General features: G+C 30.3%; 3 long non-coding RNA genes across 3 annotated transcripts in view; all 3 read right to left on the bottom strand.

The window, feature by feature from the left end:
• Window positions 1–42,806: 42,806 nt before the first annotated feature.
• Window positions 42,807–87,451, bottom strand: LOC142333078 (uncharacterized). The gene is made up of 3 exons (XR_012758514.1): window positions 87,213–87,451; window positions 55,722–55,853; window positions 42,807–44,282 (listed from the first exon to the last, which is right to left on the bottom strand). It is a non-coding gene; the product is annotated as an uncharacterized LOC142333078 (long non-coding RNA).
• A 9,529-nt stretch (window positions 87,452–96,980) lies between these two features.
• On the bottom strand, window positions 96,981–116,214 carry LOC142333079 (uncharacterized). The gene is made up of 3 exons (XR_012758515.1): window positions 115,991–116,214; window positions 98,874–98,984; window positions 96,981–97,531 (listed from the first exon to the last, which is right to left on the bottom strand). It is a non-coding gene; the product is annotated as an uncharacterized LOC142333079 (long non-coding RNA).
• A 9,558-nt stretch (window positions 116,215–125,772) lies between these two features.
• Window positions 125,773–144,179, bottom strand: part of LOC142333091 (uncharacterized) — a 19,213-nt gene continuing 806 nt past the window's right edge. The window contains exons 2-3 of the long non-coding RNA XR_012758522.1: window positions 127,654–127,764; window positions 125,773–126,323 (exon numbers count right to left, since the gene is read on the bottom strand). This is a non-coding gene — a long non-coding RNA (uncharacterized LOC142333091). The remainder of the gene's footprint in view (window positions 126,324–127,653; window positions 127,765–144,179) is intronic.

Here is a 144,179-nt window from a genome sequence, read left to right as displayed (position 1 = left end):
GACATTCAATATAACTTTTTTACCTATCAATAAACTGTTAACAGCATAGCATGACACTCTACCTGCCATTTTTTAACTTTGGTGAAATATGGGAACCAATTTTTAAATGTAGCTTTGAATCTTCGTATTTCATCCTTACCTTTCAAATTTCAACCTTCAACTTCAAGGATCATTGAAATATCCCCATGTTGTGGAAACACCAGATAAGTTTACTGCCTTCCCCAGGACCTACCACGTTATATTATTTCTTTCTTATTTTGTGTTCTATAAATAAGTACAATGTACACTTTCTATAATATTTATGTAACACTAATAATTGATGTTGGCTGGTTAAAAACTAATTACAAATATTTTAGAAGACAACTTCTAGAACAGTGTAAATGTCATACTAACATCAGGTAATATATGGTAGAAAAAATAATAACTTAATTTGTCTCCAGTTTGCAATGATCAGAACTGGCCAGTATTATTTCAGTCAACATTAATAAACTGTGTTGTATGAAAAATTTAGTTTCCAAAACAACTGATAATTTATATATTTTAGATTTTAATTATTCTGAATTTGATTTATAGCCATTTATTTTTTGGAAAATCATTTACGCTAAATGTAAAATACAGTAGAATGCAATCACATAAAATGAATTAAGAGTATTTTCTTTAGATTGTACCTGTATAAGTATTTTTTAATACTTCAAACAAAAATGATAATTATATTTGACAATCAGTCAATAGTTATCTTCTCAAAGTACGTTAAAGAATAGAAAATTTACAGTTCAAAGTAGTTTTTAATTCACATTTCAATAGTTCAATGTTAAAACTAAAATAATATATCTTTTATGTTATTTATCTTTATGTTAATTCTATATTATTGTTCACTTTGAACAATGTTAATATAAAATATCAAAATATTCTTTATCTTGAAGTTAATCTACTGCTGAAACTTGTACTGTATGTCAAGTTGCTGTAATGAAATTCAGTTTGACAACTACAAAAGTTTTATCATCTATTCTTCAGAAGTATAACTTTCCTTGAATTTTGGTGAAATGTAAAATAATTGTATGGTTGTGTGTAGGTTAAGTTAAATTAAAATTTCCAGTTCTTCTAATTCTTCGAAGTCTGTAGATTTCTATAAAAGAAACTATAAAATTGGTGTAATGACATTTTGATATAAACTGAATTATTTAATGTACTACATTCAGTTAGTTATATTTCCTTCTTTTTATCACACTCTTCAGCTACAATTATGTTTAAAAAAACATAGCGGTTAATCAAAACAAATGGTTTTGATTAAAAACGGTTTTTACTTTATCAAATGACAGAAAGTATATTTCTTGTAAACAATACACATATAAAGATAACTGAAGAAGCCAATTTTAAAGTAATTAACATAATACAAATCAATAAAATTTTGTTTAAAATTTTTAACAAATGATATTCATTCAAATAAACAAAAATGTAAATAAATGAAAATCAGCTGGAGAATATTTTTCTAAAAACTCATAATTTTTATGTACATTATTTTTATTCACATCATTTATTAATTTTATTTTGCTTAATTGTTATTGTTTGTTATATTACGTAGTGTAAAGTGATGTTTAAATAATAGTTTTACATTTAGGCATTAATAAAATCTAGGTACGTAACATATAAAGTGATTAATCCTTTTTTTTTGTTCTATTAAATTTAAATATAAATTAAGATGGTTATTACAATTTTTTTTTTTGTTGGAAAATCATGTTATCTTTATTACATTTGATAGTCATTAGCAAAATATTTTGTGTTCCAAAATTACATTCAATAGTTCAAAAAATGAAAAAAATATAATCCACATATACACACATATGTTAGGTATATATATATATATATATAGGTATTTTTGCAAGTTTATTTTACAAGGTGAACTTAAAGGAACTTAGTAGACTTTGTTAAATATAATAAATTTGCAATTTATAATTTTTTGCAATTATTTAAAGCATTATTAAACATTTAACTTTGTTGAACAGCTAGATACATCAGGATTTAAAATATTTAAAAGTTATTAAATATTTACAACTCGCTTTTAAAATGAATCGTTTAATATTTAACATTTCACAAGATAACAGTTTAACATTTTAATACAGCAGTCATATATATTACATAGTAACACGAACATTACTAAAGAGTTTATTAATATTTTGAATTTAAAAAAAAAAATTAAATAGCATACTTTAGATTTTAAAGTCAGTGCCTTATTATTTTTAATATTGAACTTAAAATTTAAATATTAAACTTTACCAAATTTTAAATCCATTAAAGTTTTTATTCATTAGCAAAATAATTTCAGATACTTTGATGAAGTATTTGTAGTAGATAAAGTCAGAAAAACTTTAAATATAAAATTAAGTGTGTCTGTTTTGCATCCATACAGTTTGAATTATGTAGATCTGTCTTCAGTCATTTGACTGGTTTGATGCAGCTCTCCAAGATTCCTTATCTAGTGCTAGTCGTTTCATTTCAGTATTCCCTCTATATCCTACATCTCTAACAATTTGTTTTACATATTCCAAACGTGGCCTGCCTACACAATTTTTTCCTTCCACCTGTCCTTCCAATATTAAAGCGACTATTCCATGATGCCTTAGTATGTGGCCTATAAGTCTGTCTTCTTTTAACTATATTTTTCAAAATGTTCTATCTTCATCTATTTACCGCAATACCTCTTCATTTGTCACTTTATCCACCCATCTGATTTTTAACAATCTCCTATAGCACCACATTTCAAAAGCTTCTAATCTTTTCTTCTCAGATACTCCGATTGTCCAAGCTTCACTTCCATACAAAGCGACACTCCAAACTTTCAAAAATTTTTTCCCGGTGTTTAAATTAATTTTTGATGTAAACAAATTATTGTATAATTATTAAAAATAATAAATTACTGAACTGATTTCATGTAACTCAACAAAATACTTAGTAGGCATTTAAAAAAGAGTCTTATTTTATGCTTAGATTGCCATTTTTAATATATTACAAATTCATTTAAAAGATCTTCCATTAGAATTATTTAAACATTAAATTGAAATATTTTCTTTTACAATGCCATTATTTCTACCCTAACAATGAGATTTTAAATAATAATAATAATAATACTCATAAAATAACGTTAAAAAATCTGAGTTTTCTGCATCTTTGTTTAATAAATAAGCTTGTGTATATGCCCAAATAATTTACTTTAAAACCCTCTGAACTAATTTTTTTATGCTCATCTTATTAATTTAATATCTTCACATAGTTGCTTTCTTACGATTTTAATAAATTTAATATTTGAGTGTTTTCCACACTCAAATTATATTGTTTTGATAGATTTATTTATTATTTATCGGATTAGTGTGGACCTCTTCTTCTTTTTTTATATTTATTGTGTATTTTGTGTACTGATGAAAGTTTTACTACAATTTTTCTTTGATCTGATCAGACAAATACTACAACAGTTCCTTTTTCTACCTATTCCGATGTAAACTATATAATGAATGATTATGCAGCATCTGGTAATGCTAAGATAGTATTCATCAGTGGTTGATATTGTTGTTATAGTCTGATTCCAGTAAAATAATTTATCTAGATTTCTTAAAATATTGACTGACAGTTTAAATAATGTTGAACTGTAACTAAGGTAAATAGCAAGATTTTATTGCTATTCTCGTACAATAAATAGCAGCATCTGTACATGAAGCTATCAGTATCACCACTGTTGTCAAGGGTACCAGTCTTTGAAAGGTTAGGAAACCCTTTAAATAGGCTTACCATATGTTCAGGATTAGCCCGGGCAGTCCTGTTTTTTTAGTCTGCCCAGGGATTGAGAATTTTATGACTGGCGAGGTTAATTTTAGATCTATATGTTCGACATCGTGTTTTTAAACGTTCTCTTACATCCGTGCATCTCTCAGCCGACCTTGGAGCAAGTACTGATATTGATTTTGACAGAGGCATACCTACTGGCTCGCCACAACTTTTTACTTAGTCATTTGGCAGCACAACAGGGACAGTCGACTACACATTTTTGATCATTTCATCTCCATTCGTTTTTTGTCTCATCATTTAGCAATTGGCAAAAGAAAATGTGTGTTTAATATTAACCTGTAACAGGAATACAGAGTTTTGAAATTGTGTAATGACAGTAGCAATGAACATGTTTATTGCACACTATGTACTGGAGAATTTTCTGTTGCACATAAAGGAAAGGGTGTTTTCACGAAAACAGCTATACATAGGAGTGCTATTAATGCTACTGCTTCAGCAAACATAAGAGATTTTTTAAAACCAAAAATGGGAATAACAATAACAGTGATCTGAAGTGTGCTGCTAAAGAAGTTACATTTACATACCACACTGCTAGATACGAACTCAGTTTCAAAACATCAGACTGCACATCTAAACTGGTTAAAAAGTTATATGACCCAAAATTTTCATCTGCTAGAACCAAAACCGAGGTAATTATTGTTAATATTATTTCACCATTTATGTTTGATAATGTGTTGCGTTCTTTGGAAAACATTAATAAAGTAACAGTAACGATGGATAGCTCAAACAGAAGTTAAGTAAAACTTGTTCTGAATGTTGTAAGATATTTCAGTTTGGAGGAGGGAATTCAAGTTAATTTAATTTGAAGAAGTTGCTGGTGAAACTGCTCAAATTTTGACCCAGTATATTTTGCAGTGTGTGAAAAAGATAGTTGTGGAGAACCAGTTTTGATAAAGTTAGTAAGTTTCAGTGGATAAAAATACAAACTGAAATTGCCTGGTCTGATTTAGAAGAGAATGCACAAGTTGTTATTGAAATTATAAACGATTTTGTAAATATTGATGACCTATTTGATGAATGTACATTATTGAACCAAGTAATTCAAAACCAATGTGAAGGTCATGGTTCAAGTTCTTTAAAAGAACCAGATACTATTGAAGAGAAGTGGAAAGCAATTATTAAGGTGTTTCAAAAGACTGATATTTCTTGTTGCAATATCTTTGCCTGGAACGTCGACTCCAGTTGAGAGAGTTTTTTCAATTACAGTGTACATTCGATCTGCAGAAAGGGGTAGGCTTTCAGTATCTGCTGTTAAACATCTGTTAAATTTTAAAATTAATTCAGAACTTCTTGTGAATTTTATGATCCAATTAAAACAAACAAACCATTTCTGACAAAAGTTATGTCTAGTGAAAAATACAACTGAACAAATAAAGTTTAATGTTTCAATAAACTGTTAAGATTTTAAAATAATTTCAAAAATATGTTCTGGGTTGTACCCAAATAAAGTATGGTAAGCCTTCCTTTAAGTAGTCAAATAATTTATTCTATCCATGTTTATAGATACTCTATTATGTTTTATAGATTAAATACATTATTCAGTCTATAAACACAACATATTAATCATAGCATAGTATTTGATTAAAAATTAAATAATCTTCCTAATTATTAATACAATTAACACACATCCATCTTCAATACCATCAAGAAAGAGATTGAATTACAGTCAAAAGATCTTAAGAAAGCACAATTTCAGTTGATCATGTACCCAAAAGAAAAATATAATACCATAAAGAGGGAAAGGGTTTATCCCAGAATTTACTTAAATAAAGAATGACCTTTTTTGTACTTTTAATTTTGTGGTGGAAACTGGAGTACTTAATTTCAAACAGTGTGTACTTATCATATTGTTTTTATCATTGTTAAGATGATAAAAATAGAAGATGAGAGGAAAATAGAAAACCAAAACATAAAAGCATAGTTATTTCCTTATGGCATTGTTATGTTTTTAGAAAGAAGAATCTTAACCAAAAACATATCACTGCTTAGAAGAATGGAATGGGAAACTAAGGTAATGCAAAACAGAAAATATAAAAAAGGAAAAACAAAATATTGACAAGAAATGATCAAAATGTTACATGCAATCTACAAATATAAAGAGAAGCATAAAAACCCTAAGGTGTTAAGGGTGAAATTATCTAAGAATGGGAAAATCAAGTCTCCATAGTTTATTGGAAGTGTTATATAGTTTGGAAGGCTTATAGAATTTCTCAGGTAAAACTCTGGTAAAAGTTGATAAAACAATTTTAAGAAAAATCCACAGCCCAAAACTGCAAAATAATATTTATAAATTTACCAAAATATTAAATAAATATACCGTACAATGAGAAAAAAGACCCAAATTTTATGTCACTTATATAGAATGAATGGAACTAGATTAATAAAACAAATATTAAAATTTTTCAGAAATTAAACTCAAAAAAGCCGGTTAGAAGAAATCAAAAAAGATCTAAAATTATTACATATTTCAAAAAAAATAATTTTCAACAGATAATCTTTCAGAGAACTAGTTGATGAATCTAAATTTCTAAAAAAATAGGAAAGGGAACACAGTAGATGGACCAAAGAAAGAGAGAAAGTTTAAGGAATAGAAAGAAAGAATTTTGGAAAAGGAAAAAATGCAAAATTATTCTCATTACAAAATCAATAACTAAAGCACATTACTGGACTGAATATCTTTCATTATATATATATATATATAAAATGCAGTTAGTAGTAGTAATAATAATTATAATTGTCGATCTCCGTGGCAGACTGGTTGTGTCTCTGTCTTTCACCCTGGGATCGAATCCTGGTAAGGCATGGCATTTTTCGTATGCTACAAATTTCCATTAAGAGCTAAATAACTACAGCAGTTAATGTCTGTTTTCTACTCTCTCTTTCTTGTTATCAAAAAAAATAAATAAATAAAATAAACATTTGTATTTATTTTATAAGCAATTAAATAAAATTTAATATAAATATTTAATACAATTAATTTAATAAAATCTCTAATTTTAATTTAATTAAAATTCCAAATTATTCTATAGTAAGAACATAATTATGTCATCATAAAAAAATTGCATAATGTCAAAAAAGATTCAGAACATAAAAAATATCATAATTTAAATCTCTAGTAAAAAACATCTTTATTAATGATCTAATTTATCACTAGCAGTGCAAATGGCTTTCATAAAACCCTAAAAAAAATAAAAGTACATTACTTTTGTTAAATTTCTTCAAATAATGCTTTGCAAAGGTTTCAGATAAAGCCAATTTTTAAGAAAACGAGAAATCTTTTTTAAATATATTAAGCCATTCATTTGTGAAGTATAAAAGGAGGCAAAGAGAGAGATTAACTGACAGATGATTAGATAGACTGAGAAAAATTCATTTTTACATGAAACTTACAGATTTTCAATTGGGCTACATCAATATTCTTGGCTAGAACTTATGTAAACAAATAAATCTTTCATTCTGATTGAAAGGTAATATATAACATCATTATAAGATAAATTATAAATATAGAAAATCTGACAACAAAGTTGTAATACTTTCCTGGCATTCGATATTTATTCTTATATAGTGTAAAAATGGATATAGTAGGAATTAGTGAGGTTCGGTGGGAAGAGGAAGGCGACTTTTGGTCAGGTGATTTTAGAGTAATTAACTCAGCGTCAAATAATGGGCAGGCAGGAGTAGGTTTCGTGATGAACAAGAAGATAGGGAGGAGAGTGGAGTATTTCAAAACGCATAGCGATAGAATCATTGTAATAAGGATAAAATCAAAACCTAAACCGACAACGATTGTTAACGTTTATATGCCTACAAGCGCCCATGATGATGATGAGGTAGAGTGTGTATACGAAGAGATTGATGAAGCAATTAAACACGTAAAAGGAGATGAAAATTTAATAATAGTTGGAGATTGGAATGCAAGCATTGGAAAATGCAAGGAAGGAAATATAGTGGGTGAATACGGGCTGGGCAAAAGGAATGAAAGAGGGGACCGACTTATAGAGTTTTGCACGAAGTATAATTTAGTAATTGCCAACACCCAATTTAAAAATCATAATAGAAGAATATACACTTGGAAAAAGCCAGGCGATACTGCAAGGTATCAGATGGATTATATCATGGTTAAGCAAAGATTTAGAATAAATAGATGAAGAAAGAAGCATTTGGAAAAATATAGTTAAAAGAAGAGACAGACTTATAGGCCACATACTAAGGCATCCTGGAATAGTCGCTTTAATATTGGAAGGACAGGTAGAAGGGAAAAAATGTGTAGGCAGGCCACGTTTGGAGTATGTAAAACAAATTGTTGGGGATGTAGGATGTAGAGGGTATACTGAAATGAAACGACTAGCACTAGGTAGGGAATCTTGGAGAGCTGCATCAAACCAGTCAAATGACTGAAGACAAAAAAAAAGTGTAAAAATAATTACACATGAAAAAAGTTTTCTAAGATTTCTTTTTTGGGGTGGGATAACTATGATGAACTTTTATTGTAATTTTATTATTTAATCTTTTAACAATATTAAAAGTTTAAATAAACCAAAAAAAGTTTTGAAAAATAAAAAAGATTGATATTTTTAATCATGATTTTCCAACCAAAAACAAAAGGATTAATCACTTTATATGTTACGTACCTAGATTTTATTAATGACTAAATGTAAAACTATTATTTAAACACCACTTTACACTACGTAATATAACAAACAATAACAATTAAACAAAATAAAATTAATAAATGATGTGAATAAAAATATAAAAACAATGTACATAAAATGATGAGCTTTTAGAAAAATATTCCCCAGCTGATTTTCATTTATTATCATTTTTGTTTATTTGAATGAATATCATTTGTTAAAAATTTAAAACATATTTTTATTGATTTGATATTATGTTAATTACTTTAAAATTGGCTTCTTCAGTTATCTTTATATGTGTATTGTTTACAAGAAATGTACTTTCTGTCATTTGATAAAGTAAAAACAATACTGGGAATTTTGTTTTGTTTTGATTAAACCGCTATGTTTTTTTTTAACATAATTGTAGCTGAAGAGTGTGATAAAAAGAAGGAAATATAAGTAACTGAATGTAGTACATTAAATAATTCAGTTTATATCAAAATGTCATTACACCAATTTTATAGTTTCTTTTATAGAAATCTACAGACTTGAAAAAAATAGAAGAACTGGAAATTTTTATTTAACTTAACCTACACACAACCATACAATTATTTTACATTTCACCAAAATTCAAGGAAAGTTATACTTCTAAAGAATAGATGTAAAAACTTTTGTAGTTGTCAAACTGAATTTCATTACAGCAACTTGACTTACGGTACAAGTTTCAGCAGTAGGTTAACTTCAAGATAAAGAATATTTTGATATTAACATTTTGATATTAACATTGATATTAACAACAAACAGTGTGTACTTATCATTGTTAAGATGATAAAAATAGAAGATGAGAGGAAAATAGAAAACCAAAACATAAAAGCATAGTTATTTCCTTATGGCATTCTTATGTTTTTAGAAAGAAGAATATTAACCAAAAACATATCACAAACCAACTACATATCACTTAACCAAAAACATATCATCTAAGAATGGAATGGGAAACTAAGGTAATGCAAAACAGAAAATATAAGAAAGGAAAAACAAAATATTGACAAGAAATGATCAAAATGTTATAGGCAATCTACAAATATAAAGAGAAGCATAAAAAGCCCTAAGATGTTAAGGGTGAAATTATCTAAGAATGGGAAAATCAAGTAGTAAATTAGCAATACAAGTGTAGATAATAAGTGGAAGAATTTTATCAAAGTATTACAAGTTTAATACGGAATAAGGACGTATCAATGAAATGTAAACAGATAACATTCATTTGCACATGACATAGTCTAGATCACCAAAAGAAGACAGTAAATTGTAAGCACATGATGAAGGTTTTAAGAAGCATGGTAGGAGAAATGAGATGAAGAAAGAATTGTTGCAAGAAGAGAAGGCCTAAAATACTGAGCATTTACGGAGAGAATTGAATAAGGCAGGCTGAAATAGTTTGGACACTTACAGAACATATTAATTGGAAGAATATCAAAGTAAATTTTGTTAGAATAAGAGGAAGAACAAGAAAGAGATAATTAGCGTAAGGAAGATCTCAGAAAGAGAACAGAGAGATGAAAAGACAGCGTAACATGCAGGTTCATGATCTGCAGCTCAACTTAGATGAAGAGAAAGGATGATGATTAATTTAAAGATTAATTGTGATTTTTATAAAAAATTTACATTCTGCCATGTTAACCAATGAGAACAATTTAGTAACCTTATTAAAAGGAGATTTTCTGAGGTGACACACCACCTCAGAAAATTAGCATAATCATATCTACACATTTACCATGTTAAGAGCTGACCAACAATTGAAATCCATGAATTTCATCTGAATAGTTTTGTTTGTTTTCAAAACTGAAGAAAATTGCAATCCTTGAGTGTCATTTTTTAAAAAAATGCTTATTTCGGTTTTCAAATGAAGAATATGTAGAAATATGTAAGGTGAGAACCAATTAATTTACTTCCTAGGACATCTGATCTAATGTTAATGGACTATTGTTTGTGGGATCGTATGAAATCATTAATATACAAACAAAAAGTATTCAGAAAAGAAATATTACATAAAACAAATATGATTAAGAAGGAATACCCAAGGAATTTTAAATTGTGTTGAATATAACAGTGAAGCGGGAAGTTTTGAACAATTTTTGTAACAGAAAGTTTGTAATAAACTTTTATTTATTTATTTTAAATAATTGATTTTGTTTCTAGATAGTCTCCAATATTGGAATGAATCTAGTTTCGACTTAAAGCTATAATGAAATACTTTTCTCCACATTTTGCTGTGCGTTGTTTACAATAAAAGTAAAATTTCATAAAATCTTAAGTTAATGTTACTTAAACACATTTTTTTAAAAATGTGATTCTCTATAAATGTTTGTTACATTTTATTTGTTTACTCACAATTTAACAAATTTGTTGAACATCAAAAATAAAATATTATTTTTTATGACATATATTTTTTGTGTTTTACTTAGTTTTAATTGAATTTGTTTTATTTAATTTTTCTGATCAAAAACTGAATGAAACCATCAAATTCACAACTTTACATAAATTTCAAGAATTCCAGTGTAACTTAATTTTAGTCTTGGAGCAGAGATCAGGGCAAAATTTTTCACAAGCTGTATCCTAAAACAGTGCATTTCTAACCCATGTTTATATATGAACCTTTTTCTTTATTTTCACTTGTTGAACATGCTCTGAGATTCTTAACATTTCTGTATGAGACATTACTTATATGTATATAACAGCAGATATTAATAACAAGGAAACAGTTTAAATGTAAAAATATTTGATCATTTTTATCACTCAATTTTTAAATCTTTGTGTCCACATTACTACAGTTCAAAGTAGCATGGTACTACTACTACTACTTTTGCTGCTATAAAATTTGTTAGCACGGTAAGTAAAAATGAGATTTTGTTTACCAAATATTCTGAACATTGTTTTGATCCTTTATAACTTCTAAGTTAATATATTTAGTATGCTTCTGTAGAATTTCATATTTTATATCAAAGTATGAACAAACATAATTTATATTAATACATGAATGCTGCTTGTCAAAACACACAACAGACTTGGTTATTATGAAGGGTGATAATTTCTCTAAACGTACACAAACTGTCAACTCTTCATTTCATCTAAAAAGAAAAAACTCTGTTCAGACTTCTTAGAAATATAAATTTATGATGAAATTATTTTAGTTCTGTTTTATGTTGATAAAGGTAAATAAAATTATATTAAATTATATCATTATATTAAATTACATTAAATACAACAGAAAAGTGAAAACAAATACACATTTATTTAATAAAATAAACATTTATTAATTAAAAAATTCAGTTATGTTATAATTCTGATTTAAAAAGAATCAAGAAAATCAATGATTTCCAAAAATAATCCATCTAGAATTGATTTATTCCACCTAGTTATATGTAATTTAATGTATATAGTTTTTAAGCACTGACATGAGGACAGCTCATTCTCAAAAATAGTACAGCCATTCTCAAGAATATCAAGCATCCCATTTCAGATGCTAAGAATTCCCATTGCTTCGGAAACTGAGGAGCTAAGTTGTGTGCCATTCCTTTCTTCACTAAGCTGAATATACTATAATTTATCAACATAATAATTCCATTATGATACAGTTGATATTCAGCTTTAGCATTGTCATGTCGACATATTTACCATGTTATTGTTTTAAAATTAAAGTTAATTACTCATAGAAAAAAAACATTTTTTTTAAATGACAAATTAGCTCATGGTTCTTCTTTTAATATTACTTGTGTTTGCTGAAATAATGAACAGGAAGTAATTTATATTTTTTAACTAAAAATAAGTCATCTAATTCTTAATTTCTTTTTTCAAAATAAAAGAATCTAGCAAAGATTTTTTAGTACATATTAAATGTGTAATATGTATGTAGTCATAACATTTTTAAATTAAAATTACAAAACTGGTTTATTTTACATATAACTTATTTATTAATAACAAAATTTAATTATTTAAAATTCAGACATTTTAATTTCTAAATTAAAACTTGTAAGAAAATAGCATCTATTATAAAAAGATCTTATAATCCTGATTCACATATATGGAGTTACTGGGGCAATTTTTTTTTGTAATGGAGTTTCATACCTTATATTTCATTCATTAGTTTAATATAATGATATTGTATGGTAAATGAATGCTCCTTTATCAAGTTTTGTTATTAATGAATAAAATTTATTTTTGAGGTTACAAATGACTCCTTCAACTTATTCATCATAGAGACAGGAAACATTTTTACTCTTAAGAGAAAGTAACTCTAATTGGTGTAAGGTAAATTTGTCATGGACAGAAAAGGTCTGGAACAAATAATTTGAAGTAACAGATTAATTTGCTTTTTATACAATCTTTCTATTTGGTAAAGGAAACAACCAAGTTGTGTTTTAATAAAATAGACTGAAAAATAAAGAAATTAGTTACCGTAAATATAATATTATGTCAAATTACTGTTAATAAGAATGTGTGAAGTATATTTTTTGACCACACAACTGATACAGTAAACTAATTAATTAATTTTTTTTTAGATTTGATGGATTAAAATTTTTTATATTAATATATATATAAACTATGGCCGTTATGATATGTAACAATACATAATAATATTAAGAAATTAAATAGTAACATTTTTAAAACAAAGAATGAAGATAAATGGGATGATAACACTTTGAATAAAACAATCATTCATAATGATTAAATATTACTACCTAGTCTAGAAATTTTTTCTAATGATGATCACAATGTAGAAGAGAAAAATGTTAGTGAAAAGAATTATCCACAAATTGTAGATCTTTGTTATGATGATAGATTACGAATAAGTAAACTGATTAAAGAAATAGCACAGTAAGAAGTAATAAGTATTATAAATTAATAGAGTAATCATTATGTTGATTACTGATTTGGAAAACAAAAATCATCTTTAAGGATACTTCATTATCATTCTAGTAATAATTAAAGTATTGTAATAATTAAAATAATAAAAGTAGATGTACATTTATAAATTTATGATTTCAGTAAGAAGGAAATAAACAAAAAAAAATAAGTAGTTTGATCTTTTATCACACCAAGTGTAATAAGAATAAATGACATGCGTTTTATATTTCTGAAAAATATTGCTTAACCTTGATACAGTAAGGTTAATTGACGTTAGTGTTTGCCTGATTCCCTGTGGTGAGCTTCTCACCCTGCAAGTTGTAGATTGAGTGCTCTAAATTATTGTTTAATCTGTGAGTAGCAGTTAGTAGTCTATTATTGCAAGAGTAGTAAACAACACTATTGAGTTTCAAGTTTCCCATTAGACAGAGATTGTTTATGTATAAATTAACAGTACAATAAAATTTATTGCTAACGTAATAGAATCCTACTAGTTCAAGAATAAGAAAGCTAAATTTTGATACAATTAATGTAATATATAATATAACTTAGACTGCAGTTTTAACAAGTGGTATTTTTAAGATTGAATAAAAAGTCTGCTCACGCCTAAATAAAAGTGCTTCCCACTCTTCTAGATCTGTAAATTCATCTTTATAAACACTTTTAAGCTAAAATCTTTTTTCAATGCAATGGGCACATTTCTGCTACTGATTGATTTCCCCCACCTGGTTGAAGTTATTTGGTGACAATGATTACAACTTTGTATTTTCTTTTAATAATAATTAAACAAAACTGTAGAATTTGTACCTCCTTGGTAAATTTATGCATATCAGAATATGTAGTCAGATATAGAAAATTGTAAATTTAATTTCATTATCCTAATTAAATTAATCATGTAAATAATATATTACAATATTAATTGTACATTGATTAAAATAAATATATCGATAAAAAATTACATTTTGTTATTTGGGAAGTAGAATTATTAAAGATGGATAAAGCAGGAGCGATATAAAATGCGAATAGCTCAGGCAAAACGAGCTTTCAATCAGAAATATAATTTACTTACATCAAAAATTAATTTAAACGTCAGGAAAAGATTTTTGAAGATATATGTTTGGAGCGTAGCTTTATATGGAAGTGAAACTTGGACGATCATATTCTGATGGATCCCATTTCCAGTTCATAGACTTTATCTTGTTTTGTAATTTGATGAAACATTCCGTACAAAAAGATAACTCAGAATATATATGAAGGCTTAAATAATACATCCTTGCTGTTAGAAATCTCTCATTAACTTCCAATAGCTTCTGACTGAATGGTTTATACTTCAATTGATACATCAGCATTCCATATAATTCTGGAGCTAGTTGAAGATTTTTCATAGGAAAGCTTAAGTCTATTCTCAAAATGTATTTGGTTCATTATAAAAACATTGTTCAGTAATGTATTCTTTCTAACCTAGGTAAAAATACATTGCATCCTAAAGAATGCAATATATTTGGGAATACACCCAAATAAAAATTTGTAATTTGGGTATTTACAATGGGAATTTACAACCTGTTTAAGGGGGGGGGGGAAGAGTCTTGTAGTAATCCTTTTAGTTAGGTTGTTTGTCTTATTTTGCAGTTCTTTTTTATTGGAAAATCCATTTCTGAGTCTTTTTTATTTTAATTTTGATCCTTAATGCATAATAATGATCGCTGGGAGATTCTGTGAGTTTTGGACAGTAACTTATGGAACCCATGCTATAGAATCTTAGTATGGAATCCATACTAAGGATTAGAGGATATGTACACTTTCTGCATCCTTATATTTGTGCAGTTCTGAACTGTTATTTAGCATGGAACTATGTTTTTTAATTGGTGGTTAACAAGAAATCCAGTTTGAGGGTAAGGTAATTGTTATTAGACAAAACTTTGCATCCTAATTTTCATAGCATACATGTCACACAGTCTCACATTTCAAACTAATCTATTCACACTTTAAAAGATATTTCAGCCATTGGTACTTCTTTCCCAATTTATTTGTCTTTCATCTAGTTATATCACATGTAATGGAAACCATATATTTTCTTAATTAACTTTTATCTTCCTTTTTTTCTGGAACTCACTCTTGTGATCATAGTAACAATCTTCTTATCTTCATACTGCATTCTTCAATCCTCTCATTCTGCTTTACCTAATGTCTCTTCTCTCCTTTTCTTTCTTTCCTAATCATGTTAGAGGTAAAGGGTAAACCAGAATTCAGCTGTTTGTGAATAAAAATCATTCACAATTACAATTTTACATTACAGTTAATTACTCTGTATATATTTATTATATTTTTAATTAGTCTTCCTTAAAATGCTATTATTAACGTTTGCCTTTTTTTCTTATTTATTCTATTCTCAAGCATATATTAAAATCAGCTATTTATATTTAAATTTAATAGATTTTAAAGGTTAGCTTAGAACTTTATTAAATAATCTAAGTATAAATAATATTGGTATTTCATTATTTTTAGATGTAGAGAAAGAAATGTTAAAGATACTAATTTAATAACAGCCTTACAAGAAGAAAAATTTTAAATGACAATGGAATTAAATAATCTAGAAAAGGAGAAAACAAAATTAATTAAAGAAAGTGAAGAAAAAGCAACTGATATCATTCAGATGAGTAGGAGACATTCAATTGAAAATGAACAACATAAAACACAGGTAAATTTTTATAGAAATTCTATTTATTTCTATTTCTTATTACATTATTTATTCTATGTATTCATTCACGTTTGATGCAAGTTTACAAAAAACAAACAGATTTCATAATTTTTCATAATAATTGTAATTATTATTTGACTATACATTCAGAAGAGATATTGCTGTACGAGTATATCTCTTTGCATACTACTGTTTTTGTTAAAATTTTTCCCATGGAGAAATAAAATACACAAAGATTTTTGCTAGAAATATTTGCACAATATTAAAAACTAAAATATTTCATCAGAAAATGGTTAAGTAGATTACTAATAGGTAGCAGGACAAATACAATTTTACATAATAATTCTTTACAAACAAACAAAGTCATTAAATGAAGCAGTGGCGGCTCGCATATAGGCAGTGTGGAACTCCAGCACCCCTATTTCCACTTGATATAAATGATAACATTTAATATAATGAGTCCTTGTTTCTTTAATTCTTTCTTTATACTTGTACAATATATAATCCTTAAGCTTAATGTCAGTAGCCATCCCCCAGTTTATGAAAAAGACACAAAAATCTTTGTGTGGAACTGTGCGCTTCACAGTTTCAACAGTGTGGTGTTTGGCTGTTATGCACATGCTCAGCGGTGTGGTGTTTGGCTGTTATACGTATGCGCACATAGTAAGCTGCACACAACGCTGTGAAGGAGAGAGAGCCCTGTCGCCCCGCAGTGCCGATCTTGGCATATTGATGGAAGGTAGTTTTCTTTTACTCCGCGTGTTGTGCTTAAAAACCATGTACCATATTCTTGAATCATTCAAGAGTAATGAACATTTAATTTTTGTTCTTTTAGGATTTTATCAAGTTTTTGTTAAATTTTCTGTTTATACATGTTGTTTCTTTTTTCACAATTTTAAAACAAAGGCTAAAAATTTTCTGGCGCAGCAGCTCCCACTAATTTTAGCTATGAGCCGCTACTGAAAAGTAGTAAAAATGGGAAATGTTTGTTTTCATTTGAGGAATTAGAAATTTACTCTTATACTTAAACAAGATCACTAATGAAGGAAAACTGTTTTCTATCAATTAAAAACAGCTGTTTCGTTTATATTAAGTGGACTGAAAGTAAAACAAAATACTGATTTGAAATAACAAATGCAAATTAACAAGTTCATGATGTAATTTAATTTGTATTGCATTGTTGAAAAATATATTTTAACTTAATGTATGTACATGTCTACTGTATGATGTGTAAATTTTGACTGAACAATCAGTCTTTAAATGATATATTGAGACTAGACTAGACTGAGCTGTGTCTCAACATCCTGTAATTTAACACAGCTTATGATAATATAATAAGATTGATTCCAACAAGCTTGGCGACTAGGCTGTATTGTATGGTTACATGTTACGCACTAACAATTAATAAATAAAAACACATGTTTAATAAAATGCAAACAAATTATATTGAAACAAAGGAAAAACTAATATTTAACATCACCTGCCAGACAATAGTGCTGCCTGAACAACAGCTATCATGAGAATTCATGAAATTTATTTAACTTTTGTTCATTTAATAGACAGCTTCTAAACTGCTTTTTTAATTAATCGAGTCATGTCATTTTATATTAATGAATTAGATTATAGATTATTTATATTTACCTTTGTAAATTGAAATGTAAAATGTTTATTTTTTAAGACATAGGAGATATTCATATAATATAAAATATTTCTTTAGAAAATTAAGTAAGAAGTTGAATTGACATAAATTCTGCAAGTGGTAATTTTACAGGCTTGCCTGTAAAACTACATCAACTTTGAAAATTTTTCATGATTTCTCTTTGAATATTCCTCATTTTTTCAGTCGTTTAGTTAGTTTTATCTGTTTATTTGTTTTGAAACTGACTTCAAAAACATCCAAATAACTTTTAAATAAATGTTTCCGGTTATTATTTTGTCTCAATTGGAAAGAAACTCAAGGTTCCACATTATCACAAAATTTAATTTGAGAGGCTTTGCCAAGTAGCAGAAATAAATTTGAAATAATCCAGCTTAAAGTTTAGAGTAAGAAGACTCTTTGGTTTTGTACAATGAATTACTTTACAGAGATGTCAATCTGTAGGTTGATTGTCCTTTTCCTCTTCCCACCTTCTTTCCTTATCATATATTCCTTCTTTCTTGATTGATTCCAATGGGTGGCAGTACGTCACCCTGGTTCCTTCTGTTGTGCAATGCAACAATAGGTCTGATAGAAAAACTGGCTATCAGAAGATCTGATAACGAGCGGGAAAGCTTCTTATTTATCAGTGATTGGTGAGAAAGCAACCTGAACTCCAGTGGAAGTGTCCAATGACTCTGTTTCCTACCCAGCAGTTACACAAAAAGCCAAATTAGTGGTTGACATGAAATATACATGATCTTTGGTACAAAGCTAGACCTCCTAATCCTGTTTCTAACCAATCAGTCAAAAAAGCTCATAGTCTATTTATAAGGAAATCTAATAAAAAAGCCATTGAACGGATAAATTGATAACAATTAAATAATTGTAGATAAATAGCAGTATATCTTATATCTATTGCTAGAGTAGTTTTTAAAATAAGTATATTTTATCTTCAAGGGATCTATAATATTATCCTTTCTAGAAGATTGAATTTCAGTATTTACAACATAACAAAAAAATATAGAACACTCTTTTAATCAACTACACTACACTTTATTTTTAAGCAAAAGTCAAGAAAAAAGTTTAATTTCAGCCAGAGTTAGCTTTTATTCTAAATCAATCTTCTTCAGAGGTTACTGTTAGTAGAGCTAAGTGTTGTGCCATTGACTGCCATTCTGGTGTTGGTATGGTATGGTATGTTTGTTGTGCATGGTATGTTAAAAACTCTCTCTCTCTCTCTCTCTCTCTGTGTGTGTGTGTGTGTGTGTGTGTGTATGATTTAAAATATGTTTGTTCATTTAGATCACTGTTTATGTGTTTTTGTATGTTCATGTATTTTTAATTAATCAAAGAGTTTCCAGTTTTCTTCCTTTGTTGTTTATGTGTAAGATTTTCATTTTTACAAACCATTCCATTGAAACAAGTCACTCATATGAACACATATCAAAATGAGATCTTATAATAACTAACACAAAAGGGTGAAAATTGAACGCAATTATTGTACTATTCAAAATACACAAAAAAAAACAAAATTCTTAATGGACAGACGCAATTTTAATCCTACAAAAACAAACAAAAAAGGTCATCGTTACCTAAACAAAAGAAATCCTTCCGAATCTAACCCAGCGCCATATTCAATCAATGTTCCCAGCAAAAAATATATAAATGTGTTTGAAGTAGGGTGGTAGCTAGCTTTGGATTAGGTAAAATTGTTATAAGTTTCAGCTAAAAGTAAAATGTAATGTATTTGATTTAAAGAAATTGTTCTGCATACTTTTAGTTTAAAATTACTGCATTATATTCAGCGTATTGAATCAGAAATCTTATACCTGTACTTAATGTAAGCTATCTTTTCAGACCCAATATTTTTATCTTCATTATATTTCTCCAATACATTTTTAGAATATAACTCTGTCTTTAGGTTATGTTCATTTTTAATAATCACTCTTAAAAAAAAATCATAAATATTAATATTAAATTGCATTTTTGCAAGAGAATACAAATTATTTATAAATTAATTTTTCTACTTATTGCTTAGTTTTTCTTCCACAATTAATACTTTTGCAGAGGTTAGTGATTTATCAAAGCATTTAATGTGGAATTAAATTAAAAACATTATTTCAAATATTAAAATACAGAAAGATACACTTACCATCTCAGTCAGTGATGTGGAACTATTCTGTTGCTTTTACAGGAATAGTTCATACTTTTACAAATTTGCTATATGTAAAGAAGACAATGAAATTATTCTTTTTAGCACCACAATTTGAATATATATCTTAAATATACAAATAATTTAAATTAAATCCTTAATCGAGTCATCATTTTCAAATTTTGCTGTTTGAATAATTATATTTTCATGCTGCTTTTCATTTATTACATTATCTTCTTGAGAGTAAGTAATTTTAATTTACTGCTATTTATGTATAATATTTGGAAGTTTTCTGTGCTTGAAAATATGTGTTGATTTCCATAATGTGAATCTGATAATTAGAGTTCTTCCAATTACATTAATACGGGTGTAAATGCTCCTGAAAGAATTTTTTTCTTTAATTTCTATTTGGCATTCTATGTAGAACTTTCAGTATTAATGTAGTTGGTGTTCTACCACTGTAGTTAGTTAGTTCTTAGATGGTGCCACTAAAACGCTATATTGAAATAAGAAAATAAATACAAAAAAAATGAATAAATGGACTAATTTAAGAATAAATTAACCTTGCTTATGTTATAATTATATGCTTATAATTATAAATTTTATCTAACCACTCCTTTTTTTACTACTTGATCCATCATTAAGCATTCTTCAGAGGATGAGATGAATGATTTGTAGCGTGTGTGAAAATGCCATGCCTGACCGGGATTTGAACCCAGGACCTCCGTATGAAAAGGCTAACCAAACTTAACCTACGCTAACGTAACCTTCGTTTACTAGTCAAACATAAAAGGTTAGCGAGCGAAGCGAGCGTAGGTTAAGTTTGGTTAGATTATATTTAGAATTTCGGTATTAATTAAATAAAAATAATAATATTTATTCTTAAATTACTCCATTAATATATTCTTTTTTGTGTTCTTTGCATATTTAAATATAGCGTTTCAGTGGCGCCATCTAACAAACTACAGAAATAGTCTAAATTAATCTTGAAGCTTGGACTACACTTCACTTACACTCATACATATCACCCTCATTCATCCTGTGAAGTAATACCTGACGGTGATTCCTGGAGGCTAAACAGAAAAAAAGTTACCATTATTTCATCTTTTATAATTTAGTTTTTTTTTTCACGTATTTATAAAGCTTCAATACTATAATTATTTTTTCAGTATTATTCTCATAACTATGAGGATAATGTATAGTGTGGGGGTCCGAGGCTGGAGCCCTCTGGGTAGATGGAAATGGCAACCAAAGCAAGCTCTGCAGGTGTCCAGGGCACCAGTCCCCCTGGCAAATTGAGAATGGAAAGTGAAGTGAGCTGCGCAGCCATGCAGTAGGCTTCTTGGCCATGAGGATCTCTTGAGTTGGCTCTGGGATTCACCTGGGGCTAACCTGAGCCCTGAAGGTCCAGGTTCTGGCTAGTCAGACTGTCTAATATATAATTAAATCAAATTAAATTCAAAAATGTTCAAAAAATTAGCTATACATTGGGGTGTCTGGCACCAAGCATTAAGATTCATTGTGCCACCTGTACTTTATAAACTCCTGCTTTATTAAAATTAAAAGTTTTATTAATTATTTTACCTAATTTTAATGTTACATAATAATTTTTCTTTTAGGCAATTGAACTAAAACTAAAAATTGATGAAATGACTGATAATTGAAAGAATAGCAAATAAGAATAAATGAACTTGATCTCTGTGTGAAAAAAATTTAATGACAATAATATAAAAATATCAAATAAATACAAAGATGTTAAAATCAAGTTAAAAAAAGCAGTTTGTGTAATTAAGAAACTGGTAATTAATAATTCAAATGTTAATGATGTATGAATAAGTTTGACAATTTAAATATATGCAGGCCAGTAAAATTAAAAAATACACCATACTGATATACTTACAAACAGAAATTCATTGAATTTCAAATTCATGGCAAAAATGACATCACTAAAACCGTTAAAAGAACTAGCTTTCAAGATACTAGGACCTTTCTTCCAACAACCTTTTGAAGCTAACTAGTAGCACCTTTTCTAGTCTGAAGAATTTTGTATTCTTAATTATGCAGAAAAAAGTCATCTGCAAGAAAAAGTTCTAGTAGTTTGAAAGTAAGCTGTCGAATATTTAATAACTTTAAAACAATTTTTTTTTTTTAAATTGCTCACAAAGTAGAAATGATAGAAATTAGTTTATCAAATAAAAACCATGTTTACCAGCTTCTCATATATTTAAAAACAAGTCACAAATTCATTATAATAACATAAATGTTTGTATTATATTAATTTTTATTAAAATATCTCATGTAACCAACCTTTCATTTGGATAAGTGGTTACTATCATTAATGTTAAGTTATTAAAAATTACTGTATGATGTAGGATTTTGGTAAACAAAATCCAGTTCTGATAAATGTAAATTCTTTTTGAATGAAATTGAAAGTCATGTATCACCAAAGTATTTTGGTTATTAGTGTTTAATGTGCAATTAATTTTAGCTAATAATCATGGTATTCAGTATTTTAAAAAGAAAATCAAATTGTATTTTTTTATCATTACAGAATGCTATTGAATATTTAATTTATTAAGCTTAAATATATCTTTGGTTAAAATAGAATTTTATATCATGAGATCCTTCTAAGTTTTAGACCATCAGACTTTGTGTTTAGTGCTTGTGAAAATACATGTCATGTAAATTAAAATTCAATCTGTTAAAAGAGTGAATTACCAGCAGTAAAATTTATTTTTATATAATATCATAGTATTTCGATCATTTATTTACTTACGCTTAATATATTATAAAATACAAGCATCTTGTTACTTCCATGTTTATAAATTAGTATGACTAAATGTGTGTAACTAAAAAAAAAAATTCCTTTTTTCAATACATGAAAATATTCTCCAGAAGAATTCATAGTCCTTTTATCAGAGGTGTTGAAAGTAGCATACTGGTAGTAATAGCATATATTTTTCAAGTGGTTAAGAAACTCATTTAATATAATTAAGTTATATCAGTATTGATTTAATTAAATTGTTTTTACTTCCCCTCCTGGCTATTACAGTTACAGTTATGTATATATAGTATATTGTATAACAGAAAGCACACTAATTGGTCAAATTTCAAATATCAAGTTTTTTGCAGATCTTAATATTTCATAATTCCTTCTAACCAAAAGATACAATTTAAGTACTGAAAAATTCTGGAAGGATATATGTTGGCTTATTTTTTGCATGCTACTTCTAGATTGAATGAACTGATTTTGATGAAATTCTTTATGATGATTTCCGTGTTTTGGTTATTGGTGCCATTCAGTTTCTGTTGTAGTTGATTGAGGAATGCAGTTGCAGTCATCATGGGTGATTTATCTCAAAATTTCATTCAGAGTAGAATAATTTTTTACATAATTCTTTACTTGCACACTTACATATTTTAATGTTCCCTTTCTTTCCTCCTAAGTAATAGTCTGTAGAAGGTGAAGTCTAGAGGTTGCTAGCTTTCTCTGTAACAAATTTAGTGCAAAAATTATTTTCATATTGTTAAGTATACTGAGTTTGTGGTTTCTGTATAAAATTCCCGTAGTGTGGTTAATATTTTTTGCATGTCTGGCTGGTTTTTATGTGGTACATATAAAAGTTGATGCATTTTTTAAAGTAATCATTGATCACTAAATACATACAACATTCTTAACTTTGATGATAAACAGGAATCAGTTCATTAAATGCGCTTTTTGCCTTTGGTGTTTTATTTTTTCATACTCTTTTCCATAATGCTACTCCAAATGATATTTCTGATGTTATAGAATCATCAAGTTGTAAGGAATGCAGTTTACTTTGGTTGTTGTTCTGTTCAAGACAGATTTGTTCCACCTATCTGCAGGTGACTGTGCAACCAATCTATCCACTGTACTCAGTGCCATTGCCAGAGAGAGTACAATGGTATTCTTTTAAAACTTATGATTCTGTTAAAATCCTTTTAAGATACTTGCATTGTATTTTTTTTAAATACTTGCTGGTAATTAAATTTTACTAATTTAACAGAATTAATGTACTCAATTTTACATTGGACAGACCAGATCCCATAGGTGTAGGGAACATGTAAGCACACTACACAATAGAATCAAGCTTTACGATTTAACTCGTAAAACTGAATACACAAAAAACAACAAATTTTGTAAATATTGTTTACATAAAATTCAGATATGCAAACCCAAACAATAAAAATTTTACAAACATAATTTAGTAAACACAATATACTAAATCAACAACACCATCTGTAACATCACTAATAAAAGTACAGAACAGTTGTTCATTAAAAAGACCTTCTGGAAGCATATTTCTATTTACCTAGAAAGCAAAATGTACACATTATGTACAGTATATATTTACAAATTTATATATCTGTATTAACAGGAATTTTTACAATGTTTGTTTCAATCTATATTATTTTTGATTACATTTTCATTATAAACTATTATTTTATTTATGACAACAACTTATTTTTGTATTCCATGATAATTGTTTATTTTACACCATTTTCCTTCATGCCTCCGCTACCAGTTTCTAATTTTATGTCATAGAATAATACACACTGATTTTAATAAAATAGTTATTTTAATTAATGCATAGTAAAAGAACTAAACCATTCATTTCATGATGATGTTATACAAGTAGTCTATTTTTATTTGATCTATTTTTTAACATTCCCAAAAAGAAAATTCTTTTGAACCCTTACTGTAACTTCTCATTTCTTGGGCTAGTTTTCATTTTTTCCTTCTAGTCTTTTCTTATTTTCATATATTATATTATTTCTCTGTTTTGGTGTGCTTATTTATTAAGACTTTGTACAGTAGTTTCATTAATATGTTTGTATGTAAAATTTTATCATAATTATATAATATTAAACTGCCTTTTGTTTGTATTTTAGATAAAAGAGTCAGGGAATTCTAATAAAAAAAACAGAAGAAAGATTTTGCCAAATTCCTTCACCAAAGAAATGTACCAGGTATAGAAAACTAATATATAATTTCACTGACTACTTGCAAGAACCCCCTTTACATTAATAAAGCTATTACAATGAATGCACAATCATACTACATCATCATGTTGACTTATTTATTCTCAAGTTTTTCCACTCTTGTGCATTAAATTTAATATATATTAATATATAGTTTACAATATATATAATATATAATTGTATATTATAATTGTAATACATAATTTATAAATGCATTCAATTTATTATTTATTTATTTATATTCTTTTATAACTAAACTGACATGTAACTTTTAATTTTTATATTTCCCCTTAGTGTTCTTCTAGATTCTGGGTAAGTCTAAATCTTCCCTGATGGATAGAATTTTTTCACCACTCACCCATTATTATTATTATTATTATCCATATTCCTTCTTCGCCATTATCAGTTCTCTGGGTACAGGTTTGACATGCTAAGTTCTTCATTTTGAGGATGTCAGGACCTAAAGAGCCAGAGCATCTGGTAGACTTGGTATTTGGTAGGGGAGGTAATTTGGAGGGTATCAGTGGATTATACAGGAACTGTGTTCCTTGCTTCTGTCTAATAAGTTTTATGGCTGAAGTACCAATCAGTTAAAGCTAGGTCAATAAGAACAAATAACAATATTGTTCTTATAATTAAAAAAAAAAAAAAAATGATGCATTCCTAGCAGAATTAATTTTATGAACATTTATCTTTTCAGCAAACTTTTCCAATTTATTTTTATTTATTAATATCGTGGTTTTTTTTTTAGCCTTTTAGGATGATGATGGTGATCTTACTGATTGTTTTTCCATTAGAATAAAAATTGTTGAGTAATGTTATTCAATGATTATGTGGAAATGATTAAAACAATGGTTTACATTTTACAGTTGTATGATGATTTACTTTGTTTTCAATTTAAGTATGTATATAGAAGTGGCAGTTGTCTTTGTTATGATTAAGGGGTAAGATTTCAGTTATCCTATGAATTTATATATCCACAAAAATCTATAAATGTAGCTTCACATATCTTCTAGGCATACTGGTCAATCCACATTAACGAGATTTTGAAATACTCTAAAATACTTTTTGTTAATTTTAGTGTACAAACATAAATATCTTGAAAAATTTATTATTAAAAGCCTTTATCTCAATCAGGATTGATAGAATTTTCAATATTTTTTTTTATGGGTTGTAATGGTTTTTTTTAGAGATGATATGACCTTGCAGTGTGCAGGATAAAAGTCATTAATACTTCAATTTTTATCATTTACTTTTTTAAAGTTATTATTTTTCTCTTATTATTATTTTATTGCTGAGAAAATAATCATTGCAAGATGAAGTAGGTCATTCCTTGTTATTTGCACTTGGGACAAACTAGATTAATAAACTGATTTTGCATGTCATCCAGTAAAGCCTCAATATCCTCTCTAGATTCAATTATCAAACAGTTGTTTCTTAAAATTCTCCTAGAGTGTGTATATTTGCAACACCAATTTAAACTAGTATGCAGAATTGGTGGTATTTTACAGATTGCAGAATCTATAGGATATTTTAAATTTCTGTATTTATTACTTTTGTCTAGTTTGTGAATGTTTTTCTTTTTCCTAAATCTGCTCATAATGTACTTTTTCGTAATCGGATTTTTGGTTCAGTGAATTTTTAACACCTGCATTGATTTTACTTTGGTAAAAGATCCCCTCACATTCCTTTACTTTCATTTTGCCTTTGTATGTTATCACTTGAGAAATTTTTTTGGAAGCACTTCTTTTTTAGCCCACTTGTGCAAAATTAGGTAAATAATTAGCACAGCATCCTTTATTTATAGTATCTGGAAGATAACTTACCTGATTCCTTGCTAATTAAAACAAAAATATTTATTTAGGTAATGTGATCAAATTCTATTTTAGACAAAGGAAATTGGTCTTACACCAGAAGACACCACAGATAAGATAAAATTAATCAAGGGAATCAAGAACAAAAACATTTGCTTCACACCACAAGAAAAAACTCACAACATGAACATTTTCAACATTAGAAAGGGCTCAAAGATTGGAACATATGAAAAAGTACTGGGAGGACTGCAAGGCCCAAACAGTCCCATTGAAGAGACTTGGTTAATGGACTGACTAAAGTGATTTTATGTGGTCATAAAAGATAATAATAATTTTCAATAGATAATTTTTTAGGAGGAAAAAAGAACAGAAATGTATTTGCCAAATTATTGACCGGTAATAAAAAAAAGAAAATGGTTTTCATATGCACAATTTTTGATGAAAAAGATCACAAAATGGTTTAAAATAAATTGACTACTTGCTGAATGGTTCCATAGTTTTCTATGATAATATCTGGAAGTCTTGCTTCAGCATTTTTGGTCAGAGGCACTGGTTATACCTGGTAAAGATAAATCTTGCCTCGCAAGTTATCGTCCTATCTCCTTGACCAGTACCCTATGCAAGGTGATGGAATGAATGGTAAACTGTCATGTAATGTGGTACCCAGAGAAAACTGCCCTAATTGCCCTAGAACAATGTGGTTTCCACCAGGGCATATTGTTTATTGATGATGTAGTTGCCCTGGAAGCTGCTATTCAAAACAGCTTTTTATTTCAACACCTGGTTGCTGTATTTTTTTATTTACAAAAAGCGGCATAAAAGAGAGGAATCCTAAATACACTTCATGAATGGGGTGTACAAGATAATCTCCTCACATTTATCAGGGAGTTTTCTCAGTAGATGGTCCTTCTGAGTTCGACTTTGAATGATGGTATCTGAAAGTTTCACACTGGAGAACAGAGTATCTCAGAATACCTAAGTGTTACTTTGTTTGCCATAGCCATAAATAGTATAATAAATTGCATGCGAAAACCGGTTATGTGTTTCTTTATTTGAGATGATTTTTCTATTTACATAGTATGTAGAATGTTAGTTACAGGTGAGAGGCTGGTTCAAAACACAGTAACCCGCTTAGAATCATGGTGTAAATCTACTGGGTTCACATTTTCTCTGGAAAAAATGAACTGCATTTAGTTTTCCCGGTTGAGGGAACATGTTAACCATCAACTGTATTTACATGTGAACCACTTGAGTCATGCACGCAAGTTAGATCTCTAGGAATGTGGTTAGATCAACGAAAAATGTGGGTAACATATTTGAAGGAGCTGAAGGTAAAATGTCTAAAAAATGTTAGACGTGCTGAGGGTTCTATCTAATACCCAAAGGGGAGCCGATCATATATGCATGTTGGGCTTCTACTGAGCTTTAGTAAATTCCCAATTAGACTATGGCTGCTTGGTTATTTGTTGGCGCAGGCAATGGCCTGCGGCATTGGTGTAGAGCTTGGTGTAGTTCATCATATCATTCATTCATCTGTATTGCCACAGCTGCTTTTCGCTCAAGCCCCATGGTAAGTCTGCTGGTGAACAGTGGTGAACCATCTCTTTTGTAATAGACAGAAGCAAATGATATGCTCCTATGTGGCTCACATTAAAGCACAACAAACTCATCCAACCTTTTATGTGGTATTCTCAAAGCAGCATGTTAATCGATACTAGGAACATCCTAAATCTACTCCTCTGCTAGGCATCAGAGCTCAGTGCCTTTTCTCAGCTCTAAATATAAAATTACCTCCAGCCCTTACTGTTTCTCCATGTTATTACCCCTCTTGGCAGCCTTCTCTCGTTAATTACTGCCTTGATCTTTGTCAGCATAAAAAAAAGGAGATAAATCCAGTCATCTTACAAAAAAATTTTATAATATTATAAATAGCATGAATTCTGAAGTTACAATTTATATTGATGGGTCTAGAAACATTAATTCTGTTGGTTGTGGCTTTATCGTTAGCAAAAGAACAAACATGCACAGCCTTCCCAGCATCATCAGTATTTTCATTGCAGAACTATATGCCATTAATAAGGCCTTACATTTAATTAGCTCAAAATATTGACATGCTCTTGTTTGTTCAGATTTTATGAGTGCCTTACAGGCACTCATAGAATCAATTAATGACATTTACTCCAGACATCCTATTGTCTGTGAGATTCATTGTGTCATTTTGCAAATGAATTACTATAATACAACAGTGAGCTTCTGCTGGATCCCCAGCCTTATAGGAATTTCAGGCAATGTGTGTGCAGGTAGTTCAGCAAAAGAGACTTGATTTCAGCCTACTTTTACCAATCACATTGCTTCTAACAATGTGATTTTTGTCTCTCCCCTGAAGAGAGTAGTTCACGATGAATGGCAATGTGAATGGGAGAATACCATGTACAATAAATTTTGTCCAATTAAGAACACTGTTTCACCATGGATCTCCTCATGCAGAAATAACTGTTGAGAGGATCTGCCATTTAAGAATAGGGCTCACTAAGCTCACTCATGTATATTTGATGACACAAACACATGCACTTTTTGTGCTCACTGGCTTGCCAACTATCAGTGCACCACATCTTTGTGGATTGTATCTGTTATAAGGCATTGCATCACCAGTTCATCCAGGGGCTAACATGTGAACTATTCTAGGAGATAATGAAATGTTACTATCTTTATGTTTTATGATTTCTTAGGGCCGTCCATTTATATTCAAGTATTTAAATTACTGTAGTGTGTTTCAACTATTCATGCCAATTGCTGTAAAGTGGATGGTTTTTTTACAGTAATTGAGATGTATAATGTGATATATCTTTGTTTATTACAAGTATATTGTGCCCAGACAATGATAACATGAAAGTGTTTTTCGTCCAGAAAGCATCCCCTAAAACAATAAAAAATAAATAAAATAAATACAGCTTTATTGTTGACTTTATCCACTGTGTTACTTTCCTGAAATTATTGTCTGTGAAAAGGATTTGTGAGCTGTTGAAACTCACAAGTGTGTTTATAAAAGAATGAAAAGTAATTTTGTAGTCATGGATTCACCCATCACTACAAATATAAATGCATTTTTGCATAATGGCACTTCCTTATGATTCCAGTAAGATTACGTAAAGTAAAGATATTTCTTATATTTTTCATAGTGTATGTCTTAAGGTTTTTCATAAAATGAAGTTTGTATTAATTTTGAAAACAGTACTCATTGAACAGAAGTAAAACAGTTAATGGTTCAGTTAAGAAAAAAATTTCATTACTAATTTAATTTCATTCTTTTGCACTTGGGAGGCACAACCAGATCTTCAGAGTCAAAATCACTTGACTCTCTAATAATACATTTACAAAAGGTCAGAAAAAATACATATGGGTGTACATATCACCCCTAATACAGTAAAACTAGATTCTGTAATAACAAAAATGCTCCCCTTTATACATGCAAAACCAAAAAAACTTTGGATTTTAATATTGTCATTATAAATTAGAAAATAATGCGTATTTCATTACATTATTTAAACATTTATTTATTTGTTTTATTGCAGTTTAAATTTGGAGCTGAAAATTGTACCTTCTGATAATAATTTGCCCGCCACTTGCGGATCAGTTGTGACACATTCAAATAGTGAACTATCACTTTTACCTGATCTTTTCTTTAAACCTTCTTCAAACTTGCAAGATGAAAATAATGAAACAGTTTTATTACTTCAAGAACAAAATAATGTACTAGATGAAAGCAAATATTTTTTACAAACATTTTAACTGTTATTTTTAATCATTTCATTTCATTAAATACAAAAATGTGTTCAAAGTATTTTACTTTTTTTACTCAGTCTTTAACTCAAGCTTGTTCTATAACCATTGAAATTTAGTTTTAATGAAAATATGTTTAATTGTTCAAAAAAAAAGTGTTCCATGGGTAATAAATACATAAATTTTGTTGTACCCAATATCTCTTCATTAATAAATAAACTGAAAGGTTTGCTTCTGAAATAAGAAAACATTTTTGTTAATTGCCTAACAAAATCAAACTTCTTTGAAGATTGTAAATGATAAAATGATGCATCACTGCTAGTGGCTGTCTGTACATGAATAGTTTAACTTGTATGTAATACTAGTATTTATGAATATTTTAATTCAGGTCACTAGTTTTTTTTCTTAATTTTTAAATATCTAATTATTTATCTTTACCTTTATATATATATATATATATATATATATATATATATATATATATATATACACACATCCATTGTTTATTTATTTAATTAAAATATTAATTAAAAATCTTCCTTAGCTTAGATACCACTTATTTTCATAAAATGTCAGTCTTTTTCATAAGATAAAATGGCCTATCACTAAAAAATATTTCTAACTTTGTCATAATTTTAATGAAAATCAATTAAATATAAAAAAATAAAAAATAAAATGAATAAATATCACAATAATGTTGATAATTAGCAATCGTTATTTGGGACCAGTTATATAATAAACAAAACACCAGAAGATTAAAATTATCCCAAGGAAGTAATAGTAACATTCTTGAGGCTTGCAAAGGCTTTCCAAAATTAAATTAAATACCATCTAACAAAAAGTGATTGGAATGTATTAAAAAATAAAACTGCAATTTTGATATAAAATAATACAGTTAATTAGGGTCAGTAATAGAAAATAATTGTATTAAAGTTATATGCAGGAAAGCTTGCAAAATTAAATTGGAACTTTGAAATAAAAACTTGATTATTCAATTTTAACTTTTTAAAGTTAAATTTAAAATTACCTATCAACTTCAACTAAAAAATTATGTAAAGTTAAATTTAGGCTGAATGTAAACATATTATATAAACCTAAGATATCAATCTAGTCGTTTGTATTATTTGTTCATATGCCTAATTGCAATCTTTTTGTGCTCCTACCCAAAAGAGAATCCACATTTGCTGAATAATTTGTAGTTGACAAAACTTCTGGGAAGTACAAATTACATAAGTATAAGAAAAGAAAAAATAATAGCTTAAAAAAGAATTTGGCTTTAATAAGTGTTAAATTAACTTCTGTTGTATATACAGGAGATTAATACCTACAAAAGACCATATAACTCCAATTATGTACTACATTCATGGTATTCAGTACCAATTCCAATAAAAATTAAATTTAGCTAAAATTACATAGGTAGCTGCCCTTTGACCTTAGTGAATATATTTATAGCTTATTACATCAATAGAGATGTGTTGATAATTAAAAACAAATTACAGAATGGTGTCTGGGAGATATTACATAAGGGAACAAAAGCTAGAATGTAAATATGATTGAGCCTCACATCAGTTGCATTTTAATCAGTTCACATCCTCCTATTCCAACGTCAAACATTATTAATTTTTATTTTTAGATAGTAACAGCAGGAATATTATTTTAACAAAGTAAATAAATACATAAAAATTACAATACAGTTTACTTCAAAATAAATTCTAGACACATAATATATATATGAATAGTAAAGCTGGCATGTAGTATATATATAAAAATACACTTATAAAAAGAAAAAAAAACCGTTTTAAACCATATAATATAGGAATGATTAAATAAACAAAATTTATTTTAAAATAAAAGTGAATAATATGAAAGCCCAAGGTTTAATATTACGATTACATACATTACTTTAGTCCATCATGCAATTACGAAAATAAGAAAATCAGATTTATACATTAAGATACTATGATAACATTTTTTTACTATAAAGTTTTTCCTCCAAAAATGAGCTCAGTTGGTAGATATACTGGTAATAAAAACAAAATGCCTTATTTATACTTGATCAAGAAATCAAGATTTGTTCATAATTATGCATTTATTCCAAATAAGATTTAAATTTAATTTATGTTAACAAAGATATTAAATCTAAATTACAATGATGTTTTAACTGTTTAAGAATATAGATAAAAAATTCTGCCCTGATCTCTGCTCCAAGATTAAAAGTAACACTATTAAGTTACACTGGAATTCTTAAAATTTAGGTAAAGTTGATGAAATTGATGGTTTCATTCAGTTTTTGATCAGAAAAACTAAATAAAACAAGTTCCAGTAAAACTAAGTAAAACACAAAAAGTTGATGTCATAAAACACAATATGTTATTTTAGATGTTCAATAACTTTGTTAAATTGTCAGTAAACAAATAAAATGTAACAAACATTTATATAGAATCTAATTTTGAAAAAATGTGTGACAGTAACATTAACTTAAGATTTTATGAAATTTTACTTTTATTGTAAACAACGTACAGCAAAATGTGGAGAAAAGCATTTCATTATAGCTTTAAGCCGAAACTAGACTCATTCTAATATTGGAGACTGTCTAGAAACAAAATCAATTATTTAAAATAAATAAGTAAAAGTATATTACAAACTTTCTGTTATAAAAATTGTTCAAAATTTCCTGCTTCACTGTTATATTCAACGCAATTTAAAATTCCTTGGGTGGTCTTCTTAATCACATTTGTTTTATGTAATTTCAGCTAAGATTGTTATCACTAATACTTCTTTTCTGAATACTTTTTGTTTGTATTAATGATTTCATATGATCCCACAAGTAATAGTCCATTGACATTAGATCAGATGTCCTAGGAGGTAAATTAATTGGTTCAGCTTGCCTATATCTACATATTCTTCATTTGAAAACGGAAACAGGCATTTTTAAAAAAAATGACTCTCAAGGATTGTAATTTTCTTCAATTTTGAAAGCAAACAAAAAAACTATTCAGATGAAATAGATGGATTTCAATTGTTGGTCAGCTCTTAACATGGTAAATATGTAGATATGACAATGCTAATTTAGTAAAGTGTGGAGTGCTGCCTCAGAAAATCTTCTCTTAATAAGGATACAAAATTATTTTCGTTGGTTAACATGGTAAAATGTAAAATTTTTATAAAAATCAAAATTAATCTTTAAGTTAATCATCTTTCCCTTCATTAAGTTGGGCTGCAGATCATGGTGCTGCAAGTTTCTCTGTCTTTTCATTTTTCTTCTTTGAAGATTTTTTTCACTTCTCTTTCTCAGATCTTCCTTTATACTATCTAATTATCTCTTTCTTGGTCTTCCTCTTATTCTAATAAAATTTTCTTTGGTATTCTTCCAACTAATATGCTCTGAAAGTACCTAAACTATTTCAGCATGCCTTATTCAATTCTCTCCTTTGCTCAGTATTTTAGACCTTCTCTTTTTGCAACATTTCTTTCTTGATCTCATTTCTCCTAGCATCGTTCTTAAAACCTTCATCATGTTGCCTACAATTTACTTCTTTTAGTGATCTAAGACTATGTCATGTGCAAATGAACACTGTCTGTTTACATTTCATTATATAAACCCCAAAAAAAACCCATTTCATTCATCTAAGCAGTGAGTGATATGATTTTGGTTAAGATTCTTCTTTCTAAAAACATAACAATGCCATAAGGAAATAACTATGCTTTTATCTTTTGGTTTTCTATTTTTCTCTCACCTTCTATTTATATATTCTTTTTTTTTTTGTCTTCAGTCATTTGACTGGTTTGATGCAGCTCTCCAAGATTCCCTATCTAGTGCTAGTCGTTTCATTTCAGTATACCCCCTACATCCTACATCCCTAACAATTTGTTTTACATATTCCAAACGTGGCCTGCCTACACAATTCCTCCCTTCTACCTGTCCTTCCAATATTAAAGCGACTATTCCAGGATGCCTTAGTATGTGGCCTAAGTCTGTCTCTTCTTTTAACTATATTTTTCAAAATGCGTCTTTCTTCATCTATTTACCGCAATACCTCTTCATTTGTCACTTTATCCACCCATCTGATTTTTAACATTCTCCTATAGCACCGCATTTCAAAAGCTTCTAATCTTTTCTTCTCAGATACTCCGATCGTCCAAGTTTCACTTCCATATAAAGCGACACTCCAAACATACACTTTCAAAAATCTTTTCCTGACATTTAAATTAATTTTTGATGTAAACAAATTATATTTCTTACTGAAGGCTCGTTTAGCTTGTGCTATTCGGCATTTTATATCGCTCCTGCTTCGTCCATCTTTAGTAATTCTACTTCCCAAATAACAAAATTCTTCTACCTCCATAATCTTTTCTCCTCCTATTTTCACATTCAGCGGTCCATGTTTGTTATTTCTACTACATTTCATTACTTTTGTTTTGTTCTTGTTTATTTTCACGCGATAGTTCTTGCGTAGGACTTCATCTATGCCGTTCATCGTTTCTTCTAAATCCTTTTTACTCTCGGCTAGAATTACTATATCATCAGCAAATCGTAGCATCTTTATCTTTCCACCTTGTACTGTTACTCCGAATCTAAATTGTTCTTTAACATCATTAACTGCTAGTTCCATATAAAGATTAAGAAGTAACGGAGATAGGGAACATCCTTGTCGGACTCCCTTTCTTATTACGGCTTCTTTCTTATATTCTTCAATAGTTACTGTTGCTGTTTGGTTCCTGTACATGTTAGCAATTGTTCTTCTATCTCTGTATTTGAACCCTAATTTTTTTAAAATTCTGAACATTTTATTCCAGTCTACGTTATCGAAAGCCTTTTCTAGGTCTATAAACGCCAAGTATGTTGGTTTGTTTTTCTTTAATCTTCCTTCTACTATTAATCTGAGGCCTAAAATTGCTTCCCTTGTCCCTATACTTTTCCTGAAACCAAATTGGTCTTCTCCTAACACTTCCTCCACTCTCCTCTCAATTTTTCTGTATAGAATTCTAGTTAAGATTTTTGATGCATGACCAGTTAAACTAATTGTTCTGTATTCTTCACATTTATCTGCCCCTGCTTTCTTTGGTATCATTACTATAACACTTTTTTTGAAGTCTGACGAAAATTCCCGTTTTTCATAATATTACATACCAGTTTGTATAATCTATCAATCGCTTCCTCACCTGCACTGCGCAGTAATTCTACAGGTATTCCGTCTATTACAGGAACCTTTCTGCCATTTAAATCTTTTAATGCTCTCTTAAATTCAGATCTCAGTATTGTTTCTCCCATTTCATCCTCCTCAACTTCCTCTTCTTCCTCTATAACACCATTTTCTAATTCATTTCCTCCGTATAACTCTTCAATATATTCCACCCATCTATCGACTTTACCTATCATATTATATATTGGTGTACCATCTTTGTTTAACACATTATTAGATTTTAATTTATGTACCCCAAAATTTTCCTTAACTTTCCTGTATGGTCCGTTTATTTTACCAATGTTCATTTCCCTTTCCACTGCTGAACACTTTTCTTTAATCCACTCTTCTTTCACCAGTTTGCACTTCCTGTTTTAGCATTTCTTAATTGCCGATAGTTCCTTTTACTTTCTTCATCACTAGCATTCTTATATTTTCTATGTTCATCCATCAGCTGCAATATATCGTCTGAAACCCAAGGTTTTCTACCAGTTCTCTTTATTCCGCCTAAGTTTGCTTCTGCTGATTTAAGAATTTCCTTTTTAACATTCTCCCATTCTTCTTCTACATTATCTACCTTATCTTTTTTACTCAGACCTCTTGCAATGTCCTCCTCAAAAATCTTCTTTACCTGCTCTTCCTCAAGCTTCTCTAAATTCCACCGACTCATCTGACACCTTTTCTTCAGGTTTTTAAACCCCAATCTACATTTCATTATCACCAAATTATGGTCGCTATCAATGTCTGCTCGAGGGTAAGTTTTGCAGTCAACGAGTTGATTTCTAAATCTTTGCTTAACCATGATATAATCTATCCGATACCTTGCAGTATCGCCTGGCTTTTTCCAAGTTTATATTCTTCTATTATGATTTTTAAATTGGGTGTTGGCAATTACTAAATTATACTTCGTGCAAAACTCTATAAGTCGGTCCCCTCTTTCATTCCATTTGCCCAGCCCGTATTCACCCACTATATTTCCTATTTTATCTTAACTAGTCTCCTACTATTTATATTATATATTTTATATTTTCTCTTATCTCTCCTACTATTATCTTAACAATGATAAAAATAAAATGATAAATGTACACTGTTTGAAATGAAGTACTTCAGTTTCCACCACAAAATTATAAGTACAGAAAGGTCATCCTTTATTTATTTAAGTAAATTCTGGAATAAAACCTTTTCCTCTTTGTGATATTACATTTTTCTTTTCAGGGCATGATCAACTGAAAATGTCCTTCCTTAAGGTCTTTTGACTGTAATTCAATCTCTTTCTCGATGGTATTGTGGATGGTGGTGTGTTAATGCTGTTTGTCTTAAAATAATTAGGAAACCTGTTTAATATGTAGTCAAATAGTATGATTAATATGTTGTGTTTATAAACTGATTAATGTATTTAATCTAGAAACACACAATAGAGTATCTATAAACTCGGATAGAATAAATTGTCTGACTAACCTAGGGGGTTTCCTAACCTTTCTAAGGCTGGTACCCTTGACAATAGTGGTAGTACTGATAGCTCCAACTATCGGTGCTGCTATTTATTGTAAGAGAATAACAATACTTGCTATCTATATTAGTTAAAATTCAACATTATTTTAAGTGTCAGTTAATACTTTATAATTTTAAATTATAAAATTTAATATTAAATTAATATTTAATATTATTATATTTAATTTTTTGTAATTATGGTGCTTAATTGTGCATTATGTAGATCACATCAGGAATAGGTAAGTGTGTTCTGTAGTGAAGAAAAAGAAACTGTTGCAGTATTTGCCTGAACAGATCCAAAGAAAATTGTAGTAAAACTTTGATCAGAACAATACAAAACATATACAGTAATTATAAAAAAAGAAGAAGAGATCCACACTAATTTGTTAAACAATTAGTATAATTGGAATGTGGAAAACACTCAAATATTAAATTCATTAAAATTGTAATAAAGCAGCTACGTTTTATATTAAATTAATAAGATGAGCTAAAAAAAAAGAAAAAAATAGTTTCAAGTGGTTTAATGTAAATTAGTTGAGCATGTACTATACGCAAGTTTATTTATGAAACAAAGATGCAGAAAATTTTTTTAGTTTTATTTCTTTTATGAGTATTATTATTTAAAATCTCACTGTTAATGTAAAAATACTGGCATTGTAAAAGAAAATATTTAAATTTTTCAATTGGTAATTTATTATAAATGACAATGTAAGCATAGAATATGGCTACTTTTTATACGCCAAAGTATTTTGTTAACTTACATGAGATAATAGAGTTGTTTGTTTTGATAGAGGAATTTATTATTTTTAATAATAGTAAAAATAATTATATAATTATAATTTAATTTAATTTGTTTAATTAAAAATGCCTCATTTACTAAATATTATAAATCTACATGATTGTCAAACAATGACATTTATTTCAGTACAGATTATATAACTCTTTAATAAAAGTTCATGTTACTATGTAATATAAGTGACTGTTATATTAATCTGTTAAATTTTTATTTTGTAACTACCAAATGTAATAAAGATATAATTTTCCAACAAAAACAAACAAACAAAAGCAATCTTTAATAACAATTTTAATTTATATTTAAATTTCAAAGAACAAAAAAAAGATTAATCAATTTTATATATTGTATACCTAGATTATATTAATATATAAATGTTCAGCTATTATTTAACATCAGTTTACACTATGTAATATAACGAAAAATAACAATTAAACAAAACAAAATTAATAAATGATGTGAATAAAAATACAAAAATAATTTCCCTAAAAAATACAAGTTTATATAACAAGTGATAAACCTAAAAATTTAAAACACCCACAAAGCCATTTTGAAGAACTTATCAACTGCAGCACCCCCTGGTGGCTTATAACTGTAAAACTAATCTAAGAATCTGCTCTAATGTGATAACTATGTAATGCAATGCAAAAAACCACATCAAGATTGGTTCAGTAATGTTTGAGGAAAACGGTAACAGAAATACACACAAACACACACAACCTCTTTTACCCCAAATGCATATTCCATCCCTGTTCTGTCACAGGTAAAAGTATTCCCAAGCTGATTTTATTTATTTACATTTTATTTATTTACATTTATTTTTACATTTAAATTTTAGTTTTACATTTAGTATTTATTTTACATTTATTTACATTTATATTTACATTTATTTTAATAAATATAATTTGTTAAAAGTCTAAAACAAAATTTTATTGATTTGATGTTAATTATTTTAAAATTGGTTTGTTCAATTATCTTAATGTGTGTATTATTTATAAAAAATGTACATTCTGCCACTTGATAAAGTAAAAAAAAATACTGGAAATTTTGTTTTGATTAAACTGCTATTTTCTTTTTAACATAATTGTAGCTAAGAGTGATAAAAAAAAGGAAATATAAGTAACTGAATGTACATTAAGTAATTCAATTTATATCAAAATGCTAATATTATAGTAAATTTATAGTTTTCTATATAAAAATCTACAAACTTCAAAAAATTACAAGAAGTGAAAATTTTAATTTAACTCAACCTACACAAAATCATGCAAATATTTTACATTCTGCCAAAGTTCAAGGAAAATTATACTTCTAAAGAATAGATGTAAAAACTTTCCTAGTCGTCAAACTGAATTTCACTAAAAAATCTACTAAAAAATTTGTGATTTATTTTTAACCAGCCAATATCAATTTTTAGAGTTACATAAATATTATAGAAAGTGTAGATTGTAATGTTGCATTTAAAATGCCAAGAGAAATTATAAAATTTCTTTATAGAAAACAAAATAAGAAAGAAATTATATAATGCAGAAGGTCGTGGGGAAGGCAGTAAACTTATTTGGTAGCTCCACAACAAAGCGATATTTCAATGATCCTTGAAGTTGAAAGTTGAAATTTGAAAAGTAAGGATTGAAATATGAAGATTCAAAGCTACATTTAAAAATTGGTTCCCATATTTCAGCAAAGTTAAAAAATGGTGGGTAGAGTGTCATGCTATGCTGTTAACATTTTATTGATAGGTAAACATTTATACTGAATGTCACTTAACAGTTATACATGTAGAAAATACCTGTAAATTTGTATATAATATTCCTTTAATATTAGATTTAAAATAGAACATCATTTATTACCAGAGGAGATACATACATAAAACATCATAGTAATTCAAAAAAACATGTGCTTAATTGAAACCCAACCAACAAAGGAGACCAGTATCTTCTGCATAGTTCTCTTCTTGGAGATTTTTACAAGGACTCCAAGAAGAGAACTCTTGACTTTGAAAATCAGATGATTTTGCAATGATAAGTTCGACCACTAGACTAACCCGGTGGGTTATGATTGATGCCATTGTATTTTGGCCACAATTGGTCAACATGGTAGGAAGATATATTCACAATGGGTCCTATATCTTAAAATCATATTAAAAGAATTGAATATATACATTTTTTTAATGTAATGGATATTACATACTTTAAGGGTCTATTTAATTTTCCCCCTAAGTAGTTATCTATCTGTTAAGGGGAAACCCCTTGGTTCCCAGACCATATAACTTTTAAGTATTTCTTAAGCTCTTATTAATCGATTTCATCAGGAAAGTTATGCAACTCTAGCAGTTTTTTTAATTTTTATTAATAAAAAGCTGTAAAAATCAAATGTAAACAAAATAATAGAAAACAACATAAGCGTTTGTGTTGTCATTTTATACAGAAGAAAAACTATTTTTTCATGTAGATGCTTGTTTTCTTGTGACTGCATCACTGCAAAGTATCATTCAGATTCAAAATATTTTAACAAGCACTGTGAAGTAAAGGTTTATTTCTTCTTCATCTTATCATAACTTATAACTACTTGAGTATTTCAAAAGAATGTAATTTACACACATAAATATGTTAATATACACATGAATGACTAAAATAATAAATACAAGAATTTACAATGTCTTTCTACAATGTATTTATAACAATTCATAGGAGAAAAAGATAAAGGTTATGTTTTATAAGACCTTTTGTGTAAAATGATTGGACATAACTAATTTTTATATTATTTTTTAACACTTAATAGTTTTTCAATATATAATATTTTATATGTTAATTAATAACAGTCTACATATTTTCTGAACAGCCCCCGCTACTAAGTGATGAATACATGTTGACCCATTCTGCAAGAATTTATAGTACACTTGCAAAGTTAATTATTTAATTTCTTGGAAAAGAAAGAAACAAAAACTTTGGTGTGTAGCCTGCTGGATTAGGGGAAGGAAGGAAAATATTTTTATCTACATTAGTATTATAACAGTGTGACATTGTTTATTCTGGCTCTTAAATAGTGCACCTGAATACTTGTTCATACTTTAAGTGGTATATGTTGAGCTTGTCACCGGTTTCAATTATTTATTATGCTTGAGCATATTCTTCTCATCTGAAATATATCATTTCTTCTCCTTTTAAAAAGTCATAATAAGTTTTTGAAGTAAGAAAGTAGTTGTCTTACCACTGTTTGGCATCCATAAATCATAATATTTATGTACATAATTTATTAACAAATAAAAATAATAATTTATTCGAGTGTTTATATTTGATTAAAAAAATATATATATCCGTCTCTATTAAACAAGACAACAGAACGATTTTTGTGTAATTCAGCACAATTTTTGGCATAATAGAATGTGTTTTATTATGCTTTTGTAATCAGTTTTAGTAAGCTACTGATCCATTAAACAAATATTCTCATCAATTTATTAAGAATACAGTTAAATTTTTTTTTTTATGGAACTAGTATTAATTATTATGTCAATGTGCTTTTAAATTTCACCATTTTAAGAAAAAAGAACCTGAATTTTCTGCATCTTTGTTTAATCTGTATGACATCTTCTAAATTACTCATTATCTTTTTTACATTTTTTGTTTATTTATTTATTATCTTAACATATTTACTTTGCGATTATTTCATTCATTTAGTATTTTTAAACATTACTATGAAATTTAACAACTTCTATCTTTTTTTAACAGTTTTATGCTTTGAGATGCTGCTTATCAAGGGTTTATCATGGTTTTCCTTGATTCATTGAAGTGAATGTTTGGTCTTTTCCTTTTATTTATCCATAATAGCATTTCTACTCACTCCTGATACAATTGATGAATCAGAATAAATGTACTGATCTGAATGAAATATTTATTTATTATATAAGTATTGAACACATTAAGAACTATTTACTTGTTATATCAAGTAATGGAAGGGAATGGACCATCAAAAATATAACAAGAAAAAATGAAATATAGCACGTAACTGAAAAAATAATAAAGAATATAATTGGTTAATGAGGATTTTTAATAATGGCTAAGGCTTTGTCTCTTAGCGACTAATTTTAATAATGTAATTTTTGAATATCAGTTAAATCTTTTTGAGTGTGGATTAAACCATTAAATATATTAAAAAAGTGAGGCCATTCAAGAATGTCACCTTTAAACAATGGTAAACTGATAGTTTGCAATTGTAATTGTTTAATATCTATGTCTACAGAATGTTCTTGATTATTTACTTTATGTTGACTATTTAATAAATGTTGCAACTTACATTCTATGTTGCATAAATTTTCCTAGACTTGTTATCGATCTAAAGAAACTATCATCATCAACATCCATTTCTAATTGTATCTGAATGGAATCATACTTGTGGTGCAAATCAAGCAGATTTTGTAATTTGACTTGTAAAGCGCATCTTGTGATGCGTCAAATTTATCCGCGAATGTTCCAATTCTTGTAATTGAAGCCTTAATTGATTTTTTTGTCTTAATAAGTGTTCTTTATCCATAATGATTACAATAATTAATATGGCCAAAAAACAAAGTAGAATTAAATTATACAAATATTACATAAAAAAATGGTGTTAACATAAATTACGAACCCAGATTCAATGTAGTGAAGAAAATTCCAAAATAATATTTTCGTTCATTCATAAGTTAATTAGTTTTTTTATTGAAGATCACCACTGACAATTGAATTTGCCAACCTGCAGTGTATTTATATATATATTAAAATATTAGAACTTCACGTGTAGCTGATTTCACATAATTATTTAATTATCCAGGCCGGAGCAACAAAAATAATGTACAATCTCAGCCACAGATTAATTAGTTGGTTGTGTAAACTGTATATATTAATTAATGTCAGATAACCAATTATTAATAATCACATCCTTTATTTACCTTCAAAATTTACACTTCATTAATTAAACATTATAATAATTTATGTTTTTAGTTAAGTTCACATTTATTCACATTTTAAATATATATAAAATATGTCTAACTAGAACAATAAAAATTTAGCGATGTCGCTAATACATCTTAAAGGAAGGTAAATTCATATAATTAATTCTAACAATAATTGAGATCAGCTGGTTCATTAACAAAGAAGAAGATGACAGGAGATATTTACATTAAGCAAGAGGACAAAGAACACAAATGAATCTTAACAGCCAGTATAACAACTTCAATATTATTGTATGGTGCCCCAGTTTGGGCAGGGGTGCTGGACACTGCGATAAATAACAAGAGGTTATCAGTGGTGCACAGGCGTTCCTGCCTCAGGATTTGTTCTGCTTACAGGATATCCCAACCCCGTTGGGGGAAGACACCCACTTTGTGATATTACCGATTGCCACACCACCCCCTCCGTTCCGAGCCCTGAGAGGCTTTACCGAAGGTCGTCTTTAGACCCTCTAACTGATTACATCCACAGTCATCAGCCAGGTCAGAACAATATCCAAGGATGCGGCTGAAGTTCTGGCAGGCCAGATGCCAATCGACTTGCTTGCTGATGTGATGAAAAGATCCTAGGAAGTAGGTGGGTCACCCAAAGACCAGTGCCATGAAGCTTCGCGAGTCAGGGCAGCATACACTAAAGTATGGCAGAGGCGCTGGAATGACGCGGGTAAAGGTCGCTGGGCTCACCAACTAATCAATGATATTGCCAAATGGATATCTAGGAGGCATGGCGACATGAACTACATTCTGAGCCAGGTTTAGAAGCATAGAAGGTTCAGGGATTACTTATTCAAATTTGGACTGAATCATTCAAATTTCGTCCCATTTGCAACAGCATCAAGGAAACAGCATACCATGTGTTTTTCGAATGCCCAAGATTCATCTGAGAGAGGAACACACTGGTGACCAAGCTGAAAATAGACAGACTGTTCTCGCCTGAGAATCACGAATAGTGGGATCAGAGGATCTCGTTTCCTTCGGTCGAGAGCTGGCAAGCAGTGTCGGACAGGGCCAGTATACTGTAATGTCGAAATTATGAGCCCAAGAAGACGCTAGGAAAGGAAGAAAGACGGTAATGCCTTGGCGCTAAGGTCTGGGGCCAGGCTGCCTGCGGAGTTCCTGGAGGGTCCTGGGTAAGTGGGATCGTCCCGGAATTATAAAGTAGGCAGCACTCCTGGTGATGACATCTCCAATGATGGCAGCGTAAGTAATCACACTTCACAATGAGAAAGCCGCTTCTTTCCTGAAGTAATGCCTTGTGGCGGTTACGGAAGGACGATGATGGAGTGGTGGTTTAACCCGTATGTACAGACACACGCGCACGCTAAGTAACATCAAGTGGAACCTGTTGTGAGTCCCGACATTCTTGATCGCAGTGTCCGTAATAAGATTCCCCACCTAAAAAAAAAAAACATTTTACTTGTCACAAAAGGTGCTCATGTAGAACTTGTTTGAAGTTAATAGTTATTGTAAACAAATAGTTTGTGATGAGTTGAAAAATATCAAACAATTTGATTAAATTGTTGTTTCTCAGAAAAAAAATGATCTTTTGTTTCTGTTTGGTATAAAGTTTTCTTAATAAATTGAATTTCCAAACAGAGGTAATTCATGCTAACGGATGTTAAGTTAATAAAGATGAGGATAAAGTTAACAGATAAAGTGAATAAACTGTTTTGCGTTAGCTGAAAACATGTAATTTTCCCAGCAAACTGTTGTTTTATCAATAATAATACACTGTTAAGCTAACTGGCAAGATAAATAATTTCAAAAACCAAATAAATCTTGTTCTTGAAAATACTGTAATATTAAAGTGCAGAATAAAAAGATCAAAATTGTCAAATCTTGTGATAAAATGAAACATGGTATTTGCTGGCATCAACCAAACCAGCCTGCTCCCAGAGCATTGAGAAAAATATTATAATGAAATTGTGTTTGAAACTGAAAAGCAAGCAGTTTAGCAATGTATGGAAAAATAAGTCATGAACTATAGGTTTATGGAAGGTTTGCAACAGTTTATACCAACAGTTGGTTTTTTCAACAAACACTTCGTTTTAGTTTGGCAGAAACATCCACCTCTACTTTGGACAATGCCAATTATCTTTGCTGTCACTTTTTTTTTTTTTTAACCTCCGAGTCCACAGTTAAGCATTACTTCAGAGGATGAGATGAATGATTTGTAGCGTGTGTGAAAAATGCCATGGCTGACCGGGATTCGAACCCGGGACCCCTGTCACTTAATGAGACATTTCATGACCCTGTACCCAAAACCTAGGACTATGTAAACTCCCTTTGGATTGTAAAAAGAAACAGCATATTGTTTATTTGGCTCCTCATGGATTAAGTCATCAAACCTGTGATGAAGGAAAATAAATAGTGAAAAGTTTTGCTGTGACAGTCACGTACTACATGATTGAAATAATTAACTGCAACGACTTGTACGCAGCCAGCAATATAAATATGATAAATAAGAGAGGTTGAAATACAATTAATTACTATATACGAAGCTTTTAAAATTTAATGCTGTATATTATTACTCAATCCATAAATAATGTATATAACGATACGTATTAGTAATTCAGAAAATGAAAATTTAGCAATGTGTCTGCTTTTGAAAGAATATCCAAAATCAAATTACATTAAGACCAAATTACATTACGATAATCTCAAGGTATCTAATATAAATTAGATTGTCTTTACACATGCTGTCAACAATTTTTTAATAGGCTATTGTATGAATAAATAATGTTGTGAAAAATATAGTCATCAATAATTTAACTTAATAATAATTCTAAATAGTTAATAATAATTATAATATTAATTAATAATACAACAGATAAGGTTCTTTCTCTAAAGCCGAATTATTGTGTTGAGTTATACGGAAATATTCTGTTCTCTAGTTTAGTGAAAGTTTATATAATTTTTTTTTTTTTTTTTAAGGAAAATGTCACTTCAAAGATTCCCCATTCGTAAATATTAACACATGGATAAGTTAAAGATAGAAGACATGAATCACATTTTGTATGTTGAAAACTCATTCTGATTTTTTGAGGGAGTCCCAATAGAAGATATTTAATAAAATTATTAAATATAATTATATTTAAATTATTAAATATTATTTTTATTATTATTTTAATAAAATTATGATAAACTCTATATAATCATCTGTATATATAATGCTTGAAATGTAATCTAATATTTCAGCAAAATACTACGTTACAACATATTTTTGTAATTAAATTTTCACAATTTTGATAATACACACACTAATTTTTTAGTAAATATATATTTGGTACTCCTGTGGCTTTTTGCTCATGGAGTAATGAAAAAAGTTCTATTTTTTCATAGATTAAAGAGTAAAATATTATTTTGAAAAAAGTTATGTTTTATTCTTTGTACTCTTCAAAGTCTTTTGCACATTTGAAAGATTACAATTTAATTGCTGTTTTTATTATTTGAGTTTAGTTTTGTTTAAAATTTTGAATAAAGCACTTTTTTGATGTTCAATTTTAATTTCTGTTAAAATAGAACACATTTTGAGAAAAAAATACTGTAACATTGTAATAATTAATTTTTTTCTTAATTTAGATATTTATAGGTTAGAGATTCTTGGTGGCTAAGTTGCTAAAACTCTTAGTCGTATTATGTATGCAAATTTTTTACTGATAAACAAATATTGAAAAAGAAAAACACTTTGAATAATTTTTTATTTCAAGTTTATTAATCGTCTATTGCTATTAAAGATGAATCCTTTTTGTGATTCAATAACATTAATAAAATCGTAATAAGTGGCAATAGATGTAAAATAGTTAACCTGAGAATGTAGAGCCCTTACTTTCTTGTACTTAATTTATTTTTTCCCCAAATTATAAAATGGAATTTTTGTTGGATTTATTATTATAAATGAAATTTTCCAATTTCTATGTGGTCGTAGAGGAATAAAAAAAGGAAAAACTAATATACCGGGTGGCTAAACACATAGAGTCGAATAAAAATCTTGATTGGTTTCAGGCACTGCTAAATATAAATAGCTGTAGTCTTGTGTTTTTGTTTTCCGAGTTCTTGGCTAAGGACTCAGATTCCTTAACCAAATTCTGAATCACATCAGATGATTCAATCCGACAGTACCTTAAAAAAGAAATCTTAGATGTATGCCTGATGAGATCAGTATTGCTTGTACCCATATCAAAAAACACTTTTACTTTTCCTTCCAGAATTTTTTAGCCAAAAGATTATCTCAGTTTTACACTACTTACAAGATAATGAAAATGTTCTTTTATAAAGAAATTGCTGAAAATTTAATACTTCTAGTTTTTGTATTTTTAATTATTTTGTGCAAATTTGTTCTGAACGATTATGTTAAGATATTAATTTTTTTAAACATATATGTATATATATTTGTAACCCCTCCCCAACGGCCCGATGAGATGAGGATGATATGTATGACATATAAATGAAGTGCAGTCTTATAAAAATTTAATGAAACTAGTAATTTGAAACGAATTTACCACCATACCAGCCTTGTGGGCTTAAAATTGAAAAATGCTTCTCTTAAATAATTAATATTAAACACGTATATGTTTTAATAACATAAATTACAATGCATTTTTAACGTAATAATATATAATGTATTTGATGTATAATAATGTAAATAATACATGCAAATTTGATGCACATTTAATTAAAATGCTAATTCGTTAACTAGCTGCTATTAAATGATTAATTATGGGAAATAAAATACTTTTTTGTAATGCACTTTTGTAAAATATGAATCATAAAATTTTTCCCATTATTTTCTAGAAAAAAAAACAATGACTTTTCATTGTTCAGTTTTATATGATAACATATACACATTATTGAATTTAAAAATGCATATTGTTTATTAACCTTTAATTTATAAACATTTTATTTGTAAGAAGCAGCTAAAAAAGCATCATGAACACCAATTTACCAGAAACTGCAATACAATTTTATGAAAAAGAAACAATACTGATTACGAAGTTATACTTAATAGTGCAACCAAAAAAAGATAAAGATCAAAGAGAACGGCTTAAAGAGCAATTTGATCATTTTGTAAGACTTTTTTTTTAATCTTATTTTTTATTAACATTTTCCTGAAAAAGTATTAACTTATTTTTTGTTATTTTAGGTCTAGACATGAATTTAAATTTGAGTTATTAAACAGGAATTTATTATTATTATAAGTGGAATCACATATGTAGATCTGCTAACGGTTTACGTAAAAAATAATAATATTTACAATTTAAAACTATAAAAAAAATGATCACTTTCAAACTGAGTGAAAATTATTTTAATAAAAAAACGATTTCATGTAGTTATTTTTTAATTATTTATTTTTATTATTTGTATTTTAAGTAGGAAAAGAGATATTAATTTATTTTTATTTATTTATAATATTTGCAAGTAATTTATATTTTGAAAATATTTACCTTTGATGTGATCAGTAAAATTAGATATCTGTTTATTAAATTTAGATGTTTCTACATATTTCTGTAAAGGTTTTTTTAATTTCTTTTAGTCATTCTTAAAGAGAATTTTTAGTTTTTAGTTATTTTTGTTATAAGCTCTGCTTATAACAAATATAATATGCTTTTTTATAAATATTATAATTAAATTTGTTATTAAATATCTTATTTATTTTTTATTATTTGTTTGTTTTTATTGTTTGTGTTTTTTATATATATGTATATATATTAATTAGCAAATCAATTCTTTTTTGTTATTGTATTTGTCCATATTCCCCTCTGCACCAATTATATCAAAGACAAAAAAAATATAATGCAGTTTTCCACCATACAGAACTATACTTTTGTCTGATATATATATATATTGTCTTTTAAATTACAACCATTTTCTATTGATATGTATTCTATCAAATTAAATTCTTCATTTAATTAAATATATCTAGCTAGTAACTATACACAGTTTACGGATTTAATAATCGTATTATAATATGTTGCTAATTTTTAGTAGCATAAATAAATTGAAATATTGTTATTTTTGTCTTGAGCTTATCGAAGTGGTCAAAGACAGCGACAACCAGCATTTTTTACACTTGATGCTTAGTTTAATACTGACTATATTCATTGATAAAAATATATTATCGATTTTAATGATGATTTCTGAAATCCGACCAGAGATTCTTTTATTATTTCTGGTTACAAATCCAACTTTTGAGCCCATCTAGCAACAGACTTGTAAACACCTTACCAATTTCATTAATGAACGAGATTACTATTTAATTAACTATCTCCTTTTTTAAATAAGTGGAAAATTATTAGTTTCTTGCAACTTTCAGGAATTTTATCATCTTCTAAATCTTATTATAAAGTTCTTATCCTGGAAATTAAGCGGTACATTTTTAAAAAACTCATCATAAGTAATCCGACCCTTGCAGTAGCTTCATTATCTTTAATACTTTAAAAAATTCATGTCTGATAAATTCTGCATCCCTCAATTTATCCTCAAACAAATTTCTGCAGTTATTCTAATATTAAGGTATTTTAACACACCTGAAGAAGAGATTAAGAAAATTTGTAAAATCCAGTCACCAGGATTCCACTGACGTACTATCCATTAAAAATTGTATTTTTCTTAAAAGTTCTTGCCTGTTTCTAAAATAATCCTTAATATCGCATAATGCCTTAATAATTTTTTTTTAAATGTATATTTTTATGCTTAAAATTGTTTATGCAATTTTTTTTTCTGTTAATATTGATTTTTAATAGTAAGTGAGTTTGTATTCTTGTTCAATTTTGATACTTTATACACCCAGAAATGAGCCTTGTGACTGTATGCGTCAAACCAGTTTTTCCTTTACCTTCTTCATGCAGAAATAATATCTGTAAGAACTATCATAAACTGTTCCAAATTCTATATTCAATGAAAATTGAATATGTTTTATCAAATGAACAAACTTTTTGTTCATTCGATTACTTAAAATCCAATAATCATTATTTTAGCTTTGGCAACAAAGTTAACACTATTTCAAATTGATTTTAAGTATATTAACTCTCACAGGAATGGGAAAATGACCAGAAAATATTTCATAACAAATATTAAAACCTGATATAAATATAAAAAAAAAGCTTGAAACATCGGGGTGTCCCCGCCAGGACTCGGTCTTTTTCGCAGAGCTTATAAGTTTTTACCTTGCTGATTTATAAAAAATAATGAATATAATCTGCATTTCTATCACTCAGTATGACTAAATTAAAATCGTCCAAAATTTCTGATACCGTTGACCATTGACAATCAATTTAGTGTCTTTTAAATTGCAACACAATGTTTCAAAAGATTTTGAACAGGCATGACATACTTTAGCAACTTTACTCCTTAGCAATAAGGATGTAAGTTCTCCAATCAATAAATAGTTTAATCTATTTTCATTAACATGATTTTGATTAAATGGCATCAAAATCAACAATTGTGAAAAAAATAATTCAGGTGCTAATTTTTTTTTCTTTAATTACAATTATATTCTCTCCACTAGCTCTGCCAAACTGTGATATTTTAATTAATGGTAACCATTTCAAAAGAGGCTTTTTAAATCTACAATTTAAATGTTATAAATGAACATTTTAGAAAATCATTTTCAAAGACAAAATGTTTCAAAGACTAAAAACATTTCAAAATTATGAAAACACCAGATTTAAAAAATGCAATTTAAATACATAGGCTATTATAATATTCATTTTATGAATATTATAGATAATATTTTCATATATAAGGTAAGAAAAATTATTAGTGTAATGAAATGTCATCGACTTAACAAAAGATCCGGTTTTATTTCTGGAATGAAAAAAATCAGAAATATTTTTAGAAGATGAAACATTGCTTCAGTCCATCTTTTTCCTTCTTTTTTTATTTGATTCCTCAACACTATCTTTGAGAATCCATTCGGTAAATGTTCCTGCACCCCTATCACTTCCAACATTACCTCGTTTCTGCTGTTTGCTATGATTTTACATATTTATTGTTTCTGTGTATCAAAATGCATTACTTATCTAATTCCCTCATTTAGATTTTTTCCATTGTTTCGGCAGTACATGTTAATTTATCTTAAATTTAGCTAATGTATGTTTAATACAACATTTAATACGTACGTAATCAAGTGTATGTATATGTACATTAAATAGTAATTTGAAATAAATATTGAGTTACTTTTCAAAAGATTTACTGTATCAATTACTTGGATTTTTTTATTGTAGGATAGAAGAAACACAATAATCCATTAAATTCTACCGAGATTTGTACCAATTCAATTTATGTAATGAATTTTAGGTGCTTAGTTACCGCGATAAAAATATTTTCTCAATAAAATACAATTTTCCTCTTTTAATTTCTTTATTCCATAAAAACTAAATTATTTTACTCTGCACTATCTCTTAGGCTCTCATTTTCTGCTAACCTTTCCCTACAGTTGAACAATATGAAGAACATAATCACGCAAAAGCTCTACATCTATATTCTAAATGTACCATTATTTTCTATATAAGTGTCTGCCTAACTCTAAAAAAAACCTTTCACTAATAAAATCACTCAGTGCCACTATGAGATATAACAGCATATCACTATAACAGCATGTCACTGAAGAACATCGAAAGTGATAATACAATTGCTAAGATATAAGTTTTAAAAACTCTACATTCAATTTATTTGGTTTATAAAATTAATGTGATTGTACGCATTAGTGATGTATTGGAAGGAAAATATCAAATAATTTGACTAAACCATTGATTCTCAGAAAAAATGAAATGTTGTTTCACTTTGGTAAAAATGTTTTTTACCAAATGTTTGCCTACTGCATAGTAAACAAGACGCTACCACTCTACCATGGATATTGGCTAACTGTTTGCCCAGCAAACCATTATTTTACTAATATAAATACGGTATAAGCGAACTCTTAAGATCAAACAGTTTCAAAAACCAAATACATCTTATTCATGAAAATATTGTAACATTAAAAAGCAGAATAGAATAATCGTAAAACTTCACATCTTGTGATAAAATGATATACTGTATTCACTGCTGTCAACCCAAACATCCTGCAGCCAGCAGCCAATGTGTTGGGAAAAATATTAAAATAAATCTCTTGTTTTCAAACCCAAAAATAAGCAGTTTAGTGTAACAGAAAAGTGAGTTATTTTTTCAAACATTAACTGATTAATAAGACCTGTTTTTTTCCCAGTAGTTTGTTCAAATAGTTATTTTTTCACCGAGAAGTCTTTTTTGATTGACAGAACAATAGAAGAAAGTATTGTGATTGCGAAAAATTTTGGTTTTCAGATTTCAACGAATTTGGTTTTTGAAAATATCTATTTTGACTAGTTTCGGCTTGACGTCTGTACGTATGTACATATCTCGCATAACTCAAAAAGGTTTAGCCGTAGGATTTGATTTTTTGGATTTAGGACTGTTGTAACACCTAATTGTACAGCTCCCCTGTTGATTGCAATCGACTGGACCAAAAATGTGTTTACATGTTGTTTCAATTTTGAAACATTTAGATTTTGGACTTCTTCTTAACTGCAGTAATCCCTCATTGAGAGCTTTTCAACAATATATCATAAGTGGTACTTATTTTCATCGGTTCCAGAGTTATAGCCAAATGAAATTTTAATTAATGAAATATTTGGATCTTATAAGGGGAAGAAGGCACATCAATTCAAATCAGACTTCATCTCCCGTTTTTTAACTTTTTTTAATTTAAATATATTGATTTATTAATAATTATTAACCTCTGATTGTAAAAAGTCTTTACAATAAATAAACAACAATAAAAAAAAAGAAAATGGAAAAATATCAAAAGTTATTAATGAAATAAAATTTTATGTACTTTTCATTTTAAAAGAATGTGTATGTGTAATGTAATAGGTGTACAAGAAAGTCATGTAGTGTCCACATCAGATTTTTTTTCTTTTAATACAGTGATGATTTTGATATTATTGTATTTGAAAAGTTTGATCCATTTACTTCAAAATAATTGTTTTATAATCATGTCTTTTATCTTTTACAGATCTATTCAAAAGTGAATCCACTTGCTAAGGAAAAAGTTTCACTTATTATTGGTGACTGTAGTAAACCTATGTTAGGCTTTTCAAATACAGATCAACAAGAACTTCAAGAAAATGTAACTATAATTATTCATTCTGCTGCAACAGTTAGATTCGATGAAAAACTCAAGAGAGCAGTAGCTATCAATGTTATTGCTACAAGAGATTTGCTTATATTATCAAATCAAATGAAAAAGTTAAAGGATTTTGTACTGTAATATAAATTAAATTAAATTTTTTTTATACATATGATTATTACAAACAAATAATAAAACATAAGTATGACAGGTAAGTTTTCAAAATGTAATACATTTTGGGAAATTTTAATATTAGCCATTTTGTGACATAGTCTAAAAGGAAAGTATGATTTACCAAATTATTGCGTGCTATAAAGCATATTAATGCTCATTGGACTTATTTATGGAAATCAGTAGATTGGTTCTCAAATAATAACATATTTGCGATTATTTGGATTTTGAAGTCAATTAAAAATGAAATATTAATGATATAAAAATGATGTATTTTTTAGCTATTCCAGGAACTACAATGTCAAACTACATTTACATCAACAATAATGGCTAATCCATGAAATAAAGTGTAACCAGTTTGACTTCAAAGTACACAAAAAAATAGCAAAATAAAATTATTTATTTATTACAGCAGAAGCCATGATATTCTTGCTTAACAGAGCATATAATACTGGCCACATAAAAATAAAACACAATTTAACAATAATCACAGATTATATACAGCAATAATAACAAGTTTATTTAAATGATTTCTAGATCAAAAATATAGAATAATCTGAATAAACTAAAATAAAAACTGATCAGTAATTATTTGTTATGAAAAGTAATTACTTATTCAGACTTATTCTGTTAGAAGTTAGTGAATAAACATTTTCTTTTCCTTATAAGTAATTACTTTTAATCTTAAGAGTTTGCAGGTGTGTAGTTTACTTTCTATTTCTTTCTCTTAAGAAATTGCTGCTGGTGCCAAGATATAAAACATAAGCCTGCATGTTTAAAGTTGTTTGTACAAAAATGGGGAAAGAGCCTGATTATTCATATCCATCCATGATGATATCATTTCTGTTAAAATTAATCATTTCGGTATACCACGTGTTCCTTGCTAGTCAACTGGATTGTTAAACGTGTTGTCAAGTGAAGAAGAAAAACAATTTTCTCTGGTTTTGGACAATACCAATAATGTGGCTGATGGTAGGGCAAATTAAGTAAATGAATTAAGAAATCATAAAGTTATTTTAAATAAACCTTTGGCCCTTAAATTTATATACACTAAAGAAAAAGAACGGGCAAACATTTTGAAAGAGTTTGAACAGAGCATGGGAAAGAAAATGTCACTGGCAAAAATAAAGAAAATGCTTAACAATATGAAGTATGAAATTAAAAAGAAAACAGACAAGCTTAAAACAGACAACAAGATGATAAAATTATTAAACTGGGAGGATTTGTTAAACCTCTTAGAAGAATATGAAAATCCTAATTTCAAACAATTTCGGGGGGGGGGCAGCAAGTGCTGGTATCGAAGATGAGAAAGATAAACATACTCCAGAAGAATGTGAAACACCGGTACTTTTGTAACTGATATGAATAATTGTAATGCAAAGGCGACTTTGAAACGAAAAACTAGTGACACTAATTAAACGTCTCCCTTGTCAAATAGCAAATTACACAGAATTGTTCTCTGAATTTGAACTGATGTACTGTCTCTTTTTGTAATTTTTTCAATTACGAAACATTCATAAATGCAGCCGTAACTGATAATATTGGTCTGGAGGTACCTTAAAAATCAATAAGTAATTTCTTATAAGAATAAGTAAGAAATTTGCCCATTTTATTCACAACCTGTTAGGAAATGACATGCAGGATCAGTATTTGCTTGTAGTTATCAGCAATTACTTATAAGGAAAAGAAATACCCGATAAGATAAAAATATACCAATATTTTATTCTCACATTCATAAGCAATTTCTTAAAAAAAGTAAAGAAAAGTAATTACTGATTTTTATTCACGTCACCCATATCTTCCATAAATGCATGTATATCTTAAAAAAACTGGAAGAAGTCTACCTCATTTTTGGATTTATCTGCAGTGATCATGCTCCTGATGGTAGGAGATCCAGTTAGCAGCGGCAAACTAAATGGAGTGAAATTCCTAACATTAGTTCAAATTCTAATTGAAATACTGCCTAGAATAGTATTAAGATTTTTTCCTTTCTACCAAGGACTTTGTGCCTGCAATGTAATTCATTTTTGTTATTGTAATATAAATGTCAAATATCATTGATAGTTTCATTTTTAAAACATTTATAATTATTAACTTTTTATGTTCTTGTAGGGGCAGACAGACAAAGCCCCAATTTCAGTTTAATATCTCAACCAATATAATTGCAAATGTTCTTTGTTTCTTCAGTTTTTCTTTTTTAATGTAACCTGATTGATTATATTAAACTAAAGTAATTAATAAATGGGAGAATGTCCCCATTATAGTGCATTATGCAGTGTGTTTAATGATAGCCATTAATGCACGAGTGAAAAGTAAGTTAAAGTAAACTTTACAAGAGTACATTAATGGCCATTATAAAGAATTGCATATCATATTTTTTCTACAGCTGAGAAAATATTGGGATTACTGATTTAAATCAATAATAGAATATGTTGTAATGGAATATATTTTTAATTTCTCAAAAAATACATTAAACAATTCATTTCTGTGGCAGTAGGTTATTAGTCATAAGTTACCTTTTCTTTAAGATCGATTGGTATTAAAGACTTTTCTTCCTTAGAATCTTAGAAAACAGTTGATATATTAAACAATATCCGCTTCTGATCGGTAAATGGTTGAAAAGAGTAGGCTTTTGATCATTTGAATACCTGTAACATAATGAAAATCTGTTTCATAATGTCTCCTCATTATGATACAGTCATGTAATTCAATTATAATACCACCACAGTAAAAATATTTAATCTTAAGCTAGAAAATATAATTAAATAATCACTTTGCATGCAAGATTCATTAAAATTTATTCAAAAGTTTGAAAGTTGCAAATCATGATTGTCTTTGAAGTTAAAATTTTTTCTTACACTAAAAGAAAATGTTTTGATTTTTTTTTTTTTGAGAATGATTGGGCTTTCAAAATAAAGAATGAATGGAATAAATATGTAATAAATAAAGAATAGTTAAAATTTGTTATGCCATTTAAATAGTGATAAGATGATAAATATTGATAATCAATAAATATTAATTAGTACTTTTAACTTGAGTAGAAGATCTACGTTTACCATGAATCTTGAAATATTAATTTAATTATAACTTTATATAATAAAATAAGCCTATACTATTTTATAATTTATTAAATTCCATAAAAAATTTATCTTAACAAAAATTAATTATTGTGTAATTGAAAGATCGACTACCTTAGTTCTGTATTTAAAAACTTCTTTAAGACTACTTAACTTTTTTTTCTTTGATGTGATATTTTTTATTTTACCATGAAAATGAAAAACAATCATTCATAATTGAGCCATTTGAAACTTAACATAAACAGATGTTATGCATTGAAATACCCTATTTCTATATTTTCATTAATATCTGCAGATGTGGATTTTTTTTTAATCTGATCTTTATCAAAATACAAAAACTGAAAGTTTACCTGCATGAAAAGTTTGAATTATCCAGAAAATAGTATAGTATAAAATTTATTTAAAATAATGATAGGCTTATTGAAAAGTTTGTAATGGGGAAGAATAACATTTAATAATCAATTTAGAATACAAAAAATAATCCTCTTTATGATTATTAATGTTTACTTATAATTCATTGTGTGTGTATATTTGCTGTAATATTTATATTTTAATTGTTATTAATGTCCTACAGATATACCACAAGTGACTCCCTCTGAGGGGTTAGTGATTGCATTCTCCAAAAACTATGGTCCAATCACCTGCATTCCTACTAGACTGAAAGGCACTAGCATCAAAAGGCCTTCAGTGGCCTTTCGGGAAATCGCATTGATAGAATAATACAAATATCTTCCTATCTTCCAATCTCCCACGGAATAATCCAAGTAAAAATACTTCCATGCCCGATCCACAAAAGAACAGAATGAAATCCCCAACTCTATCTATTTTAAAATAAAAACAAATATGTAACCGCCACTAAAAATTAAATATCTGCCCAATAATTAGAAAGACTCAACAGCAAGAGATTGACGACCAGGCTCTGCGATTAATAGGGGAATAAAATATCCTCAGATATCCTTGCATTCTGTAAACAAAATGCAAGTTGACATATTTCGCTATAATTAACACTCTGTAGTTATCCTTGTACATGTTTATCTACTTCTATATTAAATATTTCTTTCTTTGTAACTATTAAATAATTGTTTGTAAATATTAAATATCTGTTACTGTCTTGGATAATGCTATGTACTTAGTGAACGTTGATAATTTAGTTACAGAACTCTGTGAGATTTCCAATATGTTGACATTATTGAACAATCTTATTTCATACCTTGATATTGATTTTCTATGAATAGTATCACATGCCTGATCAGCATCAATCCTTAATCTTATTTTTAACACTTTTGTTGAAAGTTAGTTTTAAATTTTTTGTTAAGTATAGCTATAAGTGCATATGGTATTATTTGTAGTGTTTTAATTTCAAATAAATACTACTTAGATAACAGTATTAATTTTAAATAAAATACTACTTTAAGTTTCATCATAATTTCAAATCTGCTTAAATAGTTTACACTAAAAGCAATGTCAGGTCTTGTTCTGGTACTTTTATACAAAAGTTCACATATTAGATTTCTATATTTTATTCTACTATCTATTTTATTTGTAAGTTCAATTTTCAAATTGACTTCCATTGGTGTAGAATATAACTTAGTTTATTTTAAATTATACTTTGTTTTCTAATTATCCAATACAGTTTTCTTGACTTGTCATAATTTTTTTCTCACCTCATAATTATTACTTATTATTACACATTTCCTTACTTTTCCCATTTTTTAAAATTTTAAAGCATTCTGATAACGTCGTTAATTTTAGTCTGATCTTTACTGCATATTAATAAGTCATTTACAAATATTAAAATATAAATAGGTTCACTTTCAATATCATTGGCATATAAACAATAATCAATAACTGCTTATTTTGAAACCTAACCCATTCTATGCATTTATTGAAATATTCATACCAAGTTCTGGGACTTTCTCATAAATCATACAAAGATTTTAACAAACTAAATACCCTATCTATTTGTACCATCTTCATAACTTACAAGTTGATTAATATAAACTGTGGAGATCATTTTCTCATTAAAAAGGCTGTTTCTACAACCACGTCTGATCGACATTGAAACTATTTTAACAACAATACCATAATAAAATTTTTAAAGTTAACACTTTTACTTTTGGTGAATAAACATTATTTACCTGTTCTTCCTGTTGGCTACTATGCCTGTCTTTGAATTTACATTCACTTTTTTTTCGCCTTACATCAATAACTTTTCTATCTTTTCACTTTTCAACTATTTTCCAAGTTCTATTCTTAGTTAAGCTTTCTATTTCTCTATGTATAGTTTTTTCCAATTTTCAGCTTCACTGCTTAGCGTAGCCTTCTCATATATATTTGTTACACTTATATCACAGAAATTAACATAATTAATTAATTAGATAATAAGTTACAAAATAATTATTTGCATATAAACTATTTGGCTTTCTTACTCTCAATGACGGTCTAGGTTCTACCTCATTATTTTCATCATTATCTTCATTTTCTTCAGACTCGCTACTTGAATCTGATTTTTTACTTTTGATTTGATTCATTTTTATCATCATCAATTATATTGTCTGATGACAATATATTTATATATGTTATATATTTTTTTATTATATTCACTGATTTTTGTGATGAAGTGTGGAAACCAATCTGGTAGCTGCCCTCATTCAGCTTCTCATCCTTATAACCAATACGGCTTGTCTTTTCAAGCCCTGGAGCAAACAGCTTTAAAATCATACAGCGAAAATTTGGAACTCTTGTGGTCTTTGTTCACATGCTACAGATTGAAATCATCTTCTTTGAGCACAATCAGAAAGTTACAGTTGTCACAGATGAGGTGTTACAGTGTCTTAGTGTATGAGTGTGTCAGGTAGATGCAATCTACCTTGTTGTGTTGACCACAAGTAAAATACTTTCTTACATTTTCATCTCTCTCTTCAATTTTGTTATCCTTCTATCAGATGATGTGACCTGTTTATTTTCAGAGTACAGAAAATAGCCAGTGTCTGGTATCAACCTCATCGCAGTCTGTAAGAATTGATACTTGGACTGATACAAATATTTGGAAATAATACGTAAATATTTCTGTAATGTAAACAGTTCTGATGGAACAGTATACTGATGAGGTGTTTGTCTTACCCCAATCTAAGCTACTGCATACTGTTACATCTTATATGCTCAGCATCATCCGAGTTTTCACTTTAAGTTACCACCATCACAACTACTAATTACAGTAATGTTGTCAGAATTAGACACCATCAACCTTTGCTTCTATTTAACCTCATCATCTCTGTATAACGGTTTTTCATCTAATGTTTCAGTATATCTGTATAATTAATCCAGGAGTTGTATCCTAATCCCAGCCACTTGACTAGTAACTTGTTACCTTTGTGATGGATAACCTTTTCAGTCATGTATAATCATGTATGTCTTTGCGTTTGATCTTGTTCATGGAATTTTCTTTTCAACACCTCACAATGAGAACTGATCAATTCATGCATCACAGGTTGACTTTTTAATTCATCAAAACATAAATTTTGAATATCTCATTTGACCAATTTTATAGATAGCCTTTTTCAAATGTTTTTTGTTCTTGCTTATGCAAATTTGTTGTCGACTTTGAATTTAGGTGGTCTGGTCTTGCAATATGCAAGTTAATCCTTTGCATGACCATCTTTCATTACTTTTGTTTATATCTTTCGGCTTCTTTTAATTTAGCAGAAGACCTTTTTGTTTGCTTTCAAATACTGTGGAATACTTTTTTATAAATGCTGTCTCATCATTACATATGAATATCATTCTCCTTTCCAGCTTTTTCAGTTCTAGCTCCAGCTTCTTCCACACTGCTCACCACATTGGCTAGACTCCAAAGGAAATGCTGAGCAGCATTGTGATCTCTTACTAGAGGTAGTGCACAATAATTTCAGCCGCAGAGCAATTCGTTGTTTGTGTAAACTGTTTACATTAAGTATAATCCCAGATAACCAATTGTTAATAATCACTTCCTTTATTTACTTTTTAATTTTACATTAAATCAGTTAAACATTATATTAAATTATGACATTTAGGTTAATTACACATTTTATAGAATATTAAACATTCTGACTAGTACAGATATACATTTTCATGTTAATTGGTTCACATTGTAAAGGAAAGTAATAATTCATACATTAATAATTCGAACAATTATTAAGATCAGTTGGTTCAACAATAAATAAGAAGATAGAAGAGAATGACAGATGTTTACATTAAGCAAGAGGACAAAGAAAACAAATGAATCTGAACAGGTAAGTCCTGCTTTATCTTATCCACGGTCAACTCAGGCCATACAAAGCCCTACACAAGTAGGAGTTCAATGGCTGGTATTGATATATGACATGAAGACAACAGTGTATGTGCAAAAGATAGGAACGGTAAAAAGTTTTGATAGTTCTTAAATGGCAGTAGAGGTGGTGAACCGTCTTTACTGAGATGTGGGATTTAACATGTGCTGGCCAGTTTTTGTGAGCAGCACAAAAGTATGCTTCAATTTTCATTGTATATTCCATCCTTATTGAAGAATATGAAGCAGCAGCATTGCCATATTTTAATTTCTTGATTATCTTTGTCAATTGTAATCTATATGGAGCAAGAAATCACTCATATAATAGTAATAGACGGATTTATCATTCTTTATGTACAGTAAATCTTAGCGATCAGTTTTTTCTTCATAGCAGACTTCTAATAGTATGATTTCATTTTTTCCTTTTGTGTGAAAACATTCACTGATAAACCATTGATTCATTCAAATACTGGAATGTCTGCGACTTTTTCTAGTAATTGCAACTTGATGAAGTCATTCTTGTTAAGCAGCAAATTTACCATTTTTTTTAATGTTGAGGATCTTGATCAGTTACATTTTTTGCGAATCTAAAGTAGTACCCATCTTTGTTTTCTACCTTGATCACTCCTTTTGATCTCAAGTTAATTAGAAAACCGAAATGGAATGGAATGTATTTGCTGGCCTCCTTAGATTCTTAGCCCTGCGGAGGATGGCTGAGGGGATTTGATGCTTAGATGTGTAGATAGAATAGCAACCTGGGTAGCTAGAGACCCGCATGGGTGCTTACTTCACAAAGACAGGCATTTTGGCATTGAGCCCCGGTTAGCTGAGATATTTTCTGTTATGATGAAATGGATGAGAAGTCAAAATGATGACTGTGTTGTGTTCTCAAGTTTAGAGGGTCTAAAAGACGACCTCCAGTAAAACCCGTTAGCGCTACAAATAGAGCTGGTGTGACGACTGGGATCGTAATAAGGTGGATGTCTTTTCTTACAGGGACCTTTGTTTTGTTCTGTGAGATCAGGTAGATCGCTGCAAATTTTAGACGCTCAACAGAAAGTTATTGTTTATGCATTACCAACCATTTAATTTTGCTAGCAATTAAGTTTCTTCATTGTTTAATCTACCTAATGCCTCTTTCAGCATTTGCTCAAATCATTTGTACTGTAAATGGTTATATTTTCAGTTTTAAAATTAATATCTCGTGCCACATATTCTTCTTTGCTATCTACATTTTCATACTTCTTTCATGTGTACATTCTAAAAATAGATGAACTTCAATAATTTTTTGTTTTATTAAGCTTCTTGATCAGTAAGATTATGATATTTTATTTTAAGCTGGTATAGGAATAAGTAAAATACCCTTTACCCCTCTTTTTTATTACAAAAGTAATATAAACTATATTATACTTAGATGGATTTTCCACAATACTAAACAGAGAATGTTCACATGTACCTATCTAATTTGTTTCATTTCGCTTTCCAAATCAGAACTCTTATCGCATCCTATTTTGAAGGGATCCCAGAAAGCAAATTTGAAGTAATCTTTGGAGGCTGTTGTTGGGGATGAAAGTAGTAATACCTGATTTTGATAGTGTTGTGTTGTCAGTGTGTCAGGTTTGGCAAGTCGTAGGCAACATCCTGTTAACCTTCCGGGAAAACTGAAGCAGTTGGGCAACAAAGGAAGCAAAAAAAAATAGTAAGCGTGCCGCAAAGGCTGTAGAGATGGATAGTGAAATTGCGGAGGAAGAATGTGATACTGGTTCTGATGTTCGCCTTGTTGAAGAAATATTTGGCCCTTCTTTAGGCCAAGGGAAATCCACCTTGCCGTTCTTGAAGGCCAAAAAGACAGAGGTAGCAGCACTGAAGGAATTAGAAATGCAATTGTCCACAGCAGATATAATTTCAAACAGAGTTATTATGGTATTAGTGGGCATGTTTAATGGACTATGTGTGGAAATTGAAGAATCTATTGGTAATTAGAAAAATTTGAAAGAGAGAAGTACAACTTTCAAACAGCCTTGTATGTGAAAGTTGTGATATTTACACTTATTAAATGTTAAGTGAGATGATAGACTCCAGGAGTACGTAGAGGGCTTTAGGGCCGGAATGGGTGAGAAAGCAAAATCTGATTTGCCGATTATGACCAAGAAGTTTATTTAGACGTTCATACCACTGTGTGTCAAAACAAAAGGTCTTGATAGAAAAGCCTGTCGGTATTACTCCGTAGGCCTTCAAGGATGAAGTTATAAAAAAGTTGGATGCCAGGAAGCAGGAATTAAAGATAAGTTTTACAGATAAGCCTAAAGGTGTATGAATAGTCACAAATCATTTATTCATTTTACCGAATGTATTCGGTAAAATGAGGGGATACTGTTAACAAGTTTTTGCGACCACACATGATACTTTATGATGTACCGTGGAATTTAGGAGAGGAGGGTTTTGTTGATGCCATTTGAGTTCAAAACATTAAATATTTATTAGAGAAATTTAATAAGCTTTGTAAAATAGTATTTCGGACTGGAAGGAAAGATAGCAGTGAAGTGCACTATGTTATTGAGTGCAAAAAGGAGTAGCAGAAAGCTTTTGTAAAAGGGATGTTTGTTCATAGATTTTTCATCTTGTAGGGTAAAAGATTATATAAAGGTGACCCAGTGGTTAAATTACAAAATAATGGTTATGTAACCATTATATAATGGTAATGGTTAAGTGATTAACCATTGGGTAACCAATGGTTAATTACATAAAGGTTTCAATGTTTAAGGTTGGGGCATGTAGCAAAATCATGCAAAGAAAAGGAGCTCTGCTCATACTACATCTCGATTCCCCCCCGAGGGGAGAAGATCCCACCCCGTAGCGTGTCCAGTCGCTACACCACCCCCTCCGTTCCTTGCCAGTAGTGGCTTTAACGGAGGACATCTTCTCGCCCTCAAACTGATTGCGCACCACAGCTTTCAGTCCAGGCTCCGCAGAGATGCCACCAATGCAGATGCCCTGAGGGACATCTGCATCGGTAAAATTCACCCCGAGATAGTTTTACGTGTTTATGCCTTCAGAATGAAGACAACGGACACCTGCAGCTACCACGTCGCCCTCAGGAACTAAGCTAGAAGCCTAACCGCGGAACGAAGACCCCGCGCCTAGATCCAACTATTAAAGAGCCACTTTCTGAATGTCTCAGATCCGTACTAATAACCTCAACAATAAACTGTCCCACTACAGTTTTATACATCGAAATTTAGACCTAGTTCCCTTAAGAACCCCGCTTAATACTCAAAATGAGTTTCTATCTGACTCCGTTCCGGTCTGCCCGGGAGAGGAGAATTAACGCCTACTCCTGCACTGCGCCATCACGGAGTCCCGCGTGACATTCACCATCTTTCGCAGACCGCCGCCAAGACTCCCTTGCATACCACCAAAGCAGTACCCAGAGAAGCCCCGCCGACAGTGTCATTAGCTCATTAGTGCCCCCGTCGGAGCGCGACTGCACCCACCGGGCAAGAATAATCCCGCCCGCCGACAACGGCCACAACTCCGCCGACAGCATGATTAAATACATACCACCAATACATCTAACCGAGGCACGCTGCCTTAAGCGCCTACCTTCGGCCAGTCAACTGCCCAGGCGGTCTCTAGCCACCCAGGTTCCTATCACCTACTAGATCCCTTCGGCAGTCCTGCTCAGGGCGAGGAAGCGAAGGAAGCCAGCAACTATTGTCCACTCTCTACGAGTCCTCCAGTTGACTCGTAGATCCAAAATAGAGTTTATTCTCTCGAGTTCCCTAGCAACTCTGGTACGTTCAGCTTCGTACCGGGGACATATGTGAAGGACATGGTCCACGGTGTCATCGACCCTACAGTCCGGACAGATGCCGGAATCAACCATCCTAAACTTTGCCAATTTATCCCTAAAGGCACCATGTCCTGAGAGGTATGCCGATTGGGGGATACCCAGCTAATCGCTCGCAACTCTCTAACATTGGGAAATATACCATGCGTATAACGACCTGTCAAAGAAGTATTCCACCTATCTTGCCAAGAGTCGAAACCTTGGTCTTCGATCTCACACATACGCCCAGCAGTAAGAAGGCCTCCCTTCTTTGCAACATATCTCTGGCTACGTTCCGTAGCCGAAATATCCACAGGTTTGATGCCCGCGATCACAGTTACTGCCTCTCGCGAGACAATTCTGTAACCACCGACAACCGCTAACAAAAGAAGACGCTGGGCTCGTAATAGAATGTCCCTATAACATTGATACCGCAAACGATGAGCCCAGACGGGCGCAGCGTACAACATAATGGCCTCACAAACGCCTTTATAAAGAATCCACATGGTACGGAAATTCAACCCCCAATCGGGATGGACCACTCTACGGACGCCGAAGAAAGCATCAACTGCCTTCTTCGCCACATACTGAAGGTGCTCCTTGAAGAGAAGCCTCTCATCAAGGATAACACCCAGATATTTCTGAAGGGTGATATACCTAATTGAACGACCGTCCATCACAACCCGCGGATGGCGAGTTGCAGCTAAACGGCCCTTCAAAAACATCATAGTGGTTTTCTCCGCACTGAAAACCATCTTATTCTGAAGATTCCACAACCGCAAAACCCTACATGCCTGTGCCGCTCTGAGCTCGATCTCAGCACGCGAACTACCCTCAACCAGCAGCAGCCCATCGTCGGCATAAGCCACGACGCGACAGCCACCAGGCAACCGCAGCCGCATGAGAGAGTCAAACTCGATGGTCCAGACGAGTGGACCTAATACACTGCCCTGTGGACATCCTTTTGACAGGGTCTTTCCTACTTGCGAACTGCCGTCACGAAGGACAACAGTTCTTTCGCTGAAATAACTCGAGAGAGTCCTAATTTCTTCCTGCGTGCAACCACGCTTCTGCAATTGAAACAAGGCAGAGGGCCACCATAAGTTATTAAATGCCCCGGATATGTCCAAAAAGACACCGAGTACATACTTGCACTCACTGCCTGAAGCCAGATCCAGGACCCTAATAATCGCATCCTCTGTACTCTTACCGGATCGTCCATCAGCATGTGATTCAAAGTAAGCCTACTATTAATGCGGAGGTAAAGTACCTTCTCAAATAGTTTTCCAACAACTGGTAAGAGCGTCAGAGGACGGTAAGAAGAACTAACGATGGGGTCCTTGTCGCCACCCTTGAACAACAGCTTCAAGATTCCACGCTTCCAGCAAGCCGGGAAATACCCGGCAAACAAACACCTATTGAATACCCTAGTCAACGGGCCAAGAATTACGGGCAGGGTGCGAACAAGGAGCTCCACCGTGATACCATCATATCCGGGGGCTTTGTTCCTAGCAAGGCTACAGATTACCTGGCGGACTTCCGCCTCAGTAATCTCCAAAGATACAGAGTCCGTATTGAAATTTACAACCGCCGCTCGAACTCTCCGGTGATACGAGGTCTCACCAACCTCGGTATCATCGGGGAGCAGATCGTCCATCAGAAGAGATAGAACACGATCTTTCTCAACAACAACGCTGTCCTGGGTCGAGAGAGCCGACAGAAGACTGTCCTTTTTACGTTTGTGACCAAGCACACGATAAACAACACCCCAAGGGTCTTTATTCCCTTGCTCTTGGACAAAAGAGCGCCAGGAATCTCGTTTAGAAGTCCTAATTCTATGAAAATACTCGTTCCTTTTCTGACGATACTCCGCAAACAAGGCCTCGCGCCGGTCAGGATCACGAGCACGCTGTGCGGCTCTCCTGAGTCGGCCCATGGCCTGCTTTATCCCAGTCAAGTCCCGAAACCACCATCCAGCTACTCTCTCTCGACCCGTACTACGAGGGATTGAGAGTTCTGCGGCTTCAACCACTGCAGAGGAGAAATTCTCTGCCAGGTTATCTAGAGGGACCTCGTCCAGGGTACGAGTGAACACCCGCATCCTGGCCGCAAGAATGTTTGAAAACTTGGGCCAATCCGCCCGCTTGTGCAAGAAGCGCCCCTGCTGAACAGGGTCGTCCGCCCTAAAGACATCGCGCAGCCCACCTAACCACTCAAAAACTATGAGCCGATGGTCGCTTTTGCAATCATCCACTACAGACCAGTTCTGAATCCTACCAGGGATATCCTTGCCTATGGTAACATCAATGTTGGTACCAAGGAAGGTCCTCCGCAATTCCACCGCGCCGGCGAAGGTTGCCGACTCGCCGGCGACATTGAATACTTCAAAACGATGCTGCGCGATGAAGCCTTCTAGCAATTCTCCGCCGTCGTCTGTGATCCCACTGTGCTAAAGAAGCGATTTGGCATTCGCATCAACTCCTATAAGAATAGGACGACCCGCTACCAGCCTGATAATTCTATCCCATCTTTCCAAATGTAATTCAGTGGGATCTCTGTACTGAAAGTAAGAACTAACCACAACTAGGTCGAAACCATCCACAGCAAGCTTAACAACGACATGATGCATGTCAGAGGCCTGCCGTATAAAGATACTATCAATAGACTTCCTGCACAGAACGGCGGATTTACTATCACCTACATGGAACTTATTCCACCCTGAAGGGGGTCCACCTATGTGTATAAATTGTTCTCGAGTAGGGAAGCCAGCTAGACATAACTGTAGGTCACCTACAGACCTACAGTTATAACTATATGTGACCTACAGTTATAACTATAGGTGACCTTCAGTTCACAAGAATGTCTGCATACAAATGTGCGTGGGACTTTCTTAGCAGTCAAATAGATAGATAGTTCATATTTAGATAGTTGATTTTTTAATGTTCTGGTGTCTGTTAGTTTCCCTTATTAATTTAGTATTGTTATTATTTTGTGTTCCTGTTTTATATATAATGGTTATGATTGGGTTTATGTTTTCGTTAGTTTTAGTGTTTAGATAGTTGTTGATTTCATTTCATGTTTTTGTGTTTAGGTTTATTTACATATTTATGTTTTTATTTATTTATGTTTATGATAATGTTTTGGTGTTAATTTAATAAGTATTGTTATTTTATTGCATGTTTTTATGGATTTCAAGTGTATGTTTTTAGGGTTTGATTTGTTAGTTTATAGTTGGTTGTTTTAATGTCTTACTTGGTGTTGCGTGTGGTAATTGCTTTTTCCTGTTTTTGGGTAGGTGTACGGTTAGTTACCAACTCAATCTGGACAGTCTTACTTAATACTATGAAAGTATTTGTGTGGCTAACTAGGCTAGTCTAGTATACTGATGGGAATGTCATTTGTGGCATTCTGACTGAGGCAGTCGAGACTGGTGGAAGATGTCTGTTTCTGAGGTACTGAAGATGACCTCCAGTAAAACCCTCAGAGCTAGGTATGGAACTAGGTATGGGTGAAGTGGTAACCGTAACACCATGAAGGGTGTCTTCTCCAATGGGATGAGGATGCTACAGAGTACTTTGTCTTCCTTCTCTGACATAACATTGTAACACTGTACTGTACAAAACCTGTTTTACATTTAGTACAAGTCTAAATGTAATGTGGATGTTTTTTTAATCGAATCAACAAATAAAATTTTGATGTCTTCACCTATAACGATCAGAAATGAGACCCTTTTTTTCTGGGTTTTATTCAAGAGATTTTATTTTAGAATTTATTTTTATGTTTGATTATAGCTTTTTTTTTTGTAGGTGTTACTTTTATTTATAGTTTGCGTTTGATTTATTGTTTGTTTTTTTCTGATTCTTTTTTCCCTTATATTAGTTTTTTTATAGTTATAAATATAATATATAATACTTGAATAATACTATTAATATAATACTATAGAAATATTAAATATTTCTCTTTTTTGTATTTTTTTTTTTTTTTTTTTTTTTGTTTGTTTATTGGTTCTTTTATATTTTAATTATTTGAGGATGATTTTTTCTATTTTGTCTTTTGATTTTAAGATTATTCCTTTGTTTTGTTCATCAGTAGTAGTTTTTCATCTGTTTTATCATGAGTAAGGTTTTTGTATTGTTATACTTCAACATTACATTTGGTGTAGATTCTGTCAAGAGATTGAACTGTATTGAAATAGTAGGCTTATAGCTTTTTTCAGTACTGTTATTTCTACACCGCTCAGTAAGTTTATCCTCTTAAAGATTGTTGTCGATGAAGTTATAAGCTAATGTGTACACAGTATTCCCCACCACTTCATTCAGAAGCTGTACCCATAAACAGTTTAAAGGAAGGTAGGTATCCTCTGACAAGCCTAGGCTTATCGAGACAATCATGCAACATGTTGAATCCAATATTGCTCCTACAGCACCAGTTTATTCATTCCTGATGCAGCTCACAATACTCATCAAAAGCACACTACATATTGTTGCTTGTGATGTCATATGACCTCAAACATGTTAGATCTTGTCAATGATACATTTACTATTTAGTAGTAGTTATAAATTAACCACTCAGTACTTTTGAACTAGAAATTTTGATGATAAAAGTATTGTGTAACATCACCAATTGCTATTGAATTTACAATCACATCAAAAACCCTATAATGCCAGGCATGTAGTCAAACACGACTTCTAGTCATTGTTATAACACTAGACATAATTGCTAAATAGCCTAAAATCTGCACTTGACACTGGTGTGCATAAGGTTGTTAATTGTTCAAGGATAGTTATTTTTATTTTAATCTAATTTTATTTCAAATTTAACACAATAAGTGCAAATAAATAGAGATTTATAAACATAATTAATTTTTCTGTTCCAGGCATTTGTACATATATCTACAACTTTCTCAAACTGCCATTTAAGTAAAATTGAAGAAAAAGTTTATGAATCAATCACTGATGACAAATTAATCAGTTTAACTGAATGCCTTGATGATCAGCAACTGGATCAACTTACACCCAAGTAAATCTTATAACAATGAAATAATTTTTTAAAACATATTTTTACTTTTAGTAAGAAATTTTTACACAATAATATTAATGTCGGTGTGTGTCATATCTATATAATTAAACTAATCCATAATACTTGGTATTGATTAATTTTATTTAACATTTCTGTCAATCATACAAACATTTTATTCTATAACTAAGTGAAGGTGACTCACTCACAGACAAGCGTATTAAATATGTTCAATTACATTGTTAAAGGTATAGATGTATCCTTAAATTCTTTTATAAATATCAATATGGAATGCAGCTACTCCTTAGTACAAATACAATTTATTTTTTAAATGATAACCATGTAACAAATGGATGAGTGACATATGACTTTCTCCTAATATTATTTTAAAGCATTTACTAAATTCTTCATAATACTCAGAATTTAAATGAAATAAAAAAACATAATTTTTCTGTGGCAGTATTTATTGTAGTATAATATAATTATAGTTAATATGGCCTTTATCTTCTCCTTGCAGCTTATCACATTTTTGTTAACTGAAAATGTTTAAAAATTTTTGCTTAAAAAATATCTCTTATTAATACGAGAATGGAGAATGCTTCATTAGCTGCTAGGATTGAATTCAATCATTTATCATTAAACATGGATAAAACAAAACATGTATCGATAAGCTACTCTCAGCTCCTTGGTAACACCAACATTTCATATCTTCTGCTCTATGTTTCCGTGAATGGGTGTAGATTGAAGAACAGACAATATTAATCTTGGAATTTGTTTTGACGAGTTTTTGAGGTAGTCTGTTGAGGTTACATATGCATGTGACTGTGTTTATGTAGCCATGTGCTAATTTAAATTATGAAAATGGATTTATTTCAGTCAATTTTTATGTAACTCTAACACGAAATTTATTGTTCTTAACTTCAATTGCTTTATAATCTATAATTATCTAATTCTAAGGCTGGAGGATGCTGCTGATGGCTTTCAGATATTCAGTACAGTAGATATTTGACATCAAATGTTATGTACAACATTAAATACTTAATACAGTTAAAACTTGGGAAACAAAGGAAGTTACTCATGTCTGTGTTAGCCTATAAGTTTATGTAGTAAAGCAAATTGTTGTAATTCATATCACTGAATATTTACATTTTTAGTTATTGTTTTACATATAAGAAATATTCTGCTTATTATTTAGTCTCTTTATTAACTATGAGGCTTTTTGTTAAACTACGATAAGTATGTACACAGTCATCAATAGCAAAAGTTTAATATGTCTGCTATTTTTTATAATTAATTTATTTTTGCTTCTTTTCGTGGTCTTAAATTATACAATTCAATACTCTGATTCTATGTATAATATTTAAATTATATATTTAATTATTTTATTCACTTATTAATTTTTCACTGTATTATTAATGTTATTATTTAATGTTTTAATTATTCATTATTTCATCATTTATTATGTTTTTGTTTTGTAATTGCTTATTCTACTTTCTGCATTTTATATGTGCATTGCAATATATTTTTTTTAACTACTAGTTAAAGAAAACAATAATTAAATCAAACAATTAATAATCTAATCTTTGTAGAGTAGAACCTGTACCCCTTCTGTGGGGGGACTGAAGCAAAACCAGGAAAGTCGCTTACCTGAATATAAGTACTAATACTTTATGTGATTGTTTTAAGTAATAAATATGTTGTTATTAAGAATTATAAAAGCTAAAATGGGATAAAAACCTGTTTTCACTCAATTATATTCAGGGTAGAACATTACTTTCCTCAGAATGATCATTTTAAAAAGGAAACATGGTATTACAGAAGCAATACTCATATGAATACTTCATGATTGTTAATTACAACCAGCACTATCAATAAAGTAAATACTGTATCAAATACAGATGTGCTTAAATGCACCTGACATATGTAGGGTTTAGATAAAGTTTACAGTATTGTTTTTAAATTAGGGAAAATTAATATACTTTCTTATGTGGTTGGTATTTCCTTCTAATTTTTACTCTTCTGATCTCCTAATAGAATCTGTTTATTAAAAATCTATTAATCAAAAACTACTCTTGCTTTTTCAGATTGTTAGAGGATTGTCTTAATACATACATATATACCAAGAGGGTTGCTGAAAGTCTTTTTAATAAATATGGTAAAAGGCTTCCTATTGTTATCATAAGTAAATAATTGGCTTTTGTAATCACTTATATTAATTAGTAAAAAATAATTAATATGGTAGACAAAATTAAAATATCAAGATTCTTAATCTTCTGCAGAATAGCAGCAGTAGCTTGTCATATTTATTGATCTGCTGTTGGGTGACTGGGTGATTAATGTCACAGCCCACAATCTGTCACATAATGTTGCTGAAACCAGGTTCAAAACCAATTAAATGTGCATTACTACCGTATGGATTTGAATACATATATTACTTTTGACCTAAGATGAATCAACAGTTATTTTCAGTGCCCAGAAATAATTGGCCTGTGACTAAATATATGGCCATTATTCTAGTCTTTTCATATGATATTCTTAGGCCTATTTTTCCTGCTAGTTCTTCCAATGAACTTACTTGGATTCTAGCTTTTACGATGTTATCGGCTAGAAGCGCTAGGTCATCTGCAAGTTCTAGACAGTTTACTTTGATATGGTTTACATGTTTCCTTGCTTCAATTGTACGTGTGGTGGGTCTTTTTTGTACCATTCTCTCATTACATATTCTAGGGTGCAGTTGAAGAGTAGTGGGGGTAGTCTGAATTTTATTTTGGAATATGTGTCAGTTAACGTGAGTTCTATCATTTTTACTAGTTTCAGGTGTAATCCTAGGTTTCTTAGTATTTTCAGCATTGCTGGTCTATGAGTACTGTTGTAGGCTTTTTGGAAATCTATGAATGATTTTATTAGTTATCTTTGTTTCATTTTGTGTACATCCATTATTAATTTGAGAGTGATTATTGATTCAGGACAGCTTCTCCATGGTCTAAATTCCCCTTTTATTCTCCCAGTTCATTTTCAAGTTGATCTTTTATTTTATTCAAGATCATTCTTGAGAATATTTTATATCTACAATATAATAGTGAAATTCCTCTGTAGTTTTCGGAGTTTATTTTTTCTCCTTTCTTGTGTAGTGGGTGTGTGAGTGCAGTAGTCCAGTGTTTGAGTGATTGTTTAGTTTCCTTGGAGGAGAATTTTCAAAGTTCTACCACTGCCTGGTCTTCCCCACTTGCTTTGTGATTTTTCATTTCTTTGAATGCTTGGTTTAGTTCTTTTAGTGTAGCTGGGTTAATTGGTTTTTGGTTTGATTTGATAAGTGTGATTGTGTCATTTTGAAAGAGTTCTTTGGGTTCTTCATAATTTAGTAGTTTTTTGAATAATTTTGCTAATATTTCAGAGTTTTGTTTATTATCATGTGAAATTTTACCATCTTCATTTTTTAGGGTTAGAGTTGGTGGTTCATTATTTTAATATATTTCCCTCATCTGATTATTACGAATAAATACAATTTTTGTTTCTGAAAGAAAGTCGTGTTTTTAATCTGCAAAGATTACATGTCAACTAAGAATTCTTCAATAATATACTTTTATAATGATAAAAACTATGTATCCATTAATAAGAGTAACAGATTTAATAATAATATCTGTAAATGTTCATGAAACACCAGAATGTTAAACAGTATTGAAACCAGAGAACATGACTTTGTTTCTTTAGTATTTTTTATTATTTATATATTGAACAACTTCCATGAGTAGCTTATAATAAAAGAATCTGAAAGAAGGTCAACTGAAAGATTTTTCACAATGGAAAGGTCACACACATAATTGATAACATTATTGAACGCTATCTACTTCGTATAACAGCAAAAACAATTTCATTCACCTGACTAGCTTTGAATTAACTGTAAAATCAGGTAGGCGATTAATTTAGCTGAAAAGGTAAGGAATCAAGTATTGCTGGTGGAACATTGTTTTGTAATTTTTATGATGGATTTACACTAAATTTTTTATAGTAAGTAACTTGCTTATATGTAGTTTCGTCTGACAAAAGCAAACATGATCCTTGCTTTGTCCTTACTGAAATTATTAAAATCTTTTCTAATGAACAATTACTTCCTAATACTCAAGTTAATAAGAAATCTAAACTGAATAAATAAAAACATTTTGTTAAACAGTTTAAAATGGGATTTTAATTGTTGTACTTAATATCTTGATGTACTTAATAGTTTTAACTAAACATTTTAAAATTTCACTTATGTACTGTTTAAAATTCTGGAATTTAATAAACCTTTACTAATACTGTTATTGAATCTGTTATTCTTATTAATGAATATACATTTGCATATCATTATGAAGATATATTTTTGAAGAATTCTTAACTGACATGTAATCTTTGCAGATAAATTCATAACTTTGCTTATTTTTTATGTATATACTTTTGAAATTTAACATTTAATGTGTACTTTTTTTGGATTCATTGTATTTTGAACATATAAAATTCCTCATTTGTAACCCACTTATATATGTAATTATTCTGTCATATTGTGATGACCCCAATTTGGGCAATCACAGTAATCAGTGTTGTTAACATCATATATAAACCAAATCCAAAATAAGTTATAATTAATCAATTATAACCACTTTAAGAAATCAAATTTTGACTTATCAAAAATCGATATTATCTTGACCTTACCACATTAAAGTTTTTTATAAAGATAAATAAAAATTTTAATACACCAATTCAATATATATTCCAATTTCTTTAAATTTAGTTTGACTTTCGTTTAGTTCACGAAGGTATGTAATCTATGAATTTGATACTTTTTTGGTAATTACAAGCAAGAAGATTTATAAACTTATTAATAATTCATTTTATGGTTTTCTAGTCGTAAAGTAAATATTTCTCGGTATTATTTTTTTTATCTAGGAGTGTGTGTGTTTGTGTGTGTATGTGCACACACACACACACACACACACACACACACACACACACACACACACACACACACACACACACACACACACACACACACATATATGAACAAAAATTGTGAGAGGATCTTTTAGTTAACTGACTGGACTCATTTAATATATTAAAATAATAATATCTTTTGTAAAACCTAAGTCATATAGTTGATTCGGAAATGCATAGAGGCTTATGTAAGAAATTTATTTTTAACGTACTATCAGTTAATTTCTTGGGTTAAAACAATCTTTCAAATGCCTTTTACCTTTCTGCTGGTCATTTAAGAACCAATAGTTCGTTCTTATCTTGATTTAATTTTAAAATTGACAATGTAGTCAATATTTTCTTTTCTGGTTATTATAATTTAAATAACTGCTACATGTTTCAGTTTTTTTTTTTTTTTATTCTTATGATTGACCAGCGATTATGAGTCATTTTATAAACCAATAATAAGAACTGCAATTTTATTTTAAATGTAAAAATACTAGAAGAACCACACTAAAATTATAATTTAAACATGTTTTTCAAATGAATAATTGCCTGTAGACAAACTGGTTGGGAGATAGATTTGTTGTGAATAAAATTGCAAGTGTGTAAAAATGTATGATGATCAGACTTGTTTTATTTAAATTGATTTTATTTATGATGTAATATAATGTAGTACAATTATCCATTATTATAATTTTAAAAGAATGATAACTTATTACGGCAAAATAGCTATTTTACATATTTCATATACATTTAGAAAGAACCATAAACTTATAAATTCTTGCAAGATTAGCTTTAATGCGTTATCTTTGAAAATGTATTGTAAATTTTAAAGTGAAAGTATTAACTTGATTTTGAGTAATTAAACTTTTGGTATCACAAGAAAATAGATCTGGCAGTACTGAAGTAAATATTAATTTTTTCTAAGTAAATATTTTGTATAGACTTGTGTTTAAATATATGTTAAACTTTAATTTCATTTATTTAAAAACACAATTGTAGAAACTTTGTCCAATTTTAACAGCATAAATATGTGGAAACGTTTCATGTGTCCAAAGCCTTTTTCAATGGTTAAACATTCTTTTCCATATTGCTTGTTACATAATATTTTTTCTCTATAGAGTTGGAAGCTTAAAATAGTATTAACAACCCTCTTCACTATACCATACGTACCTGACTACTGTCAGTATTGAGTTTAGCAAATTTAGCTGTAACTTGCTTGTTACTATTTTGCCACCAAATTGAGTCATAAAGTGCAATTATAGTTATTTTCCTTCAGCAACAGATGTCACATGGGTACTAAAATTCAAGTAAGCTTTTGTGTTAACATAAAATATATGAAAATTTTGGTGTTTGTAAATTTCTGTTAGTCAGCTACATGTACAGTACTTAACAGCTGTTCCTGCCCTGGATGTGGAACGTAGATGGTATATTTAAAATGTAAGGATTATCTACCTCAGACTATTATTTTTTTTTTGAGGTTTTGAAGAATCAACTTCTGTGGTCATTAGCCCTTTCCATGTTAAAGAGAAAAAAATTTCTTTCCCCCCTGATAAGAACACTAGCAACATAGTCAGAAGATCATCTAATAAATAACTTGTCAAAGGTTTTTTAAATCCCAAAGAAACACAAAATGACAAGGGTGTAAATGATAATACTTCAAAACTCGACTTGTCTCAAATTAGATTAAGGCTTTTTAATGTTTCCTTTATTCTCTTTTTTCATTTTACTGGCTGATGGTATATGCCTAAGTTGGGAACTCCTTCCCTTGATTACTTCTTGAACTTTTTGTGTGGGTGTAGGACACGAAATGAGGTATAGTCTTGTACAGACTCAGGTCGAACATTTCTGAGATGTGTGATTGATTGAACCCTACTAGGTTCAACCAAAGTAACCAACTAACTACCAAAGTACACCGGTATCCACTATTTAGTATTCAAATCCGTATAAAATAACTAAGTGTTACTAGGATTTGAACCTCGGAACCTTAAACTTTGAAAATCTGCTGTTAAACAACTGACATTGTGACGATGAGTTAACTACTAGATGAACCCATTGGGCTCATCATGTTAAAATAAATTTAAAACAGAACTGATTAAAAATATTAAAAAAATAAAGTATAACTTCAGAAAGTAATGAAAAAAATTGCTTCTCATTTTGAGTCTGGAATATTATGTAGGTGGCAAAGCTGCTAAGTGATAAATAAAAATACAAAAAAATATTTTTAATAATAAATATTGAAAAAGTTACACCAAAAAAAAAAATATATATATATTTTAGAGGTGGGAAATAAATTTTCTAAGAAATCTTTTCTAAAAATATTTATATGTATGTTAAACCTTAATAAATTTTCTTAAGTAGTTTTCTCTTAGCAGCCCCTTCAATAAAAGTTAAAGTAGAAAAAAAATGCATTTTAGATTCGGGATGTATAATTATTATAATTAGAAAAAAATATATATAAATTTCTTGACAGCTTTCTTCTGTTTGAAGTATAAACCATTCGTGAAATTTATCAAAAATATTTAAACCAAAGGAAAATAGACAAAAAAAAACATATTTCTTTCATTTAAAGTAAAAATAAAAAATCAATCCCCACTTTTTGAATTACTTGTCATTTGCATTTTAGGTAACAAATTTGCTTAAATAAAATTTTTGTTAAATGTTTCTGAAGAAAACAAATTTTTTTTCGCGATAGCCCACAATATCCACCGTAACGAATTTTGAAAAAGTAATATAATAATTGCCATAAAAATAAGAGATATTTGAGCAAAATATGCAAAAAAAACAATAGGTTTCTCTATCCTGAATATACTCATTTTTGACAATAAGATCATATTTTACCCTTAGCTATATTCCCCAGAAAAGTAAAAAGGATAAAAATAAATTATACCTGGGTGTACATTGAAAACCGATATTAACCTCTGAATATTCCCAGATTTTTACCTATTTGGCACCCATGGTAATAATATACAGATAAAGAATAAAGTCTGTCCGTTTTACCCTGATTCGGGTAAAACAATTCATCAATAACAATAAATAAATCTTCTAGGTAAATTTATAATAAAAAAAAATTAATTAAAATAATGTTTTCAGGTAAATTATAACATATAATTAAAATTACTTATTACGTTGCATCTGTTGAAACCTTTTTCCTATTTAGCCTCCGGGAATCATCGTCAGGAATTACTTCAGAGGATGATATGTATGAGTGTAAGTGTAGTCTTGTACAGTCTCAGATCGACCATTTCTGAGAAGTGTGGTTAATTGAAACCCAACCACCAAAGAAACCCACCGGGTTGGTCTAGTGGTTAACGCGTCTTCCCAAATCAGCTGATTTGGAAGACGAGAGTTACAGCGTTAAGAGTCCTAGTAAAGCCAGTTATTTTTACACGGATTTGAATACTAGATCGTGGATGCCGGTGTTCTTTGGTGGTTGGGTTTCAATTAACCACACATCTCAGGAATGATCGAACTGAGAATGTACAAGACTACACTTCATTTACACTCATACATATCATCTTCAATCATCCTCTGAAGAATTATCTAAACGGTAATTACCGGAGGCTAAACAGGAAAAAAAGAAAGAAAGGACTGAAAGCCACCAAAGAACACCAAGAATGCCACCAAAGTTCTAGTATTCAAATCTGTATAAAAATAATTGCCTTTACTAAGACTTGAACGTTGGAACTCTCATCTATTGAAACTTACCCTAAATTAACTAAATCAACAGTTAACTAAATTAACTGAAATCAAAACAACTGAAATATCATTTAATGTTAAATATTTAAAGGAAGTATCTTTCATTAAAAAAAAGTATAAAAAAATATAATTTCAAGGAAACCATTTAGGACAAATTATAACGAAATTATTAAAAATACAACTATAAGGTTTGTAATAACATAGAAGTCTCCTGTTTAAAAAGATTTTTTTTTCATTATTTACTTGCTTAGAACCAGTGTTTAGAGAAAAAATTTTAATATTCCTAAAATGAAAACTAAATCTTGGGCACAAACAAAATTGATCTCACCTGTCCTAAATCAAAGAAAATCTTTATTGATTCAGGAGGTTAACATTTTAAATCTTTATTTAATTTTATTTGTATCAAACTGAAAAAAAAAAGATCAAGATTATATCTACTTTCATTTAATGGTCCCTGGAACCATCAAAGTGTTGAATAGACTCTTACAACTGTAAATTTATTTCCTTTTTTTAGTTCTCTTAGGTCCACATAGAAGTTGAAAATTTCATTAATGATAATAAATCCAAGAAAAATTTAAGTTTTTAATTAAAGGGGGAGGAGATAAATTAAACATAATTTATCAAAACATTAAGGGTTTTCAAACTACGACTAATTAATTTTTTTACATGTTGAATTACAACTGAATTATAATTTTGTCCCATAAAGGACTAATCTTTCCTAGCAACAACAAAAACTTTATTTAAAGTAGTTTTTTTCCAACGTAGAAAAATCTACAGTATATAATATGCCTAAGAATTTCAGTCTTCTTAACCATCCAAGGATTTCTTCCTGTAGACATGTAGATTAAGAAAAACTTATATTACAATATCAAAACATTTTTTTTTTTCCAAAAAACGTTATTTATTTATGCAATGGCCTATTAATATTGCTGATAGCATTTACAAAGATAATCCAATTTATATTCTAATCAGTACACACCTCCAGCTTACACATTTCATATCGTAATTGTTCTTATTCCAAAAGTGGAGACATTCCTTAATTTTCATTTTTTTAAATATTAATATAGTTATATAAATTACTTTGAATTGAGTAATAATATGCAACATTAAATAGCTAATGTTTACCGTATCTGTCGCTAGTACCTATATTCCAATCTGCCTTTTATACTGGCTGTATACTATATATTCATTTCCATTTATATTGGCGCTTTTCCCTGTCTGTCGGTAGCATCTATTTGCCCTATCACACCCACTATGACTCGACTTGAGTGTAACTGAGGTGTAGTCTTAGGTCGACCATTTCTGAGATGTGTGGTTAATTGAAACCCAACATAGAACTAACTGAAAATCCAACATAGGAGGATAGACACTTGACTTCAAATTCCTTATGGTTTTTTCAATTTATTCCATGTTCTTCACCTGCAGTATAAGAGCCTATACTCTACCTCTATTGTCTGCAAGATTTAAGAGCAACTGATGAAACCTATATGAAGTCTCCTGATACACTTTAAGTTTAGGTGTGTCACAAGTGGTAGGAAAATGGCCATGAATAAAAAATTACACCTTTATGACAGGGTCTTGGAGAGAATTTAAAATTGACCGGGCTTGCTTTATTCCATCTTCTACAACACAAACTAAAATAAGACAGTAATACATTCCACTGTTCTATAATCCTTTGAACTACATCATTTATAAAAAACCATCATATTTTACCTAATTTAAGTTATGAGCTTTAAGATTCAATAAATGTTGAATCACCTCAAATTCTTCTAATCTTTCTCGTTTCTTTTGAATGAAATTGGATATGTCACTACAGAGCTCTTCAACAGCATTTGGAAGGTATTTACAGTACAAGCTTGTGAAGTCTACAAACTAACGCTGTGCCAAATGCATCTAGATATATATAAATGTTAATCAACTCTTTAAGCCCAGGTTGAATTCCTGTTTGCTGTCCCATCATTATAGAGGCATTATTTTTTGTGGAGTGGTAAATCCTAACAAGTTTATAAGTGGTACTGCTAATTCTTCAAGCAGCAAAATAATTGTTTTGAACAAAGATGAACTACTGACTTGTCAGTGACGCTTAAGAATGAGTCTTCTACCATTTTTGACTCATCACATTGTTTATTGATTTATTTTATTTTTAAGAAATGTTTATTGATTTATCAACAATCAAAGAGAAAGAGTTTTTCGGATAAGATATTTCTAGCATTAACCGCTAAACAGCATTACTTATTAAATATAAAGTATCAGTGCAACCACATGCTTCTTATGTAACGAGGAACAGATGCTGTTAATAGACTGGTGGCTACATTAAAGATGGTGATTGTACATTCTACATTTGCTTTATACTAAGGGGTATTTGCATGTCTATGCATAAGGCTTTTGCTACTGTTAATTTCAATATTACAGTATTTATAGTACGGCATTTGTTTTTTTATCATCACTAGGCAGAATCCAAGATTTTAATAAGGATCATCAAACAAGGCATTACTAAACTTTTGTTCTTTAGCTGAGCTAGGTGAATTGGTTCCAAGAGTGAATCACTACTTACACATTTAGTCACTTACTAACCTATGATGTCAAAGCAACACTTTCAGCTAGATGATCACAAACTCTTTATTTCTTTTGAAATTTCAAATGTAAACTGTATAGTTTTTCTGTTTTTTCCATCCTGATAATTATACTGTATATGCATTTTTTAGACTTACACTATACAACGCTTACCACTAAAAATAATTACTAATACTATAGAAGTATAGTAGTCAATCACACTACATATATAACCCAAACACAAAACAAAATAAACTGAGTTTGTGATCATGAGCATGAAAAATGCTACCGATTCTACCGGTAATGCTTACTGAACTATTTAAGTCACCGATTCCTCTGGCAGGGCATTCATACAATGATGATTAAAATTTACATTATAGTTAAGTCAAAAGGTAATACATTTGCTAATTAAAGGTCTTTGCACTGGCTATCAAGGTCTCAGTGACCACAGGTAGAGGTAGAGCAACTGACCGGCATTCACATAACTCATCATCAAGTGAATGGAAAGAGATAAATAGTAAGTATGGGCAATCTACCAATAAAGAAAGCAGTAAGAGGGGCAGTAAAAGTTACTTCCAGGCAGTAAAGTTATTTCCACCCACAACTCATTGGTTTATAGTAATTTTGCCCAGCATGGGAACAGCAAAAGCAAATTTTGTTTTTTGCCATATTTAACTAAATTACCTTATGAAGTTAGAGGCCAAGAGGTCAAGTAACTATTGTTAAATCACAGTTCATAAATGAATTTTTATCACTTTGTAAAAGAGAGGGAGAAGTTATCTTTTCTGTACCAGCAAACATATACACATACCAAAACTATTTTATCTGTGAAGACCTCTGGATGATGTAATAAATTATGTAATATTTCTGTTTCTATCAATAATGATTTACTAACTTTAATCAGAATTCAGATAGATGTGATATCTTGATTACATGGTAGCTGAAGTGGAGGTTGGTTTGAACTTTGCTAAATTCAATTTAACAAATAACAAATATAAATATTATAACAAATATTGTTATACCAATATAACAATATTAAATTTCATGCACAGCTTTTACTTTTTAAATAAATTTTAATAAAGTCAACAATAAAGAAAAATAATAATATAGAAAAATATAGTACTATACAAAACCTTTTTATATTCCTAAAGTGTACATTACAATATGTTCAACTTGTCAACAATAAGCAACCCCCATATGGCCCAATTAGATGAGGATGATACAAGTGACATGCAAATGAAATTTTGTCTCGTACCAGACCCAGACCTACCAATCCTGAGATGTGTGATTAATTGAACTCCAACCACTAAAGTACGCCGGTTTTACTAAGATTAACTAGCTTTTACTAAGAATCTAATCTCAGAACCTTCAACTTTGAAAATCAGCTGTTAAACAATTGATTTGCAACAAGTTGACTGCCCACAAGACCAGTCAAGTGGGTTAGCATACAAATGTAATGATAAAATTACATCTAAATAATTTTAAATTATATTATATTTTTTAATTATTATATTACAGTATGCACCTAAGCCAATTTCTCGCTTATTATGCAACTACTAGTAAGGAAACAATGTTTCCATATACTACCGCAGGTAGAGGTTACATCCCACTTAGTACCAATAAAGAAGCAGTCGGCTATTTAAGGATACCACCATGGCACAATTGTTGGAAATTATATTGCCCACATATATGTTTGTGAGTGATAACAATTTTCAGTTCCTATCTCTTCAAGGAAGTAGGCAGTGCAAGAGAAGGGCAATTGGAGTAGTTAAAAGTCTTAAACAAGACCAATTAATTAGATCAATGTCAAATATAATTTGAAAATAACAAAACATAATATACTTATAAAATTAAAACCTATAGTATTATATAATACGATTCATAACCCTTTTCTCTATCCAATTTCACCCTTGGTATCCCTTCATTCTAATATCATTCATTACTAACTCGTACATACAAAAAATAAAACCTGACTGTAAGAAAATATACCATTAAATTGGATATTTGATTCTATGAGATCAATCCATCACTAGAATTGAAAACTTTTTCAATTTTTTTAAGGGGAGGTAATATAGGCTACATCACTAATGTAAATTGTACATTTTTAGAAGTATTTATGATACCTTTTTTATTCAAAAACAAAGTTATTTGCCTCATAACTTTCACTTTTTACTGACTTTTGTATAGTTAAATAACTTTAAACAAAACTCTTTTAATTTACCCAATTTTTCTGTTTTTGCTATAAAAAATAATGAACAAATTTTTCTGTTGTGTGGTTAATAGCTAAAATTTAAACTATCTAATAAGGTTCTAGTATAAATTTCATCTCCTAGCTCAACAAGTTATTGAGAACATTATACTAAAGAATAAGAATTTTCAGAAATAGAATTGCATGAAATAGTCCCTTACCAATTATGTTCTGTCAATTTCTTTGAAGATATTTAGTGCACTATGACCGGGTTAAAATACTAAGTGTTTATTTAAACATAATTTCCTAAGCAACTTTGAAAGACAACACCATATACTTCAACTTTGAATGCATAAAGTCCAATGAAAACATTCTGGGAAGTCTGTTCCAGATGACTATAAAAAGATTCCATGGGATTTTGGGTAATGACATGTAAATATTTCCATAACAGGTTTCTATTTGATAGGTTTTCAAATATTGATTTGATAACTTGAGCTACAGCTGGTGGTAAAGAATGTTTATAGTAAGTGTACTATAACCACCTGTGATTTTTCATCTATTGAATTTGCACCAGAAATTTTTCCCCATCAGAAATTTTTGTGCGGTCTTTGATAAATGTATATTTTATGTAAAACATGTCTTCTCATTTTTCTAAACTGTTTGGGTTTCATCAAATAGCAAGACCAAGACCAAAATAATTTTGCAAGCTGTTTATCTCCCTATCAGTCAATCTTCCAGTACCAAATAGGAATTTACATCAAGTTTTTTCCTTTGTAATCTTCAAGTACCTAAACGAAGGCTTTGCAATCACTATCACTCAGGTACTTTGAATTATTATTACTATTACTCGCAGATCATCAAATATGAAGTTGCTACACCAGCAACTTCCTCCAGAATAGTTCATCCTAAAGCAGTACTTTCCACTTTTTCTTGAGCATTTTTTTAATTTTCATTCATCTGGCAGTATTTTCTAAGTATTTCAACATCTATAACCTTATCTGTGTCAACACTGGTAGTATTTATTGAAAATTTAATTTTTATTAAGTAAAATTTTTAACAGAATTAATAATTCATAAATTTCAAATGACATCAAGAACAAGTTCTGGTACAAAAGAGAAAAAGAAAGGGGAAAGGCAAATTAAAGAGAGTTTATCAGTTGAAGATAAATTGGATTTGATTTTAAGCAAATCTGATAACAATGAAAAGGAAATTTTAACTGAAACACGAAAAAAAGGATTATCAATTGATAATATTGAAATGATACGTCCATAAATTCAAAAATGGAATAACATGACTATAATATATTTCTCTAATAAACTGTTGAAAATAAATGATGAAAATTTAAAGTTAAATAAAATTTGTCAAAAATACAAATATTTGTCAATACATATTGTTAATGATTATTGGAATACAAGTTAAATCATAAATGTAGTGAAATAAGACTCTTACAGGGGACTGCTGAGTTACTAAAATTACTTGTTTTTCAATTCCATTTCTGCTTGTGTATTATATAGAAACAGTCAATTACTTAATTACATAAATTTAATTACAGTACTTACTCAATTTTTTCTACAATATTTTAAGTTAAGCATTTTCACTTTGTATTCTATTGTATACCACCAGTAATTAACGAAGAGTTAACCTACGATTTGTTTAGGAGCTTCATACGAGTAGTGTCTTTCTCTGGATAGATAGATTGATGATTTTTTCTTTTTGGTTATGGGAATGTGTGTGTGATAAGAGTGTATGAATGCGTGTGTGAGAAGTTGTTTTGTCTGTACTTAATTGACAAGGAGATATTAGTGATATCTATGGGTGTGTGTGAAAATATTATGTTTGTTGTACATGTTATGCAAATTCATTTTTACTGGTTACTGGTTAGATGTGAATTTTTAAATTCTGCTATGATAATGGGAAGAAGTTATCACAATGTTGTGGAAGAGTATTAATGATGTAAACAATAGCTTGATAATTCACCAAAATATTAAGAATTTTGATACTTTTTTGTGTTTGGTAAGCAGATGGAAGATTAAACAAGATATTGTCTTTCTATCTGAAACATGCATGAAATCAGTTGATGAGGCTTCTTTATATAGAATAATGGATTACATAATTTTTTATGTGTAGTAATTTTTCTAAAGCTACTGGGCTTATTGTGTTTGCATCTGTTATAGAGGGTTATATTTGTATGACAATAGATTGTATACTGGATAGATGTTATTCTTTTGGAATATATTTAGTTTAGTTTTTACACTCTCAGTGTTTATGGCTGGAATAAGCAAAATTAGACTTGAAATTTGACCTTCACCTTCTTCTTCCTACAATTTCAACATGCGATACCTTATTAATGGTTAATATTAACATAAATATTAATGAAAGAATGGATAATAATGATTAACAATATCTAGAAATACTCACTATGAATGGGTACAGCTCCTTAGTTAATTTTTATACTAGTTTTTTTTTTTTGGCGAAAAATGTTTTCACATTATCATCGCTCGGATACTAGAGTTACTGATAATAAGCTAACCTGTATTTATCAAATTTTTTATAAATCAAGTTTATATAAACAAAATATTTCTAGTGTTGTTATTCTGACATTTTAATGGTCATAGGGCTGTTGCCATTGCTATTTCTAGGGACAGAACTCAAAATAATTTTGTTAATGATTTTAAAGAGGTTCTGGATTATGATAAATTAAGGTCATATTTATATGAACATGACTGTAAAATTCTTGATAATGATGTTGATTTTCAGTTTTAATAACTTTTTTGATATTTTATTACGGTATATTAATTAATCAAAATCTGTTATTTTGATTTATGCCATGGACAACAGTTGGGCTGTGCATTACAATTTCTCAGATGGATTGTATAAGAAAGGTTGTAAAAATCCTCACAGCCACAAAATTATACTGAATACATTAAATTAAAAAAAAAGATAGATGTGTGGATTATGGCAGCTAAAATTTAATATTTAAAAAATATTTATTACCTACTAAGAATCAGTGAAAAATTATAAACCCCTATACTGGTATGCCTACTATTAAAAATAAAATTTGTAAATGGTAACGTTGATTCTGATGAATATTTAAATAAATTGTGAATATTTTTAATGGATACGGTTCTTGGACCTATTCTATTTATAATATTTATTAATGACCTATTTTTACATAAATGTTATGGTAAAGCTACATGTTTTGCAGATGATACTGCTCTAGTATATTCATCTAAAAATCTTTTCAGACTTATCTGGAAAATTCAGGCTTATGGTTTTATGTCAATATATTAGCTCATAATGCTTTAAAATCCAAATATCTAATTTTTACGTTTGCTTCCAGCTTATTAGCTCCATTAATATACCATAATGGTGATTGTGCTGATACTCAATTACAATGCAACTGAGTCATCTCAGGTGAATTTTATTAAATACTTAAGGTTGATGCTAGATGACAAATTTTCATGGAATTTGCATATACAAAGTGAAAAGATATTAGTTTATATGCATTAAAATTTTCCAATAGTGCATTAGTGTTTCCAATATGCATTAAAGTTTTCCAATAGTGTCCTTCAACAAATCTACTTTTACTTCTTTATTCAAAATTAAATTATGGATAGCACTGCTGGGGATCAACTGAAGAAAAAGACTGATGGGATTACAACAGCTAAAAAACAATATTTTAAAAATATGAGGGAATAACCTGCCAAGAATCGGTGGAGAATTATAAATCAGTGAACTGGTATGTCTGCTATCAAAAATAAACTATCAATATTTCTGGCTTATTTCTTGATATTCATAAATCAACAGATACAGTTAAACATTTGCTTGTATTAGATAAAATGTATAGTGCAGACATTAAAGATCTAGCTTTAAAATGTTTTGCATATTATCTGGAGGGTTGAAGTAAGTGCATATTTGTGCGCGATTGTTAGCAATATCCTGCAGGTGAACTGTGGAGTGGATATGTTTTTGCATATATTTTATGGTAAAGCTTATTAGATTCATTAATAACCAAAATGTTGATTGCAATCATATTCAATTTAAATTGTATTAAATGGTATCTTTATTGACACCAACCTGATACAAATGTAAAGATATTGTGTTGTCTTAAGTGAGAGAAATATGACTGAAGAAAACAATAGTGCATGTGTGTTGTTAAGTGTATTAAGGGTTTTTTATTTATTAAATTGTTGATCTGGTACTCCTGCCTATATGGTCAAGCTTTAGCTTTGTGGGTAGTAAACTACTAGACCTACTCGCTGGGTTTCTTTTGTTTTTCATGTATGTATTATGTATTGATGCAGTTGAAAATAAATAAATTTATTGTTATTACTATTGTCTATTTTATTCGCGAGGAACTAATGAAATCAGTTATGAAATTGTACTTACATTCTTTAAGTTTGACATAACCTACAAATATCACCTCAACTTATATTTAAACGAGCACAGTGTCATATATCACTTCACATATTAACTTTCTCTTTTTCATTTATTCCTCGATCACCTGCAGGTTTTTTTAAATATATAATTGGATTTTAGGGGCCTTTTTTGTAGTTAGCCATAAAAACAAAATAAACAAATAATAAACTCATAATTTATAGACAACCACAGCCAGTGTTTACTGGATATTGCCGTAATAATTCTAGCAAGAGTATGAAATATTATTTTAGTATCAGTTTATTCAAAAAGAATTTTTACTAAAATGCTAGGCAAGTAAATGCTCGCGCAAGGTAATATTTTGGGAACAAATATAGTGTCTTAAGTTATTACATCTTTTTTATGTGGTACCTGAATATTTATAATTGAATTAGGAAAAAATGAAAATCAAAACAAATTACCAAACTTTGAGTACGACTTCCTCTTTGAAGTAAAAGATAAATTTGAACCGATAGATATTGGTAATCGAAGCTGCAAAAGACTTAAAAATTTTATCGTATAAAAACTATTTTTCCAATAGTGTCCTTCAACAAATCTACTTTTACTACTTTCTTCAAAATTAAAATATGGATAGCAATCCTAAGCCTGTTTTAAGCTGCTAAAGCTGTAGACTTCTTACTATAAGCAGTATTTCTTCTTTTTTTTGTTTTTAAAGTAAACCTATTCACAGGATAAACGTACTCTCGTTTTTTTGAGATGCGTTTTACTCTCAGAAAAATAAAAATACCACATCGTCGAGGGAGATTCAAAGCCGTCTTGCTCCAACAAGTCTCTCCCTCCTGCTTCCTTAATTTACAAAAATTAATCTGCCTTAAAATAACTAAAAATTATGTAGTGGGAAGTTCATATGTTAATCTTAGTGGATGTTATCCTCTAAAGAGAATCATCAACTTCATTTAAAGAAGGCAAAGTGCTGTAAGGACATCAGACAGGATTTCTGAGATCTGTAGCAAAAGAAACAAACCTGAAAAACTCTTCTAATTAATATTTTACATCCAGCGATCATTTCTAATTTGATACTTACTGCTTAACACCATAAACCTGAAGAATACACGTGCACTAGCTGCTTTAAGAAAACTTTTATTAAAGTCAAATTTGTTTATTAAATAGATATAAAATGTATATGTAATTTCTTAAACAAAATTGGGCCGTGTGGTCACAGATCTCTATATAACTGGATAGGGGATCCTTATGGCGTAAAATATAATAAAATGTTCAATATTGACCCCACAAGTTTAGTTGTCTATGGTGAACGCTTCTTAAAAAATCAGTTGATTTCGAAGTCGAGAGTTCCAACGTTCAAATCCTAGTAAAGGTAGTAGTTACTTTTATACGGAGTTGAATACTAGATCCTGGGTACCAGTGTTCTTTGGTGGTTTTTATTCCCCAAGACCACCGATGATGGTTCACCAGTTACGCATTGCGATTCTCAATGGTTGCATGGCCTCTAACCTCCCGGGACCCCACAGGATCCGGTGAATACGTGCTCTGTGGGGGTCGCTCACCCAGTAGGCCGGGGGTCGATCTTTCCTTTGCGCCATATCCCCTCCAAGAAGCAAGGAGGGGATCTGGCCCGGTCACCGGTCTTTTCAATTTTCCCTTAACTCAACGGTCAATCATCGAGAGCGGCCCACCTCAACGAAACGCCCTCTCATAAGCAGGGCTGCCTTGTATTTCCCTACCTCCAGTAACTGTCCCCATACCACTCCCTAGCGTCTCTCCCCTTGATTTGTATTATTCTGGTTACCATACAGGCTACGTTATCCCATTTATGTTTTCCTTTTAGCATGTACAGCGTGTTTTCCGGATGCAATTGACTTATTCCAAATGAGTGTCTAATCTCGTCCCATCTATTACATCAGTATAACGATACAATCATATATGCAGACACAATTCGTATTGCAGCTCTCCTCTGCAGAGCAGATATCTTATTTAAGTTCTTCTTATCAAAGGCCTTGCCCCACGTATAAAATAACTGTCATTGCAATTGACAAAATCAGTCTCCTTTTCGTGAACATGGACCTCAGTATGTGGTCATGAGCCTGCTTAGCTTACCAATCACAGCCTCGGGACGCTGCGTTACCTTGTTCAAGTGCTCCGTATGTAGCCTACGATCTGCAACCATACGCATAGATATTTAATGCATCTAGATATGAGGATTATCATGCCACCTACTCTACTCCTATTTCTCTGATTCTTCTCCTGCCTGTTAAGGCGACCGCCGGTGACTTATTAGGCGCTAATGTCAGTACTTTTTCTTCAAGCCATCTTTGTATATTATCGACCGCGACTGCTGCACAATCCTCCACTTCTTGTCCGTCAGCATAAGCTATCAGTTCGGCGTCCCCTTCAAACTCCACTCTCAATACTCTGTCAAAGGCCCAAGGATAGACCCTTGTGGGAACCCCCCCCCCCTCCGAATATCTCTACCGGAATTTCGCCCTCTTCGGTACATACATGTATTTTACTCTGGAGTAGATAAGAATTTATTATGCCCCTCAGATAATTACTAATATTCCTTTCTCGTTATTCTTCGTTGATTACAGAGACAGCCGAAAGCTTTCCTGACTATTTTACCTGGAACCAAATCTGGTCCTGGACTCTTGTTGGGGTGTAATGTCACCGCAGCATTCTTGAGCTCCCCGATCGTGAACCTCGCGTTGTGTTAAATTGTCATCTCTCTCCATTCTGACTCAACTACTGTAAAGAGTTCCACTACAACTCGCAACACCACCTCACTAGAAAGAGCGGGGCTGATCGTCCAAATCGGTCCGTGACCAGTTTGTAAGCACCCCCCAGGGGTTTACTTCAAGGTCTTCCAGCAGTTCGTGCCATGCTCTGACCTTGGCGTCCTTTATTGCCTTTGTTAATGCCTTCCTAACACGGCAGTATCTTCTCTTAGCTCCTCGTTAACCCTACCGTTCCTTTTAGTATCTTGCTGCAGCCTCCTCCTCGAGCCAAGAATTTCAGCTCTCCTTTCGGCTATGACAGAGGACCATCAATAGACTCTACGCTTACTCGGACCTTCTCTGAACCCAACATGTCTGCATATATTTTCTACGTATTCAGACAATCTTTCTGGCGTGATCAGAACATACTCGATACCTCGTCTACGACATCTCTTGTCACTGTCTGTAGGTTTTTTAAGTGAAACTCTAACTAGTCCAGGACGGACGTGCCCAACGGAAAGATGATGCGTGGTGGACCGTGACAAATTCTTCTTGTCTCACTGTTCAACCACACATCTCAGAAATAGTCGACCTGAGACTGTACTTCACTTAAAACTCGTACATATCATCCTCTGAAGTAATACCTGACGGTAATTCCCCGATGATAAACAGGAAAAAAGTGTTCAATATTGAAGCATACTCCAGTGCCGCGGAATGAGCGGCTGGGAAATAAATAAAGCCATTGTAGGCATGCGCGACTATAATATGATGGTAGGGATGCTTACTTAAGTCAGATAACCAAAAGAGCGGTCATTTTTGCAACACAAGCAGAAATTTACGGACAGTTATAGAAAATTTATATAGAGATCAGTGTTCAAAATACAAAATCAGAACACTTCTACTGCATCGGTTTAAAACGTGGTTTTATCCCTATATTACATCTGCGCAAGCGACGATTCATTTTAGTTAGTTCTACCACTCCAATTTTACCAATTCCAATAGACGAGATCCCCTATCCAATTTTATAGAGATCAGTGCGTGTGGTTTACAGTAGTGATCATATACGGGGTTTGGCTGAGGAAGAATATCACCGGACCAAGAGAAGCCTCAGGGAGGAAATCCGGAAGGCCTGGGATCGCTTGGTATAGGATCTGATTGACAAACCGTGGGGGAGGGCTTATCAAATCGTCATGAAAAGGTTTGGTAAGCGACTCCCCCTCCTTTCCAAGGATCAAACAACGTGAGCGGTATCAACCCTCTTCCCAGTCATCTATCTGGACTGGGTGGAGGTAGAGAGCGCGATTCCTAGGCCTCCGGAAGAGGAGCTGCGGACTGCGGCCCTGAGAATTACAGGACAGAAGAGCCCGGGGCCGGACGAAGTTCCTGGCATTATCGTTAACAACCTGGTGAGCCACCACACCTGGGTAGTATTAGAGCTCATGAACAAGACGTTGACGAATCGGACTTTCCCTCAAAATTAGAAGGAGGCTAGACTGGTTCTGCTCCCGAAACCGGTTACTGAACAGCAGTAGGAAAAGTACAGACCAGTCTGTCTTCTAAACGAGCTGGCGAAGCTTTACGAGAGGCTGACTGTGAACCGAATATGGGAAGAAATTGGCTAGGGGAGGACTTTCAAAGGAAAGCGACCGTTGACTCTGTTCGTTACGTTGTGGACTGGGCCAAGACTTTGCGCCAGGCACCTGGCGAAACGCATTTTATAGTGTCCCCTGGAAGGGATCAGGAGCAGGGGCCTGAGTGAATATCTGGTGGCGATAGCTAACAACTATCTCCACGATCGGAGTATCATCGTCTATACAGAAGAGGTGATGCGTTTCATCACTACGTGTGGGGGTACCACAAGGGTCGGTGCTAGGTCCACTCTTGTGTTATACGGTATACGATGACCTCCTGAAGATGGAGCTTCAAGACGAGGCACAGGTGGTGGTCACGTATGCCAATGACCTGGCACTACTACTTGCTAGAGCCGCACGGAAAAGCAGGTGGAAAACACCGCCAATATTGCAATAACATTAATCAGTGTCTGGTTACGGAGGAAAGGAATGAAAGTTGCTCGAAGGAAGACGGTAGCTGTTGTGGGACGCGTGGACTTCAAACTATAGCAATCGAGGTTAGGGTGGTGGAGCAGTGGAGTGCAAGGTATCTAGGTTTCTGGGTAGATAGATCAGGGCTCTTCACCACCAATCTCCGGGAGATTAATACTAAATGTGAAGCAGTTATTGCCACATTAAGTCGACTGATGACAATGCGGGCAGGCCCGAATGCCAGCAAAACAAGACTGATTATGTCAGCTGCGCGGTCAACACTTACGTATGCAGTTCCGGTCTGGGTGGACGCACAAGATTTGAAACGAAATGTGGACAGGCTGGCCTCGCTGCAACGAAGAGCAGCGATTAAGGTGACGGCTGCATATCGGGGGATGCGGTGCAAGTGATTGCGGGCATCCCTCCGATCTCGAGGTGCAGCAAGGTGGAAGATAGCGACACGATTGGCAAGGCCTTTGGGATGCCTCGCGAAAAGGCGCTTGGACTCGACGGTTGATCCTCCATCTGGCCCCCTGGATTCAGAGGAAGCATGGAGAGGTTTCCCATGTGTTTTTAAGATATGTCAAGTGGCCGTTGTGGTTATGACTTCTTTTGTACAGTTAATTAAACCCATCGTGGGAACTTTGTGCTGGGCCAAACCACGGATATTTTTGTTCTTTTCTTTTTAAACGAACTACAGTGCTGTAATTGTGTCTATGTTTTCATATGCGTTTCCTTATCAATCAATTTTTCTTTGTATCTAAATACATAGATACAAAGAAAAATTGTATCTATTACAGTAGTAGTTACCTACCTTAGTTTTCATACACGGTTCTCCTTTTTCTGCCTGGATCTAATAGATAGAAAGGCTGTTAGTGTTCTCCTTGTATATATTTTTCGTTGTCGTGTCCTCCACTCGATATCTGTCTTTCTATGAACAATAGATTACCCAAGAGTCCTTTTTGGGTTCGCAATTAAGTGGCGATAGATTTTTTATTTTCTTGTACATGATGTAAATGATGATTTTTGTATATGTGTATTTTATTTTATTTTTGTTTAAATGTATATTAAGGTGTTGTACACGGGCTGTGTTTTATTTACCTCCAAATTAATTAACATTTTAGTATATAAACTGTTTATAAGGGACTTGGCCTTTCTGTCTGTTTTTCATTTAGTATGTCAATGGCGTAAGTCGTTCTGATTCTTTGATTTGTGAGCATTTGTTGCTCAGGGATCTTTATTAAAAAATATGTCTAGTTGTAGGTCCTGTTACTTTTTTGTTCAATTTTTATATGTTCTATTCTTATCTTATAGGATGTTAGGTCCATAATGACGAGTTAGCATTCCAGTAAGGTGACACCTAAAAATACTGGGATTATGTCACGGGGTTATTGCATAGAAAATAAGTATATTTAAAAAAAAAGACTGGCGAAAAAAACGTGATCGCCAAGGATCGAATCGTGGACACATGTAGGGACACGAGAGATAGCCTCAATGCTGAGGCCGTTTTAGTCACCCACACGCAAGAGTGGTTGGATTGGGGGCTCCGATGAAGCATTGAGGACCCTCAAGGTATGCGAGGTGGGCGTGTGATTCAGAAGGGGTATGCATGGGGTGCATACCCGGACCCTGATAAGAATATAAGGACGGGAAAGGTAGCGTTCCTAGTATTTGAGATTACACTAATGGTTAAATCATTGATAGACATTGGCAATATAATTTGTAAGAATGTTTAAGCAAGAAGTTTGTTATATTGTCACCACCATGCTAAAGTAATGAATGTGAAAAATTGCATTTTTTAGATTTGTCAGTTTATGACTATCTGAACGTCCTGCATGTTGTCCTAAATTATCCAATCTCTTTTAGGAAGCCTAGTTTAAACCTTTCCACTTTTATGAATATGCATTCCTATTCAAAATTTAACATTGAAGCTTTAACTCTCCTGAAAAGTTAAGTTTTTCACATTTGTTACTTTAGCATGGTGGAGACAATATATTATTTGATAATGTAAATTTATTGTGTTCTCACAGCTTTTTGCAAAACACAAATCAAATTTTGTCATCAAATATTAATATTTTATCAGTGTTATGTTAATGTACCAAATCTAAACTAACATTTGTTGTGCGTTTGATATTACAATAATTGTTAAATCGTTGATAGACATTGCCAATAAAATTTGTAAAAATGTTTGACTTAAGCAGTGTATTATATATTATTTGAAACTGTAAAATTATTTTATGTGCCCTCGTCGCTTTTTAAGTCCACAAATTAAATTTTGTTATCAAATATTAAATGTAAATTATTTGTCAGTGTTATGTTAATGTACTAAATAATCTACCCTAATATTTATTGTGTATTTGAGATTACAATTATGGTTAAATCGTCGATAGACATTGGCAATATAATTTGTAAAAATTCTTAAGCAAGCATTATCAGTATATTACATATTATTTGATAATATAAAATTTATTTTGTGTGCTCTCGCCGCATTTTAGGTACAAAATTCAAATTTTGTCTTCAAATATTAAATGTTATCTTATAGCAAGTCTTTCCTAAAACCAATTTGATATAATAATGAACAATTTGATCAGGAATTTGTGTGTAGATTACATTGGTCATACTACATATTACATGAGGTGTACCCTAATTATTTTAACAAGATGTGTAACCCATTTTGATAACAGTTATATTATTGATGATGATGATGATGATGATGATTATGATCGCTGAACAATGAACTCTGACCTGACCCAATCGGTACTCATTGAAACGTGATCTGTGATCTAATCGGTGCTCACTGAATGGGGATCAAGCATTCAATGAACGGTGATTTATGATCTGATCGGTGCTCAATGAATAATGGTGATCGTGATCCGATCGTCGCTCAATGACAGCTGATAAGTGATGGTGGTGATTATTTGTCAGTGTTATGTTCATGTACTAAAATAATCTACCCTAATATTTGTTGTGTATTTGAGATTACAATTATGGTTAATTCGTCGATAGACATTGGCAATATAATTGTAAAAATTTGTAAGCAAGCAGTATATTATATATTATTTGATAATGTAAATTTATTTTATGTGCTCTCGCTGCGTTTTAGGTACGAAATTCAAATTTTGTCTTCAAATATTAAATGTTATCTTATAGCAAGTCTTTCCTAAAACCCATTTGATATAATAACGGATAATTTGACGGAATTTGTGTGTGGACTACATTGGTCATACTACATATTACATGAGGTGTACCCTAATTATTTTAACAAGATGTGTAACCCATTTTGATAACTGTTATATTATTGATGATGATGATTATGATCGCTGAACAATGAACTCTGACCTGACCCAATCGGTACTCATTGAAACGTGATCTGTGATCTAATCGGTGCTCACTGAATGGGGATCAAGCATTCAATGAACGGTGATTTATGATCTGATCGGTGCTCAATGAATAATGGTGATCGTGATCCGATCGTCGCTCAATGACAGCTGATAAGTGATGGTGGTGATTATTTGTTGTCAGTGTTATGTTAATGTACTAAAATAATCTACCCTAATATTTGTTGTGTAAATGAGATTACAATAATGGTTGAATTGTCGATAGATATTGCCAATAAAATTTGTAAAAGCAAGCAGTATATATATATTAGTTGATAATGTAAAATTTATTTTGTGTGCTCTCGCCGCATTTTAGGTACGAAATTCAAATTTTGTCTTCAAATATTAAATGTTATCTTATAGCAAGTCTTTCCTAAAACCAATTTGATATAATAATGGACAATTTGATCAGGAATTTGTGTGTAGATTACATTGGTCATACTACATATTACATGAGGTGTACCCTAATTATTTTAACAAGATGTGTAACCCATTTTGATAACTGTTATATTATTGATGATGATGATGATGATTATGATCGCTGAACAATGAACTCTGACCTGACCCAATCGGTACTCATTGAAACGTGATCTGTGATCTAATCGGTGCTCACTGAATGGGGATCAAGCATTCAATGAACGGTGATTTATGATCTGATCGGTGCTCAATGAATAATGGTGATCGTGATCCGATCGTCGCTCAATGACAGCTGATAAGTAATGGTGGTGATTATTTGTCAGTGTTATGTTAATGTACTAAAATAATCTACCCTAATATTTGTTGTGTATTTGAGATTACAATTATGGTTAATTCGTCGATAGACATTGGCAATATAATTGTAAAAATTTGTAAGCAAGCAGTATATTATATATTATTTGATAATGTAAATTTATTTTATGTGCTCTCGCTGCGTTTTAGGTACGAAATTCAAATTTTGTCTTCAAATATTAAATGTTATCTTATAGCAAGTCTTTCCTAAAACCCATTTGATATAATAACGGATAATTTGACGGAATTTGTGTGTGGACTACATTGGTCATACTACATATTACATGAGGTGTACCCTAATTATTTTAACAAGATGTGTAACCCATTTTGATAACTGTTATATTATTGATGATGATGATGATGATGATTATGATCGCTGAACAATGAACTCTGACCTGACCCAATCGGTACTCATTGAAACGTGATCTGTGATCTAATCGGTGCTCACTGAATGGGGATCAAGCATTCAATGAACGGTGATTTATGATCTGATCGGTGCTCAATGAATAATGGTGATCGTGATCGGATCGTTGCTCAATGACAGCTGATAAGTGATGGTGGTGATTATTTGTCAATGTTAAGTTAATGTACTAAATAATCTACCCTAATATTTGTTGTGTATTTGAGATTACAATAATGGTTAAATTGTCGATAGATATTGCCAATAAAATTTGTAAAAGCAAGCAGTATATATATATTAGTTGATAATGTAAAATTATTTTACATGCTCTTGCCGCTTATTAGGTCTGCATATCAAATTTCGTCATCAAATATTAAATGTAATATAGCAAGTCTTTCCCAAAACCAATTTGATATAATAATGGATAATTTGACCAGGAATTTGTGTGTGGACTACATTGGTCATACTGCTATTTTAAATGAGGGATACCTAATTATTTTAACAAAATTTGTTTCCGATTTAGATAACTGTTGTATAATGTTTGACATTTTAGTAAGCGGTATGTTATATTTTATTTGATAATTTAAATTAATTCTATGAATAAATTTACTTCAAACAACTAACTGTTCAAATACACATACAATTGGGAGTGAAGAGATGCTACAAGTATGCGAGATATATGACTAACACTGTAGTAGTGGTAAGAATAATATTCTGCTTTCTTTAAACTTTAAGGGACTTTCAAACATAAACAAAACAATATGTCTTCGTGCCCAACTTTCTCATCTCGACTCTCAGTGAACCAAAAGTAATCAAACAATTTTATTGAGAAAATCTCTTAATTCTCTGTGAAATTTTAAAAAATCTTAGGGAATTTCACATATGGAATTAATAATAACTGTTCTTAACTTTACCTTTTTTCCAGATATTGATTTTTATGAAAATTTACTAATTAATTTAATTTTTTATGTACCTGGGCATTTAATTTTAATCTCTGTTGGTGCATCACTTCTGTCTGAAAAATATACAAATAAAAACTTACTATAATTAAAAAACAATAGAACAATGTTAAAACCTGACTGAAAATTATGATGTTAATTGTATTTTAATCCTAGCAATTTTCATATGACTAAAGTATATATTTTATAAAGAATAATTATCTGCCGATTGGTGTGTTCTCAATCCAATATTTATAGGCACCCAATATGGTACAAAGCTAAAATTGATGTTTACGTTGCCACTGATTGTAATGATTACAAAAATTAAAAAAAATATTAAGTTTTTTCAATAGGAAAAGAGCAGTAAACATTTTTCCAAAATTCTTACTTAAAATTTATGACTAGTGAAACTATAATACCTTCAAATGTAAAGGGTATACCCACACTCAACAGGTACAAATAAAGTGGGAGGAGAGGTTTCAATGAAGTGTTGCACCTAAAATATTCACAAACAAAAGTTTCCTCGGGTATCTTTAGCCGCAGTAGTAGAGTAAAGCAGCTCAGACAATTTTGATGCAATAAATTTAATATTAATTTATTGCATAGATATTATATTTATTAATAATATAAAATATAGTATATTTATTAATATGCCAATAAAAAATAATTCTACATCAGTAATAATGACTGGTCTTATCTATAAATTAAAAAAAAGCTGACTTTCCCAAGGGAGAAAAAATACCTTGAATTATTCTCAGCAGGGCCTTGTGATCACTAAAACCCAAAATTAAATTTAAATACGAATGGACCCCACAAAAATTCATAGTCTCACGCAACTGGTAATTTTACCCTTCCTAAAATTAATAAAATGATGGTGAAAATTATATTGAAACGGGAAATATTGGCAATGCTTTATCCTGATTATTTCTAAAATCAAATGAATGCATCTCCAACAATATTCATGTGTATACTCTATTAGTATAAATATTAAAACCATTATCAGTATGTCATCATTAAATCAAGTAAAAAATTAGCAATTATAAAAGCAAAATTAATTTAACAAAATCTCAAGGATAAGCAAAATTGAAAAAAAAATATATATATAACAAATAAATTGGATTAATATGTGTTTACAGTGTATCAGCGGTGATTCATTCCACTGATAACTTAACAATTTTTTTTGCCAACACACACGCGCGCGCGCGCGCGCGCGCGGGCACACACACACACACACACACACAATGCAGTCTATGAAACCATGCCTTAAGTAGGAAAAATCTTTTTCTGGTTTCCACCGTTGCTAACAGAACACAAAATTATATAATTGTTGACGGTAAAATCTACCTTCTATCATAAATATGGAATTGATTTTTCAAATCTGTTATTCTGAAATGTTATTAAATAAATAAGAGTTCTTACCTTTAACAATATTCCAGATGTTGATTCTTTTTTATGATCATTTACTAATTACTTAAATTCTTTATATACCTGGGCATGTTATTTTAATCTCTGTTGGTGCATCACTTCTATCTGGAAAATATAAAAATAAAAATTTACTATAATTAAAAAACAATAGAACAATGTTAAAGCATGAAGGAAAATTATGATGTTAATTATATTTTAAACTTAACAATTTTCAATAAAATTAGAATTTACAACTAAAGTATGTACTAATAAACAATAATGATCTGCTGATTGGTGTGTTCTCAATCCACTATTTATAGGCACCCAATATGGTACAAAGCTAAAATTGATGTTTACATTGCACCTGATCGTAACGGTTACAAAAATTAAAAAAAAAAAATATTGAGTTTTTTCAATAGGAAAAGAGTTGTATACGTTTTTCCAAAACTCTTACTTAAATTAGTCTGAATAATTCAAAATTAATTTTTATTTATTTATTATAATTGAAATACTAATTGCAATCTACTTAATCAGAATGTATTTGCTTTAAAAAATAAGTCTAAAAAAATTCTTTAAAATTACATAACCATTTACAAAAATGATTGTTTACATCAGATTGTAAAAATTTGAAAAACTTAATCTTTTCCTTACCTTTTTTTAAAAAAAAAGTAATTCACTTGTTATTCAAGTTGAATTAATCTAAAAATATCAGCTGGTTTGAGAGAGTTGAGCTTAGAAAATATTCACATATTTCCACCATAGGTGGTTTGAAAATAATGATAATATAAAACTCACAAACAATTGGTATTGATAAAAAAAAAAAAAACAATAATCATATAATTATAAAAGTACAAAAAAATTACAAATCTGGAATTAATAGTTTATTTTTGTAAACTTTCCTAAAGGCGATAAAACTTCCTAACTGTCAATAATAAGACACTAAACATAATATAATAAACATACTCAAAATTTTTATTTTTGGGAGGAATTTCCAAACCCTTTGAAACAAAATCTATAGTGAGACAAGGTGATGGTCTCTTCACTAATATTGTTCAACTGCACTCTGGAAAAATTTACTGAGAAATAGAATAGGATAATACAAATACTTAATAAAAATGGGGCACAACATCTATATGTATAAATGTAAACATTTTAGCATCTGCTGATGATTTGGTAACTTTGGCAATAGACATTAGAGAATTCAAGAATTAGAAAAATGTGCAAACAAAATCAAGTTGCAAATTTCATATAAGTGATTCCAATAATAAAAGTAGAATCCAAACAATGAAAATTTCAGAATAAGAATCAATCAAAAAGTTACAAAAATTTTAACATTTAGGGGAAATAATTACTCTGAATGTTTTTAAAAAGAAGAAGTAAAAGCCAGAACACAAAAAATGAAAGTGGCTTTCAAAAAAATAAAAAAATTCTTATTCAAAAACCCATAATTAAGACACTAAGAAAGCATAGTTTTAGAGAAGTGTTGTGTGGTATGTAAGGTATACAGAATTTTTAAGGAAAACAGTTAAAAAAATAATTTTAAGAAAACTCTACGGTCAAACCACAAGGATAATTCTTATAAATTAAGCAAATTAGAAGAAATTTACCGAAATTTTGAAATGTTATAATTTAGAAAAAGAACTCAAATTGTATAGTCACTTAAATTGAATGGATGATAATAAATTAACAATTTTTTTTTATAAAAGGAAATCCTAAATAATTATGTTTAAAGTTTTTAAACTAGTCTGTTTCAGACTAATAAAAATCTTTCTTCCAAATGTCTTATGCAGCTAATTAATTAATTTATTAACAGCACATAACAATTCACAAAAATATTATATATATATATATATATATATATATATATTTTACCTCATTCCTACAAGAAGCAGATTTAAAAAGGAGCTTCAAAAGTCTTTTGCAAGAAAAGTTTTATCAATTTGAATATAATTTAATAACCTAAGTATTATTATTTTTTTTTGTTATGCTGTTAAATGAATAAAAATATATACTGTACTATGCTTTTCACATTTTGTATAACAAATTTGAGTTTATTAATAAAAAATTTTGAAGGTGTAATTTAAATAATTTGTCTCAGGTAGTAAATGTTTACGTGTTTCTTTATGTACAAATGTTAAACACTTTAAGCAAACCATTAAAATAGACAGGTAGAATTGGGAAATCATTAGCTACTTAATATTCAGCAGGAATAACCAATATGAAACTGATAATTTTGAATAAAATCTTTAATTTTGTGATTAGAACTGATAACAAGAAAATAATGCAAAGTAACTTAGTTGATGAACACAAAAAAATAATATTAAAACAGTAAAAAAAAGTTTCCAAAAATTTAGGTCTTTACAGTTTGGTTCAAATTAACTATAAATGTTAATGTCATAATCACTTATATTTTTTATTTACCTAGTTACCTCTTCATTTATCACAATTTATCAAGTATACCTCTGCAAATACTTAATGTATACCGCCTTCAAAAATTCACTTTAATATTATACACAGTAATTCATCAAAATTAACTAAATGCCTTTACTTACTTTTTTCATCCACTTATTTAGAACAGATTAAATATGTATAAATCATTCATTACACACTTTTAGTACGTGGAGCAAGGGTGAAAAATGTTATTTCACTATTCACAGAAACCAATCAGTAGATCTATAAAATAATTTTTCGTAGTAAGCATTGGCGACCTACACCAACAGACAAACCGACGCCACTACATTACTTAAATAACAGCTACTAACGTAGCGTTTGAAAGGACGCTATCTTTACGTAAATATTAAACCGGGAAATCCTTTACTGCCGACATTTTGATTTTTAAAGTCTACGCGGGAAACAAGTTAATTGTAAATCTTTTGTATGTAACGTTAACTAAATGTATTAAAACCAATATTATTTTGGGACTTATAAAACACCTAATAAAAAAGAAAAAATAAATTATAATACTATCTATATTTATAATATATTATTAATTCACACGAATTCATATTTTTTTTTTTAATTCACTTCTTAATTTAAGTAAAGAAAGTAATGTGTTCGTGAAAAATTTCGGTTTTCAGATTAAAGCGGAAATCACCATTTTGACCATCTTTGAATTCATTTTGACTACTTTCGGCGTGGTCAGTATGTACGTTTGTATCTCGCATAATTCAAAAATGATTAGCCGTATGATGTTGAAATTTTGAATTTAGGACTCTTGTAACATCTAATTGTACACTTCCCCTTTTGATTGCAATCGACAGGGCAAAAATTGTGTACAGGGGTTTCTTCAATTTTGAAACATTTCGATTTTGGACTTTTTCGTAACTGCAGTAATAAGCCATCATTGAAATCTTTTCGGCGATATATCATAAGTGGTACTTATTTTCATTGGTTCCAGAGTTATAGCCACATAACGTTTTAATTAATGAAATATTTGGATCTTATAAGGAGAAGAAGGCACATCGGTTCTACTTAGACTTCATCTCCTTTTTTTTAAATTTAAATATATTTATTTAAAATATTCTTAAATTTTTAATTTTTGTTGGTTGTTCCAAATTAATGGTTAGGTGTTTTTAATTTGGTGTAATTTTAAAAAGTTAGAATTTAAGGAAAATTAAAAAAAAGGAATTTTTACTTTTTGTGGTTTTTTGAAATCAGCCATTAAATTAATTGTCCATCTGTTTATTAATTAATTAATAAACAACAAATTAATCTGCCAACATTTTATTTCAATCCATGTTACCAGATGACTATTTTTAGTCAATCAGAAAACATTTTCTGATTGTAAACTATTCCTGTCCCCTACTGTTTACAAAAGTTTAATATATTAATCTGTGTTTTAGAATAAAACTGTGATGTAGTTTTTACTGTTTTTTTTTTTTTATTTATAAACATTTTGGTTGTTGTGTTTATAAATATCCACTCTCTTAAATTCTGTTTATTCTGAAAAGATGATTGCAGTTGAATTGGAATCATGCCTTCCACCTGTTGATAGATATGAAACTCATTCCCATGGTGAAATTTCAATGTTTCCTCTGATCATAGGCATGAAACACATGAATAAAAGATTTCAGTGTCTTTAAAGCATTAATATCTATCTAAGAAAGTGTATATCAGTTTAAAAAAAAATCTGTAGGCTTATAAATTTCAACAGCCTGTGTACGGTCAGAAGGTTCAAGATGCTACTCTAAGAGCACAGACACCAACACAGTAAAAAAAGAAAACGAAAAAAAATTGAATGTTTTATTGAGATCACAAAATTTTTTTTTTGTTACTATTGAATCATTATTTATTGTAAAACTTTTTTTTACAATCAACGGTTAATAATTATTAAATCAAAACAAAAAAAAAAACAAAAAGTTAAAACAAAGGAGATGAAGTCTCATTCTAACCGATGTGCCTTCTTCTCCTTGTAAGATCCAAATATTTTTCATTAATTAAAATATTGCTTACTATAACTCTGGAACCAATGAAAATAAGTACTACTTATGGCATAGTATTGAAAAGCTATCAATGAGGGCTTATTACTGCAGTTAAAAAATAGTCAAAAATCACATTTTTTTTATTTTTATGTTTTTTGGACACTTTTGATCCAGTCGATTGAAATCAAAAGAGCAGGTGCACAACTAGATGTTACAACAGTCTGAATTTCCAAAATTTCAACATCCTATGGCTATTCGTTTTTGAGTTATGCAAGATACATACATTTGTACATACAGATGTCATGCCAAAACTAGTCAAAATTGATTCAGGGCTGGTCAAAATGGATACTTCCATTGATATCTGAAAACCGAAATTTTTCACGATCACAATACTTCCTTAGCTTTGTACAAGGATGTAAAAATGAAAATATCTGTAGCAGTAAACAAACTTTTCCTTAACCCATACTGAAAATCTGTTAATATGCTATGCTTAGCAATAAATTTTAAAAGTGCATTTTTCATAATTCTTTCTAACACTTTGGAAAATACATATATATCTAAATCGGGCTATAGTTTTCTAATTAAGTTAACACCATTTCTTAAGGATATGAATAAGAATGAAAATTTTAAAGCAGCTGGGAAATTTTCCATTGCTGAGATTTCTTAATTAAATTTGTATAAAGGATGACAGCATCTATTTACTGGTTATTTGCAGGAAATAAAAATACTGATTTATCAACAAAAACATTCAAGGTAAAAATGGCTATGTTTAAAATGGATCACAGTTATTGCTGTTTGAAATACTGAAAATTTATAGAATTGTTCCACTACAAAAATAGAGGGTGATATAATGGACACAGATGGATATAATGATATAATGGACCTTTTGTTTTTTTGGTGAAGTTATTTTATTTGTTTTATTTCTGAATGCATTTTTACTTTTAACAAATCCCCACATAATTTTTAACTTTGTTAAAAAACTAACTTAACTTTGTTAGGTATTATTTCAGAGGATGTCTTTTGAACTAAATATTATAACAGTATTTTATTTTACCTTTATGAATATAACTTTTATATATAAAGTCATTTACAATTTTTTTAAAGTAATTTTGAAAGTTATCAGATAATTATATTTAGATGCTTTTTTTGTAGTTTAACTATAGAAAATTTAATTCTTTTCTATGTTTAAACTATTTCTTTTTTACTAAAGAATTCTAGCTGCAAAGAAACTAAAAAGAGAGAAAACTTTGAAAAACATTAAGAAAATCATTACATTTTGTTTATTATTATTTTACATTTTGTTAAATTCCTAATTTGTTTCAGACAAAGATTTCTTTTAATTATATGTTCATTGACCACTTCTTTAAAAGAATAAAAGTACTTCATTCCATGAAATTTACTTTATTTCAAAATTTTCTTCTGCAATTTTACAGTTAATGTCTGAAAGATTGTAATTTGTGCAAAACAACAATAAATTACCTGTAGATGAATTTGTAAAAAAATATTACAAATACAGGCAGCAAAGGCACTTATAATTCTAGTTGACTGTGATGTAGAAATATTTAGTCCTGCTAACTCAAACTGAAATAGTTTTTTTGTTACAATATTAGAATTGTCTAGAAGGTTAAAATTTAAGTCTCCGTACACAATGTCAAATTTATTACGAATTTTAAAAATAGTTTCATAGAAAGATCCAAAAGAAATCTATAAATTACCAGTAATTAATTTGTTAATTACAAACAACTTTAGACTTGACCATTGAATGTTCTCACATTCAGAATTTCTTCTACAACAAAATAAATTTTAATTTTATTAAAATTGTTAATCTTAAACAAAAATTGAGACGCCCTCAGTTTTATGTGCAGTTCTATAAAAATTTTCAGCATGTTTGAAATTACTTATTTTAGAAATGGCTTCTGTCTTTGTTGCCAAAGTTCTGAAAACACGCAAAACCTGATGATTTATTGGAAAGAAGTATTTCAATTTCTTTGGTTTTACTGAACATAATATCAGAAAAATTAATGTTTGTAAAAATAATGTTTTTTTTTTAATATGAGTAATGTAGAGTATTTAAGCTGATCTTAAATACTGATCATCTTGACTGCAAGTGTTGAGTGCATTAATATTATTATAATCTATTACAGGTTTGTGGCTTTATTTCCAGTACAAATCAATATTCTTTTTGTAATTGTAACCTGACTTACTTCTCCCTCATATAAAAACTTCCTTAAACCTTGAAAGTAAAGTCAAGGAAAGATAATAGAAAATAGACTTATGCAATTAGATGCCTTTTTTATGCAGTTGTACCAGCTTGAGGCAATAAAACATCTTCATGGTGTTTTGCTATAAATAATAACTATTTGATGGTTATATTTACTCACTGCAAATTAATTTAATACATCCAACTTCAATTTTAATTTCATCAGAAAATTTGATCCTTCTTTTTCCACTCATCTTTAGCTTTATTATACATAACAGTACAGGTGTTTGGAGAAGTGTTGGACAAATTTAATGGACTGATTCAGGACATCAAAATAAACAAAGGTTCATGTGGGCAAATTCCTTATCTCACCTCATTTTCCCTCTGTCAAACATTGTTTTTTCAATAAATTAATATATTTAGAGTATTAATATATTTTTAGTGATATTTAAATTAAATATAATGTGTACCACAATATTTTCTACAGGATAAATATTTGAAAATTTTAGTTCTTAAAATTTCAAAATGGCAGACATTAAAATCTTTTAATGAAATACTTACTTACTTTTATGAAATAGTGTTTTTATTAGATAAAATATTGAGTCTTATTATGAACAAAATTCATTTGTTCAAACTGGTTGATAAAGAGCTAAGAACCTCAAATTGTTAAAGTGGATTCAAAAAGGGTACTGTATAGCTACACAGTACATCCTCTGGTGTAATATTTAATAAGCTTAATTTATTCTTAAACTATTATCTTCTAAATATTCACTACAACTAACTAGTATGACCAAAAATGGTTAGCTTTCCTTTTTTAGATCCAATAAAATTAGAAAAAAAAATATATATATATATAAAATAAACCTTGAGTAGACAGTAAAAAATCATAGTTAGATAAATCTGCAATTAAAGAATTGAAAAAAAAAAACGTTTTGGTGATGCTTAATCAGAAGTCCTTTGATTGATATATTTGTTGCATTTTGTGATAATTGAAATTAAATTTTATTTTTATTTTATGATTGAAAAAAATTTTTGTGATAATGCTGGTACCAGTAAGATTCTGAAAAGAGACCTAACCTGTTTTTTTCAGGACCCATTTAACTAAAAATAACAATTAGATGTTTTTATTGTTCAATTTATGTTGTAATATTTAATTCTTAATAAATGTTTATTTATTATACATTTGCTTTAGTTTTAAATAACGTAATTCATCTGGATTTGTATATGTACCTAACAGCTAAACAGCTGTTAGGTACAAGACATGGGGATGTGCTATTAGATAGAGAAAGATCATTTTTTTTTGTTCTACCTTGTGAACAGTCAGTTAAAACAAACAAAAAAGAGCTAGCGAATGGTTGCATAAGTTTCCCGGCTTTGCTCTAAAAAAACTTTTATTCAAATACGACATACGATTTTTAAATATTGATTTAATAATGCAGTATTTAGAGTACAGTGCTGAAAAAAGATTTAAATGTTCAATAAAAAGAATTGTCTCCTTTACCCCTTGGTCAAATGACTTTTATCAACAAAATTATACTGTATTTAGAGTATAATTGCTAAAAGAGTACCACTGCTTTACCCGCTTGTCGGCAGAGGGATGCAGACTGGAAATTATGCAATCTTGTGTCAGTTTTCAGGAATAACTTTTGCAAATCACCGAAACATATCAGTCATATTTAATATTTTTTCAACCGATTTGAACAGATAAAATGTCATTTTGTTCACAATTGAAGGCGTAATATTTCATCTAATAAAAAGAAATTAGAAAAAATAATATTTCCAGTACTTTTAATGATTAAAAAAAAATGTTTATAATTTTTTCATTTCCAAAGGTGAAATTTTTAAAACTTGTATGTTATATATATATATTTTTTTTATACACTATTTCTGTTGAAAGAAGCTTCATCTGTGAACTGATACCTTGCCGAAAATAAAGGATCTTCAATTATTGTTCTTTTAAACCAGCTACAGAAAGCCAATCTGCGTGGAAAATCATCGGCAGTCAGCCCCTGTACATGCTGCAGGTGATAAGGGTAAAGACAGTTACACCATTTAAAATCCGCCACTTTCACGTGGCCCACACCTTATTGTATTGCCAGAGAACGTGTACTTTTATCAGAGGATTCTTCCACACGATTTAGAACACTTTCTTCTAATTCAATAGTCCTAGTACTCCTATTTTTTTCATTTGGCACACGTTTATTAGGAAACTTGTTTTCTTACAGTCATTTTGCTTCTGCCTTGTTGCAGTTTGCAAAACCATACATTAAATCCACTTCACACATTTCTGCAAAAGAATATTTAAACTCCATGATCAAAAAACAACAAAACTTAAAAAATAACCAATGACACTGAATGTTAAGCAAACACTCCCAAGTAAACAATGATTTTATATTACTAATGATTTTATTTTATTTTATATCATATGGTTTATTTTTTAAAAATTTGCATTGCATTTTACCATTGTTAACATGATCAGAAGTAATAATCGCTGTGTTAAATTATTCAAAAGTGAAAAATTAATATCGATTGTTTTATTATTATTTAACATTAAACTTTAGCGTGAGAAAATTATTACTTAATTTGAAATTAATTTACAATACTAGAGGTAGCAATAAATAAAAACAATTAATATTTAGTAGAATTGAACGTAAAGTGGAGGAAATGAATAGGTCGACCATTTCTGAGATGTGTGGTTAATTGAAACCCAACATAGAACTAACTGAAAATCCAACATAGGAGGATAGACACTTGACTTCAAATTCCTTATGGTTTTTTCAATTTATTCCATGTTCTTCACCTGCAGTATAAGAGCCTATACTCTACCTCTATTGTCTGCAAGATTTAAGAGCAACTGATGAAACCTATATGAAGTCTCCTGATACACTTTAAGTTTAGGTGTGTCACAAGTGGTAGGAAAATGGCCATGAATAAAAAATTACACCTTTATGACAGGGTCTTGGAGAGAATTTAAAATTGACCGGGCTTGCTTTATTCCATCTTCTACAACACAAACTAAAATAAGACAGTAATACATTCCACTGTTCTATAATCCTTTGAACTACATCATTTATAAAAAACCATCATATTTTACCTAATTTAAGTTATGAGCTTTAAGATTCAATAAATGTTGAATCACCTCAAATTCTTCTAATCTTTCTCGTTTCTTTTGAATGAAATTGGATATGTCACTACAGAGCTCTTCAACAGCATTTGGAAGGTATTTACAGTACAAGCTTGTGAAGTCTACAAACTAACGCTGTGCCAAATGCATCTAGATATATATAAATGTTAATCAACTCTTTAAGTCCAGGTTGAATTCCTGTTTGCTGTCCCATCATTATAGAGGCATTATTTTTTGTGGAGTGGTAAATCCTAACAAGTTTATAAGTGGTACTGCTAATTCTTCAAGCAGCAAAATAATTGTTTTGAACAAAGATGAACTACTGACTTGTCAGTGACGCTTAAGAATGAGTCTTCTACCATTTTTGACTCATCACATTGTTTATTGATTTATTTTATTTTTAAGAAATGTTTATTGATTTATCAACAATCAAAGAGAAAGAGTTTTTCGGATAAGATATTTCTAGCATTAACCGCTAAACAGCATTACTTATTAAATATAAAGTATCAGTGCAACCACATGCTTCTTATGTAACGAGGAACAGATGCTGTTAATAGACTGGTGGCTACATTAAAGATGGTGATTGTACATTCTACATTTGCTTTATACTAAGGGGTATTTGCATGTCTATGCATAAGGCTTTTGCTACTGTTAATTTCAATATTACAGTATTTATAGTACGGCATTTGTTTTTTTATCATCACTAGGCAGAATCCAAGATTTTAATAAGGATCATCAAACAAGGCATTACTAAACTTTTGTTCTTTAGCTGAGCTAGGTGAATTGGTTCCAAGAATGAATCACTACTTACACATTTAGTCACTTACTAACCTATGATGTCAAAGCAACACTTTCAGCTAGATGATCACAAACTCTTTTTTTCTTTTGAAATTTCAAATGTAAACTGTATAGTTTTTCTGTTTTTTCCATCCTGATAATTATACTGTATATGAATTTTTTAGACTTACACTATACAACGCTTACCACTAAAAATAATTACTAATACTATAGAAGTATAGTAGTCAATCACACTACATATATAACCCAAACACAAAACAAAATAAACTGAGTTTGTGATCATGAGCATGAAAAATGCTACCGATTCTACCGGTAATGCTTACTGAACTATTTAAGTCACCGATTCCTCTGGCAGGGCATTCATACAATGATGATTAAAATTTACATTATAGTTAAGTCAAAAGGTAATACATTTGCTAATTAAAGGTCTTTGCACTGGCTATCAAGGTCTCAGTGACCACAGGTAGAGGTAGAGCAACTGACCGGCATTCACATAACTCATCATCAAGTGAATGGAAAGAGATAAATAGTAAGTATGGGCAATCTACCAATAAAGAAAGCAGTAAGAGGGGCAGTAAAAGTTACTTCCAGGCAGTAAAGTTATTTCCACCCACAACTCATTGGTTTATAGTAATTTTGCCCAGCATGGGAACAGCAAAAGCAAATTTTGTTTTTTGCCATATTTAACTAAATTACCTTATGAAGTTAGAGGCCAAGAGGTCAAGTAACTATTGTTAAATCACAGTTCATAAATGAATTTTTATCACTTTGTAAAAGAGAGGGAGAAGTTATCTTTTCTGTACCAGCAAACATATACACATACCAAAACTATTTTATCTGTGAAGACCTCTGGATGATGTAATAAATTATGTAATATTTCTGTTTCTATCAATAATGATTTACTAACTTTAATCAGAATTCAGATAGATGTGATATCTTGATTACATGGTAGCTGAAGTGGAGGTTGGTTTGAACTTTGCTAAATTCAATTTAACAAATAACAAATATAAATATTATAACAAATATTGTTATACCAATATAACAATATTAAATTTCATGCACAGCTTTTACTTTTTAAATAAATTTTAATAAAGTCAACAATAAAGAAAAATAATAATATAGAAAAATATAGTACTATACAAAACCTTTTTATATTCCTAAAGTGTACATTACAATATGTTCAACTTGTCAACAATAAGCAACCCCCATATGGCCCAATTAGATGAGGATGATACAAGTGACATGCAAATGAAATTTTGTCTCGTACCAGACCCAGACCTACCAATCCTGAGATGTGTGATTAATTGAACTCCAACCACTAAAGTACGCCGGTTTTACTAAGATTAACTAGCTTTTACTAAGAATCTAATCTCAGAACCTTCAACTTTGAAAATCAGCTGTTAAACAATTGATTTGCAACAAGTTGACTGCCCACAAGACCAGTCAAGTGGGTTAGCATACAAATGTAATGATAAAATTACATCTAAATAATTTTAAATTATATTATATTTTTTAATTATTATATTACAGTATGCACCTAAGCCAATTTCTCGCTTATTATGCAACTACTAGTAAGGAAACAATGTTTCCATATACTACCGCAGGTAGAGGTTACATCCCACTTAGTACCAATAAAGAAGCAGTCGGCTATTTAAGGATACCACCATGGCACAATTGTTGGAAATTATATTGCCCACATATATGTTTGTGAGTGATAACAATTTTCAGTTCCTATCTCTTCAAGGAAGTAGGCAGTGCAAGAGAAGGGCAATTGGAGTAGTTAAAAGTCTTAAACAAGACCAATTAATTAGATCAATGTCAAATATAATTTGAAAATAACAAAACATAATATACTTATAAAATTAAAACCTATAGTATTATATAATACGATTCATAACCCTTTTCTCTATCCAATTTCACCCTTGGTATCCCTTCATTCTAATATCATTCATTACTAACTCGTACATACAAAAAATAAAACCTGACTGTAAGAAAATATACCATTAAATTGGATATTTGATTCTATGAGATCAATCCATCACTAGAATTGAAAACTTTTTCAATTTTTTTAAGGGGAGGTAATATAGGCTACATCACTAATGTAAATTGTACATTTTTAGAAGTATTTATGATACCTTTTTTATTCAAAAACAAAGTTATTTGCCTCATAACTTTCACTTTTTACTGACTTTTGTATAGTTAAATAACTTTAAACAAAACTCTTTTAATTTACCCAATTTTTCTGTTTTTGCCATAAAAAATAATGAACAAATTTTTCTGTTGTGTGGTTAATAGCTAAAATTTAAACTATCTAATAAGGTTCTAGTATAAATTTCATCTCCTAGCTCAACAAGTTATTGAGAACATTATACTAAAGAATAAGAATTTTCAGAAATAGAACTGCATGAAATAGTCCCTTACCAATTATGTTCTGTCAATTTCTTTGAAGATATTTAGTGCACTATGACCGGGTTAAAATACTAAGTGTTTATTTAAACATAATTTCCTAAGCAACTTTGAAAGACAACACCATATACTTCAACTTTGAATGCATAAAGTCCAATGAAAACATTCTGGGAAGTCTGTTCCAGATGACTATAAAAAGATTCCATGGGATTTTGGGTAATGACATGTAAATATTTCCATAACAGGTTTCTATTTGATAGGTTTTCAAATATTGATTTGATAACTTGAGCTACAGCTGGTGGTAAAGAATGTTTATAGTAAGTGTACTATAACCACCTGTGATTTTTCATCTATTGAATTTGCACCAGAAATTTTTCCCCATCAGAAATTTTTGTGCGGTCTTTGATAAATGTATATTTTATGTAAAACATGTCTTCTCATTTTTCTAAACTGTTTGGGTTTCATCAAATAGCAAGACCAAGACCAAAATAATTTTGCAAGCTGTTTATCTCCCTATCAGTCAATCTTCCAGTACCAAATAGGAATTTACATCAAGTTTTTTCCTTTGTAATCTTCAAGTACCTAAACGAAGGCTTTGCAATCACTATCACTCAGGTACTTTGAATTATTATTACTATTACTCGCAGATCATCAAATATGAAGTTGCTACACCAGCAACTTCCTCCAGAATAGTTCATCCTAAAGCAGTACTTTCCACTTTTTCTTGAGCATTTTTTTAATTTTCATTCATCTGGCAGTATTTTCTAAGTATTTCAACATCTATAACCTTATCTGTGTCAACACTGGTAGTATTTATTGAAAATTTAATTTTTATTAAGTAAAATTTTTAACAGAATTAATAATTCATAAATTTCAAATGACATCAAGAACAAGTTCTGGTACAAAAGAGAAAAAGAAAGGGGAAAGGCAAATTAAAGAGAGTTTATCAGTTGAAGATAAATTGGATTTGATTTTAAGCAAATCTGATAACAATGAAAAGGAAATTTTAACTGAAACACGAAAAAAAGGATTATCAATTGATAATATTGAAATGATACGTCCATAAATTCAAAAATGGAATAACATGACTATAATATATTTCTCTAATAAACTGTTGAAAATAAATGATGAAAATTTAAAGTTAAATAAAATTTGTCAAAAATACAAATATTTGTCAATACATATTGTTAATGATTATTGGAATACAAGTTAAATCATAAATGTAGTGAAATAAGACTCTTACAGGGGACTGCTGAGTTACTAAAATTACTTGTTTTTCAATTCCATTTCTGCTTGTGTATTATATAGAAACAGTCAATTACTTAATTACATAAATTTAATTACAGTACTTACTCAATTTTTTCTACAATATTTTAAGTTAAGCATTTTCACTTTGTATTCTATTGTATACCACCAGTAATTAACGAAGAGTTAACCTACGATTTGTTTAGGAGCTTCATACGAGTAGTGTCTTTCTCTGGATAGATAGATTGATGATTTTTTCTTTTTGGTTATGGGAATGTGTGTGTGATAAGAGTGTATGAATGCGTGTGTGAGAAGTTGTTTTGTCTGTACTTAATTGACAAGGAGATATTAGTGATATCTATGGGTGTGTGTGAAAATATTATGTTTGTTGTACATGTTATGCAAATTCATTTTTACTGGTTACTGGTTAGATGTGAATTTTTAAATTCTGCTATGATAATGGGAAGAAGTTATCACAATGTTGTGGAAGAGTATTAATGATGTAAACAATAGCTTGATAATTCACCAAAATATTAAGAATTTTGATACTTTTTTGTGTTTGGTAAGCAGATGGAAGATTAAACAAGATATTGTCTTTCTATCTGAAACATGCATGAAATCAGTTGATGAGGCTTCTTTATATAGAATAATGGATTACATAATTTTTTATGTGTAGTAATTTTTCTAAAGCTACTGGGCTTATTGTGTTTGCATCTGTTATAGAGGGTTATATTTGTATGACAATAGATTGTATACTGGATAGATGTTATTCTTTTGGAATATATTTAGTTTAGTTTTTACACTCTCAGTGTTTATGGCTGGAATAAGCAAAATTAGACTTGAAATTTGACCTTCACCTTCTTCTTCCTACAATTTCAACATGCGATACCTTATTAATGGTTAATATTAACATAAATATTAATGAAAGAATGGATAATAATGATTAACAATATCTAGAAATACTCACTATGAATGGGTACAGCTCCTTAGTTAATTTTTATACTAGTTTTTTTTTTTTGGCGAAAAATGTTTTCACATTATCATCGCTCGGATACTAGAGTTACTGATAATAAGCTAACCTGTATTTATCAAATTTTTTATAAATCAAGTTTATATAAACAAAATATTTCTAGTGTTGTTATTCTGACATTTTAATGGTCATAGGGCTGTTGCCATTGCTATTTCTAGGGACAGAACTCAAAATAATTTTGTTAATGATTTTAAAGAGGTTCTGGATTATGATAAATTAAGGTCATATTTATATGAACATGACTGTAAAATTCTTGATAATGATGTTGATTTTCAGTTTTAATAACTTTTTTGATATTTTATTACGGTATATTAATTAATCAAAATCTGTTATTTTGATTTATGCCATGGACAACAGTTGGGCTGTGCATTACAATTTCTCAGATGGATTGTATAAGAAAGGGTGTAAAAATCCTCACAGCCACAAAATTATACTGAATACATTAAATTAAAAAAAAAGATAGATGTGTGGATTATGGCAGCTAAAATTTAATATTTAAAAAATATTTATTACCTACTAAGAATCAGTGAAAAATTATAAACCCCTATACTGGTATGCCTACTATTAAAAATAAAATTTGTAAATGGTAACGTTGATTCTGATGAATATTTAAATAAATTGTGAATATTTTTAATGGATACGGTTCTTGGACCTATTCTATTTATAATATTTATTAATGACCTATTTTTACATAAATGTTATGGTAAAGCTACATGTTTTGCAGATGATACTGCTCTAGTATATTCATCTAAAAATCTTTTCAGACTTATCTGGAAAATTCAGGCTTATGGTTTTATGTCAATATATTAGCTCATAATGCTTTAAAATCCAAATATCTAATTTTTACGTTTGCTTCCAGCTTATTAGCTCCATTAATATACCATAATGGTGATTGTGCTGATACTCAATTACAATGCAACTGAGTCATCTCAGGTGAATTTTATTAAATACTTAAGGTTGATGCTAGATGACAAATTTTCATGGAATTTGCATATACAAAGTGAAAAGATATTAGTTTATATGCATTAAAATTTTCCAATAGTGCATTAGTGTTTCCAATATGCATTAAAGTTTTCCAATAGTGTCCTTCAACAAATCTACTTTTACTTCTTTATTCAAAATTAAATTATGGATAGCACTGCTGGGGATCAACTGAAGAAAAAGACTGATGGGATTACAACAGCTAAAAAACAATATTTTAAAAATATGAGGGAATAACCTGCCAAGAATCGGTGGAGAATTATAAATCAGTGAACTGGTATGTCTGCTATCAAAAATAAACTATCAATATTTCTGGCTTATTTCTTGATATTCATAAATCAACAGATACAGTTAAACATTTGCTTGTATTAGATAAAATGTATAGTGCAGACATTAAAGATCTAGCTTTAAAATGTTTTGCATATTATCTGGAGGGTTGAAGTAAGTGCATATTTGTGCGCGATTGTTAGCAATATCCTGCAGGTGAACTGTGGAGTGGATTTGTTTTTGCATATATTTTATGGTAAAGCTTATTAGATTCATTAATAACCAAAATGTTGATTGCAATCATATTCAATTTAAATTGTATTAAATGGTATCTTTATTGACACCAACCTGATACAAATGTAAAGATATTGTGTTGTCTTAAGTGAGAGAAATATGACTGAAGAAAACAATAGTGCATGTGTGTTGTTAAGTGTATTAAGGGTTTTTTATTTATTAAATTGTTGATCTGGTACTCCTGCCTATATGGTCAAGCTTTAGCTTTGTGGGTAGTAAACTACTAGACCTACTCGCTGGGTTTCTTTTGTTTTTCATGTATGTATTATGTATTGATGCAGTTGAAAATAAATAAATTTATTGTTATTACTATTGTCTATTTTATTCGCGAGGAACTAATGAAATCAGTTATGAAATTGTACTTACATTCTTTAAGTTTGACATAACCTACAAATATCACCTCAACTTATATTTAAACGAGCACAGTGTCATATATCACTTCACATATTAACTTTCTCTTTTTCATTTATTCCTCGATCACCTGCAGGTTTTTTAAATATATAATTGGATTTTAGGGGCCTTTTTTGTAGTTAGCCATAAAAACAAAATAAACAAATAATAAACTCATAATTTATAGACAACCACAGCCAGTGTTTACTGGATATTGCCGTAATAATTCTAGCAAGAGTATGAAATATTATTTTAGTATCAGTTTATTCAAAAAGAATTTTTACTAAAATGCTAGGCAAGTAAATGCTCGCGCAAGGTAATATTTTGGGAACAAATATAGTGTCTTAAGTTATTACATCTTTTTTATGTGGTACCTGAATATTTATAATTGAATTAGGAAAAAATGAAAATCAAAACAAATTACCAAACTTTGAGTACGACTTCCTCTTTGAAGTAAAAGATAAATTTGAACCGATAGATATTGGTAATCGAAGCTGCAAAAGACTTAAAAATTTTATCGTATAAAAACTATTTTTCCAATAGTGTCCTTCAACAAATCTACTTTTACTACTTTCTTCAAAATTAAAATATGGATAGCAATCCTAAGCCTGTTTTAAGCTGCTAAAGCTGTAGACTTCTTACTAAGCAGTATTTCTTCTTTTTTTTGTTTTTAAAGTAAACCTATTCACAGGATAAACGTACTCTCGTTTTTTTGAGATGCGTTTTACTCTCAGAAAAATAAAAATACCACATCGACGAGGGAGATTCAAAGCCGTCTTGCTCCAACAAGTCTCTCCCTCCTGCTTCCTTAATTTACAAAAATTAATCTGCCTTAAAATAACTAAAAATTATGTAGTGGGAAGTTCATATGTTAATCTTAGTGGATGTTATCCTCTAAAGAGAATCATCAACTTCATTTAAAGAAGGCAAAGTGCTGTAAGGACATCAGACAGGATTTCTGAGATCTGTAGCAAAAGAAACAAACCTGAAAAACTCTTCTAATTAATATTTTACATCCAGCGATCATTTCTAATTTGATACTTACTGCTTAACACCATAAACCTGAAGAATACACGTGCACTAGCTGCTTTAAGAAAACTTTTATTAAAGTCAAATTTGTTTATTAAATAGATATAAAATGTATATGTAATTTCTTAAACAAAATTGGGCCGTGTGGTCACAGATCTCTATATAACTGGATAGGGGATCCTTATGGCGTAAAATATAATAAAATGTTCAATATTGACCCCACAAGTTTAGTTGTCTATGGTGAACGCTTCTTAAAAAATCAGTTGATTTCGAAGTCGAGAGTTCCAACGTTCAAATCCTAGTAAAGGTAGTAGTTACTTTTATACGGAGTTGAATACTAGATCCTGGGTACCAGTGTTCTTTGGTGGTTTTTATTCCCCAAGACCACCGATGATGGTTCACCAGTTACGCATTGCGATTCTCAATGGTTGCATGGCCTCTAACCTCCCGGGACCCCACAGGATCCGGTGAATACGTGCTCTGTGGGGGTCGCTCACCCAGTAGGCCGGGGGTCGATCTTTCCTTTGCGCCATATCCCCTCCAAGAAGCAAGGAGGGGATCTGGCCCGGTCACCGGTCTTTTCAATTTTCCCTTAACTCAACGGTCAATCATCGAGAGCGGCCCACCTCAACGAAACGCCCTCTCATAAGCAGGGCTGCCTTGTATTTCCCTACCTCCAGTAACTGTCCCCATACCACTCCCTAGCGTCTCTCCCCTTGATTTGTATTATTCTGGTTACCATACAGGCTACGTTATCCCATTTATGTTTTCCTTTTAGCATGTACAGCGTGTTTTCCGGATGCAATTGACTTATTCCAAATGAGTGTCTAATCTCGTCCCATCTATTACATCAGTATAACGATACAGTCATATATGCAGACACAATTCGTATTGCAGCTCTCCTCTGCAGAGCAGATATCTTATTTAAGTTCTTCTTATCAAAGGCCTTGCCCCACGTATAAAATAACTGTCATTGCAATTGACAAAATCAGTCTCCTTTTCGTGAACATGGACCTCAGTATGTGGTCATGAGCCTGCTTAGCTTACCAATCACAGCCTCGGGACGCTGCGTTACCTTGTTCAAGTGCTCCGTATGTAGCCTACGATCTGCAACCATACGCATAGATATTTAATGCATCTAGATATGAGGATTATCATGCCACCTACTCTACTCCTATTTCTCTGATTCTTCTCCTGCCTGTTAAGGCGACCGCCGGTGACTTATTAGGCGCTAATGTCAGTACTTTTTCTTCAAGCCATCTTTGTATATTATCGACCGCGACTGTTGCACAATCCTCCACTTCTTGTCCGTCAGCATAAGCTATCAGTTCGGCGTCCCCTTCAAACTCCACTCTCAATACTCTGTCAAAGGCCCAAGGATAGACCCTTGTGGGAACCCCCCCCCCTCCGAATATCTCTACCGGAATTTCGCCCTCTTCGGTACATACATGTATTTTACTCTGGAGTAGATAAGAATTTATTATGCCCCTCAGATAATTACTAATATTCCTTTCTCGTTATTCTTCGTTGATTACAGAGACAGCCGAAAGCTTTCCTGACTATTTCCTTGACTATTTTACCTGGAACCAAATCTGGTCCTGGACTCTTGTTGGGGTGTAATGTCACCGCAGCATTCTTGAGCTCCCCGATCGTGAACCTCGCGTTGTGTTAAATTGTCATCTCTCTCCATTCTGACTCAACTACTGTAAAGAGTTCCACTACAACTCGCAACACCACCTCACTAGAAAGAGCGGGGCTGATCGTCCAAATCGGTCCGTGACCAGTTTGTAAGCACCCCCCAGGGGTTTACTTCAAGGTCTTCCAGCAGTTCGTGCCATGCTCTGACCTTGGCGTCCTTTATTGCCTTTGTTAATGCCTTCCTAACACGGCAGTATCTTCTCTTAGCTCCTCGTTAACCCTACCGTTCCTTTTAGTATCTTGCTGCAGCCTCCTCCTCGAGCCAAGAATTTCAGCTCTCCTTTCGGCTATGACAGAGGACCACCAATAGACTCTACGCTTACTCGGACCTTCTCTGAACCCAACATGTCTGCATATATTTTCTACGTATTCAGACAATCTTTCTGCCGTGATCAGAACATACTCGATACCTCGTCTACGACATCTCTTGTCACTGTCTGTAGGTTTTTTAAGTGAAACTCTAACTAGTCCAGGACGGACGTGCCCAACGGAAAGATGATGCGTGGTGGACCGTGACAAATTCTTCTTGTCTCACTGTTCAACCACACATCTCAGAAATAGTCGACCTGAGACTGTACTTCACTTAAAACTCGTACATATCATCCTCTGAAGTAATACCTGACGGTAATTCCCCGATGATAAACAGGAAAAAAGTGTTCAATATTGAAGCATACTCCAGTGCCGCGGAATGAGCGGCTGGGAAATAAATAAAGCCATTGTAGGCATGCGCGACTATAATATGATGGTAGGGATGCTTACTTAAGTCAGATAACCAAAAGAGCGGTCATTTTTGCAACACAAGCAGAAATTTACGGACAGTTATAGAAAATTTATATAGAGATCAGTGTTCAAAATACAAAATCAGAACACTTCTACTGCATCGGTTTAAAACGTGGTTTTATCCCTATATTACATCTGCGCAAGCGACGATTCATTTTAGTTAGTTCTACCACTCCAATTTTACCAATTCCAATAGACGAGATCCCCTATCCAATTTTATAGAGATCAGTGCGTGTGGTTTACAGTAGTGATCATATACGGGGTTTGGCTGAGGAAGAATATCACCGGACCAAGAGAAGCCTCAGGGAGGAAATCCGGAAGGCCTGGGATCGCTTGGTATAGGATCTGATTGACAAACCGTGGGGGAGGGCTTATCAAATCGTCATGAAAAGGTTTGGTAAGCGACTCCCCCTCCTTTCCAAGGATCAAACAACGTGAGCGGTATCAACCCTCTTCCCAGTCATCTATCTGGACTGGGTGGAGGTAGAGAGCGCGATTCCTAGGCCTCCGGAAGAGGAGCTGCGGACTGCGGCCCTGAGAATTACAGGACAGAAGAGCCCGGGGCCGGACGAAGTTCCTGGCATTATCGTTAACAACCTGGTGAGCCACCACACCTGGGTAGTATTAGAGCTCATGAACAAGACGTTGACGAATCGGACTTTCCCTCAAAATTAGAAGGAGGCTAGACTGGTTCTGCTCCCGAAACCGGTTACTGAACAGCAGTAGGAAAAGTACAGACCAGTCTGTCTTCTAAACGAGCTGGCGAAGCTTTACGAGAGGCTGACTGTGAACCGAATATGGGAAGAAATTGGCTAGGGGAGGACTTTCAAAGGAAAGCGACCGTTGACTCTGTTCGTTACGTTGTGGACTGGGCCAAGACTTTGCGCCAGGCACCTGGCGAAACGCATTTTATAGTGTCCCCTGGAAGGGATCAGGAGCAGGGGCCTGAGTGAATATCTGGTGGCGATAGCTAACAACTATCTCCACGATCGGAGTATCATCGTCTATACAGAAGAGGTGATGCGTTTCATCACTACGTGTGGGGGTACCACAAGGGTCGGTGCTAGGTCCACTCTTGTGTTATACGGTATACGATGACCTCCTGAAGATGGAGCTTCAAGACGAGGCACAGGTGGTGGTCACGTATGCCAATGACCTGGCACTACTACTTGCTAGAGCCGCACGGAAAAGCAGGTGGAAAACACCGCCAATATTGCAATAACATTAATCAGTGTCTGGTTACGGAGGAAAGGAATGAAAGTTGCTCGAAGGAAGACGGTAGCTGTTGTGGGACGCGTGGACTTCAAACTATAGCAATCGAGGTTAGGGTGGTGGAGCAGTGGAGTGCAAGGTATCTAGGTTTCTGGGTAGATAGATCAGGGCTCTTCACCACCAATCTCCGGGAGATTAATACTAAATGTGAAGCAGTTATTGCCACATTAAGTCGACTGATGACAATGCGGGCAGGCCCGAATGCCAGCAAAACAAGACTGATTATGTCAGCTGCGCGGTCAACACTTACGTATGCAGTTCCGGTCTGGGTGGACGCACAAGATCTGAAACGAAATGTGGACAGGCTGGCCTCGCTGCAACGAAGAGCAGCGATTAAGGTGACGGCTGCATATCGGGGGATGCGGTGCAAGTGATTGCGGGCATCCCTCCGATCTCGAGGTGCAGCAAGGTGGAAGATAGCGACACGATTGGCAAGGCCTTTGGGATGCCTCGCGAAAAGGCGCTTGGACTCGACGGTTGATCCTCCATCTGGCCCCCTGGATTCAGAGGAAGCATGGAGAGGTTTCCCATGTGTTTTTAAGATATGTCAAGTGGCCGTTGTGGTTATGACTTCTTTTGTACAGTTAATTAAACCCATCGTGGGAACTTTGTGCTGGGCCAAACCACGGATATTTTTGTTCTTTTCTTTTTAAACGAACTACAGTGCTGTAATTGTGTCTATGTTTTCATATGCGTTTCCTTATCAATCAATTTTTCTTTGTATCTAAATACATAGATACAAAGAAAAATTGTATCTATTACAGTAGTAGTTACCTACCTTAGTTTTCATACACGGTTCTCCTTTTTCTGCCTGGATCTAATAGATAGAAAGGCTGTTAGTGTTCTCCTTGTATATATTTTTCGTTGTCGTGTCCTCCACTCGATATCTGTCTTTCTATGAACAATAGATTACCCAAGAGTCCTTTTTGGGTTCGCAATTAAGTGGCGATAGATTTTTTATTTTCTTGTACATGATGTAAATGATGATTTTTGTATATGTGTATTTTATTTTATTTTTGTTTAAATGTATATTAAGGTGTTGTACACGGGCTGTGTTTTATTTACCTCCAAATTAATTAACATTTTAGTATATAAACTGTTTATAAGGGACTTGGCCTTTCTGTCTGTTTTTCATTTAGTATGTCAATGGCGTAAGTCGTTCTGATTCTTTGATTTGTGAGCATTTGTTGCTCAGGGATCTTTATTAAAAAATATGTCTAGTTGTAGGTCCTGTTACTTTTTTGTTCAATTTTTATATGTTCTATTCTTATCTTATAGGATGTTAGGTCCATAATGACGAGTTAGCATTCCAGTAAGGTGACACCTAAAAATACTGGGATTATGTCACGGGGTTATTGCATAGAAAATAAGTATATTTAAAAAAAAAGACTGGCGAAAAAAACGTGATCGCCAAGGATCGAATCGTGGACACGTGTAGGGACACGAGAGATAGCCTCAATGCTGAGGCCGTTTTAGTCACCCACACGCAAGAGTGGTTGGATTGGGGGCTCCGATGAAGCATTGAGGACCCTCAAGGTATGCGAGGTGGGCGTGTGATTCAGAAGGGGTATGCATGGGGTGCATACCCGGACCCTGATAAGAATATAAGGACGGGAAAGGTAGCGTTCCTAGTATTTGAGATTACACTAATGGTTAAATCATTGATAGACATTGGCAATATAATTTGTAAGAATGTTTAAGCAAGAAGTTTGTTATATTGTCACCACCATGCTAAAGTAATGAATGTGAAAAATTGCATTTTTTAGATTTGTCAGTTTATGACTATCTGAACGTCCTGCATGTTGTCCTAAATTATCCAATCTCTTTTAGGAAGCCTAGTTTAAACCTTTCCACTTTTATGAATATGCATTCCTATTCAAAATTTAACATTGAAGCTTTAACTCTCCTGAAAAGTTAAGTTTTTCACATTTGTTACTTTAGCATGGTGGAGACAATATATTATTTGATAATGTAAATTTATTGTGTTCTCACAGCTTTTTGCAAAACACAAATCAAATTTTGTCATCAAATATTAATATTTTATCAGTGTTATGTTAATGTACCAAATCTAAACTAACATTTGTTGTGCGTTTGATATTACAATAATTGTTAAATCGTTGATAGACATTGCCAATAAAATTTGTAAAAATGTTTGACTTAAGCAGTGTATTATATATTATTTGAAACTGTAAAATTATTTTATGTGCCCTCGTCGCTTTTTAAGTCCACAAATTAAATTTTGTTATCAAATATTAAATGTAAATTATTTGTCAGTGTTATGTTAATGTACTAAATAATCTACCCTAATATTTATTGTGTATTTGAGATTACAATTATGGTTAAATCGTCGATAGACATTGGCAATATAATTTGTAAAAATTCTTAAGCAAGCATTATCAGTATATTACATATTATTTGATAATATAAAATTTATTTTGTGTGCTCTCGCCGCATTTTAGGTACAAAATTCAAATTTTGTCTTCAAATATTAAATGTTATCTTATAGCAAGTCTTTCCTAAAACCAATTTGATATAATAATGAACAATTTGATCAGGAATTTGTGTGTAGATTACATTGGTCATACTACATATTACATGAGGTGTACCCTAATTATTTTAACAAGATGTGTAACCCATTTTGATAACTGTTATATTATTGATGATGATGATGATGATGATTATGATCGCTGAACAATGAACTCTGACCTGACCCAATCGGTACTCATTGAAACGTGATCTGTGATCTAATCGGTGCTCACTGAATGGGGATCAAGCATTCAATGAACGGTGATTTATGATCTGATCGGTGCTCAATGAATAATGGTGATCGTGATCCGATCGTCGCTCAATGACAGCTGATAAGTGATGGTGGTGATTATTTGTCAGTGTTATGTTAATGTACTAAAAAAATCTACCCTAATATTTGTTGTGTATTTGAGATTACAATTATGGTTAATTCGTCGATAGACATTGGCAATATAATTGTAAAAATTTGTAAGCAAGCAGTATATTATATATTATTTGATAATGTAAATTTATTTTATGTGCTCTCGCTGCGTTTTAGGTACGAAATTCAAATTTTGTCTTCAAATATTAAATGTTATCTTATAGCAAGTCTTTCCTAAAACCCATTTGATATAATAACGGATAATTTGACGGAATTTGTGTGTGGACTACATTGGTCATACTACATATTACATGAGGTGTACCCTAATTATTTTAACAAGATGTGTAACCCATTTTGATAACTGTTATATTATTGATGATGATGATTATGATCGCTGAACAATGAACTCTGACCTGACCCAATCGGTACTCATTGAAACGTGATCTGTGATCTAATCGGTGCTCACTGAATGGGGATCAAGCATTCAATGAACGGTGATTTATGATCTGATCGGTGCTCAATGAATAATGGTGATCGTGATCCGATCGTCGCTCAATGACAGCTGATAAGTGATGGTGGTGATTATTTGTTGTCAGTGTTATGTTAATGTACTAAAATAATCTACCCTAATATTTGTTGTGTATTTGAGATTACAATAATGGTTAAATTGTCGATAGATATTGCCAATAAAATTTGTAAAAGCAAGCAGTATATATATATTAGTTGATAATGTAAAATTTATTTTGTGTGCTCTCGCCGCATTTTAGGTACGAAATTCAAATTTTGTCTTCAAATATTAAATGTTATCTTATAGCAAGTCTTTCCTAAAACCAATTTGATATAATAATGGACAATTTGATCAGGAATTTGTGTGTAGATTACATTGGTCATACTACATATTACATGAGGTGTACCCTAATTATTTTAACAAGATGTGTAACCCATTTTGATAACTGTTATATTATTGATGATGATGATGATGATGATGATGATTATGATCGCTGAACAATGAACTCTGACCTGACCCAATCGGTACTCATTGAAACGTGATCTGTGATCTAATCGGTGCTCACTGAATGGGGATCAAGCATTCAATGAACGGTGATTTATGATCTGATCGGTGCTCAATGAATAATGGTGATCGTGATCCGATCGTCGCTCAATGACAGCTGATAAGTAATGGTGGTGATTATTTGTCAGTGTTATGTTAATGTACTAAAATAATCTACCCTAATATTTGTTGTGTATTTGAGATTACAATTATGGTTAATTCGTCGATAGACATTGGCAATATAATTGTAAAAATTTGTAAGCAAGCAGTATATTATATATTATTTGATAATGTAAATTTATTTTATGTGCTCTCGCTGCGTTTTAGGTACGAAATTCAAATTTTGTCTTCAAATATTAAATGTTATCTTATAGCAAGTCTTTCCTAAAACCCATTTGATATAATAACGGATAATTTGACGGAATTTGTGTGTGGACTACATTGGTCATACTACATATTACATGAGGTGTACCCTAATTATTTTAACAAGATGTGTAACCCATTTTGATAACTGTTATATTATTGATGATGATGATGATGATGATTATGATCGCTGAACAATGAACTCTGACCTGACCCAATCGGTACTCATTGAAACGTGATCTGTGATCTAATCGGTGCTCACTGAATGGGGATCAAGCATTCAATGAACGGTGATTTATGATCTGATCGGTGCTCAATGAATAATGGTGATCGTGATCGGATCGTTGCTCAATGACAGCTGATAAGTGATGGTGGTGATTATTTGTCAATGTTAAGTTAATGTACTAAATAATCTACCCTAATATTTGTTGTGTATTTGAGATTACAATAATGGTTAAATTGTCGATAGATATTGCCAATAAAATTTGTAAAAGCAAGCAGTATATATATATTAGTTGATAATGTAAAATTATTTTACATGCTCTTGCCGCTTATTAGGTCTGCATATCAAATTTCGTCATCAAATATTAAATGTAATATAGCAAGTCTTTCCCAAAACCAATTTGATATAATAATGGATAATTTGACCAGGAATTTGTGTGTGGACTACATTGGTCATACTGCTATTTTAAATGAGGGATACCTAATTATTTTAACAAAATTTGTTTCCGATTTAGATAACTGTTGTATAATGTTTGACATTTTAGTAAGCGGTATGTTATATTTTATTTGATAATTTAAATTAATTCTATGAATAAATTTACTTCAAACAACTAACTGTTCAAATACACATACAATTGGGAGTGAAGAGATGCTACAAGTATGCGAGATATATGACTAACACTGTAGTAGTGGTAAGAATAATATTCTGCTTTCTTTAAACTTTAAGGGACTTTCAAACATAAACAAAACAATATGTCTTCGTGCCCAACTTTCTCATCTCGACTCTCAGTGAACCAAAAGTAATCAAACAATTTTATTGAGAAAATCTCTTAATTCTCTGTGAAATTTTAAAAAATCTTAGGGAATTTCACATATGGAATTAATAATAACTGTTCTTAACTTTACCTTTTTTCCAGATATTGATTTTTATGAAAATTTACTAATTAATTTAATTTTTTATGTACCTGGGCATTTAATTTTAATCTCTGTTGGTGCATCACTTCTGTCTGAAAAATATACAAATAAAAACTTACTATAATTAAAAAACAATAGAACAATGTTAAAACCTGACTGAAAATTATGATGTTAATTGTATTTTAATCCTAGCAATTTTCATATGACTAAAGTATATATTTTATAAAGAATAATTATCTGCCGATTGGTGTGTTCTCAATCCAATATTTATAGGCACCCAATATGGTACAAAGCTAAAATTGATGTTTACGTTGCCACTGATTGTAATGATTACAAAAATTAAAAAAAATATTAAGTTTTTTCAATAGGAAAAGAGCAGTAAACATTTTTCCAAAATTCTTACTTAAAATTTATGACTAGTGAAACTATAATACCTTCAAATGTAAAGGGTATACCCACACTCAACAGGTACAAATAAAGTGGGAGGAGAGGTTTCAATGAAGTGTTGCACCTAAAATATTCACAAACAAAAGTTTCCTCGGGTATCTTCAGCCGCAGTAGTAGAGTAAAGCAGCTCAGACAATTTTGATGCAATAAATTTAATATTAATTTATTGCATAGATATTATATTTATTAATAATATAAAATATAGTATATTTATTAATATGCCAATAAAAAATAATTCTACATCAGTAATAATGACTGGTCTTATCTATAAATTAAAAAAAAGCTGACTTTCCCAAGGGAGAAAAAATACCTTGAATTATTCTCAGCAGGGCCTTGTGATCACTAAAACCCAAAATTAAATTTAAATACGAATGGACCCCACAAAAATTCATAGTCTCACGCAACTGGTAATTTTACCCTTCCTAAAATTAATAAAATGATGGTGAAAATTATATTGAAACGGGAAATATTGGCAATGCTTTATCCTGATTATTTCTAAAATCAAATGAATGCATCTCCAACAATATTCATGTGTATACTCTATTAGTATAAATATTAAAACCATTATCAGTATGTCATCATTAAATCAAGTAAAAAATTAGCAATTATAAAAGCAAAATTAATTTAACAAAATCTCAAGGATAAGCAAAATTGAAAAAAAAATATATATATAACAAATAAATTGGATTAATATGTGTTTACAGTGTATCAGCGGTGATTCATTCCACTGATAACTTAACAATTTTTTTTGCCAACACACACGCGCGCGCGCGGGCACACACACACACACACACACAATGCAGTCTATGAAACCATGCCTTAAGTAGGAAAAATCTTTTTCTGGTTTCCACCGTTGCTAACAGAACACAAAATTATATAATTGTTGACGGTAAAATCTACCTTCTATCATAAATATGGAATTGATTTTTCAAATCTGTTATTCTGAAATGTTATTAAATAAATAAGAGTTCTTACCTTTAACAATATTCCAGATGTTGATTCTTTTTTATGATCATTTACTAATTACTTAAATTCTTTATATACCTGGGCATGTTATTTTAATCTCTGTTGGTGCATCACTTCTATCTGGAAAATATAAAAATAAAAATTTACTATAATTAAAAAACAATAGAACAATGTTAAAGCATGAAGGAAAATTATGATGTTAATTATATTTTAAACTTAACAATTTTCAATAAAATTAGAATTTACAACTAAAGTATGTACTAATAAACAATAATGATCTGCTGATTGGTGTGTTCTCAATCCACTATTTATAGGCACCCAATATGGTACAAAGCTAAAATTGATGTTTACATTGCACCTGATCGTAACGGTTACAAAAATTAAAAAAAAAAAATATTGAGTTTTTTCAATAGGAAAAGAGTTGTATACGTTTTTCCAAAACTCTTACTTAAATTAGTCTGAATAATTCAAAATTAATTTTTATTTATTTATTATAATTGAAATACTAATTGCAATCTACTTAATCAGAATGTATTTGCTTTAAAAAATAAGTCTAAAAAAATTCTTTAAAATTACATAACCATTTACAAAAATGATTGTTTACATCAGATTGTAAAAATTTGAAAAACTTAATCTTTTCCTTACCTTTTTTTAAAAAAAAAGTAATTCACTTGTTATTCAAGTTGAATTAATCTAAAAATATCAGCTGGTTTGAGAGAGTTGAGCTTAGAAAATATTCACATATTTCCACCATAGGTGGTTTGAAAATAATGATAATATAAAACTCACAAACAATTGGTATTGATAAAAAAAAAAAAACAATAATCATATAATTATAAAAGTACAAAAAAATTACAAATCTGGAATTAATAGTTTATTTTTGTAAACTTTCCTAAAGGCGATAAAACTTCCTAACTGTCAATAATAAGACACTAAACATAATATAATAAACATACTCAAAATTTTTATTTTTGGGAGGAATTTCCAAACCCTTTGAAACAAAATCTATAGTGAGACAAGGTGATGGTCTCTTCACTAATATTGTTCAACTGCACTCTGGAAAAATTTACTGAGAAATAGAATAGGATAATACAAATACTTAATAAAAATGGGGCACAACATCTATATGTATAAATGTAAACATTTTAACATCTGCTGATGATTTGGTAACTTTGGCAATAGACATTAGAGAATTCAAGAATTAGAAAAATGTGCAAACAAAATCAAGTTGCAAATTTCATATAAGTGATTCCAATAATAAAAGTAGAATCCAAACAATGAAAATTTCAGAATAAGAATCAATCAAAAAGTTACAAAAATTTTAACATTTAGGGGAAATAATTACTCTGAATGTTTTTAAAAAGAAGAAGTAAAAGCCAGAACACAAAAAATGAAAGTGGCTTTCAAAAAAATAAAAAAATTCTTATTCAAAAACCCATAATTAAGACACTAAGAAAGCATAGTTTTAGAGAAGTGTTGTGTGGTATGTAAGGTATACAGAATTTTTAAGGAAAACAGTTAAAAAAATAATTTTAAGAAAACTCTACGGTCAAACCACAAGGATAATTCTTATAAATTAAGCAAATTAGAAGAAATTTACCGAAATTTTGAAATGTTATAATTTAGAAAAAGAACTCAAATTGTATAGTCACTTAAATTGAATGGATGATAATAAATTAACAATTTTTTTTTATAAAAGGAAATCCTAAATAATTATGTTTAAAGTTTTTAAACTAGTCTGTTTCAGACTAATAAAAATCTTTCTTCCAAATGTCTTATGCAGCTAATTAATTAATTTATTAACAGCACATAACAATTCACAAAAATATTATATATATATATATATATATATTTTACCTCATTCCTACAAGAAGCAGATTTAAAAAGGAGCTTCAAAAGTCTTTTGCAAGAAAAGTTTTATCAATTTGAATATAATTTAATAACCTAAGTATTATTATTTTTTTTTGTTATGCTGTTAAATGAATAAAAATATATACTGTACTATGCTTTTCACATTTTGTATAACAAATTTGAGTTTATTAATAAAAAATTTTGAAGGTGTAATTTAAATAATTTGTCTCAGGTAGTAAATGTTTACGTGTTTCTTTATGTACAAATGTTAAACACTTTAAGCAAACCATTAAAATAGACAGGTAGAATTGGGAAATCATTAGCTACTTAATATTCAGCAGGAATAACCAATATGAAACTGATAATTTTGAATAAAATCTTTAATTTTGTGATTAGAACTGATAACAAGAAAATAATGCAAAGTAACTTAGTTGATGAACACAAAAAAATAATATTAAAACAGTAAAAAAAAGTTTCCAAAAATTTAGGTCTTTACAGTTTGGTTCAAATTAACTATAAATGTTAATGTCATAATCACTTATATTTTTTATTTACCTAGTTACCTCTTCATTTATCACAATTTATCAAGTATACCTCTGCAAATACTTAATGTATACCGCCTTCAAAAATTCACTTTAATATTATACACAGTAATTCATCAAAATTAACTAAATGCCTTTACTTACTTTTTTCATCCACTTATTTAGAACAGATTAAATATGTATAAATCATTCATTACACACTTTTAGTACGTGGAGCAAGGGTGAAAAATGTTATTTCACTATTCACAGAAACCAATCAGTAGATCTATAAAATAATTTTTCGTAGTAAGCATTGGCGACCTACACCAACAGACAAACCGACGCCACTACATTACTTAAATAACAGCTACTAACGTAGCGTTTGAAAGGACGCTATCTTTACGTAAATATTAAACCGGGAAATCCTTTACTGCCGACATTTTGATTTTTAAAGTCTACGCGGGAAACAAGTTAATTGTAAATCTTTTGTATGTAACGTTAACTAAATGTATTAAAACCAATATTATTTTGGGACTTATAAAACACCTAATAAAAAAGAAAAAATAAATTATAATACTATCTATATTTATAATATATTATTAATTCACACGAATTCATATTTTTTTTTTTAATTCACTTCTTAATTTAAGTAAAGAAAGTAATGTGTTCGTGAAAAATTTCGGTTTTCAGATTAAAGCGGAAATCACCATTTTGACCATCTTTGAATTCATTTTGACTACTTTCGGCGTGGTCAGTATGTACGTTTGTATCTCGCATAATTCAAAAATGATTAGCCGTATGATGTTGAAATTTTGAATTTAGGACTCTTGTAACATCTAATTGTACACTTCCCCTTTTGATTGCAATCGACAGGGCAAAAATTGTGTACAGGGGTTTCTTCAATTTTGAAACATTTCGATTTTGGACTTTTTCGTAACTGCAGTAATAAGCCATCATTGAAATCTTTTCGGCGATATATCATAAGTGGTACTTATTTTCATTGGTTCCAGAGTTATAGCCACATAACGTTTTAATTAATGAAATATTTGGATCTTATAAGGAGAAGAAGGCACATCGGTTCTACTTAGACTTCATCTCCTTTTTTTTAAATTCAAATATATTTATTTAAAATATTCTTAAATTTTTAATTTTTGTTGGTTGTTCCAAATTAATGGTTAGGTGTTTTTAATTTGGTGTAATTTTAAAAAGTTAGAATTTAAGGAAAATTAAAAAAAAGGAATTTTTACTTTTTGTGGTTTTTTGAAATCAGCCATTAAATTAATTGTCCATCTGTTTATTAATTAATTAATAAACAACAAATTAATCTGCCAACATTTTATTTCAATCCATGTTACCAGATGACTATTTTTAGTCAATCAGAAAACATTTTCTGATTGTAAACTATTCCTGTCCCCTACTGTTTACAAAAGTTTAATATATTAATCTGTGTTTTAGAATAAAACTGTGATGTAGTTTTTACTGTTTTTTTTTTTTTATTTATAAACATTTTGGTTGTTGTGTTTATAAATATCCACTCTCTTAAATTCTGTTTATTCTGAAAAGATGATTGCAGTTGAATTGGAATCATGCCTTCCACCTGTTGATAGATATGAAACTCATTCCCATGGTGAAATTTCAATGTTTCCTCTGATCATAGGCATGAAACACATGAATAAAAGATTTCAGTGTCTTTAAAGCATTAATATCTATCTAAGAAAGTGTATATCAGTTTAAAAAAAAATCTGTAGGCTTATAAATTTCAACAGCCTGTGTACGGTCAGAAGGTTCAAGATGCTACTCTAAGAGCACAGACACCAACACAGTAAAAAAAGAAAACGAAAAAAAATTGAATGTTTTATTGAGATCACAAAATTTTTTTTTTGTTACTATTGAATCATTATTTATTGTAAAACTTTTTTTTACAATCAACGGTTAATAATTATTAAATCAAAACAAAAAAAAAAACAAAAAGTTAAAACAAAGGAGATGAAGTCTCATTCTAACCGATGTGCCTTCTTCTCCTTGTAAGATCCAAATATTTTTCATTAATTAAAATATTGCTTACTATAACTCTGGAACCAATGAAAATAAGTACTACTTATGGCATAGTATTGAAAAGCTATCAATGAGGGCTTATTACTGCAGTTAAAAAATAGTCAAAAATCACATTTTTTTTATTTTTATGTTTTTTGGACACTTTTGATCCAGTCGATTGAAATCAAAAGAGCAGGTGCACAACTAGATGTTACAACAGTCTGAATTTCCAAAATTTCAACATCCTATGGCTATTCGTTTTTGAGTTATGCAAGATACATACATTTGTACATACAGATGTCATGCCAAAACTAGTCAAAATTGATTCAGGGCTGGTCAAAATGGATACTTCCATTGATATCTGAAAACCGAAATTTTTCACGATCACAATACTTCCTTAGCTTTGTACAAGGATGTAAAAATGAAAATATCTGTAGCAGTAAACAAACTTTTCCTTAACCCATACTGAAAATCTGTTAATATGCTATGCTTAGCAATAAATTTTAAAAGTGCATTTTTCATAATTCTTTCTAACACTTTGGAAAATACATATATATCTAAATCGGGCTATAGTTTTCTAATTAAGTTAACACCATTTCTTAAGGATATGAATAAGAATGAAAATTTTAAAGCAGCTGGGAAATTTTCCATTGCTGAGATTTCTTAATTAAATTTGTATAAAGGATGACAGCATCTATTTACTGGTTATTTGCAGGAAATAAAAATACTGATTTATCAACAAAAACATTCAAGGTAAAAATGGCTATGTTTAAAATGGATCACAGTTATTGCTGTTTGAAATACTGAAAATTTATAGAATTGTTCCACTACAAAAATAGAGGGTGATATAATGGACACAGATGGATATAATGATATAATGGACCTTTTGTTTTTTTGGTGAAGTTATTTTATTTGTTTTATTTCTGAATGCATTTTTACTTTTAACAAATCCCCACATAATTTTTAACTTTGTTAAAAAACTAACTTAACTTTGTTAGGTATTATTTCAGAGGATGTCTTTTGAACTAAATATTATAACAGTATTTTATTTTACCTTTATGAATATAACTTTTATATATAAAGTCATTTACAATTTTTTTAAAGTAATTTTGAAAGTTATCAGATAATTATATTTAGATGCTTTTTTTGTAGTTTAACTATAGAAAATTTAATTCTTTTCTATGTTTAAACTATTTCTTTTTTACTAAAGAATTCTAGCTGCAAAGAAACTAAAAAGAGAGAAAACTTTGAAAAACATTAAGAAAATCATTACATTTTGTTTATTATTATTTTACATTTTGTTAAATTCCTAATTTGTTTCAGACAAAGATTTCTTTTAATTATATGTTCATTGACCACTTCTTTAAAAGAATAAAAGTACTTCATTCCATGAAATTTACTTTATTTCAAAATTTTCTTCTGCAATTTTACAGTTAATGTCTGAAAGATTGTAATTTGTGCAAAACAACAATAAATTACCTGTAGATGAATTTGTAAAAAAATATTACAAATACAGGCAGCAAAGGCACTTATAATTCTAGTTGACTGTGATGTAGAAATATTTAGTCCTGCTAACTCAAACTGAAATAGTTTTTTTGTTACAATATTAGAATTGTCTAGAAGGTTAAAATTTAAGTCTCCGTACACAATGTCAAATTTATTACGAATTTTAAAAATAGTTTCATAGAAAGATCCAAAAGAAATCTATAAATTACCAGTAATTAATTTGTTAATTACAAACAACTTTAGACTTGACCATTGAATGTTCTCACATTCAGAATTTCTTCTACAACAAAATAAATTTTAATTTTATTAAAATTGTTAATCTTAAACAAAAATTGAGACGCCCTCAGTTTTATGTGCAGTTCTATAAAAATTTTCAGCATGTTTGAAATTACTTATTTTAGAAATGGCTTCTGTCTTTGTTGCCAAAGTTCTGAAAACACGCAAAACCTGATGATTTATTGGAAAGAAGTATTTCAATTTCTTTGGTTTTACTGAACATAATATCAGAAAAATTAATGTTTGTAAAAATAATGTTTTTTTTTTAATATGAGTAATGTAGAGTATTTAAGCTGATCTTAAATACTGATCATCTTGACTGCAAGTGTTGAGTGCATTAATATTATTATAATCTATTACAGGTTTGTGGCTTTATTTCCAGTACAAATCAATATTCTTTTTGTAATTGTAACCTGACTTACTTCTCCCTCATATAAAAACTTCCTTAAACCTTGAAAGTAAAGTCAAGGAAAGATAATAGAAAATAGACTTATGCAATTAGATGCCTTTTTTATGCAGTTGTACCAGCTTGAGGCAATAAAACATCTTCATGGTGTTTTGCTATAAATAATAACTATTTGATGGTTATATTTACTCACTGCAAATTAATTTAATACATCCAACTTCAATTTTAATTTCATCAGAAAATTTGATCCTTCTTTTTCCACTCATCTTTAGCTTTATTATACATAACAGTACAGGTGTTTGGAGAAGTGTTGGACAAATTTAATGGACTGATTCAGGACATCAAAATAAACAAAGGTTCATGTGGGCAAATTCCTTATCTCACCTCATTTTCCCTCTGTCAAACATTGTTTTTTCAATAAATTAATATATTTAGAGTATTAATATATTTTTAGTGATATTTAAATTAAATATAATGTGTACCACAATATTTTCTACAGGATAAATATTTGAAAATTTTAGTTCTTAAAATTTCAAAATGGCAGACATTAAAATCTTTTAATGAAATACTTACTTACTTTTATGAAATAGTGTTTTTATTAGATAAAATATTGAGTCTTATTATGAACAAAATTCATTTGTTCAAACTGGTTGATAAAGAGCTAAGAACCTCAAATTGTTAAAGTGGATTCAAAAAGGGTACTGTATAGCTACACAGTACATCCTCTGGTGTAATATTTAATAAGCTTAATTTATTCTTAAACTATTATCTTCTAAATATTCACTACAACTAACTAGTATGACCAAAAATGGTTAGCTTTCCTTTTTTAGATCCAATAAAATTAGAAAAAAAAAAATATATATATATAAAATAAACCTTGAGTAGACAGTAAAAAATCATAGTTAGATAAATCTGCAATTAAAGAATTGAAAAAAAAAAACGTTTTGGTGATGCTTAATCAGAAGTCCTTTGATTGATATATTTGTTGCATTTTGTGATAATTGAAATTAAATTTTATTTTTATTTTATGATTGAAAAAAATTTTTGTGATAATGCTGGTACCAGTAAGATTCTGAAAAGAGACCTAACCTGTTTTTTTCAGGACCCATTTAACTAAAAATAACAATTAGATGTTTTTATTGTTCAATTTATGTTGTAATATTTAATTCTTAATAAATGTTTATTTATTATACATTTGCTTTAGTTTTAAATAACGTAATTCATCTGGATTTGTATATGTACCTAACAGCTAAACAGCTGTTAGGTACAAGACATGGGGATGTGCTATTAGATAGAGAAAGATCATTTTTTTTTGTTCTACCTTGTGAACAGTCAGTTAAAACAAACAAAAAAGAGCTAGCGAATGGTTGCATAAGTTTCCCGGCTTTGCTCTAAAAAAACTTTTATTCAAATACGACATACGATTTTTAAATATTGATTTAATAATGCAGTATTTAGAGTACAGTGCTGAAAAAAGATTTAAATGTTCAATAAAAAGAATTGTCTCCTTTACCCCTTGGTCAAATGACTTTTATCAACAAAATTATACTGTATTTAGAGTATAATTGCTAAAAGAGTACCACTGCTTTACCCGCTTGTCGGCAGAGGGATGCAGACTGGAAATTATGCAATCTTGTGTCAGTTTTCAGGAATAACTTTTGCAAATCACCGAAACATATCAGTCATATTTAATATTTTTTCAACCGATTTGAACAGATAAAATGTCATTTTGTTCACAATTGAAGGCGTAATATTTCATCTAATAAAAAGAAATTAGAAAAAATAATATTTCCAGTACTTTTAATGATTAAAAAAAAATGTTTATAATTTTTTCATTTCCAAAGGTGAAATTTTTAAAACTTGTATGTTATATATATATATTTTTTTTATACACTATTTCTGTTGAAAGAAGCTTCATCTGTGAACTGATACCTTGCCGAAAATAAAGGATCTTCAATTATTGTTCTTTTAAACCAGCTACAGAAAGCCAATCTGCGTGGAAAATCATCGGCAGTCAGCCCCTGTACATGCTGCAGGTGATAAGGGTAAAGACAGTTACACCATTTAAAATCCGCCACTTTCACGTGGCCCACACCTTATTGTATTGCCAGAGAACGTGTACTTTTATCAGAGGATTCTTCCACACGATTTAGAACACTTTCTTCTAATTCAATAGTCCTAGTACTCCTATTTTTTTCATTTGGCACACGTTTATTAGGAAACTTGTTTTCTTACAGTCATTTTGCTTCTGCCTTGTTGCAGTTTGCAAAACCATACATTAAATCCACTTCACACATTTCTGCAAAAGAATATTTAAACTCCATGATCAAAAAACAACAAAACTTAAAAAATAACCAATGACACTGAATGTTAAGCAAACACTCCCAAGTAAACAATGATTTTATATTACTAATGATTTTATTTTATTTTATATCATATGGTTTATTTTTTTAAAATTTGCATTGCATTTTACCATTGTTAACATGATCAGAAGTAATAATCGCTGTGTTAAATTATTCAAAAGTGAAAAATTAATATAGATTGTTTTATTATTATTTAACATTAAACTTTAGCGTGAGAAAATTATTACTTAATTTGAAATTAATTTACAATACTAGAGGTAGCAATAAATAAAAACAATTAATATTTAGTAGAATTGAACGTAAAGTGGAGGAAATGAATAGGTCGACCATTTCTGAGATGTGTGGTTAATTGAAACCCAACATAGAACTAACTGAAAATCCAACATAGGAGGATAGACACTTGACTTCAAATTCCTTATGGTTTTTTCAATTTATTCCATGTTCTTCACCTGCAGTATAAGAGCCTATACTCTACCTCTATTGTCTGCAAGATTTAAGAGCAACTGATGAAACCTATATGAAGTCTCCTGATACACTTTAAGTTTAGGTGTGTCACAAGTGGTAGGAAAATGGCCATGAATAAAAAATTACACCTTTATGACAGGGTCTTGGAGAGAATTTAAAATTGACCGGGCTTGCTTTATTCCATCTTCTACAACACAAACTAAAATAAGACAGTAATACATTCCACTGTTCTATAATCCTTTGAACTACATCATTTATAAAAAACCATCATATTTTACCTAATTTAAGTTATGAGCTTTAAGATTCAATAAATGTTGAATCACCTCAAATTCTTCTAATCTTTCTCGTTTCTTTTGAATGAAATTGGATATGTCACTACAGAGCTCTTCAACAGCATTTGGAAGGTATTTACAGTACAAGCTTGTGAAGTCTACAAACTAACGCTGTGCCAAATGCATCTAGATATATATAAATGTTAATCAACTCTTTAAGTCCAGGTTGAATTCCTGTTTGCTGTCCCATCATTATAGAGGCATTATTTTTTGTGGAGTGGTAAATCCTAACAAGTTTATAAGTGGTACTGCTAATTCTTCAAGCAGCAAAATAATTGTTTTGAACAAAGATGAACTACTGACTTGTCAGTGATGCTTAAGAATGAGTCTTCTACCATTTTTGACTCATCACATTGTTTATTGATTTATTTTATTTTTAAGAAATGTTTATTGATTTATCAACAATCAAAGAGAAAGAGTTTTTCGGATAAGATATTTCTAGCATTAACCGCTAAACAGCATTACTTATTAAATATAAAGTATCAGTGCAACCACATGCTTCTTATGTAACGAGGAACAGATGCTGTTAATAGACTGGTGGCTACATTAAAGATGGTGATTGTACATTCTACATTTGCTTTATACTAAGGGGTATTTGCATGTCTATGCATAAGGCTTTTGCTACTGTTAATTTCAATATTACAGTATTTATAGTACGGCATTTGTTTTTTTATCATCACTAGGCAGAATCCAAGATTTTAATAAGGATCATCAAACAAGGCATTACTAAACTTTTGTTCTTTAGCTGAGCTAGGTGAATTGGTTCCAAGAGTGAATCACTACTTACACATTTAGTCACTTACTAACCTATGATGTCAAAGCAACACTTTCAGCTAGATGATCACAAACTCTTTTTTTCTTTTGAAATTTCAAATGTAAACTGTATAGTTTTTCTGTTTTTTCCATCCTGATAATTATACTGTATATGAATTTTTTAGACTTACACTATACAACGCTTACCACTAAAAATAATTACTAATACTATAGAAGTATAGTAGTCAATCACACTACATATATAACCCAAACACAAAACAAAATAAACTGAGTTTGTGATCATGAGCATGAAAAATGCTACCGATTCTACCGGTAATGCTTACTGAACTATTTAAGTCACCGATTCCTCTGGCAGGGCATTCATACAATGATGATTAAAATTTACATTATAGTTAAGTCAAAAGGTAATACATTTGCTAATTAAAGGTCTTTGCACTGGCTATCAAGGTCTCAGTGACCACAGGTAGAGGTAGAGCAACTGACCGGCATTCACATAACTCATCATCAAGTGAATGGAAAGAGATAAATAGTAAGTATGGGCAATCTACCAATAAAGAAAGCAGTAAGAGGGGCAGTAAAAGTTACTTCCAGGCAGTAAAGTTATTTCCACCCACAACTCATTGGTTTATAGTAATTTTGCCCAGCATGGGAACAGCAAAAGCAAATTTTGTTTTTTGCCATATTTAACTAAATTACCTTATGAAGTTAGAGGCCAAGAGGTCAAGTAACTATTGTTAAATCACAGTTCATAAATGAATTTTTATCACTTTGTAAAAGAGAGGGAGAAGTTATCTTTTCTGTACCAGCAAACGTATACACATACCAAAACTATTTTATCTGTGAAGACCTCTGGATGATGTAATAAATTATGTAATATTTCTGTTTCTATCAATAATGATTTACTAACTTTAATCAGAATTCAGATAGATGTGATATCTTGATTACATGGTAGCTGAAGTGGAGGTTGGTTTGAACTTTGCTAAATTCAATTTAACAAATAACAAATATAAATATTATAACAAATATTGTTATACCAATATAACAATATTAAATTTCATGCACAGCTTTTACTTTTTAAATAAATTTTAATAAAGTCAACAATAAAGAAAAATAATAATATAGAAAAATATAGTACTATACAAAACCTTTTTATATTCCTAAAGTGTACATTACAATATGTTCAACTTGTCAACAATAAGCAACCCCCATATGGCCCAATTAGATGAGGATGATACAAGTGACATGCAAATGAAATTTTGTCTCGTACCAGACCCAGACCTACCAATCCTGAGATGTGTGATTAATTGAACTCCAACCACTAAAGTACGCCGGTTTTACTAAGATTAACTAGCTTTTACTAAGAATCTAATCTCAGAACCTTCAACTTTGAAAATCAGCTGTTAAACAATTGATTTGCAACAAGTTGACTGCCCACAAGACCAGTCAAGTGGGTTAGCATACAAATGTAATGATAAAATTACATCTAAATAATTTTAAATTATATTATATTTTTTAATTATTATATTACAGTATGCACCTAAGCCAATTTCTCGCTTATTATGCAACTACTAGTAAGGAAACAATGTTTCCATATACTACCGCAGGTAGAGGTTACATCCCACTTAGTACCAATAAAGAAGCAGTCGGCTATTTAAGGATACCACCATGGCACAATTGTTGGAAATTATATTGCCCACATATATGTTTGTGAGTGATAACAATTTTCAGTTCCTATCTCTCCAAGGAAGTAGGCAGTGCAAGAGAAGGGCAATTGGAGTAGTTAAAAGTCTTAAACAAGACCAATTAATTAGATCAATGTCAAATATAATTTGAAAATAACAAAACATAATATACTTATAAAATTAAAACCTATAGTATTATATAATACGATTCATAACCCTTTTCTCTATCCAATTTCACCCTTGGTATCCCTTCATTCTAATATCATTCATTACTAACTCGTACATACAAAAAATAAAACCTGACTGTAAGAAAATATACCATTAAATTGGATATTTGATTCTATGAGATCAATCCATCACTAGAATTGAAAACTTTTTCAATTTTTTTAAGGGGAGGTAATATAGGCTACATCACTAATGTAAATTGTACATTTTTAGAAGTATTTATGATACCTTTTTTATTCAAAAACAAAGTTATTTGCCTCATAACTTTCACTTTTTACTGACTTTTGTATAGTTAAATAACTTTAAACAAAACTCTTTTAATTTACCCAATTTTTCTGTTTTTGCTATAAAAAATAATGAACAAATTTTTCTGTTGTGTGGTTAATAGCTAAAATTTAAACTATCTAATAAGGTTCTAGTATAAATTTCATCTCCTAGCTCAACAAGTTATTGAGAACATTATACTAAAGAATAAGAATTTTCAGAAATAGAACTGCATGAAATAGTCCCTTACCAATTATGTTCTGTCAATTTCTTTGAAGATATTTAGTGCACTATGACCGGGTTAAAATACTAAGTGTTTATTTAAACATAATTTCCTAAGCAACTTTGAAAGACAACACCATATACTTCAACTTTGAATGCATAAAGTCCAATGAAAACATTCTGGGAAGTCTGTTCCAGATGACTATAAAAAGATTCCATGGGATTTTGGGTAATGACATGTAAATATTTCCATAACAGGTTTCTATTTGATAGGTTTTCAAATATTGATTTGATAACTTGAGCTACAGCTGGTGGTAAAGAATGTTTATAGTAAGTGTACTATAACCACCTGTGATTTTTCATCTATTGAATTTGCACCAGAAATTTTTCCCCATCAGAAATTTTTGTGCGGTCTTTGATAAATGTATATTTTATGTAAAACATGTCTTCTCATTTTTCTAAACTGTTTGGGTTTCATCAAATAGCAAGACCAAGACCAAAATAATTTTGCAAGCTGTTTATCTCCCTATCAGTCAATCTTCCAGTACCAAATAGGAATTTACATCAAGTTTTTTCCTTTGTAATCTTCAAGTACCTAAACGAAGGCTTTGCAATCACTATCACTCAGGTACTTTGAATTATTATTACTATTACTCGCAGATCATCAAATATGAAGTTGCTACACCAGCAACTTCCTCCAGAATAGTTCATCCTAAAGCAGTACTTTCCACTTTTTCTTGAGCATTTTTTTAATTTTCATTCATCTGGCAGTATTTTCTAAGTATTTCAACATCTATAACCTTATCTGTGTCAACACTGGTAGTATTTATTGAAAATTTAATTTTTATTAAGTAAAATTTTTAACAGAATTAATAATTCATAAATTTCAAATGACATCAAGAACAAGTTCTGGTACAAAAGAGAAAAAGAAAGGGGAAAGGCAAATTAAAGAGAGTTTATCAGTTGAAGATAAATTGGATTTGATTTTAAGCAAATCTGATAACAATGAAAAGGAAATTTTAACTGAAACACGAAAAAAAGGATTATCAATTGATAATATTGAAATGATACGTCCATAAATTCAAAAATGGAATAACATGACTATAATATATTTCTCTAATAAACTGTTGAAAATAAATGATGAAAATTTAAAGTTAAATAAAATTTGTCAAAAATACAAATATTTGTCAATACATATTGTTAATGATTATTGGAATACAAGTTAAATCATAAATGTAGTGAAATAAGACTCTTACAGGGGACTGCTGAGTTACTAAAATTACTTGTTTTTCAATTCCATTTCTGCTTGTGTATTATATAGAAACAGTCAATTACTTAATTACATAAATTTAATTACAGTACTTACTCAATTTTTTCTACAATATTTTAAGTTAAGCATTTTCACTTTGTATTCTATTGTATACCACCAGTAATTAACGAAGAGTTAACCTACGATTTGTTTAGGAGCTTCATACGAGTAGTGTCTTTCTCTGGATAGATAGATTGATGATTTTTTCTTTTTGGTTATGGGAATGTGTGTGTGATAAGAGTGTATGAATGCGTGTGTGAGAAGTTGTTTTGTCTGTACTTAATTGACAAGGAGATATTAGTGATATCTATGGGTGTGTGTGAAAATATTATGTTTGTTGTACATGTTATGCAAATTCATTTTTACTGGTTACTGGTTAGATGTGAATTTTTAAATTCTGCTATGATAATGGGAAGAAGTTATCACAATGTTGTGGAAGAGTATTAATGATGTAAACAATAGCTTGATAATTCACCAAAATATTAAGAATTTTGATACTTTTTTGTGTTTGGTAAGCAGATGGAAGATTAAACAAGATATTGTCTTTCTATCTGAAACATGCATGAAATCAGTTGATGAGGCTTCTTTATATAGAATAATGGATTACATAATTTTTTATGTGTAGTAATTTTTCTAAAGCTACTGGGCTTATTGTGTTTGCATCTGTTATAGAGGGTTATATTTGTATGACAATAGATTGTATACTGGATAGATGTTATTCTTTTGGAATATATTTAGTTTAGTTTTTACACTCTCAGTGTTTATGGCTGGAATAAGCAAAATTAGACTTGAAATTTGACCTTCACCTTCTTCTTCCTACAATTTCAACATGCGATACCTTATTAATGGTTAATATTAACATAAATATTAATGAAAGAATGGATAATAATGATTAACAATATCTAGAAATACTCACTATGAATGGGTACAGCTCCTTAGTTAATTTTTATACTAGTTTTTTTTTTTTGGCGAAAAATGTTTTCACATTATCATCGCTCGGATACTAGAGTTACTGATAATAAGCTAACCTGTATTTATCAAATTTTTTATAAATCAAGTTTATATAAACAAAATATTTCTAGTGTTGTTATTCTGACATTTTAATGGTCATAGGGCTGTTGCCATTGCTATTTCTAGGGACAGAACTCAAAATAATTTTGTTAATGATTTTAAAGAGGTTCTGGATTATGATAAATTAAGGTCATATTTATATGAACATGACTGTAAAATTCTTGATAATGATGTTGATTTTCAGTTTTAATAACTTTTTTGATATTTTATTACGGTATATTAATTAATCAAAATCTGTTATTTTGATTTATGCCATGGACAACAGTTGGGCTGTGCATTACAATTTCTCAGATGGATTGTATAAGAAAGGGTGTAAAAATCCTCACAGCCACAAAATTATACTGAATACATTAAATTAAAAAAAAAGATAGATGTGTGGATTATGGCAGCTAAAATTTAATATTTAAAAAATATTTATTACCTACTAAGAATCAGTGAAAAATTATAAACCCCTATACTGGTATGCCTACTATTAAAAATAAAATTTGTAAATGGTAACGTTGATTCTGATGAATATTTAAATAAATTGTGAATATTTTTAATGGATACGGTTCTTGGACCTATTCTATTTATAATATTTATTAATGACCTATTTTTACATAAATGTTATGGTAAAGCTACATGTTTTGCAGATGATACTGCTCTAGTATATTCATCTAAAAATCTTTTCAGACTTATCTGGAAAATTCAGGCTTATGGTTTTATGTCAATATATTAGCTCATAATGCTTTAAAATCCAAATATCTAATTTTTACGTTTGCTTCCAGCTTATTAGCTCCATTAATATACCATAATGGTGATTGTGCTGATACTCAATTACAATGCAACTGAGTCATCTCAGGTGAATTTTATTAAATACTTAAGGTTGATGCTAGATGACAAATTTTCATGGAATTTGCATATACAAAGTGAAAAGATATTAGTTTATATGCATTAAAATTTTCCAATAGTGCATTAGTGTTTCCAATATGCATTAAAGTTTTCCAATAGTGTCCTTCAACAAATCTACTTTTACTTCTTTATTCAAAATTAAATTATGGATAGCACTGCTGGGGATCAACTGAAGAAAAAGACTGATGGGATTACAACAGCTAAAAAACAATATTTTAAAAATATGAGGGAATAACCTGCCAAGAATCGGTGGAGAATTATAAATCAGTGAACTGGTATGTCTGCTATCAAAAATAAACTATCAATATTTCTGGCTTATTTCTTGATATTCATAAATCAACAG

The sequence above is a fragment of the Lycorma delicatula genome, chromosome 12 (assembly GCF_047948215.1).
Source record: "Lycorma delicatula isolate Av1 chromosome 12, ASM4794821v1, whole genome shotgun sequence".
Taxonomy (NCBI): domain Eukaryota; kingdom Metazoa; phylum Arthropoda; class Insecta; order Hemiptera; family Fulgoridae; genus Lycorma; species Lycorma delicatula.
This window is presented reverse-complemented; position numbering and strand designations above follow the sequence as displayed.